General features: G+C 41.7%; 6 protein-coding genes across 14 annotated transcripts; 3 read left to right on the plus strand and 3 right to left on the minus strand.

The window, feature by feature from the left end:
• Positions 1-6,141: 6,141 nt before the first annotated feature.
• LOC103714539 (PLASMODESMATA CALLOSE-BINDING PROTEIN 3-like) lies at positions 6,142-8,798 on the minus strand. Its single transcript, XM_039126171.1, has 4 exons — positions 8,521-8,798; positions 7,710-7,949; positions 7,583-7,616; positions 6,142-6,799 (listed from the first exon to the last, which is right to left on the minus strand). Exons 1-4 carry the CDS (start codon positions 8,570-8,572, stop codon positions 6,484-6,486), a joined length of 642 nt encoding a protein of 213 aa, XP_038982099.1. The 5' UTR covers positions 8,573-8,798; the 3' UTR covers positions 6,142-6,483.
• A 13,285-nt stretch (positions 8,799-22,083) lies between these two features.
• LOC103714538 (protein CANDIDATE G-PROTEIN COUPLED RECEPTOR 2-like) lies at positions 22,084-28,729 on the minus strand. The gene is made up of 6 exons (XM_008801820.3): positions 28,225-28,729; positions 24,772-24,963; positions 22,857-23,019; positions 22,660-22,762; positions 22,494-22,575; positions 22,084-22,377 (listed from the first exon to the last, which is right to left on the minus strand). Exons 1-6 carry the CDS (start codon positions 28,516-28,518, stop codon positions 22,300-22,302), a joined length of 912 nt encoding a protein of 303 aa, XP_008800042.1. The 5' UTR covers positions 28,519-28,729; the 3' UTR covers positions 22,084-22,299.
• An 11,639-nt stretch (positions 28,730-40,368) lies between these two features.
• Positions 40,369-67,210, plus strand: LOC103720062. Of its 2 annotated transcripts, none has more exons than XM_039126173.1 (16): positions 40,369-40,548; positions 43,203-43,344; positions 43,472-43,556; positions 44,680-44,782; positions 44,985-45,069; positions 48,902-48,988; positions 49,128-49,237; positions 52,534-52,926; positions 54,167-54,248; positions 54,357-54,533; positions 54,610-54,663; positions 59,423-59,515; positions 59,598-59,663; positions 62,331-62,377; positions 62,520-63,236; positions 66,770-67,210. In XM_039126173.1, the coding sequence occupies exons 2-16, from the start codon at positions 43,228-43,230 to the stop codon at positions 67,152-67,154; spliced, it is 2,601 nt and encodes an 866-aa protein (XP_038982101.1). In that variant the 5' UTR covers positions 40,369-40,548; positions 43,203-43,227; the 3' UTR covers positions 67,155-67,210. The 2 variants fall into 2 exon arrangements, with proteins under 2 accessions (XP_038982101.1, XP_038982100.1); XM_039126172.1 differs by having other exon boundaries at positions 42,930-43,344; positions 66,770-67,196.
• Positions 67,211-75,307: 8,097 nt separating this feature from the next.
• On the plus strand, positions 75,308-76,715 carry LOC120110699 (putative disease resistance protein RGA4). The gene has a single exon (XM_039126289.1). It carries the CDS (start codon positions 75,669-75,671, stop codon positions 76,713-76,715), a length of 1,047 nt encoding a protein of 348 aa, XP_038982217.1. The 5' UTR covers positions 75,308-75,668.
• Positions 76,716-77,289: 574 nt separating this feature from the next.
• On the plus strand, positions 77,290-84,229 carry LOC103720076 (probable inactive purple acid phosphatase 27). Of its 8 annotated transcripts, none has more exons than XR_005511821.1 (6): positions 77,324-78,962; positions 80,317-80,394; positions 81,975-82,180; positions 82,265-82,403; positions 83,154-83,439; positions 83,711-84,229. XR_005511821.1 is itself a non-coding variant. In XM_039126174.1 (5 exons), the coding sequence occupies exons 2-5, from the start codon at positions 80,386-80,388 to the stop codon at positions 83,155-83,157; spliced, it is 345 nt and encodes a 114-aa protein (XP_038982102.1). In that variant the 5' UTR covers positions 77,325-78,962; positions 80,317-80,385; the 3' UTR covers positions 83,158-83,622. The 8 variants fall into 8 exon arrangements, 1 of the variants encoding a protein (XP_038982102.1); XR_005511820.1 differs by having other exon boundaries at positions 77,325-78,962; positions 83,154-83,379; XR_005511823.1 differs by having other exon boundaries at positions 77,325-78,962; positions 82,265-82,390.
• Positions 84,230-85,363: 1,134 nt separating this feature from the next.
• On the minus strand, positions 85,364-109,233 carry LOC103720077 (protein LEO1 homolog). Its single transcript, XM_039126290.1, has 12 exons — positions 109,135-109,233; positions 96,792-97,105; positions 96,059-96,170; positions 95,051-95,233; positions 94,240-94,416; positions 91,869-92,000; positions 91,499-91,678; positions 89,073-89,201; positions 88,182-88,301; positions 87,845-88,081; positions 85,931-86,077; positions 85,364-85,609 (listed from the first exon to the last, which is right to left on the minus strand). The coding sequence occupies exons 1-11, from the start codon at positions 109,231-109,233 to the stop codon at positions 85,946-85,948; spliced, it is 1,815 nt and encodes a 604-aa protein (XP_038982218.1). The 3' UTR covers positions 85,364-85,609; positions 85,931-85,945.
• Positions 109,234-115,290: the final 6,057 nt, after the last annotated feature.

Consider the following 115,290-nt stretch of genomic DNA (forward strand, 5'->3'; position numbering starts at 1 on the left):
GGACGGCCTGAGCGTGACATGAGGGGCAGCTGGGCCTGGCCCACTAAAGCAGGCCGGGAGCCCGTCTAAGAAGAAGAAGCCCGCCCTAGCCGGGCCTGCGGGCCTCGGGCAAAGCGGCCTCAAGCTCGCTCATCCCATGTCGGGCGAGGGTGCTGGGTGCCAGCCGGGGGATCGACGCAGGTTCCATAGCTGAAGCTTGTCGCCAGCGGTGCATAAGGGGGGACTGAGGGAGCTCTAGGCTGGAGCAACAAGAGACACGACCGACCGACAGCATGGCTCCGATGGTCCCCCTCCATGGGCGTCATTCAGTGAGTTGGCACCGGAGAACATATGTGCTGGAGTGCGGGGGTGGAATACATGGCCGCCGAGTCCCTTAGGCGGAGTAGGGAGGCGGAGAGAATGGACGCAATAGTCGCTGCCAAGGGGCTAGTCCCCATCTCTTCCGTGGGGTTGGGGGATGTGCGGGGAGATAGTCTCAGGTGGGCAGTCCGATAGCTTGGACCTGAATGGGCCTCCACACTAGATGGTGGCTTAGCAGCTAAAGAAGATGCTGCTGAGACCTGGGTTGGAGATTGATTTGGAGTGCGCAAGACTTAGTGGGGATACCGAGCTGGAGAGTGTGGACCGGGCGACTGCCACCCTACACACGTGATGAAGGTGCTACTGTGGAATTGCCGAGGAGCCAGTAAGCCTTCTTTCAAGCTAGCTTTCCGTAGAGTTGTGCATATGCATGACCTAGACATTTGTGTTCTAGTTGAGACCCATCTGTTAGGAGCCAGTCTGCAGTGAGTGAGGCGTGCTATCCCCAACTCCTGGGAAGCTATGCAGTGGAGTCACAGGGGTTGTCGGGGGGAATCCTTGCACTCTGGCGGCTAGGTGATTGTAACCTAGTCATATTTTACAAGTGCAATCAGCAGGTGATCATGGTGATATTAGAGGGGAGCAAGCCCTTGTGGGTCCTCTTGGTAGCTTATGCAAACACAGACTATAGAGAGAAGAGTGTAGTGGGATGAGGCCACTGGTCTTATCTAGATGGGGTACTTGTGATGGTGGTAGGTGACTTTAACTGTATTAATAGCCCAGAGGAGAAGCCAGGGGGGAGCCCTTCACCAACAAGATGGAATTAGGGATTTCCAGGATTTCATCCAGTGTAATGGACTAACCGACCTTGGTTTCTCTGGACCGAGGTTCACTTCGTGCAACAACAGGTTTGGGCATGCTCGTGTCTGGGAGAGGATTGACAGAGCTTTTGCCATGGCCGGTTGGATCCAGTGGTTCCCAGACTTCTAGGTGCGACATCTATCCTGGATTGCCTCAGATCATTGCCCGGTTCTGGTGAGTACCTCACACCTTTTTTTCATTAATAGTTCTTTCCTCTTTGAGAAGGTTTGCCTTTTTTATCCGCAGTCCTGGGAGGTGGTGCATGAGGTGTGGAGGACACCAGTGTGGGGTGATGTGATGTACAAGGTCGTCCGAAAGCTGGAGTTAACCAGATGCCGTCTACTCAGATGGAATAGGGAAGAGGTGGGGAAAATCTTTACGAGGGTGGAGGAGACCAAAGAAGCCATAGCTAGCCTCCAGGCCTAGGAGGTGCGCGGGCCCGACTTATCTAATACGGAGCAGGGGGAGCTTCGGGGTCTATTGTCCGGGCGCCACTCACATCTCAAGCAGTAGGAGGTATTCTAAAAACAAAAATCTAGGGTCCAGTGGATCGTAAAGGGAGACAGGAAGACGAGGCTTTTTCACTAGTCAACCATTGTCCGGAGATAGAGGAACAGGGTTGGCAGGATCAGGAATAGCAGCGAACAGATGACGGAGGACCTTGGGGCCATTCAGCAGATCTTGGAGCAGTTCTTTAGGTCGAGGTGGACCGATCCAAGTGGCGGCGACGGTGCAGCAAGGGAGTCTCCTTCTGGGCCAAGAGTCTCAAGGGCCGAGAATGAGGCATTGGTCAAGCCAGTGTCAGAGTCTGAGGTCAGGGGTGCCCTATGGTCCTTAGGCGAGGACAAGGCCCTAGGGTCAAATGGATTTTTTTCCGATATTCTTCAGGAGGTATTGGTAGATCCTCAAGCAGGAGGTGATGGCGGCTGTCTAGCAGTTCTTTTAGTCTTCCACAATGCCTGATGAGTAAAAGAGGAACTTTATCATATTGATCCCAAAGAGACAGGATCCGATGAAGCCAAGCCATGTTAGACCGATCAACTTAAGTACCACCTTGTACAAAGTTGTGGCGAAGATCTTGGTCCGGCAGATGAGGGGGATCCTTCCAGACTAATATGCCCGGAGTAGGGGGCCTTTGTGGGTGGCCGGTCCATCTCCAACAATGTGGTTGCTGCTCAGGAGTTCATGTGTGATCTACAGAAGGAACTGAGAGGCAGGAGTTTGATTGGTATCAAGCTTGAGAGAGCCTATGATAGAATGAGGTGGGACTTCGTGACTCACTCCATGGAGAGTTTTGGTTTTCACCCACTATGGATCAGGTGGATTCAGGGGTGTGTTCAGTCACTGACTTTTGCCATTTTAGTGAACGGCTCGCCATTGCCATTCTTTGAGTCTTCAATTGGGCTGAGGCAGGCCTGCCCTTTATCACCGCTCCTATTCATCATCTGCACCGATCACTTGTCTAGAGCACTACGACATCCTCAGCGAGGCAGGAGATGGAGGCCTACACACCGGCTTCAGATTTCATTCAGATTTCGCATCTGTTGTTTGCGGATGACTGCCTATTGCTGGCCGGACAACAAGGCGGTTGGCTCTGGTGATCTGGAGGATTCTGGGGGATTATTGTGTAGCATCTGGACAACAGATTAACTTGGCAAAGTCATCCATCTGCTTCAACCCAAAGATCCATCCAGATGTGAGCACGACTATTACTGGCATTCTAGGGATTGGGGAGTAGGAAGAGATCTTGAGATACTTGGGGGTCCCGATCTCAAGTAGGCGGCTACGTAGGGCAGACTGTACCCTGATGGAGCAAGGCATTGGGAGCAGATTCGAGAGCTGGCAGGTGGGCACCCTATCGATTATGGGCCGAGTCATTCTGGTGAGGTCAGTCCTGATTTTGATTTTTGTTTATCCGCTATCCCATTCCTTGGTGCCCATTGCAGCATTACAGTGGATGGAGCGAAGTTTAGGAGCTTCCTCTAGGGACGGTATGGGGGCAAAAGCGGTGTTCATCTTCTGGCGTGGGACTCTATTTGTCAGCCAACTAACAGTGGAGGGCTGGGGGTCCATTCATTGATCGAGCGACGTGAGATCCTCACGACTAGGATGGTAGCTAGGTTTACTCTACAGACGGAGAGCCTTTGGGGCGCTCTGATGAGGGCCAAGTATGGGGATCCGGTCGACTAGGGTGTCTTTCATACAAGCCGCCACAGTTTCTTCATTTGGAGAGAGATCTGTGCTGCTCGCGCATCGGCAGTCATACCGAAGATCAGATGGGAGATTGGAGACGGGCGCGCCATCCGCATTTTGGAGGATAGATGGCTATCCGAGGTGCCACTGAGCAGCTGGCCTTCCATGACTGATGTGGGACAGTTGGAGAAGTCCAAAGTCTGTGATTTGTTTGCTTCTGGCAGGCAGACTTGGGACGAGGACCTTGTACGACGGAGCTTTGGAGACAGTTAGCTGAGCATGTTTTATCGCTTCTGATTCCAGCTGAGGAAGCGGGTGACAGGAGGGTATGGAGCACGACTGGGAGGACAGAGGTGAGGGCTCGGGATTTATTCCGGATGGTCAAGAGGCTTGCGGCTCGGCAGATTGCTGGAGGCTGGATATGGCGGCTATGCATCCACCCACATGTTGCCTTGTTTGTCTGAAAGGTGGCGTGGGGTTGCTTGCCTACCAGAGGTATGCTAGCTCGGCGTGGGATAAGCATCTCTTCGGACTGCGTGGACTGTCGGGGGGGAGGAGTCTATTTTTCATGCCCTCGTTGGGTGTCTGAGAGCCGCCCAGATCTAGGGGCACGCCTCGAGCCCCCATGGTCCTCAGCGGAGATGGTCGTCTACTGAAGATTTCCTGCATTTTCTGGACACCTCATCGCAGAGCCCAGACCGGGATGTACCAAGCATCAGGGCTGCCTATCTAGCCTATCATTGCTAGTTGGATAGAAATGCCTGGATCTTGGAGGACAATAGAACGCTCCTGAGCCAGGTGGCAGAGAGGGCTCTTCTTCATGCGGCAGAGGTCATTTGCTCTACTACGTCATCGTCCTTTGGGATGGCTGGAGAAATCTGCCCCCCCCCCCCCCCTTTGCTCGTGCAGTGCCCATGATCGTGCTGATCCCATAGGAGCCCCCACCTCCTGATTTTTTCAAGGTGAACTTTGATGGGAGCGTTGGCAAAGGAGGGAGCACTAGAGGCATGAGATATGTCATCCATGACCACATTGCCAAATTGATAGCAGCTGGGGGTCGGCGGATCTTTGACACGTCCGTGGTATGTGCTGAGCTACGAGCTGTATGAGAAAGAGTTACCTGTGCGAGGCGTATGGTGGGGCGAATCGCATTATCTTGGAGGAAGACTTGGCTACGGTCATCGATTGGATCCGGAGTCAGGGACAGAGAGACGTAGTCTGCTTGTCTACGATATTCGCAAGCTTTGGACGAGGGTGCGCTTCTGAGGACATCACACGTCTATAAGGAGGCGAACAGTACTGCTGACTGGGTGGCCTTCTTCGCGGTCCATCACTTTGAAGGCTTCGCTTGGGTGGACCACGGATCGGTGCCTACTCCATTGAATCATACTCTTTTTTCTAATTTTGTTGGTTGTATTCACACCCATCGGGTGTAAGCCGCCGTTGTACCAAAAAAAAAAATAATGACTCATGACTGCTAAAGTTGTTGCTCATAGCCAGAGCAGCCTAACATATTTAGGCCAGCTAAAAGCTTTAAACCATATTCGAGTTACTCTCACCAGCTATCAATTCTATACACTTGAAACCAATTAAAATCATTTCCATGAATAATGAAGCATAGTATCGTGGTCATTACATATATATTATATTATAGGCATCTAGATATGTTTACAAGTGATTTTGTTTCATTCATGCAGTTGAATTACCAACCCTCTTATCTATAAATTGCCATGTTTTAAATTTCTTCTGTAAAAATTTACATGAACCATGGATGCATGAAGATCTTTCAATGCTTTATTTTGTGATTATTAAATGACTAAAGAACTTATAACTCGTTTGATTCGTAAAAAAAAAAATTCATCACCAAAATATTCTTAAAAAATATTTTTTACATATTTGATTGATCATTAAAAAAAGATATTTGAAAATATTTTATGTTTGGTTAAGTATCTATATTATATGACATACCTATTATGCTCTTAATTAAAAAAAAAAAATTCTTATCTCATTCCATCTAAAAACTTAAAAATATTTTTAATTTACAATTAAAAATTAAACTTTTCTATATCCCACATAATTTTTTTATAAAATATAAAAAACTTATTTATATAAAAAACTACTTTCCCATCTCTATTTAATATATATATATATATTATATTTCGCTGATCATTCTTCCCCCTGCTCCCGAGAACTAAATGGGTGGGAAGCATTGGTAGGATTTCTATCATCCCATCTTCCCCGTTCTCATGAATGCAAGGTTGGCCCAGCTCAAGCCTCAAGGTCTGAGACTCTGGGGGACCATAGATCAGCATGCACCGACAATTAATTATTCCACGCCAACCATCCTTTTATTTGTTTCACCTTTTTGACCCTTCCAACTTCTCCCCCAGATATGTAAGGAAGAGAAGAGAGGATTACTTAACTCTTTCCCTCTCATTCTCATTCATTCCACTTCATCGTCCCATAATATTACTTTTTTCACCGTCACACATATCTTAAACCAGAATGCATGAGAATATGACAAACGTCTTGGGCGCATGGCAATTCTAAACCTATGGTGATAACAAATTAAAGTTTGTAAAAGTCTCAGATCCACATTAGCAGGCACACAGATCTACCAACATATAAACATATCCCATACATCCTTCCTTGTACTTCCCATCCATGTGCACCATTAAACTTTGTATTCAAAAGCAACTTGCATGAATCAACTTATCTTCTACTTTATTCTTCTTTAGCACAGCTTTTCTTTGTTTACTTTGACTTCCACCACAGCTCTTTATTCACTCAAAGAGAATAAGACTACCGTCCAGGCACTAATATATAGTAAAACATATGGAAATAGCAGTATCCAGTAAAACATGTACTCATTGGTGACAGCATATAAGCCCTAGCAGATAAAGTGAAACCATATACTAAGACAATTAACTAATCTCCGCCTCCATGGATTTACAGAAAAGAAAACAGGAAAAGGTTTCAAGAGGAGAAAGCCAGCCAGCCACCCTACCCAAATGGAATCTAAACTCCTTTCTGCTGGCCACTACGGAAAGAGACAAACTCTAGAGGTGGAATGTCTCTAGAAGATTTGGTCATCCAAGCTCAAGCTCTAACCACCAGTGCAGCTTGTGATCAAATCCTCAACAAAACCATGCCTGAGAATATGATGGTAAGGAGGAGAGAGCTCGTCCCAGCCTTTGAGGGGAACCCACCGGCGCTACCATCAGTAGATATGCTGTTTCCCGAGGGGCCCAGCCCTCCCAAAACTCCTCCTGTCCCGGTGGTGGTGGGCGGGCTGAAGGTGGTGGGTGTGGCGCCGGTGGTGGTTCCTGGGGTGGTGGTGCTTGGGGTGGTGGTTCCTGGGGTGGCGGTGCTTGGGGTGGTGGTTCCTGGGGTGGCGGTGCTTGGGGTGGTGGCGGTGGTAGGTGCAGTACTTGTGCCTGCAGAGCTGAGGAAAGAACAAAAAGAAAGGAGGAGAAAGTTAGAATTTTTCTTTTTCTTTTGTTGCTGTTGTAGAACCAAAGAGCTCAGTTTTGAAAGATTAGGAAACAAATAAATTATGGAGTTTATGTGTGTAATTTTGGTATATAATTAATACAAGCCATTAAAGCTTGCAAGGAAGTAGGTAGGAAGTAATCTTCAAAGAATGGGAGGAAAATTGGAATTCAGAATATTTTTAGAAAATACTCTTCTCCCTCAATGGAGAAAGAAGCTTGTTCAAATACAATAAAATGTAATAGAAAATACTCTTCTACCTCAAACAAAGATGAGAGGACAATTCAAGAGGAGGAAGGAACCATACAATTGAAGAATAAGATGGCAGAAAGAGGCACTTGGAAGATCTAAAAAAAGGGGATCAGATTCCCCTCAAAGTCCACTAGAATAGAGATCTTTTAAACAGGCGGTTGATGATAGAAACCAGACTAAAAGCTCTTATACTCTTTATAAGACTAAAATTTGATCAATGCAGCAACCCAACAAAATATAGATGAAGGAAAATAGGAATCTTAGAAACCAAAAATGTGTCCCAAAAAATATTAGTTGGGGGAAAACCGAAAGAGAGTATGAAGACCCTAAAGAAGAAAAAAAAGATTAAAAACTGGAAAAAGGAAACCAAAGCATATGGCAAAAAGTAGTCACAAGAGAGGAAATCTACCTTTCATTGCAAGGAGAAAATAAAATGAAACAAAGATGGTGTCAATGATTTCATCAAAGATCAGAGAAAATATACCTGGCACTTGCAGGGTATGTGCAACCAGAGGAACCTGCAAACCACAAGATAAAGGTTGATTGATGAAAATAGGGTAATTTTCTTGTATGTGAAAATAGGATTTTTTTTTTTTCCCCTGGAGACTTACTTGGGTCTGATGAAGTGAGAGAGGCAGTGCCGGAAAAGTCACAAGCCTGCTGTGCCTGCCCCTTTCTCTGGTAGTAGCTGTTGGCAGCATATGAGCAATGGGCAAGAACAGTGTTAGGATTGTAGCAAGCCCCATTTTGCTGAATAGGAGTGCAGTCAGCCCCAGCTCCACAAGCATAGTCCAATGCCTTCTGGAGAGCAGGGCTGGCCTGGTCAGATCTGCAAACACACCAAGCAGCATCTACCACCACAAAAGAAACACTTTTAGCTCATTTTCCACAACAAGAGCATAAGGTAGATTGGAAGAAGAAATTCTCTGCAGAGGAAAAAATTTCAGACAATCTGAAGAAGGCCCAATCCATTGCCTAAAAATCCATGGTTTGTCCATCTAAGATAGGAAAGGGGGAAAAAAGTGCCGATTCATAGATTTAACCAATCTACAATCCCTCAAGTACCTCCCCACCTCAAAATCCACACAGAAAGGAAAGGGCAAAAAGGAGGAAAAAGAAAGAAAAGGTAAAACTACAGGTGGATTTCAATCTCAGAACAGATGCAAGTTAGAGCTGTACATCTTGCCCCAGCAACTAATCTTTCAAGTGAAGCGAAAGAAAAACCAGGACATATACTCAGGAAAACAGATATGTTGGGGAAGTGAAAGATGGTTATAGATCTTGAGCTTGGGAATGATACAAAAACAGCTAACTTAGTTCTTTTGAGAAACTCTACACTCAAGAAGGAGAGAAAAAATGCAAGGAAAAACAAAGGGAACATTAAGTATAAAAAAACAAATCTGTGCAAAAACATAATCGTACCTGATCCACCAATCACAGCCAACATGAGCACCATAATCACTAGAGCAGCCATGCTTGAAAGAGATGAAGTCCTCTGAGAGAGAGAGAGAGAGAGAGAGAGAGAGAGGTAGTTGGGAGGTCTCAAACACAATTGATAAGAAGAAATTTTTGAAGTGGAAATGGTAGATGCGGCAGGAGAAGAAAGGAGTGTAGTTTGTGTCTATTCCTATATGCACCGGCCTTTATTTTTTACCAGCTGCTCCGCAGAGGTGTGTCGTTTGGGAAGCGAGCCACACTGGCTTTTCGCTTGCTCCTTTATAGACTCTCATAGGCCTACGGCTTCTCGTGGGTGGATTTTTGGGAGGATTCTGGAATTAACCGGCGTTTACAACCACGGTGGTTGCGCCGGGGGCTGTTTGGCTCGGTGCTCTTTTTGACCGTTGATGCGCTGTCCCCAGAATCCGACACTTAGCTGGTCCCCGGTTTCTCTGCTGGCTCGTTTGGTCTGACGTGGTTGGGCACAGCATTTTTTATTTTTTTTTGGTTTCGGTACAATTTTTTTACTTAAAAAACATCACATCATGATTCATATGACCCTTCCTTTCCATCCTCTTCAATGATTCTATTCCTTCCAGCTTTGGCCTCATGCCGGTCCACCAATAACAATGTGATCAATGATTTAGAAGGATGGAGGCTTGGCTATGAGAGAAACCCATCTCTTGAAGCCACGAAATTTTTTTTTGCACGGGATCCTCTGCGTTCCTCCGAGACACAAGCCATCCATCTCTAAATGGTATCGTGCACAGGTGTTAATTCTCTTAGGTGACGATGCCTCCGAGAGCAGATAAAATGAATGCGTTTTTCCATCCATCCATCTATATATATATTTGTATAACCTTTTTTTTTAAAAATTCTGCAGGTATTTATTTTTTATCCAACACAAGTCGACTGGTCAATTTTTTCATGCTAAAGTGCTTACTTTCTGAGAGAACCTGGCATGTATATTTGCCGACGAAATGGCTTTGCAAAGCGAGGACAGGTGGAAGATTCGAAGCGCACTCATAAAATTTTTAAATATGCATACATGGGGCATGCATTGCCTTCATATATATATATATATATATATATATGAATACTAGCATATATAAGGAATTATATGTGTTATTCATTATATTTGTTGATATAAAAAAAATGCATGAGAAAAGACATGCTCGGTGATAACGCAAGGCAACTTTGCCCGAGTTAATCAAATACATATGCTTGTAGGAGTCACCAAAGTAGGTTGGAAGGATGTGATCTCGTTGCAGATGATGATGGGGACCAGGCCAACAAGGAGCACAATGAAGAAAAGGGATGTCATCACCTAAAGCTTTCTATATGCTAATGTGGTCTTGTCAATATTACTGATCAGCGATTCCTCTCAAGCTACAACTGCTGAGAGATGGTTGCTATGCCTCTTATTAATTATCTCAGCATCCATTTTAAGATTGGAGAGTGAAAAGGACAAAGACTTGGCGTGTAGTTACTGTTGCTTTCTAGCCTGAAGGATAGGTTCGAGAAGGAACATATCATGAAATATTTAAGCCTTCTAGTATGGGACTATCTTGAGTTCTCTTGCATGGCTAAGGACTCATGACGCTTGGATGGTCTCTACCGCTTTAAATAAAGTTCGGAGAGTGATAGGGCTTTACTATCATGATCAACTTGATCACGGCTTTGGGTGGCACATCCATTTGAGAGTCATCCACCGGCCCACCAAAACTTTAACAGCCCTAAAGAATCTGCTTTCTGGACGATATAGTTCAAGATAATATTTGTGAACACGTACAACTGTTCTATCACAACATTTCTTAAAATTATCATCTTATATACTTGTCCGAGAGAATTATGCTAATCCAACGCAAAAATGGCTGAGTCAGGTGAATTATCTAAGCAGCTCGAAACCGTAAGAGCATCTAATAAGAGAGAGCAATGACTTATAAAGTTGCACCACCTGCTTAATTATGTTCCAATGGTCTAGGATCAAGAACATTGTTTTCATGAACAGCTTGTAGAGGGTGGGATCAACTTCACTTCTTGATGAAAAAGAAGATATATATGTATATATATTAAAATTAGAATCAGAGAAAAAGCAGTATTGTCCTCAATAATTTGATGGCTTTCGGTTTGAATTCTTTTCAGTCAGACTCGCACTACCTGTTTTTTTGGTGATAAACTATTACTTGAGATTCACAGCCATGCGTTCCTCAGTTCTTATCTCATTTAGCTGTTAAAAATATAATTATATCCAGTACAGTGAGATTTGAAGTAGAAGTGGCATAAAATAAAAAAGGGGAAAAAGAAACACAATGGTTTTATGAATTTTGGCCGCACTAGATGGGACCCACAAAAAGAGCCGGTCACATGCGTTCTGACTGCACCGTGCAAAGTGCTGACGATACATCGCATCCCACCCGCCACTACATTCGGATAGTTCTAAATACACCCCCCCGATTGCTCAGGACACCCCCCAAAAACCAAAAAAAAAATACCCAAACTAACCTTTAGTGTAATTACCATATTGCCCTTGAAATTTTCTCAGTACACCCCCTTCCTCCTCCTCCGTCTCCTCCTCCATTTCGTTTTGAAAAGGAAAAAAAAAACCACCCCTCAAACCCCCCTTAAACCCCTCGATCCATTTACATCGTTTAGGCGATCTTTGAAGGAGATTTAAGCCCCATTCGAAGCATGGACAAGCAACTAGTGATTTGGGACGAAGAATCGGCCGCAAAGGTACGTGTTCCACCTTGTTTCGAAAGTTTTTTTTTTTCACGGTTCGTGCTCCGTTCGGCACTGGATCGCCGAACAAAAGGCTTCTGTTCGGCTGCATAGTGCCGAACAGAAGCCTTCTGTTCGGCAACGCTCTACCGAACAGAAGGCTTCTGTTCGGCTGCACAGTGCCGAACATAAGGCTTCTGTCCGGCACACTGAAGCCGAACAGAAGGCTTCTGTTCGGCACTCTGCAGCCGAACAGAAGCCTTCTCGTGCCAAATCGCGTGCCGTGCTGAATTTTGTGCCGAACAGATCCTCTGATTCATTAATTCTTGGTGATAAATTATTTTATATGTAGGGCTATGCTACAACCGAATCGAGTATAATTGGATCAGAATTTGTACTGGATTACACAAGCGAATTTACAACTTACGAGGTATTATAATATATTGTGCAATTTTGTATTAGTTTAGCGAGCTATTTTTACAACTGTGTACTTACATAAATTGTTTAATGTATAGATCTTCAAGAGTAGAGAGGACTTGTGTAATTGGTGTCGTGAAGCTGGGAGGCGAAATGGTTTTGTTGTTGTAATCAAATCATCCGATGCAGGTACCATTTCTAAGAAACCCAGAATTACGTTAGGTTGTGAGAGGGGTGGGACGTACCGAACCACAAAAGAAAAGCGAATAAAGACTGCCTGTGGGACAAAGAAGTGTGGATGCCCTTTTGCATTAAGAGAAAAGAAATTGGATACTGCGGATGATTGGATATTACTGGTCGTATGTGGAGTGCACAATCATCCCGCTGCAGAGAATCTGGAGGGGCACTCATATGCAGGGAGATTATCTGAGCAGGAGACGGAATTGTTAGTGGATATGTCGAAGAGTTTGGTTCGTCCAAAGGACATATTATCCACATTGAAGGAAAGAGATGCCCTCAATGTTACGACTATCAAGACTATCTACAATGTACGTCAACGGTTTAAGGTTGCAGAGAAAGCCGGGAGGTCTGAAATGCAACATCTATTAGGTAAATTATCAGAGGCTAAATATATTGAGTGGCATAGGAATTGTACTAATACGGATGTTGTGCATGACTTATTTTGGGCACACCCTGGCAGCATTGATTTGTTCCGTGCATTTCCCCGTGTGTTGATAATGGATTGCACGTACAAGACGAATAGGTATCGTCTTCCGCTCTTAGAGATTGTGGGGGTGACATCTACTGACATGACATTTTCAGTTGCTTTTGTATACTTAAATTCTGAGGGGGAAGAAAGCTATACTTGGGCATTAGAGAGATTGCGCAGTGTCATAGCTGATGATGTTTTGCCTGAGTTGATTGTTACAGATAGAGACTTGGCTTTGATGAATGCAATTCATAGAGTATTTCCTACTGCTAGACATTTATTATGTAGATGGCATATTAGTAGGAATGTTTTGGCCAAGTGCAAAAAATTTTTCGAATTGAAGGAGAAATGGGATAAATTTATTATGAGTTGGAATGTACTAGTGCTGTCCTCCACGGAAGACGAGTATAATGATCGCTGGAGTGCACTGCAGAGAGAGTTCGGTACCTATCCAGATGCACTACAGTATGTGTCAGATACTTGGCTGAGCAAATACAAGGAAAGATTTGTTGCGGCGTGGACTGATACATGCAGGCACTACGGAAATGTGACGACAAATAGGTATCACAAATAAAGACTCATTTAATTTTAATTTGCCTCAATTCTTATATCTAACTTTCATTTGTTTACTAGGGTCGAGAGTGCACATGCAAAGCTCAAAAAGCAGCTTGGATCAAGCCAAGGAAGTTTCGAGTCATCTTGGACTAGAATACATGGATTGATTGAGTTGCAGCACAGCTCCGTTAAAGCCTCATTGGAGAAGAGTTTATTGGTAGTGCAGCACAACTTCAAGCCAGCTGAATTCAAAGAGTTGCGAGGTTTCATATCTATAAGTGCGTTAAATCATGTCCTCGCCCAATCGAAACGAGCCAATTCAGTTGGATTTGATGATTCAAATTGTGGGTGCGCTATTCGACGCACACATGGTATACCATGTGCTCACCAGATTGCGCGGTACAGGGTGGAAGGTCGGTCCATTCCTCTCGACTGCATAGATCCTCATTGGAGGAAACTTGATATTCTGCCTACCCCCCCCGTGCAGCCAATTCAGTTGAGTTGTGATGCAGAGTTAGATTTGATTGCGCTACGATTCAAGAAGTTAGATGGGGCTTCTCAATTGCAGATGATCAAGAAGTTACGAGAGATTGCAAGTCCAGATAGTACACCTCTTTTAGAGCCTGCAAAACGGAAGACCGGTTCACGTGGGCGCGCTTCACTGAAGGTTGATACGTCTACTCGACGTGACCCGTCTGCGTTTGAGTTGGTTCTATCTGGACAGGATAGTTATTCACCTGGTGTTGAGAAAGTTACCATCCGCAATCCATCTACTCAGATTCAAAAGAGACGGCCCAAGCAAAAGGTAAGTACCAAATATTTATTTCCTTACAATAGGTATCACAACGTCTACGGGACGGTCCGTGCCGTGCCGGTATGTCATGTGCCGATACGGGACATGTCGGGACGTGCCGTGCCGAGATGTGCCGATACGGGACATGTCGGGACGTGCCGTGCCGAGATGTGCCGATACGGGATGTGCCGTGCCGAGATGTGCCGATACGGGATGTGCCGTGCCGAGATGTGCCGATACGGGACATGTTCTGCCATTGTTACATATTTTCTATCATTTGATATTATTTGCAGGTTTTTCATACTAGAGCCCAGTCACATACGCCCATTATCTATATTGATGCTATTCCTTCTGCCTTGAGACCATACATCCAGCATATCAAGGATGTAAAAGCTGATGGGAATTGCGGATTTAGGGCAATAGCTGACTTACTGGGATTTGGAGAAGATGACTGGGTGCGTGTTAGGAAGGATTTATTGCAAGAGTTGCAATGTCATTCGGACCACTATCGCACATTATATGGTGTGGAAGGGACGATTGCTGAGATCACTCATGCATTATCATATTATGATGATTGTCCACCATATGACAGATGGATGACTATGCCGGACATGGGTCATCTTATAGCATCCTGCTATAATGTTGTCCTATACCATCTCTCGTTGCAACAATGTCTGACCTTCCTACCTCTCCGTTCTGTGCCAGTACCTCTTCTATCCCGCAAAGATATCGCTATCGGATTCGTAAATGGAAATCATTTTGTTGAGGTACTACGTTCACAACACTTGCGAATATTTAATTTTGCTTATTTAATTTTGCTTATTTATAATTTTGTAGCTATTAATATTTTCTTATTTCTAATTTTGAAGGTGTTCTTGTTGCCGGGACATCCCGTTCCGCCAGTAGCGACCAACTGGCGAAAATATCATCTTCCTTGTGCTACCGGATGGGAAAATTCATATGAAGCACGGATTCAACAGTTCAAAGAGAGCATCTCACCTAATGTTATAATTAGCGAGACAGTAGAGTTAGATTGATTATTTATATATGTACAATTTTTGAAAGTTGTAAATTTTTTTGGCCTCTTAGAGTCATGTACTGTGAAACTCCATCATCAATATAAATCAAAAAATATCTGTCTTCGCATTGTTAGATTGATTGTTATGTGCACTGTTATATTTGTGTAAAATAGAACGGGCCAGGCTTTACAAAGATTACACGTAAATGTACCAAAAATATATATTTTTCATTAATATCAAAGGCTTTACAAAGATTACAAAGGCTCCATCATCAATCCTTATGACGCCATCGTCGACGCGTGTACTGCTGTACGTCCGAATGAGAGGGTCCTGGATCCGAATGAGAGGGTGCTGTACTCGGGCCAGGCTCATCACCCAGAAGTACCTGATGCATCTGAGAAATAGCATCATATAGGTGCCCGGCACCTAGTGACGTAGCCTCTGAGGGACCCATCCGTACAATGTCGGTACTGATACCGAGTGCAGCTGCATTACGCCGCCGGTGCATGTCAGCATCATCATGACCTCCCCTAGCTCCAGAATGAGTACTCGAGCGCAGATGAGGAGGCTAAACTGCAACGTGCGTGATACGGAGATACCACTCCATGTATCCCGGTACGCTGTCTGATGGCCGGGTAACTGGGTGGCTCCTGCTCGCCTGGCTCAGCACGTGGTCCTCCCACCGCTCCCAAAGCTGATCCATATAGGAGTAATGTATCCGGTACGAGCCTGCTGTGAAACCTCTGTTGGCTCGCGTAGGGGCTAGTGGCGCTCGAGGGATGGTCTGAATACGACCAAACTGTCTAAGAACCCTTTCTGGATGATAGGGTTCTACGATATCAAGGCACTTGATGGAGCCACTAAAAAATGCGACGGGTATATATGGGCGATCTCCCCGAAGCCGATGATGGGGATCCCAAATAACCTGTAAAACAAAAGGTCCATTTCAGTTTAATACTATATCGCATATTAAAAGTACTGACAAACACAAGCAAATGGTAATATGATACGTACCTCATCGATGCTCAAAAGGTCCAATGACTCACGTAGAACCACTAAATGGTCCATCGTGGTACGGGATAGAGTACCGGGCATCCAGCGGTGCACGCGGGGACTGGCATCAGTATACTCGAGCGACGGGTGAGGACTGAGTGCTGGAAAATGCTCATAAATCCATGCCTGCAGAAGCGTCATATAACCACTGATCTGTCTCACTGATGACCTCGACGCAATCCCCAACTGCCGATACAAATATGCTAAGGCAGCTGTACCCCAGGCATATGTGCTCACCCTATCCAGATCCCGCAGTAAACACAGATACGCTATAGGCACCCTGGTCCCACTCTTATCAGCAAAGAGTGTGCAGCCTAACAAAAATAACAAATAGGCTCGTGCTGCACACTCTATCCTCTGCTGCCTGTCTCTATCAGATACAGAGTGAAACTGAGTCCTCAGCCACTCCATCCTCACAGACTGACCGCGCGATGACAGTACCTCCTGACGCGCGTCTCCAGCTGACACCCCCAACAACTCCACAAGTAGCTCCTCAGCATCCCGATCACTCATCCTCTCAGGAGAAACTGATACTGAGGAACCTGCGACAGGAATCCCTAAAATGGCGAATACATCATCCAACGTGATAGTGATCTCGCCAAATGGTATATGGAAGGTGTTCGTCTCGGGCTGCCATCTCTCTACGAAGCCCGAAATCAGAATCTTATCGATGAATCGATAAGAGCACTGTACTAACTCTACGAGGCCCGACTGCCTCAATAGTGCTCTGAACCTGGTATTTGGTTGGTTTGAAGACCACCACTTCCATTCACCAACCTTGGCAGTATGGTTCATGCACTTTAGTGGAGCTCGTTCCTGTAATATAAATGTATAATTACTACTACTTTATAAAACATCAATAAACAAAATATAATGCTATAACAAATAAACAATACCTGTTGCCTCCAGATGGAAGCTGCTATATGCGTCCTGAAACTGATCAGGACGGACTCATCCTCTGGACCTCCTGGACATGGTCCAACGGACTCATCGTCTTCGCCCCTAGCGGGCATATCATCATGCTCTGACTCAGGAGAGTCCGATGGCATATGAGCAGGCTCGGGAGAAGCAATCCTAGCACGACGTCTCCTAGCTGACGCCGTAGGTCTAACTCTGGCGGGACGGGGATCCATGTCTGAAAATATAGAAATTCAATGTTAGGCTATATCAAAGAAAATAATTCAATTGCATACATAAATGTTCGGCACAAAATTCAGCACGGCACGCGATTTGGCACCAGAAGCCTTCTGTTCGGCTGCACAGTGCCGAACAGAAGGCTTCTGTTCGGCTGCACAGAGCCGAACAGAAGGCTTCTGTTCGGCTGCTCAGAGCCGGACAGAACCATTCTGTTCGGCACTGTGCAGCCGAACAGAAGGCTTCTGTTCGGCACCGTGCAGCCGAACAGAAGGCTTCTGTTCGGTTGAGTGTTGCCGAACAGAGGGCTTCTGTTCGGCACTGTTCAGCCGAACAGAAGGGTTCTGTTCGGCGATCCAGTGCCGAACGGAGCACTGGAGGCGGGGGGGCGGGGAGCTACCTCGACGTGGTCGTGGAGGCGCCGGCGAGGTGCTCGTTGCTCGGGAGATGGCCGGGGAGGTGGTTCCGGGAGAATGCCGGCGACGAGAGGGAGAAGGGGAGAATGCCGGCGACGAGAGGGAGAAGGGGGAACGGGGGGGTTTTGGGCGAGGGAGAAGGGGGAGACGGAGGGGGTTTGGCCGCCGGCGAGGTGCTTGAGGTGCTTGAGGCGAAGTTTTTTGGGCGGAAGGGAGAAGCCGGCTGGAGTGGAGTTTTGGAGGGGAAGAGCGGGGTTTTGGGGGGGGGGGTTTGGGGGGTGTAGAGAGCAATTTAGGTGAGGGGGTGGGGAGGGTGAAGGGTAATTTAGGATTTTTTAATTTTTTAGGGGTGTCCTTAGCAAATGGGGGGGTGTAGAGAGTATTTAATTTTTTTTTAATTTTTGGGGGGTGTCCTGAGCAATCGGGGGGGTGTATTTAGAACTAGATTGCACACGCACAAAAAAAAGGACTCTTTGGACCGCCAATGGACAACTATACCCTCACATTCATGAGTACTGCTAAGAACGTTTACTGTATGTCTGTATTAATGCTGTATATTCACCGAGAAGAGGCAGCATGACCTTGCAAAGTCCGCCAACCTTTTTATGCACAAACGTTAAAGTTTTTATTTTTTTTTGGTTCACAACACAGTCACGAGTTGGGCCAACAAAGCCATAAAAAAAAAAAAGAAAAAAAAAGCAAACAAACACACACGACTCTTCCAAATGACATATTTCAAGTGCTGAGCAGTAAAAGGGATAATCCAATTAACAACAGCTCTATTCGCCTCTCGGTGCAATGAGCAGCCCAGAAAAAGCTACAATCTCTAGCTCCCTGCATATATCATAAAGTAGCGGCTGTCCATTCCCATTCTGTGTTAGTCTCGAATCCACTCGGTGATCACCGTAGTAGAGTTTCCTTCAAAATATATAATATTTCCATAAATAGTGCCATCTCATGCAACTTTTAGCTTATCCCGATGACAGTCGCATCGAAGGTATGTCGTCCTCAAGTTACAACAAGTTTGAAGTCACGATTTCTGATCACAAAATCTATACTTTTTTATCTTCACCGTCAGATACACTACCGTCGAAGTTCACTTTGAGATAATCAAAAAATGGACACAAACGTAAAGTTATTTTTTCTATAAAATCTCTTTATTTTTTTTTATTCTTAATTGTTATCCAAGTTTATTTGCCGAATTAGTTTTCAAAATTGTTCTCAAGTAATCAAATTTTTATAAATTATTTATATTTTTCCTGAATTGTTTATGAACTACCCATAGCTTGCATATTAAGCTGATGCATTATAATGGTAATAATATTATTTCAATAAATAAATTTAAGGAATATAAGTTGCATAAGAATTTGCTGGCTGAGTTTTTTTTCTTCTCTATAACGGATGATTCACTTTATTATAGTATGAATACATAAAAAAATAATAAATTTTAAAAAAATTTTGACAACTGTTCTTCATCCATCCAAAAAATAATTAAAAAAAAAACACTACCCGAAGAAGCCACATAGTTTACGGCAGCGTTCGTCTTTCTGTGGTTATGCCTCGCCCTAAAGTAGAGTAACCACCGTTGCTTGCATACTAAATTATCCAATCAAACTAATATAGGCATTTCCATGATTAAAGGCTATTAAGATTAAAGAATTAAGAGTGCTCCTTAGGATACCACTTGAGTAATGCAGCACCTGATGTGACATGCTTTCATAATGTTGTCACATCCGTGGGGCTCAAAGAAAATAATATTTTTGAAGAAATGCTCGAGTAACATAGGTTCTCACACAAAAGAATTATATTACTGATGTATAGCTGATGAATAAAAAAGAAATAGTTTCAGCAAAAAAAATAAAAAAGAAATAGTATTCTTTTATATGTGGTGCTATGATTGGAGTGTCACAACCCACCCAAGTATTCTTCTGACAATTTAGAGCCACAGAGCCCTGACTTCTGCCTTGAGGCTCGAGTGAGGTCCAATTTTTTAACAGGTCATGGCCTCGAGGAGACTGAAGTGGGGAACCACTGGGCCATCATGGCATTTAAACACTCACTGTTCAGAGCAGAAGGGGGACAAACTACAATGGTGTGGGTAAAAAAGAGAGACTGCAAAGCCTGGAAGCTTCTCTTTGGCCAGAGTCATCGTTGAATGAATTTTAATATGAAGAGTGGAAAAACTCATTAAAAAGAAAAGAACAATTCTCCTAAAAAGAAAGAAAAATGGCTCAGTAAATGTTATAGTTCTCTCTCACTCACTCTCACCGTGTGTGGAATTCATGACTTAAAAACTCATTCATCGAATTCCCTTTTTCATTCGTATCTCATTCATCACATAGAATTAAGGTCTTGTTCAGCTGACAATGTGTTCTCAAGATCTGATATTTTTGCTCAGGTACTCTAATAATTGGTGTCTTTACTGGACTTCAACAAGTTACACTTGGTATTTACTTTGTCGCTAGCGAGAACATGATGACATGGAGGTGACAAGCTTAAGTGGTCCTGATAACCATAGTAGAGCAGCAAAAAGTAAGGTGCCTGGTGCAAAAGATGGTATCAAACTATCAACACGGGACAAAATTTTGACCATATAAAGTAAAATGACAATCAAATAAGAGCCAAATTCCAAAAGTACAGATGGGATATATCCTGTCCCTAACTCTAATCCTCTGGGCCCTCTGATTCGGGAAAAAAATAAAAAATTCATTTAGTTGCACCCTGGGTCTGAAAAAATGTCATTTACTAAGAAGTTTTATCTTTAATTCAGTCTATTGGAAGGAACGAACTTATTTGCAGCAGATCCTCTACAACACAAGATGATTTTATTGAGCTTAAATAAATGGCTACATGATGTGAGTCCTTCCATATTAACCGGTTGACGTTAAGAACTGAGTGCCGTGCTTGATCTTTAGAATGAACTAACTGCTTGATTGACCTTTAAAGTTGAGGTAGGGGAATGGGCTCTTCTTGGTATCCATCTCTCGCCTTGAAGCAGATGTTGAAAAGTAATCTAGGACATAAAAGGAGTCCATTTTATCCATTGCAATGTTCTAGTAAGGTCATGTTGATGATTATAAACAAATCTTGAGCTTCATAAATCATCGAACGAATTGTTAGAATTTTTAAAATTTACTGCAATTATTTGTAATTTTAGAGATTTCTTTAAGGGGCTCCATGTAATTTTTCATATGGACTCTTTTTAAAATTCCTTTTATTTTGGGCCTAATAGGCGGCTAATCTTTTACATGTGCTCGATGGTCCAAACCTAAACTATGATATGGCTAGGGTTGGCAATTTCCTTTATTTTGGTGAAGGTTGGTTATAATTAGGTGGGGCATAGGCTAAGCTAAAATATTAATATGAATTTGGCCCTCATTACCTGAAAAGAAATCATGAGCTCAATAAACCTATAAAATCCATCCCCCAAACAAAATGCTAAAAAAAAAACAGTAGAAGTACATGTTCAAGATTTCTCATATTTTCTTCTTCACTTTGATTTCTTTATCTACTTTTTTTGGATGCCAACAAAAATTCCCTTAGTTTTCATTATACTTTATTCTTTTTTCATTTTTTCCTGGAAAAAAAAAAAGGGAAAGAGGGGGGGGGGGGAGGAGGGGAGCCCACCCCCGGGCAGCAATTCCCACTGGGCCCCCACTCCGCCAGGAGAATTGTTCGATGCGGGTAGAAATGACCATGTGTTGGACACTCCGGCCGGTTTTACTCATACCCACCCCATCCGTGGGCCCGGCACGGTTACCCCTCTGGGCTCCGGTACAAACCCTCCGTGTGAGTACGTCATATCTAGCACCACCAAGACTACCAGCAGATCAATACGCCCTTCCAGACCCCGTGTCCGAGTAGGAAACATCCGGTCTTCACAATTTAATTGACGCTCACGCGTTTCAAACTCGGAACCTCTTGATTGGAAGTAAGGCCAAAGTACCAATGAGCTACTACCTCAGTGGCATACTTTATTCTTTATTTGCTAAGTCATGTAAATGACAAAAGAAATGCTAATTGGATTAGCGGTTACTATAAATCTTTGTAAAATAAATGTATTAGGTACAGATTTGCTTTTCAACAAATTACAAGCGGGTCGGATATGGGCTAAAAGCTTTCCTGACCCGACCCATCACCACTCCTACCCCCAAGTGATGGCACCTGTTTTGGTCCATTACCCCTAATTGGCCTGCCTTTCTTGTGCCTCACGAGTCTCCAAACCTTGGCAGCCACCTCTACTCCCTGCTTCTTTGAGTAGTCTTTGCTCCTTTGAGTAGTTTTTACTTCTTATTTTCCCACTTGTTTTCTTTGTTTGTTCATTGTGCAGATATGGAAAGTTAAATTCTTCCTTCGCCGTTACCATGCTTAATTGCTTATGGGGGAGTGTGTCAAACATGTGGGACCTCGTTGTACAACTCTGTCCAAGAGACGACAGAGCTCTTAAACCAGCAAGCTATGCCTCTACCCAGGTTAGAGATTATTTTGATTTATTTTACTTGATTTACATAGTCATGATTTACGATATTATTCATAAGTTTTGTAACACCACTCACTCGGCTTTCCTCATATTCAAAGCAACTTTAGTGGCTTATCTGCCCAAATGCCATGAAAAAATAAGCTACCATCAAAATACTTTTTACCTATTACCCAACACAAACTTCTTTCCAGTTATAGTGCAACCTAGTATCTTGAAGAACATCTTGGATCTAAGAACTAAATAGCACACTGTTGAGAGTATATCACTATAAACATTTCTGCTGCACTAAATTTGACATGCGAGAATCACAGTCAATTGATTCGTACAATATATGTATATATATTTTAAATTCAACAGGATCCAGCATTGCACTTATTTACAAAGTTATGGCAAGCGACCAATCATCTTAGGCAGCTAGCTCTATAATCGCACTTTGCAAAGATTGTATAGCTTACCATGTTGAGGTATTAATCCCAATCAGCATCAAAAAAACCAGCATCCTTCATCTCAGAGTAGTACACATTCTCCAAACGCAAATCTTCCTCCTGTAACCAACCAGAACAGAGAAAATAAAGCAAGGACATTGTAGCAGTTATGGTAATTCTTAAATGATCTTAAATATATGAATCTAATAACAAATAAAGGGCATATGGAAGCTGACCTGGAAAAAATCTGCTAGGAATGTTACATACAGAAGTGGAAGGTAAAGAGAGTGGTAGCATATAGTTGCTAGATTGAACAACCTGTAATGTAGAAGAGTATTACATGTTAGCAGAAATTATTTTGAAAATGATACCTTGTCTTTTGAAAAGGCAAATAAAATATACCAAAACCCAAATCCAGCTCCGTTTCCCATAAGCACGCAGGCAAACAGCGATAACAGATTCAATGAGAACATTGCACAGATGTAGTTATAAAATGCCGGTCTTGCTGTAGAGGGTCAAAAGAGACGAAATTATTGGATAGCCCAGCAGAGAGCATGGCTTAGAAAGACAATTGGAGAAGATAAGCTACAGAAGGATACCTGGTAACCTCTCTCTCCACTTTGAATGGTGCATGAACAAAATTATGCCATAAACTGCAGTAAGCAACAGCTTGTGCACAATCCACAGACCCCATTTCACACGATTGGCTGATTCACTATAATCAATGAATAGCGGAACTCCAAAACCAAATGCATAGATAGCCTGAAGAAGAAAGAAAAAAATTCAGAACCATATCAAATACATGCTTGATAGACATAATCAACAGCCATGGGAACAAGTGATCAAGCTTTAGCGGGAAATTTTCGTCTCAGCATTTGCACATATTCAAACTCGTCAATTTGGTTCTGGAAGGCCATAAAGACCAGAATCAGCAGCAGACAAATGCATATGGAAAAAAGATTCTGTCGATCTACTGCAAGTCATGCACCTCGTGCCCAAGCTGATGTAAGCTAATGAATCATATAGTTAGACTGTTCTGTTTTTATACTTCATGTATTTTAAGTTATGAAGTTTTGAAGTCATAGCGGGCGTAGAACTACTCATATTGAGCTCATATATTAAGTTCATCAATTTCTTTTTTCTGAATGGGAACATCAAGTTCTTTGGAGTCAACTCACTTTGATGGAATTGTGTTAATTGGTCATATTTTTGATTGAAAGATGGGCCGTGGAAGTCATGGAGCTAAAGCCATTATGAAGTGTAATTCTTATCAGTGATGATGTCTATATGTAGGGCTTTATGCAGCATGACAATTTGTATTTCAAAAATTTATCCATCCTCCCCAAGGCAACAACAAAAATAGAAATAAAGGGAGTACAGCAGGTCATTCCCCCTCTTCTTCTCAAAACATTCTTTTCCATTCCCTCCTCATCTTAATTCGTCCAAATGGAAACAAATTGTTTTTCCTTCTGAAGGTGGCTTCCTTTTCCCTTTTCCATATGGATTCTTGTTTTAGTCTTTTAGACCAAATTCTTCTGGATTTAAGCACCTGCTTTCTCAGTTTTATGCCATGAATTATCATACCTTCTCTCACTCTTACTAAAAATCTGGTGCATTGCTTATTATCAGTTTATTGACATTACCTGTGCTGCTCCCTGGGAATAGCTAGCGTTACTGCATAAAGAGTTATAGAAAGAAAAGATAAATATTTGTATTTCTCAATTATCATCCTCTTCTGTTAGCAGAATATCCAATTACTTCAATACGTTGAAAGGTATATCAAGAAGTTCCCCTCTGTCTATGAGTTATACAAACTTCTCATCTTTGTAGAAACAGGTAATGACATTTAGGTATGAGACGCATGCAAGTTCTTCCATTCAGCAGTTATGACCCCTACCAAGCAAAGAGATAAAAAAAGTCAAAAAATTCCCTAAGTCACATACTGTGGCAATCTAATCTTTTTATTCCACAGGAATTTGGTTGTGTTAGTTCAACACTCCTACACCCTGCTCATCAAGATCACCTATATCCAAATTTTGATATATTTAAAGGCAAATCAGGATTTCTCAACACTTCAGCATCATTCTTGCTGGTGCTCTATCAGTTATCATCATCATGCATTCATAAAATTGCCAACAGTAGTCAAGAGTAATGAAATCCTAAACTGCTATGCCACAGAAACTGATAGGTATTACATACTGTTGGTGTAAGGATAATTGAATGTCTGCTCATTTATCTCTTCTAATTGTTCAGGTCATAGGTTTCATTAGTAACAGTTGACACATGGCAGCATTGAAATCATTTTCTTTTATATAAGATTAGAAATAAGAATACCTAAAACTGTTCTAGACAAAGCTAACATAAAAGTGCTAGCTGTTGGTGCAGACATAAGTTGATGAAGGATGTCATAAATTTGATACCTAACCTATGAATGAAATCGAAAAAGCACGTTGAAGGACTATATAGAATTTTTAATTAATAACAATCACACAGACTTAATGCAGCAATACTTACCTTGATTAATATATCTGCAGCAACTATGACACCTGAGATAACAAATGTCCGTGCTAAAGCTTCCAGCCCACTTGCATGATTTCCTTGAAGTAAAAAGGCCACCAAACTAACTTCCAAGAACAACATCCCTGATTTTGTAAACAATGACAACATGTTCCATGAGAATTCCTTTTCTGAAGTGCATTGCCATGCCTGTGTTTCCAATGAAATAATGATCATCAGAAAATGAGATAACTAGATAAGTAATATGGAATATAGTTTAAAAGTAGATCCATTATTCAGAAGTCCAATGTGAAAGATAAATCAAATCAGTGATTGGTATCATAATGCTAACAAACTAAGATTAAATCCACACTCGGGTCAAAACAGAAACATGTTTTGTTTGTAAGCAATAGGGTCAACTTGACCTCAACACTTGGCATGGGTGCCAAGTGTCCAAGTGTAACAGAGTGTCCTCGAGTATTGAACACGGCATCCTCCACAAATCTAGGCATGGCGACATGGCATATGTGTGTAGCACGCACGCGCGCACACATATCTTCGAGTATTGCTTTTTAAAGAAAAAAAGAGAAACTTAGTGTTATAGATGCTGCCTGACAAGAAAATTGATGGAATAGCCATAAGACTGCAAGTTGTTTAATTTATTTGTTAGGTTCATCTAAAGTTACTTACAATATGTTGAAATACTTAAATCGATGACTAATCATGATACATTTATGTTTAAGACATCACAATATTCGCTTGAAGTGCTCATATAATACAAAGACACTTTCCTTGAAGTGTCCACAAAACCTCAAGGACACAACTTAAAGTCTAGCACTAAAAACCAAGAGTTCTAGCATGACACTCCAATAAAAATGCTAACTGCCAAGTGTCAGACACTTTTTACTGATATCAAGCAAGTCACTTCAAATTGGAGTGGCCAACCATGTCTTGTTGTTTCGTGCCCTGTCCAAGTGTCCAAAAGTGTCAACAAAGATTATTTTCAAAATAGAGTATGAAACTGACTTGCATATATAGTTAACAAAATATTTTTCTCTGCAATGATGTAAAGTAACAAAGTTCATAACAAAGCAGCAATGAAAGTTTAACCAAGAAAACTTGGAATGAGATTGCTTCAATTTTCTTCTAAAAATTAATTCTTGTTGCTTCAAAAAATGTCCTCCTATAAAACCCTAATACCTTGGCAGACTTTTCCATGTCAAGCTAATGTACTCGCATATTATTGGAGCTAATGCTGAACAGAAACATAAATAGAGTGATTCTCTATTACTAGGTATGGTAATCACCATATCCATGAAAGTCCTAACCAAGGTCCGCCGTACCGGTACCGGTCGGCGTACCGGTGGCCGGCCGGACCGGTACGGTACCGGTCCGGTCCGGTACGTACCGGCTGGTACCGGTCCCGTACCGGCCGGTACGCGGTGGTTTCAAAAACCACAGCGCGCGGCGCTGTGGTTCTAAAAAAAAAAAAAAAATCGCACCGGTACGAGGTGCGAACCGGCCGGTACGGGCCCCGAACCGGCCGGTACGGGCCCGAACCGGCCGGTACGCACCCGTACCGGCCGGTTCGGATAAAAAACCGGAAATACCGGTTTTTAATCCGTTCCGGTACCGGTCCACGGCCGGACCGGTACGGCATTCCATGGTCCTAACCATGGTCTGCCGTATCGATCGGTACGGGTCGGTACGGGCCGGTACGTACCGGTACCGGACGGAACCGGTACGGTACAGCTATATTTTTCGGTTCCGACATTCGCAACTGGTACCGGCCCCGTACTCTGTACCAACCTGCCCGCACCGATCTCAAATTTTTTTTGGCTTTTGGCTCGAACCAGCCGAACTGGTACAGTACCGGTTCGGTTCGGTATGGTACCGGTACCGTACCGGTACCGGTGCCCACCAGTACGTCGGTACGGTCGGTACAACAAATCTTGGTCCTAACTAAATTCATAGATTTAATTCACAAGACGACAAAAACAACATATTGAATCTTAATTTGTGAAGGCAACTCACAACCAAGGTAAATCTTAATTTGAGCAGGCAACTCATAAGCAAGGACTTAAGTCCTAAAGAGGTACTGAGACACCCCACTGTCTCGAGTGTTGATATAGGGCATCATCTTGAGTGTCGGGATGAGACATCACTAACCCCATCGTCAAGATTCGGTATGTCCCATTCCATGGAATAACCGGGAGGGCCTCATCCCATAGGATTTGCATCCTTGTTAACTGTTATACTTTTTTTCCTTAAAATTCGAATTTTCAAGTTAGATAGTATTCTACATGACAGAGCCCAAATACAAAGATGATTCCAAATAATCAGCACATAGTTAGCAATCTTGATCTATGAATAGCAAATGATCTTCTTTCATGCTTGTATGCATGTGAGGATTTTCATATTTATGAGAGTCCCTCTCTAGAGGCTGTTCTCCATTAACATACATGCTATGGAAAAAGGTGACAATGACCAGCAGAAGTTAAAACAAACCATGAGGTAACCCTTCTGCTGATAGTACAAAAGCAGTTATCATGCTCCCTAGTAATCCCTTTTGAATACATTCCATGGACATCGTAAAGGAGATATGTTTGAAATTAGGATAACCATTAGGGGGTTGTGGCAGGTAATCATACAAAGCTGCAAGCGCTTTTCACAGATAATAAACTGAAAAGAGACCTCTTCCTGACAAAAATAAGTATAAAAAAATATGTTCAAGTTTGTGATTGTAGTTTGTCTATATTGAGGACTAGCTACAAAGAATATCTCTTTTCAATGATTAGACTGAGTGTGCAGAAAAAATTGTCATTGACTTTAAAAATTGTCAAACCAAAGTAGTATATTATAGCATGTTATAGTATAAACTTCGATATATTTTTTTTTGAAATCATAGGCTTCCAAATTTTTCCTTCCGATGGATGCCCAGTAGTAGCACAGTATGACACTGGCTACATGCTGGCATAGGCAAAATATATGACACAAAATTTTTAATCTGAAAACAATATCCATTATAAGGTGATAAGTTGCATGAATGACAGGGTATAGCTTGAATTGCATCATATGGTTTGTGTGCTCAATTATGGTTACGATTCCAGTCTAAACAAATAAAGCCACTACTTCTCTCGTTAGATAGATTTAAAATACCTCCTTCAATCCTAAATAGCACAACAGTTGGATCACTTTAATCAATTCCTTTGAAAGAAACCATGACATTAGTTTGATTCAGGTTAAAAAAATTATCTTGCAAATATTTACTCCAATTATCATGCTTTTAAATCACATGATGCATCATAAGGCAAAGAAAAAAAAAATCAACATCCACAAAGTTTAGAGAGAATTTTTCAATTGTGCTCAGTTCACCTCTTAAAAACTATCACGAGAACTTAACCAAAGAGAAAAAAGAACACCCAAAAGTAACCCTGGCATCTTTAGCTAGTCGGGAAAAGATTGGTGTACCTGGAGAGCGCACCACAAGAGATTGAGAATGCTAATGAGCCAGAGTAGGGCGTAGTACGCGATCATGATGTAAGACCGGCCATAGGTGAGCTTCGCGACGTTCTTCCGCGCCTGGGAAGCCAAGTACACGACGAAGAGGGCCGACGGAACGATTACGGCGAGGTTGTACCAGATTCCGTGACATTCCGAGACCGACGACGAAAACACCGGCCCGTTCGCCCCTCCTTCCGCCGGAGGCGGCCCGTCCGGTGAGACCGCAAGGGGGATCCCCGAGATTTGCTCCAGTCCTCTCATCTTCGCGGCTCTTCGTGGAAGCGCATCACGAGAAACCTTCGCCTCCAAGGTCCGAGTATAGAAATCGGAGAAGGCCGGAAGTCAAAACTCTTGGTGGAGATCAGGAAGCGAGGTTCTCAGAAACCCTAGTTCTTGGTGTTCGCGGGTTCCGTAGTCGCGATGAGAACGAGGACCTACGGGTCGGATATAAACCGACCGAATTCGTATCCGCATCCGATTCGGACCGGATTCGGATATAAATTTTCTGAGTCCGACTAGATCCAAATACGAATCCGGATACTTTCCCGGATCCGGATTCGGATACCGTAAATATAAATATATAGCCAAATAGCCAGGAGGTCCCGGATCCAGGTTAACCCGATCCGCGTTCCGCTGTTCCCTTCCCAATTCCCTTCGATCCCACTTCGACTCCGCTTTGAAGTCCGGCAAGGGTGCGATCCCACTTCGACTCCGCTTTGAAGTCCGGCAAGGGTGCGTTCCCACTTCCCCACCCCTTCCCTCCTCCGGAGCGAAGACAGGTAATCGTCTGCGAGAACCCTTCCTAACCGGCGAGACGAGCATCTCGAGCGAGACGACCATCCCAGTGCAGTGCCAGGTAGTGGAATTTGAATCTTGAGCCTTGTTTGGAAGAATTTTTGGAGAGCCAAAAAGCATTTTCTGGCACTTTTAGATAAAAAATGGTGTTTGGTAAAATTTTTGGAAAGCTGTTTCAGCTTTTGCGGGAAGCTGAAAACAGCTTTTGGGAAGAAGCTCCAATTTGGAGCTTTCCGAAAATGCTATTTTCATCCTTGTCGGAAAGCTGTTTTTTGGACCAAAATACCCCCATTTAAATCTCACTTTTTTTCCCAAAACCCTCATCCCACATCTTTCTCTCTCACCCATCCTCTTCCTCTCCCTCTCTATCTTCTTCTTCCTCTCAACGTCGCCGCCTCTGTTCCTTCTTCCTCTTCTTTTTTTTCTTTTTTTTTATTTTGGGAGCTCGTGGCTGCCCACGGTGGCAGCCATTCATTGCCAGCGACCCCTCTATATTTCAATGAAATAAAATAATAAATAAATAAATAAATAAAATAAATAAAAAGAAAAATAATGAGTGAGTGGCAAATAATCTGATCTAAATAAATAAATAAATAAAAATATTAGTAATTATTTAACCAATTTTACCACCTAGCTAGAAAATTTGTTAGAAAGATAAATGGTCATTAGAAGATGAAAAATTAATTTACACTAATAATTATAATATTTTATATATTTATTATTATATTATACTATAAATATAATATTATATTACATTATATCATAATACATTGATATGTTATGTTAAATAATTTAATATTATATTAAATTATTGTTCTATAATACAAATGTTATAGTACTATATTATAATAATATTATATTACATTACATTAATATTATATTATATCATATATTTATGTATTAATATATATTATATTTTATTATGCTCTGTTGTATAATACTGGTCATGTCATTTATGGTCATTTTGTCACACAAAAGTAATTTCTCAATTTGTTTACCAAACACATGTTAAAGTGCCACAGCACTTTAGAAATGTAGTTACCAAACAACAAACAGCTTTTTATAAACGCTCTGCTTCAGACAGCTCTACTTCCAACAGCTTTACTACTAACAACACCTCTAAACAGGGCCTTGGTTTCCTTTTTATTTGCATGTCGGTTTTCATGATTTATGGGTCCGGAGTTGGACGGTTGTGGGGTTTTAACCCGCGAGGTAGCGTGGATTTACTGGTTTGTTGGGTTTTGACGCTTCTTTTAGTGGGGGAAGTGTGGAAAGATTAAATCTTTTGGAGGTTTTTTAGCGGGGGTTTCTGGGTTCTTGGGACACGGCGATAGAGGGAGGTCTCGGATTTTGGAGTAAGGTGGGATTTCTCTGGGTGCTTAGTTACAGGATTGTGCGCCATCTGCAGTTGGTTGTGTATACTCAGTTGCAGATTCTTCTTGCACCATATGTCTACGATCAGTTTATTTTTGTTCTATCTAAGGCTGCAAATGGGTCGGGTTTCGGGTCGGGTCGACCCGAGACCCGACCCGGCTTGACCCGCGTAGATCCGATCCGATTCGAATTTTAGGATCCGCAGGTCCGAGTCGGGTCCTAAAATTGGATCCGAATCATTTTCTGGGTCAGATCTGAGTTTACCGAACGGATCCGATCCGACTCGAATGGACCCGACGAGAGAAAGAGAAAGGGAGAAAAAGCAAAAGAGAGTTTTTTTTTTTTTTTATGCGGGTTGTGGCACTATTGGCCCGTTCGGATCCTCTCTCGATCTATTACACTGTTGATACCTCTGGTGTCTCGATAGCTGGCTTTTTTTTTTTTTCCTTTCTGTTTTTTTGTTTTTTTTTTTTTTACTTTTGCAGGGAGGAAGTGAGGGAACACTGAACTGATTATGGGTCATGTGCCAATTTTCTGCAATGGAATTGGATTTTGGAAGAAGGTCTGGGATTTTTTTTATCCTCGTGAGAGGGGAGCTAGGAGACACCAAGTTCCGTCTGTTACGGGGGAACTAAGCCGCCATGCTCCACGTGACCGGCACGCGCGCCCATGAAGACTACGGCTGTCCTTTGATCCAGCAATCCGACCCCGAGTCGGACATCTTCGGCTCCACAGCCCGACCTCGAGTCGGCTGCCCTTTGATCCAGCAATCCGACCCCGAGTCGGACATCTTCGGCTCCACAGCCCGACCTCGAGTCGGCTGCCCTTCGATCCAGCAGTCCGGCCCCGAGTCGGACATCTTCGGCTTCGCAGCCCGACCCCGAGTCGGCTGCCCCTTAATCTAGCAATCCGACCCCAAGTCGGATGTCCTCAGCAACGCAGCCCGACCCCGAGTCGGCTGCCCCCTGATCCAGCACTCCGACCCCGAGTCGGAGATCTTTTGATAACGACAGGCTGCTTCCCAGAGGCACGCCGAGGCCTTCTGCTCCACTACTCCCTGCAACGGCTGTATCCGATGCTGTTCCACGATCTCCTGTATCAACCGTACAAAGCGGAACTCCACTACGCCCTGTCATGGCCGTACCCAGCGCTGCTCCACGACGCCCTGTAACGGCCATGTCAGTGGCCACTCCATCGCGCCCACGATGACAAACCCCCCTCAGAGACCCCCCAGCCAGGTATATATGCGGCTGGGGGGAGAAGGGGGGGGTAAGCGATATCTTCCAGAGCACTCTCTTGCTTGCGATTATTATCTCTCCTTCTCCTCCAATCTCCTCGGACTTGATCGTCGGAGGGCCCCCACTACCCCAGTGGTGGTGCGAGGCTTGCTCGCAGGTTTCCCGGTGGAAGGTGGAGCGTAACCAACACCAACTAAGACAACTCAGACGGAACCCCGTTCACACCGCTGTGTCAATCGTTCTCGGTTTGGACCACCAGCAACAGTTGGCGCTAGAAGGAGGGCCTGATCTCAGAGCGATCGTAATGGCACGGCGAGGTGGTCGTGGAGCTTCCAATGCCTCCGGTCGCGGGGCCTCTCGCGCCTCCGGCCGGGAGGCCGCTGCGTCTCCAACACATTCTCAGCAACACTCCACCGTTCCACCCCCGATTCAAATGGTCGAAGCCGCTCAGTTCGACCAGTTAGCCCAGCAGGTCCGCACCCTCGCGGAGGCGGTGCAGAACCTGCAGGGTGTGATGTCTCGGGCGCCGCAGCGGGCCCAGGAGCCGCTGCTCCCTGAGCGCTCACCTGTCCTCCTTAACCCGCGCTCCTTCCTCTCCCATGGGGAGGAGCGCCGGCGCGAGGGAGATTCTCGAGCACGGTCCATTCTGCCGGGACCGTCCCATCGAAGCTGCGCGGGGTACAAGAGGCGGGCCCGGGCGCGTTCCCAGACCCCCCAGTCCTCAAGAAACCCGCGCTCCAGTCGGTCCCCCTCTCGGTGCTCCTTGTCCCCCACCCATCGGTCGCGCTCCCTGGACCGGCGGGTGGACGATCTCCACCGACAACTCCAGGTCCTGAAGGGCCACTCTAAAGATCCCTTCGCCGACTTGGAGATCTCCTCCCAACCGGCGCTTGCCTCGAGGATCCTGCGGACCCCAAATCCGCCGGGATTCAAAATGCCGGCGATCGAGCCCTATGACGGGGCGGCGGACCCGCGGGATCACGTGGAGAGTTTCAGGACTCTTATGCTCCTCCATGGAGCATCAGATCCTCTCCTCTGCAAGGCCTTCCCGGCGACCCTCCGTGGCCCAGCCAGGGCGTGGTTCGCCGGCCTGGAGGCTGACTCTATCCAGTCCTTTGACCAGTTCACTCGCCTCTTCATCAGCCATTTCGCCGTCAGTAGCCGGCGGCGATTGGTTTCCGACTCCCTCTTTGATGTCCGGCAAAACGAGGGAGAAAGCCTGCGGGATTACCTTACCCGCTTCAACATGGCTACATTGGAGGTCCGGAACCTGAGCCAGGAGGTGGCTCTCTCAGCCCTGAAGCGTGGCTTCCGGAAGGGCAGACTCACCTTCTCCCTGGACAAACGCCTGTCGCGGAGCTTCCCGGAGCTGTTGTCTCGGGCGAACCAGTATGCAGACGCCGAGGAGGCAGCCGCCCACCGGAACAAGGAGGCCGCCGAGGCCCCTCTAAAGCTCGGGAAGAAAAGGCGAAAAGAGGCACCCCAGAGGAGGAGCCCGACGCCTCAACATCGGCGCAGAAGCCCGTCACCGGCGAGGAACCACGGCGCCCCACGCCCTCGTTCTCCGCACCGATGCTTCAACCGGTACACCCCACTCCTGGCCCCCCGGGCCCAGATCCTTATGGAGGTCAAGGGGCGGGAGAACCTCCCGGTCCCGAGGCAGATGAAGAAAATCCCTGGGAGGAGGCCCTCTCGAGCGTACTGTGAGTACCACCGAGACCACGGCCACGACACCGAAGACTGCTTCCAGCTTCGGGACGAGATTGAGGCTCTCATCCGCCGAGGGCGTCTCGGTCGATATGTAAACGACCGACGTCCCCCCGCAGACCCGCATCCGGCCGACCCGGCCCCTCAGGAGCCTCGGGAGCAGAATCGACCCGTCGCGGGCGTGATCCACACCATCACTGAGGGCTGCTCTCGGCCCGTGAGGAACGCAGGGGGCTCGGTGGAAGCATCAGGGGTGGCCGTCGCGAAGAGGCAGCGGGTCGGAAATGTAATCACTTTTTGTGATGAGGATGTAAAGGGGGTTCAGACCCCCCATGATGATGCCATGGTGATCTCCCTCACTATGGCGAACTATGATGTAAGGCGTGTTCTTGTGGATAGTGGAAGCTCAGCTGATATTTTGTTTTACGAGGCCCTAGTCACAGGACTCAAACTCACCAAGGAGGTCGGCATCCGGCGTTTGAAGGTCTTCACCGACTCCCAGCTGGTGGTCGGGCAGGTCCGAGGGGAGTTCGAGGCTCGGAGCCCGACCATGCAGAGCTATGTCTGGAAGGTGCAAGCACTCATTCCCGACCTCGGCAGTGTTGACATTCAGCAGGTCCCAAGAAGCGAAAATGCCAGGGCCGACAGGCTGTCCCGCTTGGTGGGCGCAGACGCGCACAACTTGTCAAGGGCGATCTACCTGGAGACCCTGGATGCCCCGAACATCGGCGAGGCCGGAGCGGTGATGGCGATTGATCCGGAGCCATCTTGGATGGACCCACTCGTCGCCTACCTCGCCGAAGGGATCCTCCCAGAGGACGAAGATCAAGCTCGGCGACTCGTCAGGAAGTCCGCCCACTACGTACTCTATGAAGGGAGGCTGTATCGGACCTCGTTCACCGCCCCCCTCTTAAGGTGCCTCCGCCCCTCGGAAGCGGCCTACGCCCTCAGCGAAGTCCACGAAGGCATCTGCGGATCGCACCTGGGGGCTAGGTCCTTGGCGCATAAGATCATGAGGCAAGGCTATTATTGGCCTACCTTGTTGGAGGACTCAAAGGATCATGTGCGGAAATGCGACGCCTGCCAGCGCCACGCCAACGTCTAGAGAGTCCCTTCTGTCCCCTTGGCACCAATCACTGCACCCTGGCCCTTCGCCCAGTGGGGAATGGATATCCTCGGACCATTCTCCGTCGCTTCAGCTCAGCGGAAATTTTTGATTGTTGCAATCGACTACTTCACCAAGTGGGTGGAGGCAGAGCCGCTGGCCACTATCACGGAGGTGCAAGTCCGGAAGTTCGTGAAGAAGAACATCATTGTCCGATTTGGGGTACCTCGGGTCCTCATCTCGGATAATGGGCGACAGTTCGACAACAAGCATTTCCGTGACTTCTGCGAGGAGTTTGGGATCGAGCATCGGTTCACATCTGTGTCGCATCCCCAAACCAACGGCGAGGCCGAGGTCACAAATCGGACAATCCTCCAAGGAATCAAAGCGCGAATCGGTCGGACGGGGCAAGCTTGGGTCGAAGAACTCGAGAATGTCCTTTGGGCGTATCGGACCACGCATCGGACCCCTACCGGGGAGACGCCTTTCAGCCTAACCTATGGCACGGAAGCCGTTGTCCCCGTGGAGCTCGGACTCCCCTCACCTCGGGTGGCCGCGCACCGACCCGAGGCCAATTCGGAACAACTCCGAGGGAACCTGGATCTCTTGGAAGAAGCGAGGAAAATGGCGCAGATTCGGATGGCGATGTATCAGCGGAGGGTGGCCCGATATTACAACTCCAAGGTCCGACCGAAGCTTTTCAGAATCGGAGATCTGGTGCTAAGGCGAGCTAAAGCGTCTCGACCTGCGGAAGGTGGAAAGCTAGCGCCAAATTGGGAAGGCCCATATAAGGTTCGCTGGGTAAACCGACCTGGCTCCTACCAGTTGGAGGCCCTAGATGGTCGAGAAATTCTAAGGAGCTGGAATTCCGCTAACCTGCGGATGTATCACCAGTAGAACGACGATGCCAGAAAGACAGTTCGAAAATGTATAACATTTTGCATTTCAATAATTTCTGGTTACAACGGCGTGCTCGTGTGATTACAAGGAATTCCCAGAGGGGAATTAGGGTGTAAAGAAAGTAAAGAAGAGGTGGAGACTCCGAGGAGCTGAAGATCTGGGATCCCGAAACCTCCATCTGAAGCGGTTGCAATCCCGTCGGAAGTGGGTGCTTCCAACCGGAGGCGCCATCGGCGTCTCACGAAAGAGACGAAGAGCCGGCGCGGATGAAGAAGAAGTGGACGAAGGAGAAGTCCACACTGCCTCCAACCGGAGGCGCCATCCACGCCCCACGAAGAGGATGAGGAGCCGCCGCCGACGAAGCTCCCGCTGCCTCCAGAGGAACGCCACCTCCAAGGGATATTCCGGTCCTCCCCAGTGTTAGGGGAGAGAAGGAATACAAGGGGGAAGAGCATATGGAGGCGCGGTCCCGGATCAGGCGTCTGGTGCAGAGCTCAATCGGGAGGCTGAACTTCAAGGAGGGGAGATGTGATCCCGGATGAAACGCCTAGAGCGGAGTTCCGCCGGGGAGACCCTCCTTGCTGATCCCAGATGAAACGGCTAGTTGGCTGAAGTCGCGAGGGGCGCGCCTCCCGTTCCTTCGGCAGGAGTCTCTCAGCCATGCGCCAGAGAGAAGGTCCACGATCCATGACAACTTGAACAGCTCCGGCTTGGCAAACTCCATCGCACCTGCACCTGTATTTATAGCCAAACTGCAGCCCCCCGGTCGTTCCGATGCGGGTGGCTCCCATAAATGCGGACGCATTGAATCCGGAGCCGTTCTGGCTCTCGAGGCGTATTTTTCCACGATTTCCTAAGCGTCATTCTCCTTAACCGCATTCTTTGTGCAGGACACTCCGGGTGGCACGTACCCCTAGGACCACATATCTCCGCTCGCGCCCAGGCCGCATCCGCCTCGAAGAACGCGCGCATCGCGGCCGCTTAACTGACACTCCTCGCAAGCAGCAACTGGCGATCCGATTTCCCAGGTAACGCATCAATTAGCGTTTAATGCCCTTCTGGTGTTCCCCAGGCAACGCTTGGAGAAGAGGAGAAACACGATCGCAGCTGGCCACGGAGAAACCCCGTCGGGCTGCAAGCGACAGGCGCATGGCCAACGAGCGGAATTTCCCGAGGCCCGGCCCTCGGATGCCAGGCTAACCCGATGATCATCCCGGGAGCAGACTAGCCTGAAGCCCCGACCGGTCGCCTTGGCTTGCGCCAGCCTTGGCCGACCAACGAGCAGAATCTCCCGAGGCTCGGCCCTCGGATGCCAGGCTAACCCGATGGTCATCCCGGGAGCAGACTAGCCTGAAGCCCCGACCGGTCGCCTTGGCTTGCGCTAGCCTTGGCCGACCAACGAGCGGAATCTCCCGAGGCTCGGCCCTCGGATGCCAGGCTAACCCGATGATCATCCCGGGAGCAGACTAGCCTGAAGCCCCGACCGGTCGCCTTGGCTTGCGCCAGCCTTGGCCGACCAACGAGCGGAATCTCCCGAGGCTCGGCCCTCGGATGCCAGGCTAACCCGATGGTCATCCCGGGAGCAGACTAGCCTGAAGCCCCGACCGGTCGCCTTGGCTTGCGCCAGCCTTGGCCGACCAACGAGCGGAATCTCCCGAGGCTCGGCCCTCGGATGCCAGGCTAACCCGATGATCATCCCGGGAGCAGACTAGCCTGAAGCCCCGACCGGTCGCCTTGGCTTGCGCCAGCCTTGGCCGACCAACGAGCGGAATCTCCCGAGGCTCGGCCCTCGGATGCCAGGCTAACCCGATGATCATCCCGGGAGCAGACTAGCCTGAAGCCCCGACCGGTCGCCTTGGCTTGCGCCAGCCTTGGCCGACCAACGAGCGGAACCTCCCGAGGCTCGGCCCTCGGATGCCAGGCTAACCCGATGACCATCCCGGGACCAGACTAGCCTGAAGCCCCGACCGGTCGCCTCGGCTTGCGCCAGCCTTGGCCGACCAACGAGCGGAATCTTCCGAGGCTCGGCCCTCGGATGCCAGGCTAGCCCGATGACCATCCCGGGACCAGACTAGCCTGAAGCCCCGACCGGTCGCCTCGGCTTGCGCCAGCCTTGGCCGACCAACGAGCGGAATTTCCTGAGGCCTAACCCTCGGATGCCTGGCTTAGTGCCGGAAGAATTTCCTGAGGCCTAACCCTCGGATGCCTGGCTTAGCGCCGGAAGAATTTCCTGAGGCCTAACCCTCGGATGCCTGGCTTAGCGCCGGAAGAATTTCCTGAGGCCTAACCCTCGGATGCCTGGCTTAGCGCCGGAAGAATTTCCTGAGGCCTAACCCTCGGATGCCTGGCTTAGTGCCGGAAGAATTTCCTGAGGCCTAACCCTCGGATGCCTGGCTTAGTGCCGGAAGAATTTCCTGAGGCCTAACCCTCGGATGCCTGGCTTAGCGCCGGAAGAATTTCCTGAGGCCTAACCCTCGGACGCCTGGCGTAGCGCCGGAAGAATTTCCTGAGGCCTAACCCTCGGATGCCTGGCCTAGTGCCGGAAGAATTTCCTGAGGCCTAACCCTCGGATGCCTGGCTTAGCGCCGGAAGAATTTCCTGAGGCCTAACCCTCGGACGCCTGGCTTAGCGCCGGAAGAATTTCCTGAGGCCTAACCCTCGGATGCCTGGCTTAGGGCCGGAAGAACTTCGAGAGACAGGAGTCGGCAAGACGCTGCCAAGAGTTAAAAAGAAAAAAAAAGGAGGACGAAAGCGAGATGAAGAAACATTCGACTTGTATTAATTTTCATTGTTTCAGGGCCAAGGCCCATACAATTTGGCAAAACGCCGACATACAAAAAAGAAAAGAGGACAACGAAAGGTACAAGAGGTCAGCTTGGAGGAACCCCCGGGTCGGGAGCGTCGGGCTCGTCCGCAGGGGGTAGGGAGGCGGTAGGAGAATCAGCAGGCGATGGCGCCGGAGAGGAGTCGAGAAGGGAAATCCCACTCAGGTCAACTTCGGGGTACTTAGCCGACACCCTTGCCAGGCCCTCCTCGAAGCCTAAGATGAAGGATTCGGACCCCGCGTCCGACGCGTCACGGACGAACTCGTCAGACTGACGATAGGCCTGTACCGCCTCCGACATATCACGGGTGAACTCGGCGGACTGACGATAGGCCTGTACCGCCTGGCGCCCGATCTCCGCTCTCTTCTCGGCCAGCGCCGCCTCTGCTCGCTCCGTAATCTGAGCCTTAGCCTCCAAGACCTTCGCCACAATCCGGTCATCAGCCTCGGAGGAGACCCTCAGCAGATTAGCCTGAGCCTCCTTATGCTTCGCCTCGGCAACAACGGCAGCGCAAAGGGGAAACTCGAAAATGTCTGTAAAGAGGAAGACGGACGGGGGAGGGCCCCCGGTTAAATAGGCGGAAAGGCGGGTGATGCCTCGATGACGCCAGAGGACGCCTGGCCGCCGAAGGGTCGCTCGCGCCCCAAAGGCGAATCGACACCATTAAGGAAGGATGTCCGCCGAAATCCTCAGACTGCCAGATCAGCAACAACCGCCATACGCCATAAAGAAAGCGGGGAGCTCGAAGCGCGCGCGCCTCTCCGAGGGATGGCGGCAATCTCGAAGCATCACTCCCTTCACCCGTTCCCCTTCTGGTTCCAGGCTCGGAAGTGGGGGGCTACTGTTACGGGGGAACTAAGCCGCCATGCTCCACGTGACCGGCACGCGCGCCCATGAAGACTACGGCTGTCCTTTGATCCAGCAATCCGACCCCGAGTCGGACATCTTCGGCTCCACAGCCCGACCTCGAGTCGGCTGCCCTTTGATCCAGCAATCCGACCCCGAGTCGGACATCTTCGGCTCCACAGCCCGACCTCGAGTCGGCTGCCCTTCGATCCAGCAGTCCGGCCCCGAGTCGGACATCTTCGGCTTCGCAGCCCGACCCCGAGTCGGCTGCCCCTTAATCTAGCAATCCGACCCCAAGTCGGATGTCCTCAGCAACGCAGCCCGACCCCGAGTCGGCTGCCCCCTGATCCAGCACTCCGACCCCGAGTCGGAGATCTCTTGATAACGACAGGCTGCTTCCCAGAGGCACGCCGAGGCCTCCTGCTCCACTACTCCCTGCAACGGCTGTATCCGATGCTGTTCCACGATCTCCTGTATCAACCGTACAAAGCGGAACTCCACTACGCCCTGTCATGGCCGTACCCAGCGCTGCTCCACGACGCTCTGTAACGGCCATGTCAGTGGCCACTCCATCGCGCCCACGATGACAAACCCCCCTCAGAGACCCCCCAGCCAGGTATATATGCGGCTGGGGGGAGAAGGGGGGGTAAGCGATATCTTCCAGAGCACTCTCTTGCTTGCGATTATTATCTCTCCTTCTCCTCCAATCTCCTCTGACTTGATCGTCGGAGGGCCCCCACTACCCCAGTGGTGGTGCGAGGCTTGCTCGCAGGTTTTCCGGTGGAAGGTGGAGCGTAACCAACACCAACCAAGACAACTCAGACGGAACCCCGTTCACACCGCTGTGTCAATCGTTCTCGGTTTGGACCACCAGCAACACCGTCCAATCAGTCATATGGACAAAAAATAGTGTGATATGAAATTTGGCTTGTTGACCGACTTAGTTAGTAAGTCGGGGTCATCTGTTCTGACTGGAGGTCAATTGCAAGTCTTTCAAGTCATGGGTCACCCAGCACCTCATAATTATGATATGACCAAATGAGATTTGCCCAAATTTTTTATAAAAATATAAAAAAATTGGATCCAATTCGAATCCAAATTCGATCTGATTCGGATCCGAACCCAATTCAAACCCAATTTACATCCGATCTGATCCATTAAATTGAGATCATCCAAAATCCCATCCGACCCATTCGCACCTCTAGTCCTGTCTAAGCGTCAAACCAGCCGTCTAGTCCTGTCTAAGCGTCAAGATACCAGTGAAATCGAGTTGTGGAATCAAGTTAAATTGGTATTCGGATTCGCGATCGGACGCGGAGTGAAACCCGTTACCAAGTACCAACCTAATCGTATTTTCCCTCCTACACGGCTTCGACGTCCGTCTCCGGCGAGTTGGAGACCTTTATTCCCCTCGTTGGTGCGGGAGCACGCTTTTTTTTCCCCTAAGTTCGCAGAGCCCGGAGCCCGTTCCTCAAGAGTTCGTGGTCGTCTGCCGTCGGAGGTTAGCTTTTTTTTTTTTTTGCTCAGATTTCCAGGTTTTAGTTTCTAAGTCGGTTCTTGTTTAGGGTTTTGGGTTTAAGATTAGAAATTTCGACTTTGCCTACTTTTGATTCCATGAATCATCAACATGAAGTGTCTCCCTTGGTTTCAAGGTTGTTTTCTTCTTGTTCTTCTATCTCACGGAGTGTAAAATGATTTAGTATCAGAGTTGAGAGACTGGAGTTGAGGTCAAGATCAAATTGGAGTACGCAGTTTTCTCTTCTTGTTTTCATCTCAACGTGAGTTTGTTTGATCACATATTCAATTGCATAGTAAGTATAGATGCTTTTAGTTCATCAGCCGAACCCTTTTGTAGTTTACAATTAGAGTTGAGTAAGTTAATTCTATGAATCATATGGTCTGTAGAGAACTCGAAGTAGAAAAAAAGAAAAAAGAAAAAAAGAAAAAAAAAGAGAAGAAGGGAAAAGAAGAAAAAAAATTCACATTTAAAATACGGATAACTGCCCAAGAAATCGGCAATTTCTAGAATGAAGATTAAGCACATGATGCTTGTGTGACACGTAAGTAGTGATTCATATACACTCTCCTGAGGAATATTAAACTGAATAACATATCCTTGTCTGCTAAAATTGGAATAAAGATTCTAGAAGCTATTCAAGCATATATTTTGTTGAGAGTTTTGACACCAAGGACTCTATTCTGCTTTTAAGTAAATGAATTTGTTACATTCCAATTCTGGTATTAGAAATTAACATTTAGCATTGGAATTTGGGAGAAAACGTAAAGAGTTGGTGGATATGCGTTAGTTGGAGATTTATTGCATAAATGGATATGTAGATGTACAAATTATTTTCTGTGGTCGTGTCTTTGTTGAACATCATTTGCATGGGCATATACCAAAACATTCATGACTATTACTGTAGTTGGCAGAAATTTTCAGGAGCTTTTTTTTTCTGGATAATATGATCATTGATCGTTGAAAAATATTTCAGGGGGCTGCAAATTTACTAGTGTTTTTGAGTCTCTTGGGCATAAAATTTTTTAATTAGATGTATCCATGGTGTCATAGAGATGACTCTTTTGAAGTTCATCATGACAAGTTTGTGGCAAAGCTCTTTCTACATGAAGAGCCCAATACTTGTTCACTCAATCTGGTTGTTGAAATCATCCTCTTGCTTTCTTCAGTTCAGAAGGAAGTCTACAAAGAAGGTGCTTAACAACTTAGGTGGACTGAATTTTCACCCTTCACATTTCTTGTCATTGCTCTTTCATTTTTTCCATCACATGCCTTTATTAGCACCGCAGTCATTTAAATTTTTTTCAGAATTTGTTGCACATTTTCTAACTAGCCATAGGAACATCAGCCTTTTAAAATAGTAACATCACTAATGCAAATATTCATTAGCATATTGGTTCCTATTATATTCACCTAACCAAATGAAAATCTTTTGAACTGAAGATTCTTCAAATGATTTCTTGTTAATTATGTTGGAATTTTCTTTCACTCATGTATACATTTCAATGCGAATTTAAGGCCCTCTTTGCATTGGAGCCTTTTGCCTAGATAATGCATGTCCAAGCCATCCCAACTGGTTATCCAGCATTTTGTCCTTTGCTGGTGCTACTCCCATGCTTCTTTATTTTTCTTATTTTTAACTTTATAATTATACTACTATACTAGTATTCTGCATGTGTTATCCATGTGTTTTAATTATAGTGGATCATTACCTTACATATGCGGGTTCATCCATAGGTATCTCACTTCAAGGAATAGGAATTGGTATGTATTGGCTTCCTTAAATCTCTCAGATTCATGAAAAATCAAAAAAAAGAAAAAAAAGAAGAAATGCATGAAGCATTGGAATCTGGCTGCATGTTGAACTCCAGGCATTCTGCATTATAGATAGAGATCAAGCACACCAATTGTGCAATGCACATTAATTCTAATCCATCTAGAAAGCTATTAATCTAATATACTCTGCTATGAAAGCCATAATTTGACTTTTTAGACCTGCTTTCATATAATTAATTCTCTATTGTGGTTTATAATATTCTTTATCTGTCATATATTACATCTAATTTATAGAAAAAAATCAAGTACAACTGTTACGTGTAATGAATGAAACGTCGTTGGATTGAAGTGGTTTTGTACAATTGAAGTATAATATGCAAAACAAGGATGTTTGTACCTGATAAAGCACTTAATTATGCTTATGTTTTGCTCTTAGCTTATTTAATTTTCATTAAGCAATTATGATTTCCTAAAAATTGTCATTATTTGTCTTGGATGGTACCCTTTTTTTCCTTTTTCTGTGGAGGTTAGAACACGGGAAAACACATACTCTGCTTCCTGAGAGGTTCAACCCCTGTCCTTTTTTGTAGGAGCCAAGAAAAACGTCAAACAACAAATCATTGATTGAGCCTTTTTCTTTTTCTTGAGAATATAAGTACGTTCACTCAGCCAGCTGCAAACTTAGGAGCTCAAACTCATCTGTTGTCAGTAAAGAGGGTTGCACATATTTACAAAGGGGTGCATTTACTAGTTGACCAAGGGACATATGTTATCAGATATATCACCGAAGTTCTAGACTTTCCCTCTTGTTTTCTATTTTTTGTTCCATGATTCAATCCTTTTCTCCCTTTTATCTGTTCTAGGTTATTATCTTAGGACTGAAGCACTATGGCTTCAAATTGTCAAGCTGCCCCATTGGTTGCTTCTCCGTCATATCCAAACTCCATTGCATGGTCGAAGGAAAATCTGGTGGCCATTGCTTCAGGCCATCTCATAACTATATTGGTAAGCAAATACATGAAGGATGTTGTATCAGTTATTATTGAAGATCTAATTTTCCTTTTGTTGAAAAAATATTCTTTATCTAAATGTTATTTAGCAAGTTATGTTTTTGTACTTTTTTTTTTTTCAGAATGCAGCTTTGCTTGCGGGTCCTCGAGGGTTGATTACGCTTTCCCCAAATAAGCCATTTCCTGTAGGGGTGGTGAGAAGGGAAGGTAGGTTTTGTGATTTTTCCTTTAGGTTTGTGGATATGCATATTAGGGGTGGCAAAATATGACCCGACCCGCCAACCTGATCCGTGTTCGACCCGCCATAAACAGGTTTGGGTTTGGCCTAAACAGGTTCGGGTCGTAAACAGGTCGACCCGTTTAACCTGTTTATTAATTGGGTCGGATACGGGTTTTAGATGTCTGACCCGTTTAACCCGTTTAACTGTTGGGCAGGTTAAACAGGTCTAAACAGGTTAAACGGGTTAAACAGGTTAAACGGGTTAAACGGGTCTAAACAGGTCTAAACAGGTTAAACGGGTCTAAACAGGTTTAAACAGGTCGGGTTGGGCAGGTTAAACAGGTTGGGTTGGACAGATTAAACAGGTCTAAACAGGTTAAACGGGTCAGGTTGGGCAAACAGGTTAAACAGGTCGGGTCAGGTTGGGTAAACAGGTTACCTGTTTATTAAACAGGTTAAACGGGTCGGGTCGGGTTACCTGTTTAATAAACAGGTCAGGTTCAGGTTTGCAATTCCTGACCCGTTTAATAAACAGGTCGGGTTCAGATTTATAGTTTTCTGACCCGACCTGTATTTGACCCGACCTGGTTATGCCTGACCCGACCCGATTGCCACCCCTAATGCATATGCTTGGCCAATAATATAGCTTCTTTATAAAATATTCCTACTGTTATAACATTGCATGCGCATAGATATTTCTGGAATGTGGATACATGTTTGCACATGTAAGGCTTTGAAGTTCCGAGCAAGTCAATGTGCTAGTGCACACTGATTGTAGGGAGGATCGGGCTTGGGAACATCGATGTCCATCAATAGTAAGTAGTATGTGTACAAATTATAACTGATGCCTGAAAGTCTAACACTAAACGATGTTCAGGTTATTATAATTTTGACTACTAGTAGAAGAGAAACAATCACCAGCTACTTTTTTAGTCTTATCATTAACTTTGGTGTATCTGACTGTTGGTAGGATGACAATATTAAAGCAATCAAGTTATTTGTACTTTAGACATTCTGTAGGCAAAATGTAAATCATGATAAATTACTGTATATGTATATTATGATGTGATTGATGTTCCTTGTTTCATGAATTTTTGGAAATATTTGCAGACCTTCTTACTCCCTGTCTGATGTCTACTTGTTTATCACGTGACTTTCGTCCTTGTGCTCGATCCATTTCATGGTCTGATCCAGGATTTGCACCAAATTCAGGGTAGGAAGTTGCCTTTAGTCTCAGTTCTTTTTTGCTAGAGTTAGATCTGTTTTATTACAGCTGTGATGCTGCTTGCTGTTGATTTTTCTTTTCTGCTTTTTTTCCCACATTTTTTCAAACTTAATGCATGTCATCTGACTTAGCTGTTAAGTCCTGTCTTGTTTTATGGATGTGATACACATGTATACTTGAATTGATGCAGATCCTTTCTTGCTCTTTGCACTACCGAAGGCCGTGTGAAGTTGTATCGCGCACCTTTTTGTGAATTTTCTGCTGAATGGGTTGAGGTATGTTTTAACAGAAAGTACCTCTACTGGAATTAGTGACTAGGATACCATTTTGATCCTCAATATATAAAATGACATTAGAGGCATGATCGCATTAATCTTATATGATTTGCAGATCATATTTTGAGCTCTTAGAGTTACAAGCAATAATCAAGATTATAAGCATTTAGACTGACATGAGAAGGAAAATCTTATATTTTACGCTGACTTATTAATTGTCATGTCAAGTTACTTTCTTGTGATGTTGGCTAGCAGATAATAAAGATTTTTGAATAGTATTTACTATTTACATCATGTATGTAAACATTGTTCTGTTCAGGCTTCTTTAATGGAGTGGAGAGAGGCTAGTGGTTTAAGGGATAGTCATGCAACAGTTAGGCTAGTGGTTTAAGGGATAGTCATGCAACAGTTGTTGTACTTCGTTAAGTCTATGTTCCCAATTTTCCCTTCTTATATATTACTATTTGAGTTGCTCATGATGGTAGTTTGAGAAGGAAAGTAATCAATAGTTTTCTTTGGAAGGGGCTGATGAACAAAAACCATTAGATCCTGAAATAGTTTCCAAATCCAAAAAGAGGTAAACATAATTTGATTTTACTAGCTGAATGGCTGGATACACTTGGAATATCAAATTAGCTGGAAACTGGTGCAAAAGTACTAGCTATGGAGAGAGTGGCGCTGGGTCAAAATATAAGAGCAGGAAGAAATATCTCCAATTATGAAGGAAAATAATTTATATTACTAGATACTGATTTGTTTAAAATTTTGAAGTGGACTTCAAATTGATGAAGAATACCAAGTACTTTTTTCTAGGCATATTGAGGACATTAATTCTAAGCATAAACATGAATTTGTATGAGCAAATGATGGTGAAATAATTTTGGAATGTCAGAGTACCTTCATCGATGTAGTTTCTCGAAAAGGAAAAGATGTCTCATAAGTAATGACCAATCGTCAAGTATTTAAATTTAGAAAACTCTTCAGGTGAACTGAAATATATGTACATGAATATTAGATAATGAGCCATATTTTGCTTAATTACACATAAGGTGATTTTCATAAACAGACTGGCAGTAGATGAATATTCTAGTGGATAGCAACACATGGATAGCAGTAGTACAAAGTGTTAAAGAACTCTAAGAAATAACCTAAGGGGTTATGAAGTGAGGCTTGTATGAAGTAGGGAAGAAAACATTTGTCGAAGAAAAACTGTGGTCTTTTGGAGATAATCAAAGGAAGAACACGTTATGGACAATTTCTTAAAAAATAATGAAGTCCTCGTCATTTTCTTCTATTCTCGATCCTAAATGAAAGACTTTTTTTTTTAAAAAAATTCTTTTCCACATGTTTCCTTGCAAACAGATAGGCAATATTTTAGTAATATGTGTATCTATTCTTCATAGCTACAAATTCATGGAAGGTGGCAAAACATGGAAAGTCTCATTAATCTCCTATATTCTTGTTGGTTTTCCAATTCCATCCAAAAGGAATGAAAATAGAAAGATTCACGTGGTAGTGGATTGCTCTGCTTTGTATCTGGATTTTGGACTGACATTGACTTTTGATGCCCTCCAACCCCCACCCTTTTTTTCTCTTTTGAGAACTAACTTTACCGACTAGAACCATCTAGATGGATATGGAATAGCTACCTATCATTGCCTAGACTATGGTTTGCCATACAACCTCTTACCGCCCCGGTATGGAGCGTACGATACCGTACCGAAGAAAATCGGTACGTAACTTAACTTCAAGTCCGTACAAGCTCCATATCGAGGCGTACGGGGATAAAAATTAAGAAAAATGACTAGAGAGTTATTTCGGTACAGAGGTGTACCGTACCAACTTGAATCGATAAGGTATTGATAGAGTCAATGAGTGCCGGACCGGTACTGAGATCCGTATCAGTCGGTGATCGGTATGGTTCGGTACTGAACCGAACCGGACAATACTGAGATCCGTATCGGTCGGCGATCGGTATGGTTCAGTGCCGAACTGAACCGGACGAAACCGTCCGGTTCCGTCAAATTCTGGCCGGTTCCTGCTGGATCCGGCCTGTTGGAGATCGGGTCAGCTCGATTCGGGCTGAACCAACCCGTATGGCTCAGTTTAGCATTCCTTGGATTTAGTATTTGGTATCGAGATTGTAGATCTTGGCCCAAACCACATGACATTTTGATGGTGCCATTCCCTTTTATATTCTAAAGTTAGGTTAAGATTAGTTCCCTTCCTAGATATCAAATAAAAAGAAAATAGAAATTTTCACGCGAGTTTAAGACATTTGCATTTTTATGCCGTTTTTCATGATACTTGGGTTTCACTTACTTTTGCATTTAAGGACTACCCTCTATTGGTGGTGATGTAGTCCTTGTGGAGGATTGAGTGTGAAGAGAAAAATAAGCATCATAGGTACTAATTTTAGTCCACATCTGATGTCTTTGGAGTCCATTTATGGCTGTAGAAAGTTGTTTATATTATTTTAAGTTTCTAGGGAGATTTATGCAACTTTTTAATTATGTTTTGGTTGGATGGCTAATATGAGATCTTGTTCTGGTCTTTTCCTTTTAATTTCAGTCCTTGATTTAGTTCAAGTCGGCAAGTGATGGGGTCATCCATGTAATCTGATCTTGGTGTCCACCTCGAGGAAAGAGGGGGAGCCCTTGCTCCCTCCCATGGTCGACATAGAGAAAAGGGACATCTAGATCCTTCTAGTCGTCTAAAACACAGGAAGGGGAGAAAGGAATTGAAGGAAAAATAAAGGGAAAAAGAAATGAAAAGAATGGAAAAAAGAAAAAGAAGAGAAAGAAGAATAGGAGAAGGAAAAGTAAAGTAGCTAAACATTCTGAGCGGTCTATCAACTCTTCATTTCACATCGTCCTACTATACAAGGACTTAGGAGCCTTTTGTGCTGGTTAGTACCAGCTCCTACATGGCACTCCAAGATGGAATTTGTACAAATACCTCTGGGCATTGGTTCTTGGGGGAACCTCTTCAGCCTGTAGGTGCCTAGCTGGCACCTGTTGGTATCATGCGTTATGGAGTTTAAAGGCATGAAAGCTCCTTTTATTTTCACTTTTTGGTTGTACCCATTCCTGTTCAGTACCTGTTTTCTGAATCCTTGCTATCAAAGGCATTTTCATTTTCTTATTTATTTAGGAGTCCTATTGTAGTCTTTGACTAAATTAGGTTTCCCTATGGTGCACTGAGAGGAGGAATAAGGGTGTATTGAGAGGATAATTACTGCGATTGAATTAATTTCCTAATTTTTTTGTTCTTTAACCTTTCCAATCTCTTTTTTATGATGTTTTCAGTGATTGGTGTTGACCTGAGGCCCGTTCTTTGTCTCTGGAGTGTCTCTACATCCTTAACATGCAGATTTTTCTATACTCTATCCTGAAAAGTATAGATCTCAAGTAGATTGGTGTCAACCTGAGGCCTCTTCTGTCTGTGGAGTGTCTCTACATCCCTAACATGCAGAATTTTCTGCACTCTATCCTGAAAATTTTAGATCTCAAGTCTGAATTTCAGATAGTAAAATCTGAAATTTTAAACCTCACATATATTGAGTTTTGCCATTGGAGGACTGATGTACAGCAGTTGGCCCATCAAGTTGGTTTCGTGCTAGTCAACTTAAATTATATTTTTCTTATTTTCTGTGGCTTTCTGTCCTTGGCACCATCTCTTTTGTTTTTCTCCATGAGCTTCATATCAAGCACATCATGTACCTTCTCTATTCCTCCTTAGATGTTTTTGCATTTATTCCATCAAATACGTTATCGTGATTCATGAGCTGCATTTCACTTAGCTTTCCTAATCAATTTCCAGTTTATTATAGGTTTTGGACATTTCTGACTTGCTGTATGACTATCTTGAAAGTATTAATTTTGGGGAGTTGAGTGCATCGTTGCCATCGTTTTCTCAAGTGAGTTTTTACGGCTTTCCTTGCTCTGGCTTGTAGAATGCTTTTGCATTTAATTGTTCATTCAAAATGTCCTTATTGTTCTTTGTTCGATGATTTGTGTAAATATTTACTTAATTCCAATTCCTTCTACTTATCTCAGAAGCAAGCCAATGCAGGCTTTGTTAAAGAGAGAGGATGCGACACTGAATTGCATGGTACCAGTGGCAGTGAGAATGCCAGATGTAGAAAAAGAGAAATTTTAAGCAGAAGGTACACCTCAATTTACTTTAATAACATCGATAAGATTTCCTATATCTTTTCTTCTTATTTTTTAATGAACAACATGAATCTTTTTTTGCTTTGCACCATTACACACACTTTGTTCTTTAATCTACTATGGCCAGTAAAGTTTAGCGCATATTATATTTGCATCTTTTTAACATTATTGGGGGTATTTTATGTTTTGTTTCCTTAACTTTTCAGAAATTTTACTGCTAAAATATGGTAATTATAAGCTTAACTGTTTCTGTCCATAGCCCATTGGCTTAAGTTCCATATGCATGTAATAACTGAGGCATTAGATATGCATTAGAAATACATGCACACCTTAACATGGTTAATTTCATTAAACATGGCATGTTCTGTTATGATATTTTACTATTTTAATGGAAATCTCTCTCTCTCTCTATATATATATGTGTGTGTGTGCGTGCGTGCGTGCGTGCGTGCTCATGCGCGTGCGTTTCAATTTATGACCAAAGTTTCATCTCATCATACAAGACCTTTATAAATTATTAATAACTAAGCCAAATATTATTTTATTAATTTAGTATGACCTTTCAAAAATCATTTTTCTCAATTTATATGATAGCAACTCTGAATGATGTCTAGGTGACCAAACAGCTATCATAATATGAGCATGAAGAGAGAATGTAGTTTGAGCAGATTAAGTTTACAAGAAAGCAAATATCCTTTGGAAGGTAGTAGGAGGTAGGAAGAATAATTAAAGTTAGAAACAAGAACATTGAAGTAGCCTAAGATTTGCATCTTGGAAAGGATAGGATATTTAGATTATATATTGGTTTCCTCATGTACATTGAGGTCCTCTGAAGGTACCTATAAGGAGAGGGGTGCAAGTACTAGTAGTAGAAGGGACAAGGTGGATTATGCATTGGTTCATGTCGATTGAGGTGACGTATAAGGACCTAAAAGGCTTGACTTGAATGTTGGCCTTGCCTAGATTGAAAGAACTTTATAAGAGAATTCTGAGACTTAGTTTTAGCCAATTTCAAGGCAATTATGATGTGTGGGAGGTCAAGGGACCACCTAGTGCATATGATCTATGTGGGCAGTGTATATAGTTAATATATTAAATATTTTTTTAAAAATTAAAGCAACAAAAAGTGATAGCAATATCTTTATGAATAGTAATAATATTAATAATAGTAATATCTAGTAATTACTGCTCGCTATTTAGTGCTTTAGGCTTAGTGGCAACAATTATAGCATATTTAAGATAGTGAATTATTAATTTTACACATTTGATCCATCTAGGATCTGCATCCAACCCACCCATGAGCTTGAACCATTCCTTTTTGTATGGGCCTAGATAAGAGCGGCCTCAGTGCGTCGCACAATGCTAAAAGGATTACATACAACATACAATAATATGCAGGCCATGTATGCAGCCACAAAATGCTAGTACTGCTACATATGCATCCACACGGTGCTAAGTGAGCCGTCTTTTCAGCCCATAGATGACCTTGGAACATCATGTGCGTGTATAGCCACATATAAAGAATGCATTGTTGTCCTGGGACACAATATGCATATGCAACCATATATGCAGCTTTATGCATCGCATTCTACAATAGTTGTCGTCACTAAGGTTTTGGCCTGCTAGTAATGTAGTGCTAAAGTGAAGATGGTATAGGAGTAGAGGTTAGAGTAGTTTAATTGTGGTCTAGATGTTTCTGTTGTGGTTTGAGGGTGAGACTTGGTACAATAGTAAAGTTGCTCCATTGTGACCCATAGGTCATGTATTGAAAACATGGAAACAACCTCTCTCCATACCAAGTGAGGCTGCATACATCTGACCCTCCCTAAACCCTACAATGGGGGGAGCCTGATGCACTAGGCTGCTCTTTTTTGTTTTTGTGGTGGTTTGATTGCAATTTCTGAGGTTCTTTTGGTTGACAATCAGTCATTTGACCATATCATTTTGTGGAGCATTTTGATAAGAGTTGTACTCATGGTCTGACGAACCGGGGCGAACTGGCTGGTTCGGGCCGTATCTGACTGGTCCGGCGTGTAACTGGTAAGCTGGAGCTGTGGAAACCGGTACGGGCCGAACCCAGCCAGAGCCGGGGAAGACGAAGAGAAGAAGAGAGAGAGCGAGGAAGAGAGGGAGGGAGGAGAGGCCTCCGCTGCCCGCGGAGGGCCGCGAGGGGCCGGTGGAGGCCGAGGGGGCGGGGAAACCCACGAGGGCCCAGCGGAGGCCGAGGCCGCGGCTGCGTCACAGGGGACGCGGCCAAATTAAAAAATTTCAAAATTTTTAAGTGAAGTCGGCAAATCGGTTGCCAACTTCACTTAAAAATCTCCAAATTAAAAAATTTAGGAATTTTTAAGTGAAGTCGGCAAATCAAATTTCGAGATTTTTAAGTGAAGTCGCAACCGATTTGCCGACTTCACTTAAAAATCCTATATTTTTTTCCGCGGCCTCTGCCGCGCCCCCGCAGGCTCCCCCGCCGCCCCTCCGGCCTCAGCCGGCCCTCCGCAGGCGGCCTCTCCTCTCCTCTCTCCCTCCCTCCCTCCCTCCCTCGCTAGCTCTCTCATTCTCTTCTTCTTCTCCAGCTCGGGCGGAAAAGAGTGTTTTGGTTCGATACCGATTTAAACTGGTACGAATTGGAACCGTACCAGTCCGGTAGGCGACTGGTACGCCTACCGGTACTGGTATCGGTACGGCGAACCTTGGTTGTACTCATAGCAGGCGCCTTTGATGAAATAAATCTTGGCTACTGCTGTTGTTTCTGAATATTGTGTCTTAATATTTGTATCAGGCCTTGACATTGTACCCTGAGTTTCCCTACTATTTGTTGTCCATATGTTTCAACTTGGTTTTAGCTTTCTTCTAGCATTACTAGTTTCTTGTTTGTTGTTATATTGTTTTCCTAGATTGCTTTTTTTTATTTATTTATTTGTGTTCTGTAATTTGTACATCTCCTTTTATGACTTTTGTATTGACCTTTGTTTTCTTCAGGTTGTGTTTTACAATGATTGTATATTTCCTTATACGACAACATATATCTCTTTGTTGTTTTCTTTCAACATCTTGTGTAAGGTTCACTGTCTCGATACTGGTGCCACATTAGCTCTGTGTCTGTATGGTACGGTACGCCTCCTACCATCCGGTTCGGGCCAGTACGGCAAACCATGATCTTGTGCATTGGGATTATTCCTGAAACAATTTTTTCCTTTGTCATCTTGCCAGGGTTGCGCTGCAAATTTTGAGTCTTGTAATACATTCTGCTTTGTCATATTGTAATCTAAATCGATTTTTTTTGCAGAGTTAAGCGCAATGAATACAGCGAATCTCCTGTAAAAGAAAGAGAAAATGACCTCCCTTTGATAACAGCAGAGCAGTATGCTTCTCGTAGTTCACTTTTATCATCCCTTGTTGTTGCCTGGTCGCCTGTGTTGCAGTTATCTGGAATCAGTCCTTGTTTCTCTAATAAATGTGCTATACTTGCTGTTGGGGGGAAGTCTGGTAATATATCTTTCTGGAAATTCAATGAACCAAAATGCTATACTGTTGAGCATGGCAGCGTTTCTGTTGATGCAATGCTCATTGGACTTCTCCAGGCTCATAAATCATGGATCACTTCAATTAGTTGGGGAACTTGTGCTGCATGCTCTTCAAAATCCCAGCTACTGTTGGCTACTGGGAGTTCTGATGGAAGGTGAGTCTACTCATGCTAGTAATTTGTGCTACTATTGTTTCTCCTCTTTTTTGTTAGTAGTAGGGTTTGCAGTTTTTCTTGTCACACTTTATGCGATGCACTTATGAATATCTGCCTCTTACATGATTCAAGATGAAAGTACATACATGATGCAATCAAGCCTTGGAGCCTGCTAAATGAAAGAACGGATTTGATACACCTAAGAACAGTGCATGTAGTATCCTGGATCTGCACTAAGTTGTCAATCCTTAAGCTACTTTTTCGTTGGATATGCTTTCAGCACAATTGGCTGACAATTGAAGCATTTCCATATGAAAAACATGGTGCAATGACCCAATCTGATGTAAAATCAATTATGGCCAGTTTTGTTGGCCTCTATTTAATTTTACAGGAGCAAGTCTATGGATTTGATATTCTATTTTTTATTAGTGACAATCTAGTATCACTTGTTAATGAATTATCTTGAGTTCTTGGCTATCATAAAGTGATAGATTAACCATTTTGGATCCCTTTGAGGTCTAATGTGATATTCTGTATGCATGTTCGTCTGTCTCTTCACCCATCAATTGGTGCAGATCGGGAATGCCTATTTGAGACTTGATGGTTGATGCCAGTTTGACAGTCAATTATAAAATTCTGCCCAAACCATGAAATTTGGTGAGTGATCTTTAGGGTTTGCTGGAGTTAGCAGTGTGGGTTTTTGTATTATTCTAAACCATGAAATTTGTGACTTCCAACTTCTCCTAGTTTGCATGCTGTTAGTGTTGTTGTATAGATGAATATTTTGAGTGAAGTGATTTTGATCAAGTTTTCACATTGAACAAGGCTTGAAACCTTCCGCTCTTTGGCTTCTGGTACTTGTAGATAGAATCTAGTTTATGGCAGTGTATAGTTGAGATCGTGGTGGTGGACAAAGTGATTGACTGAAGCTTCATCTTTTCTGAGGACACCTTTTGGGGTCGGTTCCTTTTTCCTTTTGATCATGTGACTATAAATCAGGCTGTATACAAGAAAATCCATGCTTCTGCTGTTTCTGCAGGAAGAAAGGTGTTTCCATTTTTGGCAAATAATCTAAAGAGTGGTAGAGAGAAAAGTGACAGTTCTACCTAAATTGGTTTCCTGTTCATGTTATTAGCATTTGTGTTCTCTCTACCTCATTTTTATCAAGAACATTACTCCTATAGACAGCTGATTTAAAGAGAGAACAATATTCAAATTACAATTGATCATTTATTATCAGTGTGAAGATATGGTTGGGAGATGTTGAAGAGTTGATCCAATCTTCAGATGCTAACAAAAGTTCCTTTACCTTATTAAATGAGGTAAAATTCTCTTTGTGCATGCTAGTGTTATTTTTCCTCGTCTTCTTCTTTCTGAAACTTGATTAACCAGCTTAACTGGCATTTTAATTCATCTGTATTTACAAACAGGTGACAGCTGTTACACTGTCCCCAATTTCAACAATTTCGTTGATTGTGCCAATACAATCTCAAGATAAGGTGGTTTTAGCCATTGGGAAAGGATCTGGATCAATTGAAGCATGGATATGTCATATATTTAGCAACAGAATTCAAAGTGCTGGCATCTATGATGCACATGACCAAGTGGTATGTCTACATTTTCATGGAATCATATGCCATTATGCTTATTATGACACCTGACATGTTTCTGAATATATTATAGGTGACAGGTCTAGCTTGGGCTTTTGATGGTTGTTGTTTGTACAGCTCCAGCCAGGTTAATTAACTTCTGCTGTTCAAATGCTCTTGTTATTTGAATGATGTCTATCAGCTACTTGTCCATGTCTGGCGATTATATTATATGAACTATGGCATTCACAAATTTGTATTGTTCCATAAGATTTTTTTCTCTTGTTTCCACTTAGGTAAAATCGGAAGATGGAGGTCTAACAATGATGATATATGAACATTGAATGTGATATATTACCTCTAAACTGCTGACATACCAAAAATCATATGTAGTGACTTCTAACTAGTGCATTAAGTGGTCAAAAACAGACATTATATTATGTTATTTAAATTATCTATTTTTGACTATTCGACGCATAGGCTAAGGGTCAAATTACATGGTGTTTTTGTCTATAGGCAAATTAAAGGTAGTAGATTCAATAGCTTAGATTGTTGTTGTTAGATCCCTTGTCTTTTGATTTCACCTAGTTGGATTCAACTTCAAATCTGGTCGACTGGAGCCTATATATATGTATTATACACACACGTATATATATATAGTGTGAGAGAGAGCTAGACTTGGCTACACTCAAGTGAATCTTTTTTTGTAGATCCGGTCAGGTCTAGATTGGGCAATGGAGGTTCCTCATCAATGATTTGAGCCATTGGTTATGATCTCCTACCTCTAAGCTACTTACACACCATAAATCATATGATTTGAAAATCGCTAGCCTATGCATCAAGTGGTCAAAAAAGTGTACCGTTTAAATAACACGAAACAATACATATTTTTTTGACTAATTGATGCATTGGCTAATTGTCTCTAAATCACATGATTTTTGGTGTGAAAGCAATTTAGAAGTAGTAAATTGCATTCAACAGCTTGGATCATCCCCTATCATCCAATCTTGAGATGACAGGATATGAGTGGAGATCCACTTAAAAAAGTGTAGCCAAGTCAAGCTCTCCCTCTCCCTCCCTCTCTCTCTCTCTGTCTCTCGTACGCACACACACATATATATGTACATATGCATGTCTCACCCATTATTGTTTCATTTTACAAGAATAGGGATTATTAATTTATGTCTTCCTATTGGGCTTTATCTCAGCACAGCATGTGTTGGAGTTTCTAGGTAAAGATATGGTTGAAGTTTGATGTATACATGCTGTACTAATTACCATTATCTAATTCTATAGCCTGGTTATAAATTTTGGCATGTTTGTCTGTTATAAAATAATGAGGTTAAAATATTTTATGTGCCAATGATTTTAAAACCAGTGACTTGGTTTAGGGTTTGAGATCCAAATGATTGAGCTACAGTAAGAACTTAGTTGAATGACATAAGCTTTGTTTGGTCATTTCTGAGGTGCTAGATGTTAGGATTCAGGACTTATTGGCATGAACTCTATTATTAGATCACCCTCTCTTAATTAAATGAGAAGCCAGATGGTTCATTTTTCTCTCTACCATAGATGGGAGTAACAAACCAACACCTACCACAGCTCTCCCACTCTCACCACCAGAATTATCATTAGATGACTTTTACTTGGTTCCTTCAAGTTGCTTCCATCTGGAGTCATCTCATTATTTTCTATAACTGCCAGCATATTGGCGGGAACTGAGAAGTGATCACCTCAGCCTCTAATTCCTTCCAACTTGAATCTTTTTTTGGCTCTCTCTCCATGGGGCTGTTTGGTTGACAAGTTCTGCTAAAATAAGTCCATAGGAAAACCATGGTTTGAAGTATGCGGTATGGTCAGTTTTTCAAACCTTGACAAAAACTCAAAATGGATGAGTTCTGCAAAAGAAGTTGTTGGTTATTTTCCACAGAACCTGTTTTGCCAAAAATTAGAAGTCATAAAACCTGAAAAAAATGAGTTCTACTGGAAAACAGGTCTTCCCTCGTTTTTCATAAAACTTGCTTTATGAGAATCATGTTTTATGATCTGTTTTACAAAAAACTCAGACAACCGAACAATTTCCAAAGGAAAAAGGCATATATGCAGATTTGTGTTATGAGCTCAAGACAATCCTGGACTAGGGCCAGCCTAGCCTATTGACTTCTGTTTGAACATTATGTATCATGTAATTATAGTCTTGCTCCATTTCCTTCTTTTCCTCGGGGGTGCTTGCATATGTATTACTTCAGTTGATTGCTTATATCATGGAGAATTTATTATAAAGTTGTTTCTGAGAATTTGATAAATCAATCTTCAGATTAGATGGCGATATGTTAAAATATGCTCCTCCTTTTTGTTCGTTTTATAAAATGTGTTGTTCGAAAGCTCAAGCTTAAAGCTTTGGATTCTGTATGCATATATTGGAACTTAGTAGCCACTAGCCAGAATCTTCTATGCAAGGTAATGCACCCGCTTGAGAATCGTCCTAGAATCTCAAATTCAGAAATGCTTCTTAAGCATTTCTTTGCTGAAAATGCTTCTAAAATATCCGCTCCCCCGCAGCTGCATGCGCTCCCGATTTTGGCAACTAAGTATTGAACTTGTTACTTTTACTTTTGCTCCTTCAAATTGGATTAAGTTGATGCATGTGATGGACGTGTTCTTGGCCCAAAAAATTGCGTGATGTGCATCAATGATGAAGAAAGAGATGTCAGAATGAGTTTCACTAGTCTTGCATAGCTTAGTTGTCTTCCTGAGATATATGGTATCATTGATTTTTTCCTAATTAGTTTGAGACTTTGAGTTGTGAATTTTTAACTCAGGTTGGAAGGACTGATGGTTGGTTTGATTATTTTATACGACATCTTTTTTCAAAGTGATCATTAGTCCCTTGTGGAAAAGGCACTAGAGAATTTGTGACAACCTTTTGAATTGTTGGATGTGACATGTGCTTCAGTATTAATTAAAAATTCAAGAGGAATGTGAATGGTGCAGGAATTGGTTAAACAGGGAACAAAATTTTTAGATGCAAACAAGATAATAGGTTTTATATGAAAAATGAAGGTACTATACTAGAAAGGAAAATAAGGATAAAGCATGAAAGTACATAGGAGCAAGGTTTTAGGTGCTGTGTTAGCACGACACTGGCATCTTATATGCCTTGCTGTGCCAGTGCTTGGCATGCACTAGCATGCATCCCACATCCTGGTCCAGGCCTAACAAGGTATGTCTGGTATAAGTGCCATGCCGACTAGCATATTCTTGTTTAAATCCTGACAGGGAAAAGAGGAAAAAAGTCATTGAATTGACCACCAATTTTTTTTCTGTGATTTTTTCCATAAATCAAGTTCAGAACCAAAAGAGTTTGTGTATTTATACCAGAATAGTCCTTCCCCAAACCTCAAAGAGAGAGAGTATTTCTTTCTTTTTTTTTTTTTTTAAAGAACACTTCTTTTATTCTTTGACCCTTTTACTATTAGGTCAACCGTTCTCCCTTAGGAGAGCATCTAAAATATTCTGTGTTTGAATATCCATCTTCTTTGAAAAGGAAGCATGAACAAAAGGCCTTCTAAGATACGCAAGTAAATAGCTTAGATTTTGTCAAAAGAGGCCAAAACTATGGGCCTCTGTTGAAACCTTCGGGCATTTCAGAGCTTGCTTTCTTGGGTGCAATTGTGCCTCACTGTCAGAGGAATTTAGTACTCTGTTGCTTTGGCTACTTGTTGCAGGCTAACTTGGAAAAATTCTGTTTTACAGACGAGGTACAGGTGGGCAGCCACAACCTGCTTGTTCACTTTTTCTGTCTAACTGATGCTGCTCACTTGTGGCTGGCAACAGCTAAATACAGAAAAACTTGACGGGTGGACGGTGCCACTTGAAATGCAACTCCGAATTGTTTGCAACATTGGTACTCTCTGCTTGTAGGGTTGCCAATTGGACAACATATTCTCTTGCACGTTATGTAATAGGTCGACATTTATGAAGTCTTTTACCATCATTATGTCTCTACGATTCTTGGGGCCTCTGTTTGCTACCTCTTGTAGCAATGCTACGTATGTCCTTCCTTCATTTTTGTTTAAAATCAATGGCATCCAAACAACAAAATAATGCGTCAATTTCTTGATAGCCAATTAACTCCTTTAATAGTGGAAACCTTCTCTGTAACACTAATTACTTCTTTCCTTATTTTTGTAAACAATGTCATCAAAAGTATGGCATTGGTTTTGTTACTTATCACTTCTGGCACAAGCATAGGTGTTCACTTTCGAATTCCTACATTGTTGTCATGTGATGGGATGACTCGTGAGCTGGTTAACCTAGATTCAGCTTGTTAGGGAATTATAATTGGGCATTATCCACTCCAATATCATTTGTATGCAATTGTGAAATAACAATATTTCTGCTGTTTTGAGTCTTTTGACCAATCTATAATCTGCATATTATGTGGTACTCTTGATCATTAAATTTGTTCTTTTTTCTTCTTTATTTCCCTGGCTTCTTTTCTTTCTGCTAGCTTAATGAAATTTCACACCCCTTGTTAAAGTGAATCAGAATTTAACAAGTAAATCTGCCACATTTGTAAGCCTACATTATCATATGCCATGTATGGCTGTCATAGAAATGTAGAAGTTATCTCATTATCATTGATTTATCATTAGCTGTAATTGACACCTTAATTTTCTGCCATTCATGACAAACCTGTTGCATGGAAATTTTATTGTCACTTAAACAATGTGTTCTGGTGACATATCACATTAATAAGCATCAAATTTAATCTCCCTCCCTCCCTCCCTCTCTCCCTCTCCCACTCCCCCCCCCCCCACCCCCCGGCCCCTCCTCCCTCCCCTTTTTGGAGGCCACTAATTAGGCAGGCTTTTACTGAAACAACTATATTTTTGCAATGATAGAATAACTCTGTCCGTAGTTGGGTCTTGCACGGGAACTATCTTCATGAAGTGCCTTTCCCTTCAAAATTTCCTTGGCTCAGAAACTCAACGGATGTAAGATTTAATGCTTCACATTATTTATTTTTATACCTATAAAAATTCTTGGTTTTTGATCGATTATGAAATCCACATGCAGCTTTCACAAGTCTCTGATCAATGTTTTGGTCTTGCACTATCTCCTGGAGAATTGATGGTTGCTGTGGTATGTGTGACCAACACAATCTTGTGTATCTTTTTTTCTAGTTTATTTCATTCACTGCCTTTAAGCATGTGACCCTACACTTTTACTGTCAGCTGAACTGTATATACAATTTTAACAGTAAATGGTTTAGTCCTTGCTGTTTTTGAGCTACTAATTTATGCTGATCTGGACATATAACATCAAATCAGAGACATTTCAAGTGCCTGATATCAATCTTTATCACATTAAATATCATACATTCCAACTAAAGCATGTGAAGGTGATTACAAATTTTTTTTTTTTTAATTGAAAACTCCTGTGGGGAATGGAGTGATTATTTTTTCAGTTTGCATCATGAGCTCATACTGCAACCAACTGTAAGAGCTCTCAGCAAGATGAATGAGAGTCATGAACGAAACGATATGATTGTAGTAGGGACATGATAAAGAGTCGATAAAACTTGAGATTTGTAGATCTCACTAAAGAACCAACTTCAAAAGCTCTTTGAATGGCATGACTAAAATTTTTGCTAGTAAGAGGTAAATCCAAGTCAGAAAGTTCTTTCAAAATTAGAATGGTTAACCTTTCTCTCAATATTTCTGCTGAAAAGAGAACTTCAAGTTGTAAAGACTCAGTTTGTCAGACCAAAAGGCCTATTTGTGTTTTGACTGACTGGCCATCACTCACTTTGAAAAATAGCAAAAGACCTGCTTTGCCTTTTCAAAGTTATGGTTGCAATGGTGACTTGGCCTGTAGTGGCAAACAAGGATGGAGCCAAGGGGTTCTGCTTCTATGTCTGCTCCACAAACTTTCTCTTATAATGTGCCCCCGAAGCCAAATACTTTCCCAAGAAAGCCGGCTCCCTGCCTCCGCCACTGCCACCATCAAGTTTTCAATCAATCTTTGGTTTTCTAGACCACTATTTCTATTTTTATCTAATGACCTATTTGGGTGCATAGGCCAGAATTACCATGCAACCAAAATTGTAAAAATAAAGTGACGCGACAAGAGGATCTTATAAAAACTAATAATATGGAACTTTATAGCATTTGCTGCTTGTCTGCTCGAAGGAAATTTTGTAGGGAAAAACTAACTGCAGTAACAACAAGTTATTTGCAACTATTATGAGCTTGTTGTATGCATGGTCTCAAATCTCAGTGGGACATCTCACGGATACCGGGACATGGATACTATCTCGAGTGTCGGGATAGGACCATCTCTCCGCTATTCTAGCATTTTGATCGGCACGTCTTGGGACATCTCCTATCCCAAGTGTCAGGATGGGATGGGACGGCAGCACACTCTGTTCCATGGGCAAATTGGGACATTCCTGCCCCATGGGATTTAAAACCTTGGTTGTATGATTATAGCCATCACAAACCAGATCTTATTTGATGCTTTGCATTTCACAAAAATAAAATAATATTTTATTAAATATAAATTAAAATAATACTTTGAAGTTTCAAATCTCTATGTTAGGTGGAAAATGTTTTTAATGATAAGTGGGACAAAATATTCATACTTAGCTAGTGACTAAATAAATAACACTTTTATTGCTTGTTATTTTTTTGTGGTCATTTTTATGGTCATAACTTTTTTTTAATCAAGGCATGCCGTCTCGGTGCTGGGTCTCATACCAGCGCCACCCTGTTACTATAGCGGTGCATCTGATACGGGGGACAGTTTGGTGTACCGAATGTTGGTACCCCCTCTCCGCGTACCGCGTAGTGGTATCGAGCCAGTACAATACGATATGTCTCGTACTGTCGAGTTTGGTACAGTATGGTGTACCTTGTAATTTTTATCATTACTTATTTGATTATATTTTTCACGGTCAGGTTCTAGAAAGGGAGAGACAATTTACAGCTGAAGTTTTAAGTACTGCAAGACTAAGGCCAAATTGTAGTTACATTCTAATAGCAAGCTGCTAACAATATTCTATTTTATGGCTTCTGGTGGATATTTCGTTTTATTGAAGGCTTTTTACTGTTCATGCTGAAAATCTATATTTCTTATATTTCATCACTTTAGGTGAAAGCTCTTAAATTTAACACTTTCCCTTCGAGTTGTATAAGAGTTATGCTGTTGTTTTGATTTATAACATTGTAAGCACATTTTATTGCTTTTGCTAATATATTATAGCTATCATTTTGCTAGCTTCAAAAATGGGGGTACCTTTTCAGGTTGATCTTCATTATTATCTTCTTGCTTTAGTTTATTTGTTTGATTGAAATCTATAACTTCTTTTCTTGAATGTAAGCATTAGTGAAAATCTTGGATGAGAGTTCAGGTCACATAAACCATATAAATACAAATTTATGGTGTCATAGGCAGTTACCCGACAGGTTTTATTTTTAGTGTAAGTGGAACTCAGACTTGTATCTCCAGGATCTTTTGTTCAGTCATAGATGCAAGATGCTGCAGGGGAAGTTGTTATTTGAAAGCATCCATGGTAATAAAATTGGTATATGCTTTGCCATTTTCATTGTTTTAAACCTGTTCTAAGCAGCGCTGGAAATGCCATTGGGGTTGTTTCATTGCAAATACACGTCAACTCCTGCAATATTCATAGTCAATAATTTAGTGACCTCCTGCAATATTCATCGTCAATAATTTATTCTTTTCTTATTTTATCACGGAAACTGTATTCTCTCATATGCTTTCAAACAAAGATTTGCTCTATTTCAGGTCCGCAGCTTTGATGCCAATCTCTTGAACCAAATGTATCAGGCCAGGTAGTTGTCTTTCTAAGAAGCATGTAAATCAGTGGTAGAATAAGCAATGCCAAAACCTTGAGACTAGAACTCTTTCTAATAGATTAGATTTCATATTTGTCTATCGCTCTGAAATTAAAATACTCTTGTTGAAAATATGCAGGACTCAGAAAGCAGTGGTCGAGTTTTTCTGGATTGGAGGCCAGTCACTCGAAATTCCATCAGAAAAGCACCTAAGTTTTAGTTCTGAACCTTCATCTGATTTTTCTGAGAGAGACTTGTTTAACTGGGAAACCAACATTCTGCAGTCTCTAAAGACTTATGAGAATGTTGACAAGCTGCTTGTCCTATGGGATATTTTGGCAGCATTGCTAGCTTTTAAAAAATTGAATCCTACTTTTGTGGAAAATTTACTATTCAAATGGATCACAAGTTGGTTTTTGGACTATCAGTCGAGCATTTCTATTGAAAAGATATTGTCTCATGTCCATAGTATGCTGCCGAAGATAAGCTCTCGCAAAATTCACCTTCTCAACATTATTTGTAGAAGATTGATGCTAAGCGATGAAAGAGCTGGTACACCTAAACGAGAACAGCATAAACTTACTAAATTAAATAATGATGAAGCGAAAGTAGCGAAAGTAGAATTGTGGAATAAATTGCTTTTCAAAAATGAAAAAGAGCTACAAGAGAGGCTGGTGGCTTTTAATTTTGCAGCTGCTCTGAGTCGTGCAACTTGTTCACCCAAAGATTTTCCAGTTGGTACAAATTGGTTCCCTATTGGAGTTCCTCAGATGCAGCAATGGGTTGCCATCAACGGTGGACTGGTGCACAATCAGCTGAAAGTTCTTAGTGCAAAAGTTGAAGAGCTTGGAAGCAGGTATTTACCAGTTAGTTATGTAACTATTTCCTGTCTAGAATATTAAGACAATCTCTCATATTTTTTCACTGTTAATTCCTGTTAATGCCCTTGCATCGGAATTCTGTTTTTCATCTCTAATAAGATCTCTCTTGTGATATATAAAAAAGTTTGTTTGAAGTTGAGAGTGATGTTACTTGCATCTGCGTGCAAAGGAAAATTGTGAACTAGTACTTGTTATGCATCTCCTGGAGTTATTCATGGTTTTGCCGTTGATGCATTTGCCATAGAATTATTGGCCTGTATACTTTCTCGCTAACCAGGTTTTATTTTAGATACCAATTTCCTACATTTTGAAGTGTTTCATCTCCTATTTTCCTACACTGTCTTAATTAGGATATTTGTTTTCTGTTTTTGGAATCTTCTCTGAGAGGACATGAATGAGCAAAAATTATGAATATGTCCTGTGCAGTCATCTTGCTATTGCATTGGTGTCTGCAGAATTTGCTCCAAAATTGTGTTTTTGTTGGCAACTACATCTGGAAGTTACTAAATTGCATTATCTAAACATTTGTTGTCGAAGAAATATTGCATTAGAGTACTGATGTGTGGTACAGGGTGCTAAGATACCCCCCGTGCGATGCGACATTCGCAGCGAAATTCGCACGGGACGTCATTCATCGGATGAACGTGCCTCGGATCGTAGAATTCAAAAAATTTTCTGGATCCAAATCCAGAAGATCTTTGAACTCATTAGGAAGGGGAGATTAGGATTTGAAGAAGGTTGATTAAGATTCATAAAATTGAAACAAAAATCAGAAGTTATAGATTTGAAGATCTCATTTTCAAAAATTTTGCAGGTGTAGAACACCGCAGCTTGATGATCTTTCTAGGTTCCTGGTTAAGCCGCACGTGTCCGGCCTCTACAGGTATCCACACGAGGATCTAATCATCTGAGATAGGGTCTTACCGGAGTGCTAGCTCCTTGCAAAGACCTCTCATGACTATCAAATAGATTGGAAGATAAAAATCTGCAGCATACCTTTTTGAAGAAGAACCCTTTCTTCTTCAACCTTGCTCGCGATAGAGGAAGATGAGGGATGTAGCTTTAACCGTGGATCTTCCTTGCCTTGATGCCGTGGAAGAAGAGGATGCAGAGGACCCTCTTGCTGCCGTGGAGAAAAAGGAAGAAGGGGGCTTGGCGTGAGGAAGAACTCCTTCCTTACTGCCGTGTGGAGTGCTCTTCCTTTGGATCTTCTTTTTTTCTTCCAACGCTTGGAGGAGGAAGAAGATTAACCTTCACCTTGCTGTCGTGAGAGAGGAGAAAGCTCTTCTTTTGCTGCCGTGGGAAGGGAGAAGAGAGGGAGAGAGGAGGCGTGGAGAGGATTGAATCCTATGCACATGCCACACCCCTTTAAATAGATGTGGGTTTAGGGTTTTTTCTAAAGTCTATCATGAGTAGGAGACAAACTTCTCAAAATAACCCACCCTTGGATTAATGCCAAGTGTCCAATCCATGTCCCTATGGTGCCATCAAATCAATGCATGACATGTGTCCACTTAATCAATTGATTAAAGCCTAATCCAATTAGGTTTAATCGCTATGGCGCCATGATCAAGTCTTAATCCAATTAGGTCTTGATCAATTTCAATTACAAGCCCAATTCCTAATCTTATTAGGACTTTAGGCTGGCTAGGAGAGAGATGGTGTGGCGCCATGCATGATAGAATGCCATGTGGACGTTAGAGTCCGCATGGTGTGAACACGACTTAAGTCCTACGACGACATGTGGATTTTAAAATCCGTGCAAACCCTGGTTTAATCCAATTGACCCAATCATGAAACCAAATCAATTTGGGTCGAACCCAATTTAATTTTGGCTCATTTAAACAACCCAATTGCAATCAATTTCACTTAATTTTTCTTCCATTAACTCAATAACACATAGTGGGTTAATTCAATCACCAATCATATTGATGATTGTCTTCTATTATGATTCTAAATCAAAATTATAATAGTCAGACTAATTAAATCCTCTATAGGCTCGTTTGGTTCGCGGGAAAAGAAGGGGGCAAAGTGTGGTCAACGGGAAAGTAATGAGATGCCTCTTGTTTGGTTGGAGTTTTCAAAGGAGAGAGATGAGAAAGTTGTATTCCCATGGGAATATGATTCCCACATTTCATGGAAAAGTCTTTCCCATGAGGCGGGAATCATTCTATTTTTATTTTTTTCCAAAAAGGCACTTCAGCATTAAAGAAGCATTAAAGAGGCTTTAAAGACCTAATTTTTATTAAGGGCATAATACGAATTATACATAACTTTCACAAGAAAGTGGATGGCCAACCAAACATAAGCACTTTGGAAATTTGTCACTTTTCCATGGTCAACTAAACATGCCAAAAGTACTTTCCTAGACATTCTCTTCCTAAGAATTTGTTTCCTAGGAATCATATTCCTAGGAGGAAAAATGCTTCCCGCGAACCAAACGAGCCCTATGTGTGTGATCCCGTAGGTTCTATTCTGACTGGTAGTGAGACATATTGAGATTTCTATCTTAATATCACTGAAGCTCTTTTCAGTGGACTGAAACAATTTCAGTTCTACTCTCAGGGTTCACTGATCATCAAGTGAATGCCTTTGAGTCTCATAATCCGCTAGTGACACTTAGCAGTATGTGGTAATAATCCAGCAGAATAGAATGTCTGAACCTCTCGGTGCAGTTAGCGTATGATACAGCCCCTCTATCATGGATCCCGACATGACGGAGGTTATGGATATCTCGTCAAACACCATTATCCCGACGAGATATGTCAAAACCAAGAAACCTTCAAGATTGGGTTTAAATATGAGTACTATATATAGGGGGGCCCTGGGCTTTTGATAAGTAATGATGATGGTCTTCAATAATAACTTGGCTAGGGTCGAAATCATGCGAAATGATTTAACGTTCCGTACTAATGGTGGATGAAAACCTTGAGGGGAAGATTGTTTATATTTATGCCAAAGTATATGTGGGTAGGGTATAATGGAGGCAAGACATTGCTAGGGTTTAGACTTAGAAATTGTTTAACAAGTTTCACCTAAGTCATGGGTTGGGTCTAAAACTTTTTGGGCCAGAGGTATCATTTTGAGTTGTTTTAACTTGGGTGAGTTTGTAATTATAAGACCCAACCTAGTCAAATAAGTGGGTCCAAATATGTTTTTCAAGCCGTACCCAGAAGTCCAATTTTCTTGTGATTTCTTATGCATAAACCACTTTCAACTCCAGGCTTATTCAAGCACACCTATCAAGCATTCAGAGAAGCCATCGAAGTAAACATGTTCCTGAATTATTGGTTGACTTATAATGCTATAGATACTGTGCATAACGGCGTATATACATACAGAGAAGTGCAAATGCTTCTGGCTTGGCAGCATTTTTTTTTTTCACCAGAATTATTCCCATTTGCATGCTTTTCAGCTTCGCCAGTCAAAGCCACTACAATTAATCATCCTTACGATATCCATATTTGTCACAATATAGTCATTTAATTAAGTTGTACTCCTCTTTCAGGATTCATTCTGTTTGTGAATATACCATGGAGGAGAGCTGCAGTTTTTGCTTGGCTTCTGTCCCATTGGAATCTGAAGAGGTGGCCTGGTGCAAAGGCAGCAAATCTGATGATGGGTCAAAAGAAAGCCATAGACTATCAAGATGCATGGTTTCTATGCAGCTGTGCTCTGTCACAGCACCAATGTGGTTTTGCATTTGTTGTCAGAGGTGGGCTGCCAAACTGGCACCTCAGACATTATTTACCATGTCAAAGTCTCCTCTGGCTGTAAATTATGACAGTGAATCCTTTGCTTTGTTTGAGCGCCCAAAACCATTATGCCCTTATTGTGGAATACTGCTACAAAGAGCTATGCCAGACTTTTTGCTCTCTGCATGCCCTGTGTAATCTGAAATATGTTATTATTTCTATAATATTCATTAATTATTTGATTCCTTCAACAATTTCTTTGGTCTATCTTACCTTGTCAGAGTTTATACCGATCTACCATTTATACCCAGATAATTTATGGTATATATGCATCATATGCTTTGAGCTCTTTCTGATTTACCAGTGTGGGAGGGAAAAGAAAGATGTGAAACGAGCTCGAACCAGTCATGTTCTTTGAATCTCTCTGGTTCTGAAACATGCTAACCTCGCCAAAGTTTACAACTTATTTGCTTGCTTTTAAAGAATAACCAATTAATCCACTGTCACTATTTTCATGTGGTTATGTATGTAGAAAATCTAACTCCTTTTCTTTTTTACTAACCTGTAGGACTAAATCCAAGTATCAATCTGGACTTCCTATGACCCTGTTGTTGCATTTGCATTGTTGGCATTCTTTGGGGTCATTTCCTTGACTCTGCTTCTTCCCATTTAGCTTCTGTTGGCTGTCATGGTATCGATTCTAACTCTGATTTATGGCCTCTTTCAGCTTCCTGTCTATACTGAGTTCCCACTGCTACGAACATCTCCATATTGTTTTCAAAGAACCACGAGATCAGAAGCAAATAATTTGAACCCATCTTGCCTAGCATCTACTCTCAATTCATCATGAAAGACTCCCCTCACTGGTTTCTGTAATTCATAGTGACCTACAGATATTTGAAAGGCTCTGGACCACCAATTGCATGTACTAATATGCCTATCTGGCCTAGCATCCGCTCTCAATTCGTCATGAAAGACTCCACTCACTGGTTCCTGTAATTCATAGTGACTTACAGATATTTGAAGGGCTCTGGGCCACCAATTGCATGCACTAATATTTGAAGGAATACTAGATATAGAAAAGCTTCGACCAATCAGCAATGCATGCTGCTCCTAGATATACCCTTGAGGAGGCTCCACCTTACTAAGTACATGGCCAATCTGATATACCAGCTAAATGCTGTCACACCAAATGCTGGATCTGACATTGGACTTCAAATATGTTCATAATTATTCCAGGTAAGGTGTAAACTATTTATTCAACCATTAAATATGTTAGATAAATTTAAGATCCACAATGTTCCTCAAGGGACAAGGACCAGCCCTTTATAGCTTAAAATTAAAAAAAACAAAACAACGGAAAAATGGTGAAAACAGTTTGTTGTGCAACAACCTCAGCACCAAGTTCAGAGTCTCCTCAGAGCCCAGAGCACCTGCATCAATTAGGGTGCCCAGTGCCAACTGCTGAATGTTGCTGGAAATTGGACCCGGGGGTGACTGCGAGCTGAGGAGGAGCTTCGGCTGTGATGTATTGGCGGGCTGCTATCTCCGGTGGATCTGCAAAAAGCCTTTGGCCGGAGGTTCCGACGAAGGCTCTCCGATGCTTAAGTCAGAGATGGACTTTTTAGATAATGGATATAGTGGAGATATATTTTCTAGCCATGGAGAGGAAGAAGAAGCTCCATCGCCTAGAGCTTTCCCCCCTTTTTATAGGAGGGGGTGTAGCGGTTACCGGCAATCAGGCGTGATTGTGCGAATCAATGAATTACCGTAAATAGCTCGGGATTTTGGGCTAACTGGCAATCCTTTGAGATCATGTGAATTCAAACGTTGACAGCCGCTGAGGCGGAGATTGCAGGATTTGATTCCGGATATGAAGGACTTGATTTTTGGTGGAGTGGGGGTCGGTTTCTCCCTTTGACTGGATCTTTTTTGGCCTTGACGTCAATCGAGCTTAACTCGGCCGAGACCATACCTGCCGAGGTCGTGCCTTCCGAAGACGGGCCTGTGGAGGTCATGACTGCTAGGGTCGTTCATGCCGAGGTCATGGGTGCCGAGGTTAGCACCGACCCTCGGTCTCACTGACCTCAATCAGCGCCTCTTTGCCGTTTGCCCAATGGGGAATCGACATCTTAGGACCTTTTTTCCAAGCCACCGGACAAAGAAAACTTTTCATCGTCTCTATCGATTACTTCACCACGTGGGTCGAAGCTGAACCGGTAGCCCAAATCACTAAGCCAAAGATGCGAGATTTCGTCTAGAAATCGATAATTTGCAGGTTTGGGCTCCTCCGTGTTCTTATATCCGACAACGGCCGACAATTCGATAGTGTCCGTTTCAGAAAATTCTACTTTGAGCTCGGCATCGACCATCGCTTCACCTCGATCGCTCATCCCCATACTAATGGAGAGACGGAGGTGACAAATTGGACAATTCTTCAAGGGCTAAAAGCCAAACTCGACAGGTCCAAAGGGCAATGGGTTGAAGATCTCTACAACGTTCTCTAGGTCTACAGGACTATATTCCGAATCCCAACTGGAGAAACCTCCTTCAACCTAGCCTATGGAACGGAAGCAGTCATTCCTCTAGAAATCGGGCTTCCATCGCCAAAGGTGGAGAACTATGATGCAGCCTCCAACTCATCACGGCTCAGAGGCAACCTGGATCTCCTTGAAGAGACAAGGGAAGCCGCTCGAATCCGCATGGCTAGGTACCAACAGAAAGCGGCACAATACTACAATTTTAGGGTGAAAGTCAAGCTCTTCAAAGCAGGAGATCTCATTCTGAGGAAAGCTGAAGCTTCTCGACCTACGGAGCAAGGGAAGCTTGCCCCGAACTGGGAAGGACCGTATCGAGTTGCTCAGGTCCAATGGCTTGAAGCAAACAAGTTGGAGTTCCTTGATGGGACCCTCATTTTCCGAAGTTGGCACTCCGAGAATCTCTAGATGTATTATCAATGAAGCCCTTCTAAGGGTCTCCAACGTTTGAAAATCTAGCCAATAAGGCATTTTTCAGAGATCTCCCTTAACTACTCTAATGATGATCTACTTGTGAATTTCAGGATGTCTCTAAAATGTCTCGAGTCTTTAAGGAAAATCTGATGATGCCCCGACCAAGCTCGGGACGCCCCGACCAAGCTCGGGACGCCCCGACCAAGCTCGAGATGCCCCGCTGTGTCGACCGCGAGCAAGGTCTCCCTCGACCTCGGGTACAATCTAATGATATCCCGATCAAGCTCGGGATGTCCCGCTGTGTCGACCGCGAGCAAAGTCTCCCTCGACTTTAGGTACAATCTAATGATGTTCCGATCGAGCTCGAGTTGCCCCGCTGTGTCGACCGTGAGCAAGGTCTTCCTCAACCTTGGGTACAATCTAATGACGTCCCGACCGAGCTCGGGATGCCCCGTTGTGTCGACTGCGGTCAAGGTCTCCCTCGACCTCGGGTACAATCTAATGACGTTCCGACCGAGCTCAGGATGCCCTGCAGTGTCGACCACGAGCAAGGTCTCCCTCGACCTCGAGTACAATCTAATGACGTTTCGACCGAGCTCGGGACGCCCCGCTATGTCAACTACGAGCAAGATCTCCCTCGACCTCGGGTACAATCTAATGACGTCCCGACCGAGCTCGGGACGCCCCGCTATGTCGACCACGAGCAAATTCTCCCTCGACCTTGGGTCTTATCTAATAATACCCCGACCAAGTTCGGGATGCCCCGACTAAGCTTGAGACGCCCCGCTGCGTCGACCTCGGGTACCACTGAACGAAAATCCGACTACGGATCGAAATACCTGAGGCAGCCAGAATCGCATTCGCACTACAATTAGATCCGAGCCAGAAGACTCAGTGAAATTCTTCAAAAAACACCAGAATCACATTCGGAAGCGAATGACGCGCAAAGTTCTACTCAAACAGCCAAAGATAAAGGTTCGTTGGAAGCGTGAGCGGAAACAAGTCCAAAGATACAACAAAGTCGAAGAAAATATGTATTTCATTAATAAAGAGCCGTAGGGCAAAGTACAAAATATTAACTCTGAGGTCGACCCCCTTGGCCGCACAATGGCTTCAGTGGTCGACCTCGTTTACAAAAGAAAGGAGGAAGGAAAAGCTAAGTTCTAAGCAATACAAAAGCAAGTCTAAAGCAATGATCATGACAGGTGAAGAAAGTTAAAGTTTCATTGACAAAAGCCGTAAGACTAAGTACAAGATATGGGCTCTGAGGCCGACCCACTTGGCCGCACAATGGCCTCAGTGGCCGATCTCGTTTACAAAAAAGAAAGAGAAAGAAAAAACTAAGTCCTAAGATATCTCCGAGGAGGCGATGATCTCGACGCCGGCCTTGGGTTCTTCTGCAAGAACCGCCTCGGGTTCTTCTGCAGGAGCAGCCCCAGGATCCTCCACAGGAGTAGCCCCAGGATCCTCTGCTGGAGTAGCCTCAGAAGCGTCCATTGTGGCAGCCTTGGGTAAAATTTCACAGGTTGCCTTAGGAGCTACCTCAGACTCGGGCTCGACGAGCACAGGGGCAGGGCTGTCCGCAACATCCTCATCTGCGGGAGCCCCCAACCGAGGTCAAAGGTTGCTGAAGTCGAGCTTGGGGCAAATCCTCCGCACCTAAGCCCGAAAATCCTTGAAGCCGCGGATGAGCCCGTCGACTGCTTCCTCCTCCAACATTTTGCGGAACTCGGCCGACTCGCGGAAGATCTGCACCGCATTCCGAGTGTGCTCCAGCGCCTTCCTCTCTTGAGCTTCAAGTTGCTCGATCTTCAGCCGGAGGAACCCTGCTTCGTACTTTTGGCCTGCAAGCTCGGAACGGGCGTCGGCCAAACGTGCCTCAGAGGCACGGAGCTCCGACTTGATCAGAGCATGCGAACCCTCTTCCTCATCAAGGCGCTCGGCCTTGGATCGAAGCTCGGCCTCGGCAGCCTCCATCCTCGCGGTGGCCTCCGTCTGCTTGTCCTCGGCTTCGGCGAGCTTCTTCTCGGCGAGCTTCTGCTCCCTTTGACTCTTCCAAGCTTGATCCTGATAGTTAGCCGATGCCGAGGCTAACATATCAATCTCGTGGAGGTGCTGCAACGAATGAAAGCGATGGTTAGCTAAAGTCAATAATTTAAAAGAACATGAAGGTGAAAGCACAAGGAAGACTTACTCGAACGGCGGAACAGTAGGCCTGATTGATAAAATCGCCGATCCCACGAGCTTCGAGCTTGGCCCAGTCAGCTGGGAGAAATGTGCACCAGACGACCTCGCGAGCAACTTTGCTGTGGTGGAGAGCCGAGTCGCCTTCAAAAATTACCCACTTGGGGTAGTAGAGCCTCCTCTCAGGGCGATCATCGACCCCTGAGGAGCTCGGAAGATCGGGCCTTGAAGAGCTCGGCGGCGGCGCGCGCGAAGAACTTGGGACCCCGAGACCGCTGCCTAGCTTGGGTCCTGAACACTGCAGACGGATGACCCTGCGGGCTTTTGGAGGGCTCGAGGTCGGGCGGGCACCGGCCGCTGATCCTTCTACAGCCTTAGCAGAAGCTGGGCGCTCGGCGGGGGGAGCCTCTTCTTATCTAGCCTCCCCAACCCTCTTCTTGCTGTTCTTCCGAACGAGCTGAAGAGTTTCTGCTTCAAAGTCTTCGACCTTGACAGGGGAGGAAGTCGAGGTCAGCTTAGGCCTCTTCGTAGACAAAGGACGAGCTCCCCCATCCTCGGCCACTCTCTTGTTGTACTTGGCGAGGAGGGCCTCATTGCTGAATACCATCCCTATGATTTCTGAACAAAGGGAGAAGGAAACTCAAGTGTTAAACCAACCCTAAAAAAGAATGAAGCAAAGAACAATAGCATGAAGAGAGGAGCAATGCACCGCCCTTATCCCCAAAGCGCGCCGAGCTCAGGCCAACATTTATCAGGGCCTCCTCGCTCAGGAGGTCACTCAGAAGAATATCCCCTTTGAGATCGCGAAGAGCCGCAAAGACTTTCTGCTCGCTCGCGGTTAGGTCAGGGGCCTTATTATTAGCCCTAACTATCGGCAGGCTCCACGTTGGGTTGAACCCCCATGGACGCTCGGAGGAGAGAAGAAAAACTTCTCCTTCCATCCCCGGATGGAGGTAGGAGCACCTCGGAACAGCGGCCTACCTCCCCGAAGGGCAAAGCATAGCCATCCTCCATCTGCGGGGTTAGATTTCAACATGTAACACCCGCGGAAGACGTTCACTGAGGTCGGTATCCCGTGAGCGAGGCAAAGGGACAGTAAGCCCACGATTATCCTCCACGAGTTCGGAGCAAGCTGCGCTGGGACGAGGCGATACCTCTCCAGGAGCTCATTCCTGAACCCGTGCAGTGGGAACCTCAGGCCGGCCCGAAGTGTTTCTACATACACTCCGACCCGACTTGGAGGGGGCCTAGTAACTCGATCCCACGGCCCAGCGAGCTCGAGCTCGAACTCGCGTGGGAAGAACAACTGGGTACGAATCGTGCCCAATTCTTCTTCGATCAGGTGTGACCTAACCCTGTCTGGACCATGGCTCACCTCTGGCCTGAGCTCCATCCCACGAGAAGAAGAAGCCCCAGTAGAGGGAGAAGCACCGCCCGGCATTGTCTGGCTCACAGTATAAAAAAGAAGGAAAGGAGAAGAAGAATGGGGAAGCAAAGAAGAAAGAAAAGTAGGCCTCCGAGCGAACGTGAGAAGAAGACCTACTGTGGTTCTTGCTAGAAAGGCTAATGGTCAGAAACGAAGGACCAGGAAAGATCACCAGAAAATGCCCTGGAGCACCTCCGAGGAAGACTAAATGATGATCGGGAGAAGGAGAAAATGAAAGAAGAAGAAGACAAGGGCTACGACAGCCAAATGAAGGTTCTTAGGGCTGGCTTGGACCTTATATAGACTCCTCCGACGGACCGGATCGACAAGAGCAGACCGCGGCTCCCGCCCAGATCACGCCACGTGCCGGCCTCAGAAACTAAACCAGCATATCAACCTGGATTGTCGCTTTAAAAGCAGAATCAAAGCACTAGAGCCTCATCATGAACCCGTGGCTCGAAATCGCCTCGAAGAGCAAAAAGCTGCCACCTCATGCTCTCATTGAAGACATCCAAAAGTGCCCTTTCCCCTCCTTTCGAAATGACGAAATGATTTGAAGCCGCCTAATCTCATCAACATGACAAAAATGACTACTTACTTCGCCCGAGCTGGGAAACGGCTCGAACTCGGAAATCAGAGGGTAGTGTTGGGGAAAAAATGGATCACTCAGAGCACGTGGTCAAATCACTGAAGCTTGGTGACGAATATGATGACGACAAGCGTGCTCTCGGCAGTCATGACCTCAGCGTGCCCGACCTCGGCACCCACGGCCTCGGCATGAACAACCTCAACAGTCAGAACCTCGGCAGGCTCGTCTTCAGAAGGCATGACCTCGGCAGGCATGGTCTCGGCCGAGTTAAGCTCGATTGACGTCAAGGCCAAGAAAGACCCAGTCAAAGAAAGAAACCGACCGCCACTCCACCAAAAATCAAGTCCTCCATATCCGGGAACAAATTCCGCAATCTTCGCCTCAGCGGCTGTCAACTTTTGAATCCACACGATCTCAACGGATCGCTAGCTAGCTCGAAATCTCGGGCTATTTACGGTAATTTATTGATTCGCACAATTACGCCCGATTGCAGGTAACCGCTACACCCCCTCCTATAAAAATGAGGGGAGGGGGGGGAGCTCTAGGCGAGGGATCTTATTCTTCCTCTCTCTGGCCAGAAAATATATCTCCACTATCTTTATTATCTAAAAAGTCCCTCTTTGACTTAAGCATCGGAGGGCCTTCGTCGGAACCCCCGGATAAAGACTTTTTGCAAGTCCACCGGAGACAGCAGCCCGCCACTGCATCACAGCCGAAGCTCCTCCTCCTTGCCTCGCGGTCATCCCTAGGTCCAATTTCCAGCAACACTGAACATGACATCACAACAACTATAGATTAGGTTGTATGCAACAGAAATGGACATTCTTCCAAATTTTATAAATTGTATTGACATGTTCAGGTGATGTTTTGCTCCAAAATGCGGTACGATGGTGGATGGAATATAGGTTTATTTGCCTGATCTGTGATTGGAATCAGGCACATGGACACAGTATGATCATTAACTAGTAAAAGAGAAACTGGCAGATCAAAGCCATTGGTGTTGATTCATATGCATGAGTTTCAGACTGTCGCCTCAAGTTCCCTTGGCTCCTGTAGCATGCCAAAGGTTGACGGTAAAGCATCGAAAATAGGCAAGGGTTCATGAAACCAGTCAATTTTCAATATATACATGTTATAATATCGTTTTTTCCATGCAACCTCTCCTTCACATGTCATGCGAACAAATGAATGATGGTTGCGTGTTGTTTCTAGCCACTGCCGACGGGCTCAATTGACTGACTGGTGGGAAAGAGTGGCTAGAAATTTCTTTTGGGATATCGCGTCGAGTTTGGATCCTGTCGTGCGTGTTTTGTGCCGTACAGAACTCAATCGCCGCCACGTGAGCTATCTGTCTCGATGATTGATGATGCGGCGGTGACTGAGAGCTGTAGAACGCTCTTCGGTGCAAGCAAGCGCCGCAGTGGATCCCGTTGGAGTCAATGCCTTTGCTCCCATTTCCTATTACATTCCGGCATCGATGCGCAAACCTGATCACCGATAACCTGTGAGAGAAATCAGATCTAGCTGTCTCTAGCTTTGCCCCCAATTAGTCTGGGAAGAAGATGGCGATGATATTGGAGGCCTTCGTCTCAAAATTTGCTGAAATGCTGGGCGAGTTGGCGAAGGAGGTTGACATGCTCTTAGGTGTGCCTGGCGAGATCCAAAAGCTCCAGAACAAGCTCCGTAAGGTCAGCAAAGTCCTTGCCGATGCCGAGAGGAGGAGGATCAATGATGAGGCCATTGATGACTGGATCAAGCAGCTCAATGATTTTATGTACGATGCGGATGACATCCTCGACCTCTGTCGCATTGAGGCGGACAAATGTAGCGAAGGATCTTCGTCCACTTCTTGGTTGCGCTTCCCCTTTTCCTTTCTCCCTTGGTTCCGAAAGCCTCTAGTTTCTCATGAGATTGGCACGAACATTAGAGAGCTCAATCAGAAGCTTGGGGAGATTTCGAGGTGGAGGTCTGAATTCAATCTCGAGCTCACCACCCCTGACAAGCAGCAAGGGACATCTCAAATTAGTCGCAAGACATCTCCTGTAGTTGAGATTGATATTGTAGGATCTACAATTGAAAAGCACACTCAGAGCTTGGTTGATTCGCTAATTAAGGATGACGGACGGAGAAACATTCTTGTTTTCGCAGTTGTGGGTCCTGGGGGAATTGGCAAGACCACGCTCGCTAAAAGAATATATAATGACCAGAGGATTCAGGAGGGGTTCTCAGTGAAGAAGTGGGTGTGTGTATCGCAAGAGTTTGATGAGATAAATTTGCTGAAAGATATCATCGGTGATGCCCAGGAGCAGAGTAGGTCCTCGCTTGAGCCCAAAGTCGAGAGCAGTCTTAGGGGTAAGAAGCTGTTTCTTGTTCTTGATGACGTTTGGACTGCAAAGGTTTGGTGTGACTTGTTGCATAACACGCTAAATAGTTGTGTTGCTGGCAGTAGGATCCTTGTTACTACAAGAAATGAACAGATCGCGATGCAGATGTTGGCAGTGAACATCCATCACGTTGACAAATTGTCTTTAGAGGATAGTTGGTTATTGCTTTGCAAGAAGGTGTTCCTGACAGGAGTGAGGTCGAGATCCAGCATCTCAAGGACATAGGGATGGAGATTGTTAAGAAATGTGATGGCCTTCCTCTAGCCATCAAAGCGATTGCAGGGGTGCTATGCACGAAGGAGAAGACTTGGACAGCTTGGAATAGAGTTCTTGAAAGCACTGCATGGTCCACATCCGGGCTACCTGAGGAGGTTGAGGGAGCATTATATTTGAGTTACGAAGACCTACCAAGCTATCTGAAGCAATGTTTTATATATTGCTCATTGTTTCCTGAAGACTATAGAATCCCTAAGAAGGATATTACTGCACTTTGGATTGCTGAGGGATTTGTGAAAGCTGAGGGAAGTTTGATTGTGGAAGAGACAACAGAAGAGTACTACAGAGAGTTGATCATGCGGAATCTTCTGCAGCCATATGCGGAATCTAATAGTGATCGGCCTGAATGCCAGATGCATGACCTCCTGCACTGTCTTGCTCGGTATCTGGCACGAGATGAGAGCTCGATTGTCAGGAAGGTGCACGAAGTAGGCAGCAGTAACGGGCCGATGAAGCTGCGCCGTGTATATATGAGAGACCATGAAACAACGAAAATATTTGATGTGTTCGTAAAACTCTAATGTGGAAAGGCAGCCGCATGTCTGAGACTCAGATGGATGTTGCTTTTAATAAAAATTCTCATTTAAGAGTGTTGGATATCAGCTCGTCGAAAATTCAAAAGCTCCCAGATTCTTTGGGTAACCTCATACACCTGAGGTACCTAAATATCTCATGTTCCCAGATAAGCGTGATACCGGAAAGCATAGGGAATCTCAGAAATTTACGGTACTTGGATATCTCATGCACCAAGATAAGCGTGACACCGGAAAGCATAGGGAATCTTAGAAATCTACAATCCTTGAATATGTGGATGTGTTTGCGCCTTTCTCGCCTTCCCAACAGTATCGTGAATTTACACAACCTTAGGAGCCTCGATCTAGATCATACAAGTGGGGTTGGGATGCCGGCAGGGCTAGGAAGGCTTCAAAATCTTCAACTACTGCGTGGATTTATGTTGCAGAGCAACCGGACAGAGGGATGTTGCACGATGGAAGAATTGAGACCTCTCTCGTGTCTCACGGATCTCTCAATCGAAAAGTTGGAGGGCATACCCAGCAGCTCCGAGGCAAAAGCAGCCGAAATTGGAAACAAATCCAAGCTTAGGTCACTTGAGCTGAGTTGCGCACGAGACCTTCAACGCACTAAGGAGGAGATGAGGAGAATCGAGGAGGTGTTTGAAGAGCTCCACCCTCCATCTTGCCTGGAAGCACTGTGGATCAAAGGTTACTTCGGCCGTGAGTTCCCAAAGTGGATGGCAGAGACATCTTCATCAACATCAATTCTTTTCCCAAATTTAAGGCGGTTGGGGCTATATTTTTGCAATTACTGTGAGCGGCTTCCACCTTGCGGGCTGCTCCCTTATCTTGAACATCTTGACGTCAGGGGTGCTGCATCAGTCATAGACGTTGGACCTGAATTTTTGGTCGGCAGCAAAGCAAGAGTAGATTCTTCCAAGCATGCATTCCACAAGCTGGAGACACTAAGGTTTCTTGATATGCATAATTGGCAGGAATGGCATTGGGATAAAGGATCACAAGCAATGCCACGTCTAAAGTACCTGAGCCTTGATCTGTGCCCCAAGTTGAAGTCTCTTCCCGAGGGTCTCCTGCTCCACGCAACCTCCTTGACAAAATTGGAGATCTGGAATGCCGGCAGCCTAACAACCATTGAGAACCTCCTCAAAGAATTGTATATAGTGAACATTCCCAAGCTAGAGAAAGTTTCAGACCTTTTTGCGCTCACAACCCTCAAGGTTGGCCACTGCCCGGAATTGCAAGTGGTGGAGAATCTTCAATCCTTGAAAAGGATGACACTGATCGAGTTGGAGATGAACTCACTCCCATCATACTTACTGAAAGGAGTGCAAAGAGGTCCAAAGAAAAGGAAAAGAGTAGATAGACCTACCAAGTCAAGGAAAGGAGTACATACAGCTCATCTGGAGGAGCTGGTGATCCACTGCAACTTGGGACTGATGAGAAAAATTTGCCAAAAGGCCAGCCCGGAGTGGCCAACAATCCAAGACATCCAGCGGGTAAATGTATACACAAACTATGGATCGGTGCATGCCTTCTATAACAAGTCCCCCTTCAGCTTCACTACAAATTTCAACGGCACCACCAGCAGCAGCAGTGGCCTTGCTCTGTGATCCATGCCGCCTCCATACTCCTTTTCAACTATGGCTACAGTTCTTTCTAGGTATATACGTTGCTTTGACCTTCTTCATTTTATGTCTCTTTGCTTTCATTCCCTCCGAGACAGGTTATGTTCGTCAATCCTAGCAACATCTTATGACATCTTTACATTGCAATAGCAGCCAGCTGAACCCTTTTTCCAATTCTTTGTTCGGACACAAAATATATATTCCTTGATACATATTTTAAATTCATTTTGATTGGACCCTTTCACCAATAATGGAGAAAGTTTGTTAGAACCTTTTTTCTTCTTAAGGGAGCATGTAAATGAACTAGAAGAACAGGGACTCTAAGCTTCTTTTTAGCTAATGGACTTAGCAATTGTTCTTTAATTTTCCTTTGGCACGACATCTATTCTTGTGGATTGGGTTTCCGAGGAATAACTGGATTTTCAGAAGATCTTCTAAATCTTTATCTCAAATTCTGTATGATATTAGATTTTTTCGAAGAATGGAATTCAGTTTCTACTGCTAAAAATGCGACTGGTTTAGATCAATTTAAAAGGCCATGCTTTACTTAGACAGTTTTAGAAGGCAATGTTTTCACTAGACAATTTTTGATACTTACAGTTGCATTCATTTCCTATCTCATGAAATAAATTATAGGGGAAGCCTTCTTTTTCTTAAAAAAAATATTAATATAATGGCATTTCAAAAAGACTAAATATATTTATGTTGCATTACATGAACATAGGTAAAAATACAATTTTTCAGGGTGTTAATTTTTTACATCCTTAGCCTTCACAAAATGAAGGTAAATTAAGGTTAGATTAATTATCATCACCGTTCATCTTCGTTGCCAAATTTATGCTTGTCTATATTTATGTGGTTGTAGAGAAAAATTAGAAACTTGTTATTGAAAAGGAAACTACAATTTATTGATCTAAGATGACATTCTTGTGTTGGAGATTGTTATTAATATCCTCCACATTCTCTTTTAAGTTATATTTTATATGGCTCTAGATCATGAAGATGGAAACTTAATGTAGCACGCCACAGATGTTATAATTAATCCAAAGTTTATGTATCACATTTTGCAGGTTCACCTGCAAGAACTGTGGGATCATGGGATCCTGGTTTTATACATACAAGTTTTCCAAAGGACTTGTAGCCAAATATAAAGTGTCTAATTTATTCTACATTTTTGTTTTGATATATTGATAGCTCATCTATAGTTAAACTCATAGTGCAAGTTCCACAAGATGATTCCATATTCATTGTCATTTTATTGACTTTGAAAATTAATGATTGCTTCTATGAGCAGTCTTATGAGGTCATAATAATCATATATAATAATGTTGCTGGTATACATAATGGCTTGGGCATAGATTATTTAATGGTTCGTACATTTGGACTCAGTTATACAGTTTCAAAGCATCTCCTTACCGTGGACAAGACTCGTTGCAGCGTGTTGTCATCTTTGGTGATATGTGGAAGGTAAGAAATTTTCTATTAGCTTCACTCCATGATTGTGCCCAATTCTGTATCCTTTTTTTTTTTTTTCATTTTTTGATAATTGATACCTATCTTGTTCCTCAGTATGTTAAATCTTTGTTAATGCTGTCTCCATAGAGTGATTTCTTTTTGTTCATGTTTTATGAGTCCTATTCATTCTTTTCTTGAATAAATGGTATGATACTGCATATTCTGAAAATGTGAAATTTTCAGACAACGCTCAGAATGAGTTTCAAAACCTAGGAATAAATCATTTAGATAAAGATATTTAAGAGTAAAATGTATAATAATAATTGACTTTAGATCCTCTATATGATTTGTTTTGAAATTAGATTTCTCTAGAAGAAAGTACTAGAGACTTAGTGAAAAATTTTCATGGACCAAGTTAACTACATTTTGGCAAATGAAACTTTCATGGATCACTATCATAGGGATTGAAAGTATGCTAGAAGGCGAGAAAGATTAAGTGGTAGTCAGCCAGAGAGCCAGTGATGAAACCTAGGACTATAGGTGGCTGCATTTGTGGACATGTTTTGATGTGGTATGGACCTACATGATAGGACTTGGAAGACTGGAACTAAAGCACATTTAAGTTAAAGAATTGGCCAATGAGTGGCTTGGGTGGGGGTGAGTAAAAATGCAAAAAAGTGATATTCTTGTCAGCATGAGTGGTATAGAAGTTTACAGGAAGAAGGCAGAGCTTGGCAGGAATGATGCACTATACCAGTCCCAGATTTGAAAACATCATAACCATCGAAAACACAGAATAGTTTAACATCAAAAACTGATCAAAAGTCCAAGAAAGCTATTATAGTGGCTTGGAAATCATAACGGAAAACTATTTTAAGAGGAAACAAATCCAAGAAAAGCATGAGGTGAAGGGACATGAGAAAAATGTAGTAGAACCATCCACCAAGAGCCATTACTTCCATAACACAAATGGTCATAGCTGTCCAGCCCCAATTTATTAATCTTTTTTTCCTTGTCAAACTGGTCACATATCCACCTAGTTGCATCTTTTCTATATAAATGAATTACAGATGTCCATCAATGCCATCCGCTGCTTCTTTCTGGATGATTTCAAGGCTATCTGCTAAAACTATTGTAATTCACCATCATCACTGTCTTCAACTTCCCATCTAGTGAATCTTCCACTTTTTGGATGTGCCTTATTGCTTTACCGAAGCATATGTTCACTTCTGATTCTATAACCTTTTCCTTTCTGCAAGCACTTGCATGGTGCATGGTTGCCCGATGCCAATAACAATAGCTGGAAAAACTTATTCCATGTGATTGGGTCAAAAAATTTTATATGGGACATGTTATCAATGCTGTGCTTTTTATTACTATAAATTTTTTTTTTTTTTTGACGTTGTTATCAGAATCACATTACAAATACATTCCTAAAATGGCTTTTTTATCAATAATGAGCCGACAATTATCTAATATAAATTACGTGGCCAGGTAAAAGGTGTCAAGTTCTTTACTCATAGAAATATTAGTGAAAAATGGAATTTGTTCTAACATATCCTCACAAATGTTCTTTCTGGATTCTATTTCAGGTGGAAGCTGATGGTTCCAATGAATACAACAATTTTCAGCCAGGTTCCTTGAACACCACGTACCAGCTAATTAAGGACCTGAACAACGTAGATATGGTTATTAATATTGGAGATATATGCTATGCAAATGGATACATATCACAGTGGGATCAGTTTACATCAAAAATTGAACCCATTGTTTCAGTTGTGCCTTATATGATTGGAAGGTTAGTCTCATTAGTTCGCTGTTCCATAGAACATCATTCTCTTGTTAGCATAGCAAATAACATTTGAGTATGTTTTCCCTTCAGTGGTAATCATGAGCGTGATTGGCCTGGAACAGGGTCCTTCTATGGAAATAAGGATTCAGGTGGAGTATGTGGCGTACTAGCTGAAACCATATTTTATGTTCCTACAGAGAACCGGGCGAAATTCTGGTATACGACTCAAGAAAGTATCTCTGCTGAATTTATTTTTTCTGGGGGTCCTCTCTGAAAAGACATAACATTTGCTTTTATAGGTTCCATGATCTAGTTGTTTAATGTAGTACCCATTAGATCGCTTAATTCAATTAGTGAAATCTCTTCTGGATCAAACAACCAATCATTTATATTTTTTCATTGATTAATGCCTTTTCCTCTCTAGTTATATCTATCAATAACTTAAGAGATTCACTGAAAACTTTTAAACAAGCAAAGTTTCTTTTGAGTTGAATCAAGAAATGACTGCCATATAAGTTGTCAGTATGGATGATATTTTGATTATCTTATGCGTCATTATTTTGTATGAACGTAATACAGAAACATTTATGGTTGTACGGTACTCCAGTTGAGTTCGATCCATTAGGCATCTCTTTTGAGTAACAATTCTCTGAGAATTTCTTTGTGCAAAATCTTGTATGGAGAGTGAGATCTCTTCAGCATTGTAGGGCATTGCACCCTAAATTCCATGTTTTTCTTCTTGTTTTGATTTGTAAATGCCTTGCAGATTAAGGACATGGTATTGACTGCTTGTCTTTTTCTTGCATTGCTATTATAACTATAATAAAGCTGCTGTAACTTCTACCATAGGAATGCCCTCTGCTTATAATATTGAAATATTTAAAATTCTCGTATCATGATACCCACTTACATTGTGGCATCTTGTTTCTGTAGCCAAATAATTCATCTTAAAATTTGTTGTTTTTATTGTTATCATCAGGTAGCCGGCAGATTATGGTGTGTTTCGCTTCTGTATAGCTGACACCAAGCATGACTGGAGACCGAGGACTGAGCATTATGAATTCATCAAGACAAAAGCAGCCATGGTTGATCTTCTTTCTCATCGGGTTCTTGGTTATTCCTCTGGAGCATACGATGGTCTCAAAGGATCCTTTGAGGAGCCAATGGGAAGAGATAGCCTTCAAGAGCTTTGGCAGAAGTATAAGGTTGACATTGCCTTCTATGGTCATGTCCACAACTATGAAAGAACATGTCCAATTTACCATGTAAATATATTATCGGCAATTGGGCATTCCATTTTGTTAGTCCAAATACCAGCCATGCTAGCATGAATACAAATCCTTCTTAGAGGCATTGGCTGCTTCAAACTACACTAATCACATTGAACCATTTAAAATTTAACTGTTTCTTTCATTTTATTCCTCCAGTGAGAAGCTGATGGTTTCATAGATTTGTTCCCCACTTTTCTTATCTATTCCTTTCTTCTTTTTGTTTCTATATATTGAGCTTGATAAATATATCTTCATTTGGTTGCAGAATACTTGCGTGCGCAATGCATCACACCATTACAACCATCCATTTGCAAAAACCACCAATGAAGTTGTTGGAGGTGGAGGTGCCAAGCCTTTCCACTTTCTCCCCCGTTCGAACACTGTGGAGTTATTTTCAAGACTTTAACTTTGGATTTGTGAAAATCACTGCTTTCAACGATTCTTCACTGTTGTTTTGAGTACAAGAAAAGCTGCGATGGTAGGGTCTATGACCCTTCACGATCTCACCTGATCATCATGACATCGTAGTTTGCACCGTTGACAGTTGCTCCAGGACCACATTGGCTACTTGTGCCTGCCTCTGAAATGTATTAGTCAATGTATTGATTAGAAGGGAGGGTTGTTATGTGATGACCAATCTTGCTTAAGGATGATATGCTATCTCAATGCTAGCAAAACTGCTAATAGATCATGTACTGCCAGTGCTTAGATGTGTTTGATTCCCACCAAGTTCTTCATCAGTTTGAATTTTCAATATAAGTTGCATCTTCTAGCAATGTTCTAATTTCTATGTCATGGTAATGTTATATTCGGGGACAACCAAGCAAGCAAGCGCAGACTGGGCTCAAACCAGAGTACACTAAGGATAAGGCCAGGTTTGTAGGCTAAGGTTCTAATGCTAATCTAACAATTTGAAATATCATATAAGACCATCTGGTTAAAGACAAATTTAACTTGTTGCACACCAAACTAGAGGCTATAGCAGGTGTTCAATAATAGTTATGTGGGCCAAATAGAAGGCCTATAGGTGCTATCAAAACCCAGGACCCAACAACCATCCCAAGCCCCGCCAGATTTGCACCCTTTCAATTTAATGCACTGTATCCCCATCAACCTCCAGAATACCTCGTCGGTGACATTTACACCCAGAGAAAATAGGGTATACATGCATCATATGCTTTGAGCTCTTTCTGATTTGCCAGTGTGGGAGGGAAAAGAAAGATGTGAAATGACCTTGAACCAGTCATGTTCTTTGAATTTCTCTGGTTCTGAAGCATGCTAACCTCACCAAAGTTTCCAACTTTTTTGCTTGTAATCCACTGGCAGCTATTTCCATGTGGTTATGTATGTAGAAAATCTAAATCCTTTTCATTTTTACTAACCTGTAGGACTAAATCCAAGTATCAATCTAGACTTCCTATGACCCTGTTGATCCATTTGCATTGTTGGCATTCTTTGGGGTCATTTCCTTGACTCTGCTTCTTCCCACTTAGCTTCTATTGGCTGTCAAGCTATCGATTCTAACTCTGATTTGTGGCTGCTCTTTCAGCTTCCTGTCTGTACTGAGTTCCTGCTGCTACGAACATCTCCATGTTGTTTTCAAAGAACCACAAGATCAGAAGCAAATAATTTGAACCCATCTTGCCTAGCATCCACTCTCAATTCATCATGAAAGACTCCACTCACTGGTTCCTGTAATTCATAGTGACTTACAGATATTTGAAAGGCTCTGGACCACCAATTGCATGCACTAATATTTGAAGGAATACTAGATATAGAAAAGCTTGGACCAATCACCAATGCATGCTGCTCCTAGATATACCCTTGTGGAGGCTCCACCTTACTAAGTACATGGCCAATTTGATGTACCCGCTAAATGCTGTCATACCAAATGCTGGATCTGACATTGGACTTCAAATATGTTCATAATTATTCCAGGTAAGGTGTAAACTATTTATTCAACCATTAAATATGTTAGATAAATTTAAGACCCACAAGGTTCCTCAAGGGACAAGGACCAGCCCTTTATAGCTTAAAATTAAAATAACAAAATAACAGAAAAATGGTGAAAACAGTTTGTTGTGCAATAACCTCTGCACCAAGTTCAGAGTCTCTCACCAGAGCCCAGAGCACCTGCATCAATTAGCGTCCCCAGTGCCAACTGCTGAACATGGCATCACAACAACAATAGATTAGGTTGTATGCAACAGAAATGGACATTCTTCCAAATTTTATAAATTGTATTGACATGTTCAGGTGATGTTTTGCTCCTAAATGCAGTTTGATGGTGGATGGAATATAGGTTTATTTGCCTGAACTGTGATTGGAATCAGGCACATGGACACAGTATGATCATTAACTAGTAAAAGAGAAACTAGCAGATCAAAGCTTATTGGTGTTGATTCATATGCATGAGTCCGGTGAAATGTGCGCTGGTGCAACATCTATTCTTTCTGCCATGGGGGATATTGCAGATCGAACTCACCAGTTCTTTTTCCATTCACTCTTCATCACTATCAAAGATAACTGCCTTCCTACGATTTGCTGTTTTTTTTCTTGGCGGAGAATCTCCATCTATCTCCTTGTGCTTCAGACTGTTGCCTCCAGTTCCCTTTATCTTTTCCCTTGGCTCCTGTAGCAGGTCAAAGGTGGACAGTAAAGCATCAAATATAGGCAATGGTTCATGAGACCACTTAGTTGGAAGTTCATGCATATCCTGGCCAATTTTCATTAGCACCTCGCAATTTTTATAAGACCAACCCATTGGTATACCGCTAACCCGCATGAGCCATGCATGGCAAACGTTTGAAAATTTTGAATAGGAATGGGATCGCAGTTAAAGATTGTCATCTGTAATCTTTTAGTTAAGCAAAAGCATTTAATATTTTGGTAATTTACTAAACAACTGTCAGATATAAACTCATTTATGAATTAAGTTCTGATCAAAAAGTAAAAAATAAAATTGAAAACTGGAGCATCAACAAGTGTTACTGGTCAACATCCATCTGTTAAATGCATATCCAATTTCTAACCAACTTAAGTAAAACTAGAGTATGGCATGTGAATGCACAGTACTGTGGATATGTGAAGCATCGAGTTTCATAGATGCTTCACCAAGCAGTCCGGTTATATAGTAGAAGAGACATTGGTCAAAAAGTAAATTACAATAGTTAACGAACACTTTCTTGCTACTAATCTTGTTAAAGTGCTGCCTATTTTCAAGACAATATTTTTATACCCTAGCTAATAACTTTAGATATTATCAAAAGCATGGTATGTCATACCGTACCAAAACAAACGGTACGGAGTGTACCGTATTGTACTGGTTTGGTACCGGTATGGGATGTACCAAATACCGGTACATGGTATGAAGGGCGTATCGACACTCGGTATGCCGAACCGGCTCTGTAATGTACTATACCAACATAGTGATAGGGTGGCATCGGTATGGGGCTCGGTACCGAGATGGCATACCTTGATCAAAAGTAAATTCTAACAGTTAACAAACACTTTCTTGCTGCTAATCTTGTTAATTTTGCTGCCTAGTGTCAAGGCAAGCTTTCTATCTGTTTTCTTACAACTTTCATCCATATTATCATAGGTGTGTGATGGCAACACGGTATGATTAACAACTTTTATCCTGAAAGTTATGGAATGATCTAGAATTGATTAAGTTTGAACTCTGAATCTTGACCTATAACTAATATTTCTTGATCAGAAAATATGAGAAAAATGAAACATTGTAGATGTATTGCATGCACAGTATGGGCGTTCACAACTTAACACCCATAACAATAAGAACTTCAAACCGAACAACAAATTTATTACCCAGGTATTCCACATAGAATAGATAGGGCTTACTGAAAGAGATACGATGACTAATAATTCATATTATTTGTTCACAAACTTAAATGCTTTACCAAGAACATAAACCTGCTTTATTCCACAAATATAATTACTTAATTCAGTCACACTTTTTCTTAAAAGGCTTCTTTGAATCCTTGATCATGACTTCTATCCAAGATTTCTTAAGCTACCTGCTCTTTTCAGCACATTTGGCTCAAACTGAGCCATCTTAGCGAAGCAATTTGTAGCCATGAAAATACATGGCAAACCATCAATTGCTGCTCCATCACTTTATGCTCTCCTGGTGCAATTTTAAACATCACTCAATTTAATCCAATTTCTAACTGTGACCTTCCTAACTATATAATAAATCCTTTCCCATGCTGTGGATCTAGCAGTATTTCTTTTAGTCCAATTAAGTTGCACTCACTGACAAGCATCCATGTTCATGATTTGCACATGTTAGGTAGTTTAATAAATAGGCACAAAGTTCTCATACTTAGGAAAAATTAACATATAAAGAAATCAAGTTTAGGGAGAACATATGTATAACCTTATCTTCATCTTCTTCAGATACAAAATTTGCACCAGAAGCTTCTTTGTCTGCCTCATTCTCCTTGTATTCACCTTCATGTTCTGGCTCATTTGCTGGATATTTCTCAATATTGTGGCCTTTGCTTTCATATTCAGATTCCTCTCCCTCACTCTCTGGATGTTCCTCTACTGGGCGCCTTGCTGGACGAGCAGTGGGCAAGGATGACTTGCGAGTGAGATTTTTCCGTATATTTGGCTGCGAATTCATATAAAAAAGCATTCATGCTTTAGGAAGTAGAAAAAAGAACTGGCAAATTAGATGTGTATGGAAACAAGAAAAGCAGATGCAAACTAACCCTCTTTTTTGCATTAATTATGCATCTCTCAACCTGTGCTTCTCCTTTCGTATTTTCCTCAAAACAACTACGAGCTGAAGCTGACTTGCAAGAACTGTAATAGTCTTCAGGCTCATCATCCTGAAGTCAAGAAAGATAAGAGTCAGGTAAATAAAATGTCATGACATTACCATCTGCAAAAATCTCATTCACCAAAATGTCATGTGCATCCTTTGCATTTAAATGGCAAGAGGAAAAGAGCATTGGTTGGCAATTCTGAACATCACTGGACATAAGGACCTAATAAAGTACAAAAAATTACTAAACAAAGACCATGAAATATGTAATGAGCTCAGATAACCAGAAAAAGTGAAAAGGGAATCTGATAATCACATAGGCATCTCAAATTTACCAGCTCTGTGACAATGACGGAACAACACTTTGTTGAGAAAGAGGTTACTAGCATATGCACACTGTTCACAACAAAAAGACAAGCAGAAATGATGGAAGAAACAGAAACCTGGTGCATCCGAGAATGAAGATTAAAAGAGTGATAACAAGATAAGAAATAAACAATAAAATAAGCATGCCAACAATAATTCAATTCATTGCAAACAGCATATTTTTTTGTCTAAAGTTGAGATCCTTATTATTACATGGACATTATAAGTACTAGTATATGTGTTTTATATGATTAGTGGAAGAAAAAAAAAATATAAAAAGTTTATGATGTAATTCACAAATCAGATATGCAAAAGCATTTTTTCTCAATTTTCTGAAAGTATCCCTGGTGACATGCAATGTATGAGTTTATTGAAAATGTTAAAATAGTTTCATGCTGTTTTATTCAACTTTGTGATTTAGTGACTAATATAACACCGAAAATATAATTAAGTATAATGGAAATTAAACCTCATCTAGTGCCGCCTCCAACAACCCAGGAGAGAGCAGCCGTCCTCTGCTCACAGTTTGTCGATATTTGTGATTCACTTTTTCATGTTTCTTCTGAAGTACATTGGTTCTAATTGTTTGTCCTTCAACCTGCAAGAGACTTTTTTTCTTCAGTATAAAGATGTAGCACATCTAAAAAAGTGAACATTCATCAAATAACCTTATATTTTAAGTGGTGAAATATTTATTCATGTAGATTTCCTCATATTTGGATGTATGCTCAAAATTTAACAGGCAAAAGGTCCAATGCATGGAATAGTTTTGAACAAGTTGGAGACCAATCAGCTTAACTCTACCATGCAATGCAAGTTCCATACTTCCATGTATTCTAATAGAAGCTAACTGACCTAGATCAAAGAAGATAAATTTGTCAAAAAGGAATAAACAAAGAATTGTAGATATCTGGTTAAGCAGTAGTGTTTAAGAATGTTGTGTTTATTGAGAATTTGAGATTAATGTAACTACCTTCCATGTCAAAACCTGAGAAAGCCAAAAATATTACATGAGCACAATTCTTGCTCCTTTTATTTAATTTTTTTTGGGCGTGGAAGGTTGTTCTTTAATCATTTGAAAACGGTTCACGAAAATATGAACGTTCAGAATACGTCTGCTGTAAGATTATGTAGGATCACCAAGCATAAGCAACCATAGAGCCTTGATAAGTTCAGGAATTCTTAATGAAAAACATGTTTTCTAGAAATTACTAGTTAATTCAGAGGTTCAAATTAAAGAATTGAAAAGTTGACGGAAAGAAACCAGGGTAAGGTGTCAGAAAAGATAATGGCCATCAGAGTGAAAAACATTAGCTACCTACAGAGAACAGCACCTATTTAATCTTCGAGAGGAAAACTAAGATAAGTGAAGAAAATAATCAAAAATAACCCAGAATTTTTAGGATGTCTAGGACCAAATGCTGCATACAAAGGCCTCCTTAGAAAACAATCCAGCAAGGCAATGTATTTGCAAGCTTGAAATCTCCAAATCAGGAAAAAAAAAGTTTGATGTATGCGATGCATGTTAGGCCAAATTTGTTGCTAAATTCTTCAAAGCGACAATTTCACTCCCTAGCCAGGCAATTCCAGAATATAAATTTAGTATACTACCAGTATTCTAACAAAATTGCTGGGTTACCAAACAGCAATAGTCAATGGATAATCAGGAGGATGCAAAATGCAATTAGGAGCTGGTAGCAATCAATATCCATCAGGAGTGTTAGTGCAAGGTAGCTGTTAAGGGAAAAGTGAGAGGCATGGAAGCAATTTGGCCAGGCAAATGATATCAAACTTCTTCATGCCTTCAGAAAAAGATACAAACCATAGATCAAACTCTAGTCGTGAATAGTGATAATGAATATCTCGACATACTAGATGAAACACGAAAAGGAGAGGAGAAGTCATGACCCTAATCAGAAAATAATCTCAAACTTCACCAAGATGAACATGAAGTGTTATCACTTATCAGTACATTGGCTGGAAATATCTTCTTGTAATGAATAGAGACACTAAATACCAGTTATTCTGTTCGTATCATTCTACTTGGTAAAGGTTTTATGCTAGCAGTACTGTAGCACAGAATAAAGTAGCTATACCAACATTAAAATCCCCATGTTCTTAAATCTGGAGACCCAAAACAGAACCTAAGAACCCAAGGACATGGGACTGCCATAAGTGGATAGAGGGATCCAGGAGAATGTGAACTATACTCTCCAAGGCATGCAACCATTGTAAGACACCTAAAAGACTTCTGAATTATGTTTGAACATGTAGGACCTACTGTTGACCTCTAAACAAGGTAAAGTACATCCAACATGGCCACTCCCTGTCTTTTACTCTCTACATTTTATTTTCTCCTGTATTTCTTTTCCAGTTACAAAATTGAAAATCAGATTCAACAGGATACATCTCCATCAATTAACCTAGCTTCTACAAGTTTCAAACAGAACCCAGGGGTTTCAACATTAACCGTATATCACTATGTCCAGGGGAATGCAGAAACTTTACATCTAGAGCATATAGTATTTAAAGACTAAACCTTTCCGGTTTAAGCACTAACAGAAGCAATCTACTAGTCTATAAAAATAATTTGAATTGTGCTAGTGTGAAATTGATGAAAAAGGTCTTGAATTTGACCTGATTATTCAGTGTCAGACAGGTTCAGTTGCAAATACTGGATAGGCGAAGCAACTTCTTAAGTAATGGATGGAGCACACTTTGGTACCATAACTATAGGTATCAACCCGTTCACACGGGTTTGCCAGGTTGGCAATAAAAGCACACGCTATATTGTAAAAATGTGGTTCCTCAAATGACAGGACTCGGATTTGAATGGACTATATGCCATGTTGGGCTATATCGAGCATAAAATTATGGGACGCAAGCATCTCTTACCCTTTCCTTCTCTTCTTTTTCTCTTTCTGTATAAATGTCAGAATTACAACTTTTCACTTTGTAGACCTTTTTATGACGTGATTCAACAATAGCACTGAGTAAACGGTGAGACTTTGATGACAAAGAAGATGGCATAAATCTCATCTTGCGGGGCAGCCTTCCTTGAGATTGTAAGATTCCCTGCATTAAAAGTCACAACAAAGCAATTTAAATTTACCAAACATACTTTCACCATGGGAAGCAAATAACTTCAATTATCAGAGGATGGATCCAGAATTATAGTTATCAATCTATCATCTATATGTGAAGAAGTAAATTGCTTGAGGCTTGGAGCATAATTATTTCACAAAATATAAGACATGAAAATAACCTTGCCGTGCCGAAGAAACAAGTGGGTTTGATCATGGTCTGAGTCATGCACAGATATATTCAGCACCTCATTCCCAATTAATAACTGTATACTTCCATCTTCCCACCGTACAAAACGTGCATTGCTTTCATACTCCAAGAAAGAAATGCATAACATGTTAGCCACATATATATCAACAAAGGATTCAGTTGAATACTTGAACTAAAGATTAAAATCATAAAATTATAGCATCTGTATAAATAACCCCTGTCGAGACCACTTAGAAGAAACATATCTAAATGAGACTGTATCCAACTGAGGCACAATATTAAAATGACATTTAGCACAGTATACTACAATATGACAAGAAGAGGAGAAAGAATGTACACTCAGGATCAAACAGCTTCAACCAAAGGTAGGCAGCTTGCCCAAGATCTAACTGCCACAAGCCAAACTGTGAAAAGCAAGCTCGGGATGTCATATGTGCATGGCATGCAATGTTTATGCAACCCAAAAGTTAAGTATGCATGCTGGAGCCATGCTGGCCTACCATTGGCAATTTATGTGCCATGCCGTGCCAACCTTTTCCCCTCATTAGCACACATGGATATCACAGCATGCCAAGAACTCGAATGCAGTTGTCCCATGTGCTTGTACAGCTCTGTTATGGAATGAGTTAAGCAGTACAAACCAGCATGGATGGTAGCTAAATTTATGTGCACCTTAAAATTATCTCAAGTTGTAAAGAATATGAAATGGATGGAAAATTTGAATTATTTTTTTCCCATAGAGAAGCATACAACATGAATCTTACTAACAGAGAAAATCGAATAATCGAACCAGGAAACTGAACATGTAACACCTTGGGCTTAACCAGAAAAGGTTAGGGAATGAACCAAATTTGGAGAAGTGTAGATAGACATGGTTAACAAGTTTGGATAAAAGAATCTGATGATAAGTTATAAAAAACAAAAAAGAACAAAAATAGCCACTAGAAAGTTCAGAATGAGGCGGAGTTTACAAATAAAGTGGGATGCATGGCTACAAGATTACCCGAATCTCTGCCAGGGGCTTCAACCCACACAAACATTCCACCACAATCTGGTCCTTCACAAGCATTATAATTAAGTATTTTACAATAAGCTAATAAGAAAAAAACTCTTTGAAGAAGGTGTCCAGCCAGTGCATGGCAGAAAATAGATGATCCGTTGGTTCTTTCTCCATATAAGCTAAGACACCATATGATATCTAGATACCATTTCTTTCATCTCATCTACATGTAAGCAGGACTTTTTTCCTGTACCAACTACTAACCTCAACTTTAGGCAGAACAACCTTCTTTCAAATATCCTGGGTGCATTTGCCCCTCTAGAGGCAAACAAAGCCTTACAACAGAATGATGAGATATAATTCCATTAAAAGACCATTTATAGATCGTACTATCATTCTTCTGCAGATCCATCATGAAGTTTGACAATGTACCTTGCAGATCCACAAGTTTCCCCCCTTTTTATTATAAAGCAACTCAGTTCCACCAGTTCAAAAATGAAAAATCTCCTCATCCATTTGATGTCATTTGAAAGATAGAACCAAATCCCTGGAACCCTTTTCATACTGAACAAAGTCATCAACCTCAGACACTTTCATTATCAGTGGAAAAATTAAAAAAAAAGGAAATTGCAGAAGCAATACATTCACACTGGATCCACACTGCATTCATACTTACACACCTTAAAGTTCATCCACCACAGGATCTAAAAAATGCTTCTTAAGTTCCATGCAGAAATGACCCATGTAAGGCCCACCAAAGGTCTCCAATCTCCAGTGAGACTCTGACTAGCACACACTTGAACTTTCCTATTGTCTGACAATCCAATAATGTTAAGTTTGATAAAATATACCCTTTATGGGATGCCAATTGACACAATCTTAATATTACCCTTCTCTGAATGGATAACAAAATGCAAGTGGCATCTGCTAATCAAATAGTGAAGATATGTTAACATGCTATCCTGCAAAGGGAAATGAAAAGAACAAACAGAAAAAAGATAAACCTCCAAAACGATTATCAACTGACTTGTTCAAGGCTGTCTTGTTTTGATGTAATTGTTCACTACCTGTAAGAAAAAAAAGAGTTCCCCTAGAGACACCCATAAATGCACCTTTTCCAAGTTACTGAAACTCATTCCCCAGATTACACAATCAAGTAACTTTTGAACGGTCAAATCAGATTCCATGTTCTTGCAGCCAATTGGCATATAGAGATATGAAACCAAATGCACTGATAAAAATCAAGATATGCATAACAAAAGAAAATATAACACATTAAAAAATAACTGTGATTAAATATATGAAAGGTATAATTATTGTGATTCAGTAGGCCTTCACTTACAGAGGTAGTGCCATCGGGTTTCTGGACAGCTCTCCAGCGTACAATATTATCCTCTAGGTGTATACGTTTCTTAGCCCCAGATTTATCAGTCACAAATGCGTCCCCTTCTACATATGTTTTAGGATCAAAAGGTTTTGGATCAATGCCCATGATATTAGTTACTTTGATCATGTTCATCTGCAAGAAAAGAATATTTCTTAGAGGTAAGAACTTATCAGTCAATGTTAGAAGATCTGAGAAGGATCATCGAGCTCATAGAGCAGATTGAGCTACAGGTTCTGCAACAAAGCAGTCTTTCAGATAAAATAAAGAAGCAGATGTGCCTTTATGTTTTCCAGAATGACAAAATAGTAATTTCCAGTTATACGAAATGACTGTATGTAGTAGAGGCAAAGTCATGAATGTCGTCCACTATTTTGAATGCATTAGAAATATAAGGCTGAACAGATAACACTTCGCAGAAAATGTGTTGAATAAAGAAATGAGCTTACAATAAAATGGATGATGAATGTCCAATAATTTACGCCTCTGTGCAAGATAACTCATGAGTCAGAAAAAGTTGCATGGTACTAATACAGACATGCTTCTTGAGATTTGTCAAGACCACTTAGAACAGGAATAGACAAAAAGTTAAAAAAGGCATTAAGCGTAAACCCAATACATATCCATGTTTAAATTGGGCAAACAAGTCTACTGCAGATTACTTAGTAATGATCCCTTAAGTTACAGTTCAGATGTTGGATAACATAGAAAAAGATGCATAGAAAAGTGTATTCTGTCATTGAGAGGAAACCAGAAGATAAAGTCTCACCCTGTCAGGCTGTCCTGGTGGGCGATGCAGCGGAATTTCCAATTCCAATGGTGGACCGACAGCTTTTCCTGGTTTTTTTCCAAGATTCTCATATCCTGACTTGTTCTGCACTTCATCATCCGGTACTATCTCCTCTAGTCCCGATCCTTTGGCATAGCTACCTTCCTCCTCCATAAGTGATCTCTATGAGAAGAGAATACCAAAATATTTTTACTAGGAAAAAAAATTAAGCCAGCAAAAGCAAATAAATTTTCATGCAGAGCAAATCATGAATAATGTGTTAAATGCCAGAGGGGAAAAAGGGATATGAAAGAAATTGATCTTCATAAGCACTTACTGAATTCCTAGGAAATCTTATGTAAGCTTTTTCTCGGTAAGTTAATTGCAGAGAGCAGTTAAACACACCTCATAGTCCTTCAACGGACTTACTTTAACAGATAAGTAGCTATCTCCACTTATTGATTCCATAAGAAGTAGTAATAATATCCTAGTTCTTTTATTTGCCTATATAAATAAAATATCAGTCCCCATAGAGTTTGAGTTCATGTGCGTACTCATTGTTTTCTACATTCACAATCCTTCTTAATAGAGATGTTCTCAAGTCATTTCCTGCAGATTCCATCCAGGTATCCTTTTTGGTGCCCCTACCACTTCCTCCAGGCTGCAGGTATACTAGTTTCGTACTCTACATCTTCTAGTTCTATTGCCTGTGTTCATAATGTTATAATCTTTTTTTAAGCTAACAACTGAATCATCATACATCTTTCACTCCACAGCCACAAATACAAGCCAGAAAATTTGGTATGCCATGAACCTGCATCCAGCAATCTAATCTATGTGTTGATATCAAAATTTATGCATGGCTGCATAGGTTAAAAAGAACTCCTATAAACGATAACCTATTTTAATTTTGCAAATATAAATAAAGAGCATGATGTCCAGTGTAACTAAGATAACAGCATTCCTTTTCAGATAAAACACAACAAGAACTCTATGTCCCAGTCTCACATGTGAATCTTGCCCAATTTCATTTTGAGCGCCATACTCAGCAGGTTCTTCTTCATCAGAATCCCTAAAAACATCACGAACAACTTTTTGGTCCTTTTTCTCATCTTTTGACCTGGTGCAAAGTAAGAGAGGACACGCTTTTTTAGTTTTAAAGATAAAGCTTCAATAAGAAGTCAACAAAATATATAATTAAAGAAGATAAAACCTTCAAGCAAATGTATGAAAAAGGATTTCAGCTGATATCATCCTAGCAACACAGTCTTAACCAAAGCAAAGAAAACAATCCATAACCATCCCAAGTCCAAATTACAGAAAGACAGAACCAGGGGGTGCGGGGTAGTAGTCAAGCCTCAGAGGTTGGAGACGAACACTGAAAACAGGACCCTAGAACACCCCAACACAAATTGCAACTTCTTTTACCTCCACCAGCTTATAGGGCACCTTGATGGGATTTGGCAGTAGGACTTTGCCCAAAAAGTGTGAGTGTAAGAACAGGTTGGTCTATGAACTTGTAGACAATTCAATTTTCACTATTTTGCCCTTGCTGATGAGTGCAACAGTAAACTTTTAACTCCAGAGTCCAATTAAATCAGACTTGTGCTTGTGTTAATAGATTTTCTAAGCAATCATCTAGCTATTTTCTTTCTTTTAATCACAATTTACATATAATCATGGACACATAAAGATACAAATATGTTGTGCCAGGAAAAATGCACGATGAATAGAAATTTACCCTGGCTTCATAGCTTGATCAACATCTGCATATTTACTATTATGATCAGCATCATGATTATTCTCAGATCCCTCTGGTTCACTTGCAACTACTACTTGTCTTCTGCTTCTAACTACTCTTTGCTCATACCCTTTCCCTTCACTTTCAGTATCTTTTCCCTTATTCTCCACCCTTTGATGGCTAATTTCTCGTTCTGGGGACTTTTGAATCCTTCCCCCTTCATTCTTTCCCTGGTCAACATCCAAATCATGTGGTTCAGATTCAGTTTCCACAGCAACTTTTCCTTGCCCCTCAACTTCACCTTCCCTATCACCCTGAGAAAAAAACAAGAACAAGAATTAGATCAGAATATGTGTTTAATATATAAAATAAAATTAAAAAAAGCTTTGCTCTCATAAGTCATAGATTACAGTACTAAATGCTCCAACATTAAAAAGATTATAAAATTCATAATAGATGTAATGGTAGAATAACCAGTTCAACACTGATGAAATCATAATTACCTAAATAAGAAAACCAGGTCCAAATGCAAATCAGTACAGTGGGTAGCATAAAGTATATAATTGCATTTCAGCTCAAATGCAATCCAGACTCATTTGGCATTCAAGAAAATCCTCTTGAAGGATCATTTGCATTCCTTTAGAGCTTGTTTTTTAAACTTTTCATCATGTAGTTTCTTAAAGTTAATATATTGTACAAAATTAATAAATGTCTTGAAGTTGTGAATATGCGTACATATATATTTTTATGATAAGAGATGATTGACCAGCATCAAAGTGTCTTAATCTATTTAGGATGAAAGCATTCTAATGGCGAATAGTTTGGTGACTTTGGTCAATGTTGTTACGATTGGGATTGTGTCATAAATCATAGAAGCAGTCCATTCAAATTGGATCGTAAATCGTACGATTCTTTATGATTTCTTTTAAACATAAGAAATAGGGTTGAAACAACATGAAAGGTAAGAAGCATAATTAAATTGTGATTTCAACAAATAATAAGTATGAAACCATCATATAAGTACATAAGAAATTCAATTTCTAACAACCATAATTTTATACCTATCAGGTCATAGAAACAATCTCTATTTTAATTAATTAATATAGTTTTAATTTCACCATATAAGTCCAATAGAAAATCGTCACTCACATGAGTTATTTGCCCAATAAAATGTATATTAACATAGGCTTATTGAACACAATTCTCCTTTGAAGTACAAAGATATTTTAGCAGGAATCAAATTATTAGAAACGATATAAGAGATAACTCCTAGTCTTAGCTACTAAACAACTAAATCTATTTCTTTTACTCTTAATAATCGAAATTTTAAAGGAGATTGATTTGATGTTTTGGAAGTTTATTAATGATGAATTGGTCATTGTAAAAGCAAAAAAAAAACATTAATTGATCTTAAAAGATAAAAACATGATCTAAGTTTGGATCTTATATCCAAAGGATCATACTAAGAATTGTCGAACTGTGCCGAATCAGCTGGTTCGGATTATACTGAACCGGACTGATCGGTTATCGGCATGATTCAAGGACTTTTTCTGAAATGGTGGATTCTGGCTATTGGACTAATTAGAAATAGGCATGGGCCAATTTAAGAGCTATTGGGACCCGAAGGGATTTGAGCTCAAGTTATAGATCCACGAAAAAGGAGCCCGGCTCGAGCTCGACCCGGTTCGAGCTCGATCCAGTTTTGCCCACTCCTAACCCTCATCCTAACTTATTATACCCCTAAAGTGCCCCCTCTACCAATCTCTCTCCCTATGCCCCCTCATGCTTCAAAACCCTCGTCTCCACTCTCTCCCCCCTCTTGCCTCCTCATTTTCTTATCTCCCTCTCCCCCCCCACCCTCCATCCCTCGCTCCCTCCCTCCCTCTCCAATATGGTACGCCGTACTGGTCCAAACCGGACAGTACAGGGCGTATCATACTGTATTGTACCGGTAAATGGTATGGGTGGTGTACCGACACTCGGTACGCTAAAAAAATTTCATATTATACCATACCGACACTGTACTAGTGTAGCACCGGTACGGAGTCCGGTATCGAGATGGCGAACCTTGCTCTCTAATCCCCCTCATTCTCTTTCGCAAATCCGATATCCTCTCTCTCTCTCCATTTCCATTTGATCCTTCTTATTGCCACCCCGATCCTCCTGATTCAAGCCCTAATAGCTAGTTTTGGCAGAATTTTAGGATTTCTAGGGTACTTGGGGCTAGATGATGGCCCCAATCCTCTCGATTCAAGACCCGATCCTCCCTGGACAAAGATCGCGACACCGATGATGACAGCAATGAGCCCTCTCTCTCTCCCTCCCTCTCTCCCTCTTCTTCTTCCTCTTCCTTCTCTCCCTCTCCCTCCCTTTCTTTCTTCATCTTTGGCCCTCTCCCTCCTCGTGGTTCAGGTACACCACGGTTTCGTATGTATGGACCAATACTATACCATACCGATCGCTGACCAGAATGCTTGTCGGTACCCATTCTGCAATCCTTGGATCATACTATGCACAACCAGATCCTACGATCCCAATCTGGATCTTAAAATCTATATTGATTATAATCTAAGTATCCAATATGAATTTTGAGGGCCATATAAATCCTAAATGTATGATTTTTGTTACAGATCCAAGTTTCATAGGACCTAAATGCCGATATAGTCTTATTCTTGGTATCGACACTTGGTACAAAGGGCATACCAAGTATTGATTTGCCATAAAATGAGCTGTATGTCCGATATGATCTGGTACTGCAAACCATGCATGGATCACAAGATAATGATAAGTTGGCAATGATAGTTTTACTAATAAATCCTCAACAACAATTTCATCATAAAACTTCATGATCAACTATTTTCCATTTTAGTTGTAAATTTTAGCTTTTAACAACATTTAATTCATTTACATAAGTAGTTAGAGTCAATATCTATATTTGGTAAGGAAACTTGGTGTGCATTAATAAGATCTACTCCAACTGAATTATGACATTGCAAACATCTTGAAAATAGTTATAAGAAATAACTAAAAAAGAATCATACATTAATAGATTGGGTGAAGCAAATATGGGGCAGGGGTGGGAGGTAGACTTAGAGAGAGAGAGAGAGATAAAAAGAGAGAATTCATGCAAGATCTAGACAAGTGTGGCATAAAGAGAGGTCTACAAGAGATAAAAAAGAATTGATATGGCAAAGAAACATGCTTGAAGTAATGATCATGGGCATAAGATATGAAAGAGATGTTCAAGTCAAATTAAAGAGAACCATTAGCTATGAGAGTCAAGCCAACATGTTTAGCTAAATGGCACCCCTCTCAACTTGGGAGAGGTTTAGTTTTGAACTCTAGTGGTGCCGTGGTGGTGTCCCCACCATATTTCTTAATAAAAAAGGATAGATGACCAACCTTATCTTAGCTAGTCGCTACACCTCTCCACTTGGTACAGGTCCATTCAAGCCCTAATGGTGGTATCCACACCATGTTTCTTTGCACCAAAAGAAATTAACCGATAGGGCAAATGATAATTAAATAACTATTCAAAATGAGAAACAGTAGATTGAGAAAAGAAATTATTAAAGGAGCTATAAAAGTTGCACAAATAAGGACAAAGTGATGGAAAATCAATTTATATAGTAAGGGTATGCACTATGCACAATGAAGAACTGAGGGGGTTCTAGGTAAGGAGAATTTGTTTCAAAACTTGCAGAAAAAGGAGAAATTTTTTTAAAGTTATCTCAACAGAAGTTGTGAGGAAAGGCGTATAAAAGCTTGGGACAACATCAAAGGTGGTCCTAAATAGGAATAGTAGTGAATGAGGAGCATAAAGGCGAATCCCAATATTTTGGACAGGCCAGATGGTCCTGGTTATAGTTAGCTAAGAGGGGATGGGCTACGAGAATGGCGAAGGGATTTGCGAGCATACTGCCACTACTATCTACATCTAAGGATGCAAACTTATTTTGAGCCTCTCCAAGATCTAACCCTAACCCAAACCCAACCCACACAAATGATGGGATCATAATGGGTTTTAAATCCAAAGCCCAGTTACATGGGGTTTGGACTAAATCTTCCACTTTTGACCAACCCACTATCCAACCTGACCTGACATCCCCCAAATCAAACCCATATATATAAGTATCTAGATTAATTATTAAATATTTAAAATGTACATATATACCTAGATAATATATTTGTATTAATAAGTGGTGTTTCACCAAGATAGTCATATAAAAAATGGTGCAATTATCTTTCCACGATAGCTAGTTATAATGCATATGCATTACCTTTCGATGCTTAGATGGGAATTTTATACAATCTAACTAATTTTTGCTAGTAGTTAAAATATTATACAACTTTCGATGCTTACTAATCTACCTTTTGACACTGATTCCAATCTTCATCCAACCGCAATATATGGCATCAAATTTCGATGTAGATCAACCCAACTTAATCCTTTTTCCCTGTTGGACCTTATTTTAAACAAAAATACCAACCCATCAAATTTGAAAGTGAGTTGGGTTGGATCTAGATATCAAATTCAAATATATAAGGACTTGAATCTTTATAAAAAAAAATCTAACCCACTTGTAGCTCTAAATACTAATAACTAGTTGCAGTCAATTAAAAGGCTCCTAAATTTATCACAATTTATACAGGCATGAGTTTGGAAATGGAAAAAGAGACTATATCAAATTATATTTGGCATATTTGTACAAGTTCCCATTTCAAATACTAAAACCCCTCCTTGTGTTAATATTTCTCTAAGAATAGGCATGAGATAAGAAATAAGATAGAAATTAGATTATATCTTTTTGAAGGAAAATTGATATTGGTGGCCTTTATAGATACTAAACATGATATTGGTGGCAATGAAAAAATAATACTTTTCTAAATAAAGTTTAGTTCATAATGCATAGACTTAAGTAGTTAAATAACATGGCCCTTTTCAAAGGTCAAAATGTTATTTTTTGATAACATTTATACACATGCACACATAAAACTATGGAAAGTTTTGGTTGGGTGAAGTTCTCCATGCTTGCATCCTAAAACCCCCATATGCTTAGAATACACCACTTTATGTGCCAACTTATGTTCAAAATGCACTTAAATTGCCAGTGGGTTTGTGTATTTAAAAATCTCTTCAGTATATAAGCCATTTAGCTAGCCAAATAATGGTCAACTGCATAGCATAAATTCTTCAAAGCCATTGAAGAACCATAGGTGCAAAGCACAATCTTGATTTTATATTTGGTTGAATTTTTGTTATTGAACACCAAAATTGGAACACCATTAGGTTAGTATGAGAGATCTTGCAAAGCAATCATTGAAGATCCTGCTGCATTAATGACAAATTGTTTGGAACAACCATTAAGTTGTATATAAACTCAAATTATTTGTATAAATTACCGATAGTTCATTTCTTGTTCCATTAACACCTAAGCTCTAAGCATAGATAGTTTAGCAGATTATGTTTCATGCAACTATCATTCAATTGGTTATATTGTGCAACTAGATTGGAGCAAGGGTTGATCTTATCTAAATCCATAATTTTATTGCACATCCAATGGAGAAATTGTTATAAATGCATTTATATGTATTCATTGAATCCATGGTTTGTCGAACCGGTCCTTATCGGCCGGTTCGGCCCGGTACAGATCGGTCCGGTATGGAACCGGTATCTGGACAATGTGGATACCGGTTTCAGTTGTTTTCGGGCTAATACTGACCGATACACATGTGTACCGGTCTCGTACCAGTCCGTACCGGTGCGAAAGCCGTTTCGCACTGGTACCGATTTTTTTTTAACTACAGTGCGCACGCGCTATGGTGCAGAGCACATGGCCCTTCCCTCGGGGCAGATTGCCCCGTGCGGGCGCGGGGCCGCGCGCCCGCTCGCAGTTTCCCCTGCGCGTTTCCACGCACGGCGCAATTCCACGGCACGCGGGCACGATTCCCCGCGCTGGGAATTGCCCCGCGCAGGCGCGCTGCCCCGCATGGGTCATAAATGGCCTTTTTTTTACCCGCGTCTGTGCACGAACGAGAACCGAAAAAAAAGAAACCTGTTCATACCGGACCGGTTCTGGTACAAACCGATCTCGAACCGGTCCGGTAGGCGACTGGTACACCTACCGGTACCAGTTCAGCGTACCTTGATTAAATCCTTTGGTACCCAGTACACTAAAGGGAACTACTATATTCCATGTATCAATTGCTTCTCGTGTTTCTGTATACAAAAACAGCAACCAAACTAATCACAAAAAATTTGGTCATAGATATAGATTAGTAATAAAAACAAGTAGAAAATAATAATGATAATGATGATAAGGACCAAGGTTGGAGGAACCGGTACCGGGCACCATACCGGTTCTCTGGCAGCACGAGTCGGTACAGGCCTGGCACGGCCTGACAAAGGGCATGGTACCATATGAGAGAAGGAAAAAAGAGAGAGAGGGGGGAGGAGAGGGAGGGAGGCTAGCAGAGGGTGGCAGATGCCGGCGAAGGCCGCGGCCGGACCCTTGTTTTGTTCGAAATAGAAAAACTGGCCGCGGCCTCCGCCGGCCCTCCGCCAGTGTTTCGACCTCTTTCTCTCTCTCCCTCCTCTGCTCACTCTCTTTTTTCTTCTCCTCTGGCTCCAGCAATGAATTTCGTTTTCATTGTCGGAACCGTACTGGTGAGCCACTGGAATGACTCAGAACGGTCAGAACCGTCCGGTTCCAGACAGTTCTGCTGACCTTAATAAGGACAATAATCATGGTAATAATTATGATATTCGGTGTTAATTTCCACTATTGTTAAAATCTTTTCAATCGCAATTTGGATCTTACAATCTAGATCATCCAACCCGAGTAAGTTCTGAAATAAATGGCCCTAAATAGCATGGATCGCATCCTTGGATAAAGATCAATTAAAATCATAAGATCTAGATAGATACAATCCCTTAGTTCAAAAGAACTTGAACATGTTAACTACACATTAAATCATATGAAAGTCCTTTTATAATTTTCTTGACCTAGAATTACTTATCTATCATTAATAAGCTTGGAGCACTTAATCTTGCAAGGTGCTTAATCATGTTAAGATCAATTAAAATCATAAGATCTACATTTTTAAAAAGTAAATAAAATGAAATTTTAGAGTTCATGAAGTCAAAAGCAAGAGGCAGATCTTCTTAAATTTACAACAATTTGTTAAAACATGAAATCTTTTCCTTAAAAATCTACATAAAATGGAAATTGGATTGATAGTTAGAGTAGCACCATATCAATGTCTTGAACAACTACACATGCCATTTGTTTCATTCACTTGCTATATATGGACTTATGACGGTCGAAACCGAGGTTCAAAACACCGAGGATTGATAGCATATCAACTAAGGATGGGTATGGCATGTGCCATATCAAAGATTGTAAGGCAAGGATATAAATGGATAGGCATACATATGTCCCAAACACCCTTGGTACAGCAATTTTTGGCCTCCAAACTCTGATTTTGGATTTTGTTTAATCATATTTTCCTATCTAAGTGTATGTTATTTTAAGAAATAAGCTATGAATTTCAAGTTAATTGTGTTAGTCAAGGTTTTTTGTGTATAAAGACCTAAACATGCATAAATATCACATAACACTATATAACCTGTAACCTGGAATCCATTATTAAAAGATGTGTTAAAATTAGTCCTAAATTTATTACTTTTGATCTTGCATTTATGCTCTAGGGCATTAATCTGATGATCAAACAAAATTTAATCTCAATTTGATGGACTTTTCCCCTAATTTCTCCAATTAGTCACAAATTAGTGATCGGATTGTTGATGAAATTAAAAAAGCACACACATTGAAGAAAATTACCTAGTAAAAGTGTTTTTAAATTGGACAAATCCAAATAGAAAACACCTTTAGCAGCTTGTCCCCTGTTCCTCTTATTTCCACTTTCAAATAGTTGAAAACAAGGAAAAATCAACCTTTAACCTGCTTCCTAAGTGGCATCTAGGTATCACTTAGTTTGGGAGGTATTCGAGTTCATCTGGATAAATTGGCTACAATCCATTTCTGAACCCCTTGAACCACGCTTGGTTTGGGTGGCTTGGAACGGTTTGGATGGTTTTTGCTAGAAATGAGCCTCCCTATGCCAAACTGAGCCTTACCATACCATACGTATCGAGAACTTCTTGGTATAGTAAATATCGTGCCGAACCACTGGGTATTTCAAAACTTAGTGAAAGCTAGATTATACATTTATGGGATTGTGCATGGATTGATATTCTTTACTTATTTGCTTACGCAAATAATTATCAATTTTTGTATATTATATTCTTATAGTTATGGGAAAAACTAAATCTTATTATCCATGATCAAATCAATGACAAAATCCAATTGACCCCCTTATGACTTCACGTTGAAACAACATAGTTAATCCTCAAGATAACAAAAGGTAAAAAACCTAGAAATAGGTTTCTAAAAGCATTAAAGCAAACCCTAGGCTAATACAGAAATCTCACTAAAAAATTTACTCAGCAGCGTAAAAGCCTCACAGGGTCGGCGGAACCATCCCGAGCCGGGCTGTTTCGGCCTTTCCGAGCCGCCCTGGCAGCTGACTGGCACGGTTCCGGCAATGAAAACGAAATCCTTTGCCGGAGGGGGAGAAGAAGAAGGAACGAGAGAAAAAGAGAGAGCGAGCAGGGGAGCGAGGGAGAGGGAGAGGGAGAGGGAGAGGAGAGAGGAAGGTGGAGGCCGGCTGGCGGACACTAGCGAGCCGTGTGAAGGACGCTCGTCCGAGCTCCGCAGATCCATAGCCGGAAAACAAGACGGGTCTCCTGTTTCATTCGAAACAGGGGTCCGACGCTTTTTTTCTTTTGCGATTTTTAAATGAAGTCTCAAATCGAACGAAACAAGAGACCCGCCCTCTTTTTCGGCTACAGAGGTTTCCTCCGCCTCCCATATATCGTCAAAGATAAAGATAGTAAGATATCAATATACTATTTACTATTTTATATGAGCCTTTTTGATGAGCATATATCAAAATCAAGGACTTAAGATAGTAAGCCTTACTTTTACTATATTGGCTGACCATTCAAGGTCCATGGAACTAGGATGAAGACCCTTATCGATGGGTAGGCAGGACGGTCGTACCATTTCGGTCCATTTCTAACTATATTTTATTATCGAATTTTGAACAAAAGTCAGTATATGGTTTGTCGACTTCAATTGAAAATTCGAAAAAAAAAAAGTGGGGGGCTAGTTCATTCTTTTTCTAGGAGAGGGATAGGGAGGGGGAGAGGGAGAAAAGGAGAGAGGGAAGGAGGGAGGGAGAAAAAGAGAGGGAGGAGGGAGGAAGGGGAGGGCTGCCTCAGCAAACTATAACCCTAACCCAAAGTGCGTGCGAGGGAGGGAGGGTGGGGGAGGGAGAGGGAGGGACCTACTATCGGCAAGGGGGTAGACCAACGAGAGGGAGGGCATGGTGCTCATGAACAGGAACACTCTGTCATGCACTCTCTATTTTTTTGATCCTAGGAGGGTGCTCTCTCACAATCTCTCAATGCTTCTAAGATAGGGAGGGGAGCGAACTGATTATATAGCTCAAACCATGCCAGTACCCGACCGGTTCAATTCAGTACAACTCGAACCGACCGATTTGGCATTCCTTGTTGACATCTTAATACTTTGATTTTGTACATACTAAGTCTTGATTTTACCTTGTAGGTTAAGATCTTGACACCTAGATTCCTACATATCAACTAAGAGTAAGGTTCGCCGTCTCAGTACCGGACATTGTACTTATGCCATACTGATACAGTATCGATATGGCCGGTACTAGGATCAATTTGACGTACCGAGACTCGGTATGCCCTCCGTAGTGAGTTTCAGTTCGATACTGGTATGATACGGTACACCCAATACAAAACAATATGTATCAGTATGATAAACCTTGACTGAGACATTAATACCTCAATTCCTATATATTGGTTGAGTAATGCAATCGAGCTTTCGTTATGTGCACAAGAAGTGTTTTCTTGTCTTGGGGCAAATGGGAGTTGGTGTCACTTGTAAAATCTGCCGCCGTACACGAGGGTGGTTGATCATGAAACTGCCAAATTAGCATTTGTGTGTCTAATGAACTTTTCATATGTGCATAATGGAAACCTGAAGCATTTCCATATTGGCTGAGATATTAGATTTTTTGGATGTTTATAAAAATTTTTCCACGTTCCATCTCAGTAGAGATAAAACAAGATCTTGGTATATCAATTATTTACTAGGATAACTAATATCTCAACATTTAAAACCTTGTGTAGCTGCAAAGAAGTAACTACCATACCGACCGTACCAACGTACCGGTGGGCACCGGTATTGGTATCGTACCAAATCAAACCGGTACCGCGCGGGCGCCCCGCGTGGGCTCGCTGCCCTTCTCGGCATTAAATGGCCCACGTGGGCCACCCTGCATCGGCTCGCTGCCCCGATCGGAGAACCAAGCGCGGGCGCGGTTCTCTGTGCATGAAATCACGTGCGGGCGCGAGCTAGGTACGCGATTCCCCGCTTATGCCCGTGCGGGCGCTCCCTTTTTTTTCTTTTCTTTTTTTTTCCTTCTCTTCTTCCTTCTTTCCGGACGTTCTTTCCTTCCTTCTCCTTTCTTCCCCTCTCTCCTCCTCTCTTCTCCTCTCTTTCCCTCCTTCTCCCACAAGCAAGGAAAGAAAAGAAACCGCGAGCAAGGGGGGTGATCCTCGTCGGGGTGCTCGGAAGGGAGTTGGCCCGAGGCCTGGTGCAAACTGGTACTCTTCTTCTTCTTCTCCTCTTTCTCTTCTTCTTCCTCTTCTTTCTTCCTCTTATTTTCTTTTCTTCCTCTTCTTCTTCCCTACCGGTGTGAACCATTTTGAAAGATTGTACTGTACCAGTCCCGGGCGGTACCGGTACGATAAGGTTGCAAACCCTAAGTAACACCCTACGTGCAAAATTTGCTTGTAAGCTCTTCATAGCCACCACAAAGCACTACATGTTGTGATCAAGATTCCAAACAACCAATAACCAAACTATAACGTTCAAATACTACTCAAAGGATTCTATTTGTCTTGCTTGCTAGCTAAAAGCTTGAGTCCTCTATTTCAAAAATTGTATCTTTATAAAACCTTATAGTTTTTGCTCCTGGAAAAAAAATCATCTTGTACACCATCAAAACACACAATCTCAACAAGTAAACCCTAAATGAATAGCTAGGACCTAGCCCTGTAGAATTCTGGAGTTCCAAATGGACATAATGGCAGGACCAATAAAAAGCAGCAATTAGCCATTTCCTATGTGTCTTTTCATGTCCTTTTTCCTCATAAAATTTTTGCAGCTCTCCCAGTCGCTCTATCATCTGATCTTCATGAGCACAGTCTTCCAAACCAAAGCTCTAAGTTGCTTGATCATTTGCAAAGTTTCTTTAATTGGAGAAAAGTCAAATAACAAATGGCTTGAACAGCAGAATTGATTTTTCTTGTGAAAGGATCAAAAGTAAGTTGGTGTGATATTTTTTCTAAAATAGGTTTTATTCCTTAGCTTCATGGAATTAAGGCGATAATATAGATAGTAAGCACTGCTGCTGCTTTCCTGAATAGAATTGGAGGCATAAGCATAGGCCTCCTTGGCATCGATACCCATAAGCATAGGCCTCCTTGGCATTGATACCCATAAGCATAGACCTCCTTGGCATCGATATTGTTTTTGTGTTTTTGTTTCTCTGCAAGTAAGTGAAATACCATATGGAGACGGACGTTAAAATAGCATTTTTGCAAAACTTCTGCTATTCCTTTCTTTTATCCTCACTTTTTTTGAAAGCAATAAACCATCAGAAGCTCTAAAGATTTTACCAACAATTTCAAAAGACAAAATAGTTCCATCAGACATGTCACGTATTGTTCAGTCTTGTTCATTTTCCTTCTTGATAACAAAAACAGAAAGCGAAGGCAATAACAAACCGGCCCCAAATTTTTCGAATTTTCTGCTGTCCTGCATTATGTAATTCCTAAGAATGTAAACTTTCATTCAGAAAACAACGAAAATAATATTAATGTCTCACTCAAGATGCAAACAGAGGTTCAAGAGATCTTCGTACATTGACATCAATGATACAGCGAACACAGGCAGTAAGTCATCTTATAAATATTAACGGAAAAATTCACGTCACTACCTAAAACCCTAACTCGGGCACGAAAAAATTAGCTCTTTTGATGAACATATAAAAGATCGGATCATTCATTCACTTCAGATACCCGAAATCAAGCCCGAAACATTAAGAAATGTAAGAAAAACCAAAGAAAAGACCAAAATTATCAGAACGTTCGGATTTTTTCATGGATTGAGATAGATACCGAACGGTTGCCGGAGCGGTTGGCGGCGGCCTTGTGCTCGGAAGTGACGTCTTCTTCCTTCGCGTCCTCAGACTGATCGCCGAAGAGCTTCTGCATCATTTTACTCCTTGTCGACTCCTTCACGTCTGTCTCCCCGCCCATTCTCCTCCCTCTGGATCTCTCTCTCTCTTACTTACAGCTCTCTCTCGTCTCGCTTCGCTCTCGTCGAAGCTCAGGACAACGGAGCTCTCGGGTTTTTGTAGTACGGAGTGCGGCCACCTGCTGCTTTGCAAACACGTGGAGATGGTCTCCTCTGGCCTTGAAACGTAAGGCCGTGTCACTGCGCGCTTTTATAAGGTGGAGACTGGGAGCTTACCGGGTTGGAACTAGATCCGAGAATACACCATCGGTTACGGATTATTAAATTTGGACCATTATGGTTCAAGAACCAGATCCACTGTCTCAGCGACGGACAAGTCCGAAGCTACATGCACATACACAAATAAAAAGAAATAAAGAGGAAAGTGAGCAATGAGGATTTGGTTCAATTAATAATGTCCCCAATAAGAAACTAAATCTTAAATAGATTGTAGAAAGATATAGTGATATCCAACATATCAATAGGAGCAAATTAAAATTCAGTACAAATTTTTGTTTAGATTTTTTTTTGGAAAGACTTAGGCCTCTTCCTCTTTTTTTATATTTTCTTTTCACAAAAATATAACATGCGTATTGTAAGGAGCATAGAAGTTCAACCTCTTGAGTAGAGTTTCCACCACCACTCAATAAATTTCTATTAATAATAAAAGAAATTAATTTTTTTATAAATTATAAAAAAGCTATCAAAAATATATCATTATTTTTTTTGATCCAATCGGGAAAAATCTAGCAAATACAAAAGAAATTAAGAACTTGAACTTGAACCATTGTTAGGAGTTTAACGGTCTACTTGTCCATAAAAGTAGGTCATATATGGGAACAATAGATATGTAGAGCAGTGAAACGACCAATAATGGATTGTCGTCAAATGATTTACAAACATAAAATCCAACTTGAATGGATAAAATTAATGACAAAGACATCTAAATGTGTATCAGGCCTAAGTTTGATTTTTAGACCCGAGGCTAGCACAAGTTGATTGAATTACCTAGACCTAGGTTCATTCATTGGCAATCCCTATAGTAGTTCCTCGATTTTACTAAAAGTAAATCAATACAGTCACAGAAATTTGTGCAAGCAAAAAAAAGTAAAAGTAACAAGAGAAAACTTGTTGATTCGTTGATCTCTTTTGTTGAATCATTAAGATCGAAAATGATTTCATGTAATGTCTTCAAATGGATCACATGTAGTTACAATTATGAGAAGCATGTGATTAACCCTTCTATAATATATATGAGGCTACAACTTGCAATATATTTATTTTTACCCAATTGTGAGTAGGAATTAAACCTATCGACAATAATAAAGCAACAAAATTGAAGAATTGGAATTTATCTTGCTTGTAAGGTCCTTCACATATATAATTTATGATTAGATAGATTAGATATAGGAAGTGTATGAGCAAGTATGTGCATAAAGAGAGAGAAGGGGGGAGAGAGAGAGAGAGAGGAAGACAATGGAGACTAGAAGATCTAAAAGATAAAATTAAAAATCCATTTAAGAATAAAAAATTAGATTTTACTTAGGAGTGGCAACTTATCGTCCTATCAAGTACTCGACCCGATCTAACCCTAATGGTTTGGATTTTACCTAACCTATAGCGAAACCGAGGCAGGTACAGGTAATAGTAAATTTTGCTCTAAATCCGACCCGCATATATATAGCTATTTACTAATCCTTTCTCTTAGGAAAGAAAAAAAAATGATTTGTATGCACAAAATAAATAATAATTTTTTATCTTTATTGGATAAGCAAAACTACTTTTGTTTTTCTTTTCTCGACACTCTCCAATCCATCCAACCCATCCATCTAACTTTATCTGTCTCTCCCTGCCCTGAGATAAGTACGGGACGAGAATGGTTAATGGCCTACTCGACCCATTCTCGATCTATTGTCATCTCTAACTTTACCGCTTAGAATAATATTATAAAATTTATGAAACGTGTCCAAAAACTTGTGTATAAAATAATGTAACTTACACTTTTACAAAACAAGCAAGAAACATCAACCACCATATTTTCCAAATGAGTGTAGTATGATATTTGCATATAAGCTATGAAAAAAATTTAAGGAATTAGAATTACATAATTTTAGAAGGATGGGCGCTTATTGAACCTTGATTGCAATAAAAAAGCTTCTTATGATTATGGCATCTTTCTCTAAAAAAAATATGAAACTTTAACATGACTATATATATACTAAGAGTTTGAGATGTGGGATATGAATGATATGGTGTCTTCGAAAAATTAACTAGTGTAAAAGAAAAGACAAATTAGATACTCTTAATAAATATGCTCTAGGATTTTTGAGTAGCTTAAAATTGAGAATTGCCTAATTTTTTTTTAAAAAAAGGAAAACGTGTGTAAAGAAGATTGCCAATCTAGAGGTTTTAAAAGCAACAAATGAGATAATTTCATGTTAGATCAATTTAAAGATGAAAATTTTCCATCAAATAGTATTAAATGACAAGGAGTGCTATTAATCACTTATCCTATGGCATCCTTTGAATAAATAATATATATTAAATTAGAAAGTCTATTTGTAGTTAAAGAGAATGGAAGAAGTAATAATAAGATATCCAAATTAAGTAATGTCTTTAAATGAATCACATATAGTTACAATTATGAGAAGGATATGACCGACCCTTCTATAACATATATGAGGCTATAACTGGCAATATATTTATTTTTATCTAATTTGGAGTAGGAATTGAACCACTTTATACTAACAATAACAAGATCAGTAAAATTGAAGAGTTGGAATTCATCTTGCTTATATGGTCCTTCATAGATATGATTTATGATTGGATGGACTAGACATTGGAAGCATATGAGCAAGCATGCACATAAAGAGAGAAAAGGGGAGGAGAGGAGTATGATAAAGAAAAATTAAATTGTACCTCTTAGAATAATGTTATAAAATTGATGAAAGATGTTCAAAAATTTGGGTATAAAATGGTGTAACTTACACTTTTACAAGATAAGCAAGAAACAACAAATATAATATTTTCCAAATGAATGTAATATGGTATTTGAATATAAACCATGGAAAAAAAATTAAGGAATTAGAATTACATAATTTTAGAAGGATGAACCCTTATTAAACCTTGATTGCAATACAAAGCTTCCTATGATTATAATACCTTTCTCTAAAAAGGACATAAAACTTTAACAAGACTATGTATATGCCAAGAGTTTGAGATGCGGGACATGAATGACATGGTGCCTTTGAAAAATTAACTAGTGTACAAGAAAAGCCAAATTAGATACTCATGATAAATATACTATGGGATTTTTTTTTAACAGCTTAAAATTGAGAATTGCTTGAAAAATTAAGAAAACGGGAAGGATAAAGAAAATTACAAATTTAGAGGTTTTAGTGAAATAATTTTATGTTAGATCAATTTAAAAATAAAAAAAAATTTCATTGAATAGTATTAAATGACAAGAAGTGCTATTAATCATTCATCGTATAGCATCCATATAGGTTAATTTAGAAAGTATATTTATAGTTAAAGAGAAATGGAAGAAGTAATAAGAAGGTAGCCAAAATAAGCCCCCCACCCACCCGTGTCATGTAGGTAAAATTAAAAAATCATAGAAAAGTTATTTTTAAAATTTAAATAAAGTGTAACATGGTTTTGTTACAAATATGAATGATCACTACCCATTGTATGAAGTTAATTTTCTTGAAAGAGGTATGTTACTTAAAGAATCATGAATGAATCTAGTTGTATGGATAGGGTAAGCCTTGCTATTAAATCTAAGATGAAGTAATCAATGGGACATTTCTTGAAGTTACCCACTTAACCTCTAACTGACAACCTTTTTTTATTGGAAATATGGTGGGGATGCTATCGCTAGGGTTTTCTCTTGTAAGTGGAGATGGACGTTAACCAGCTAATCTAAAACCAGTTGACAACCTAATTGATAGTTCTAACTTGTTACGAATGACGAACTAGCAACATTTTTGTTAAACCTTAAGTATTGCAATAATGAGGCATCCATTAATTATGGAGTCTAATAAGAATTTGTAATTGCACTTGCAGGCAAGTTTAAATTAGCAATTCCATCCTTTTATTTGAACCTACAAAATACCTTAGCATCAAGCATAGATCTTACTATCAGTCTTTAAGCAAACAATTAATTTATATACCTTCTAGTTGTAATAGCACTACCTCCAAATATAATGCATCAGTCTTTATTTGCCTTCCCAAATTTAAGGAAATGATGGCAATAATTTCATGTACTCAATCCTCTCCTTTTCCAATTATAAGTTTTTTCCTCCTAGACTATGCAATACTTGTACTTAATTGTAAGATAATATTAAATCTTGAAAGCTCTCATGTTTTTCACTTCATTGACATGTAGACACTTTGATGTTATGATGATTTTTGAATATTAAACTTTCATTAGTCTCTGATATTCATAAACTCACATGCACCTAGGCTTCTATAAGAGCTATTTGGTTACTGATGGTCGATCTAGTGAATTACATCACTACTTGACAAGTGTGTTTGCCTTTCAGCCATTTTAGTAGTTTTTTGCTGCTATGATTGTACATAGACTATCTCCAAATCCCAAGCATCAATCTTCATTTGCCCTCCGAAATTCAAAGAAATGATGATGGTAATTCCTTGCACTCAATCGCCTCTTTTTCCAAATGTGTTTATCTTTCAACCATCTTTTTAGTCTTTTGCTTTTGTGATTGATACTTGGATCCTAAAAGAATTATATCCTTGGCAAATCCAAAGTATTTGCACACTATCCAAAAGCTAATATTGAAGTTTATAAGTAATATTAAATTTATCCGATATACACAATTTCATTAAGTGGTTACCTCTCTACGTTCTTACTGCAAATGATAATGTAACATGAATCTCTAAAAAAGAAGATCAATTATGGCCTAAAAGCTTTCTTATAGCACTAATTATATCTTCTTTTTCTCTTTTTTTTTTTTTCTGTGTGCTATCTTGTTTTTGCTGTTGTAGAAAAGTTGCATCTGGGACACATGTTTTTAGAAAAAGAAAAAAAGAAGTCAAAGAACTTCACAACAACATAGGAACTTAGCTTCATGACCCCTCTATATATATATATATATATATATATATATATATATATATATATATATATATATATATATATATATATATATGCAGCATCCCCCCAACAATTTGTGCCTAGATAACTATAGTATTTGATTCTCCTTCGCGTTCTTAAAAAATATTGATGCTTCTTTTCTTTGTTATTTTGGATATATCTTAGTTTTTTCTTCCCTGCATGGTGATACAATATTATGCAAGAGCATCGTGATACAATATCATGCAAGAATAGAGACCGTGGATGAAAACTATGAGCTCGACAAATAAGAGAAAAGGCAAGCATCTTAAAACTAGCAAGGTTATGACATAACATATAATTTTTTTTCATGTAATTGCGCAAACTGTACCATGTCATATGGTAAGCAAAAGCTATAAAAACTCTAGGGGCCTCCATATGTACAAATTGGCCGTCTATAGTTATCCATCGTCTATTTGACACAAGAGCATAACCTTGGCATCATCTTTCTCAACCATACGAGACAAATTAATAAATATTTGCCCCAGTATTTATCATCTTTCTAACACATAATATTGCTTGATTAGTTCTGAGGTTGGAATTGAAAAAAGAAATACCAAACTCAAACGGCTAACCAAAACAATCCGTGACAAGATCTTTTACTTCTCGGAAAAACACAAAACAATCCGTCACAAATTTCACACGCTGTGCAAGCCTCACACCCGTTCATGGAAAACGACCTCAACATGGATGTTGGAATGTTGGATTCCGTTCTGTTCGCTATAAAAAAGCCGGTCTCCCCTCCTGCGACTACGTCCCAATCATTGGCCAGCTCGCCTTACCCTACAACGTTCCCGCGGGGGCATCTCAACCCCATCATCATCACCCGTGGATGGATTTAGTAAAATATTCAGATCAAAGGGGACGAGGTAAGGATGGACGGCTGTGATCGAGTGGCCCG

This window comes from Phoenix dactylifera, chromosome 4 (genome assembly GCF_009389715.1).
Source record: "Phoenix dactylifera cultivar Barhee BC4 chromosome 4, palm_55x_up_171113_PBpolish2nd_filt_p, whole genome shotgun sequence".
Taxonomy (NCBI): Eukaryota; Viridiplantae; Streptophyta; class Magnoliopsida; order Arecales; family Arecaceae; genus Phoenix; species Phoenix dactylifera.

Excerpts from the sequence above, each read along its gene's own strand:
- LOC120110699 (XM_039126289.1), top strand. The coding sequence starts at position 75,669 with ATGGCGATGATATTGGAGGCCTTCGTCTCAAAATTTGCTGAAATGCTG.
- LOC103720062 (XM_039126173.1), top strand. The coding sequence starts at position 43,228 with ATGGCTTCAAATTGTCAAGCTGCCCCATTGGTTGCTTCTCCGTCATAT. Across the intron at positions 59,516-59,597 it reads GGCTCAGAAACTCAACGGAT|CTTTCACAAGTCTCTGATCA; the intron begins GTAAGATTTAAT and ends ATCCACATGCAG. Across the intron at positions 62,378-62,519 it reads AACCAAATGTATCAGGCCAG|GACTCAGAAAGCAGTGGTCG; the intron begins GTAGTTGTCTTT and ends GAAAATATGCAG.
- LOC103714538 (XM_008801820.3), bottom strand. The coding sequence starts at position 28,518 with ATGAGAGGACTGGAGCAAATCTCGGGGATCCCCCTTGCGGTCTCACCG. Across the intron at positions 22,763-22,856 it reads GTGGAGAGAGAGGTTACCAG|CAAGACCGGCATTTTATAAC; the intron begins GTATCCTTCTGT and ends GACCCTCTACAG. Across the intron at positions 22,576-22,659 it reads GGAGCTGGATTTGGGTTTTG|GTTGTTCAATCTAGCAACTA; the intron begins GTATATTTTATT and ends TCTACATTACAG.
- LOC103720076 (XM_039126174.1), top strand. Across the intron at positions 82,181-82,264 it reads GTGCCTTATATGATTGGAAG|TGGTAATCATGAGCGTGATT; the intron begins GTTAGTCTCATT and ends TTTTCCCTTCAG.
- LOC103714539 (XM_039126171.1), bottom strand. The coding sequence starts at position 8,572 with ATGGCTGCTCTAGTGATTATGGTGCTCATGTTGGCTGTGATTGGTGGA. Across the intron at positions 7,950-8,520 it reads GGCTGTGATTGGTGGATCAG|ATGCTGCTTGGTGTGTTTGC; the intron begins GTACGATTATGT and ends TTGTGGTGGTAG. Across the intron at positions 6,800-7,582 it reads ACATACCCTGCAAGTGCCAG|CTCTGCAGGCACAAGTACTG; the intron begins GTATATTTTCTC and ends TTCTTTCCTCAG.
- LOC103720077 (XM_039126290.1), bottom strand. The coding sequence starts at position 109,233 with ATGATGCAGAAGCTCTTCGGCGATCAGTCTGAGGACGCGAAGGAAGAA. Across the intron at positions 89,202-91,498 it reads AAAAAGAAGAGAAGGAAAGG|GTTGAAGGACAAACAATTAG; the intron begins GTAAGAGATGCT and ends AGTCTCTTGCAG. Across the intron at positions 88,302-89,072 it reads TGGAGGCGGCACTAGATGAG|GATGATGAGCCTGAAGACTA; the intron begins GTTTAATTTCCA and ends TCTTGACTTCAG.